Consider the following 144179-nt stretch of genomic DNA (forward strand, 5'->3'; position numbering starts at 1 on the left):
TCCTCTTCTCTGCCTCATGCCTTCATCTCTCTTTTTCTCCACACTCACACTTGAACACTCCAGCATTAAACAGTGTATCACCCTCTTCATAAACACTATCATCACAATCATAATCAGCATCATCATCATAGCTTTCCTTCTTCTTGTAGTTGCACTAATGAGGGCTGGTTTCTCAAAAGCATCTTAGCGTGACAGAGCTGATACCGTCCCAGTGTTTCTGATATGTGATACACTGACTTTTCTTTCAGCTCTGTCTGACTATTGTTCTGCTTTCAAAGCACTAAAGAGGCCAGGAAATGAGGTTTTTGCAATTATCTGAGATTGCTATGTGTCACGCTGTTGTTGGATAGTTACAGACATTAAGGTGAAGGTTTGAAGTCTGACCTTTTTTGACTCTGTGATTTGATTAAATAATGTTCCCTTTTTCTTGATAGAAAGTTGGTTGCATCTTCAAAGAAATTAGTAAGATTCCACAGACATCTGCCCAGAAAGATAAGATATTTGTCTGCGACTAAACTAGCACGTAATTCAAACACTTCCACAAATTGCTCCTACCATTACTGTGCACTAATATCCTCTTTAGAGGTGCTACAACATCCAACTTTACAGTACAAGTACACCTCATATTTTACATATGTTCGAGCAGAAAAGAACCATGACTCCATAATAGTACACAATCTAATCAGTTTAGCCCTGGCCAAAAAATGTATTTTTCTGGGAAGAGACCTGTGAGATCTGTGAAATCCCCCAAAAACATGTGAAGACTAAACCTGCTGCTTGGTGAAAAGGGTAAAAAATGACATTCTGACCCCCCCCCCCCCCCCAAATCGAATATAGTCAATATTTTTATAATAACAATATAGTAAATGATAGATACAGTGCAACATGTGTTTTTCACACAAGCTCTGTCTGTCCTGATGTACAGATATACTGTATACTAGCTGCAGTTAGTGATTAGCTGGTGATCACAGTGGAGCATTTAGGAGCTAAACAGCCAGTTGTTTCACTCAGGATGTGGTAGAGACCAAAAACAGAGCTAAAAGAAGAGTGAAGCCACAGAGGGGGCAAACCTGAAATGCATGACAATTCTGTGTGTTGTAAAGTTTAACATTTGAGATACCAAGATGCTTTTGGTGACACAGCCCCGGTATTGACCTTGTCAGCCAATAACTTGCCATCTCCACCCTCAACCCCCGAGGCAAATCCTCCATGCTGACTGGAGACCAGAGACATACAGAGAGGCGGTTCTGTCAGCACAGTAGCTTTTGGACCCAAATAATAAATAGTTTTGAACATGTGTGTTTTAAAAGCTTTAATATCTCCCTACAGAATGTTCAGCTAAACAAAATTTTATTTTCCATCAATAATCGAGTAATCCAGTGCTTTTTGTAGTAGTTGACTGAACTGAATCCTCTGTGTGACTCTGGCTGTGTGTTTTAGCCAGGGGACCATGCCACTGTCTGTTAGAGTAAAGCACCGATGCAAAGAATCTATTAGAGAGATGGATCTATATCTAACATATTATAATATTTATCCCTGCTCTAACTGCCTATTTTGGTACAAAAAAAATAAAAGTCTTTATTGACATTCACTGAAATCCATTGACTGATCACCACAGATGATTGTTCTTTGTCCATTGTGGAAGGTGTATGAATGTGAATATGTTGTAAGAAGTGTAAATATCAATATATTTTACTTTCACCTCTACCTGCAGGTTTGTAGTAGTCTCTGTTGTACAGTGGTTCTCTTAAGGAATGACCCTGAGCACCTTGAATATGTTAAGGCTTATTAATCACTTTGAAATTTGAGTTTAACACAGACACTTTATTTTTCCAAAAGAGAAATTGGAAAATATTAATAGTAAGTTCTGAATTGATGGTGAGATGGCAGGTTAACAGCAAGTTTACCAAGATAGTCCAGGCGTGCCTGACCTTGGCCATGTTTTTCAGCTCCTCCTAATGGATCCCCAGAAGAGATACAGTATATAATCTCTCCAGTGTGTTCTGGGTCTAGGCTGCAGTCTTCTACCAGTTGGACATGCCCAGTATACTGTATCTCTAATGGATGTTCCTCTCAATGTGAAGGTGCAGCAGCTCTGCTTGGACGTTTACATTTGCTAAATGGCGCTAAACACAAAGTACACATAAGACCGAAATGAATTTCATCAGGATCACCAAAGTGATTAGAATTCATTTTAAAAGAGTCAACTGCTCTTTTATGGTAGCTGCAAAAACAATTGATATATGTTAAAACGATAGGAATGATTTACATTTATCAGTTGTAATAGTTACTATACAATTTCCTCCTATTTCTAATAAAATGTCGCAGAAGTTTAGTAGTTTTGTTAACAATCCCTAGAGGCTGCAACATTGTACCCTCACAATATTTTTCTCTCCTGTTCTCGTATCACACTCTCACTCACTGCTGGTCTAGTTAATGAGTCACTGTGCAGCAGCACAGACAGCAGCTTGGTATTCACTGCATGTGAATGAATCAACACAGTTAAGTCCTGTTGTACATGTGTGCCTACTAAGTAAGTAAGATGTAAAAAGGAGAAACATGTTGATGATGCATTACATAAGAGCTACTGTATATGTGTATGTATCTGACTTGGCTGTGTTTTCCATAAGCAAGAATTATCAATGACAATCAGACTACTAGTTTGTTCTACATTCCTTTCCCTATAATATTCCAAATTACTTATGAGCAGTTGGGTGCAAATTATAGGGAAAGAAATCTTGAAATATATGAGAGATTTAAAAAAAGGACATATTTTAATTCTTTAGCTTAATTTTTACATTTTGTGATCTCTGAGACCAGCAACCATCTCCACAGACAAGTGCTTACATCCTCTAGCTCAACTTATTAAAGTGTCACAAACTCTGAAAGGTCTAAAGTTCATCTAATCACGCTCCTTGAGTTCATCCGGTTTAAATGGTCATAATCTGATAATTAGTTGTAAAAGTTCTAGGGTAAACTACTGTCAGAGTAAACAGGAATTTAAATTATAGAACAAATACAAGTCAGCATGTACTGTTTGTAAAAAGAAACCTGTAAAACCTTACGTAAATGTCTTTAAAGGTCACTTACTGTAGCTAAACACAGAACCTGCTGTACGGTATGTGTGTTAATACAAATTCACTTCTTAATTCAGAGACACATGACTGTTTTTTTCCTATAAATATTTAGTTATTCATGTGAGTGCTGCTTTATTTCACAGTGTACCTATAGAAGGTGCAGGTAAATATTTCTTATTTCGGAGACTGAAGTCATTTGGAGCGAGTGTACAGATCAAAATCATATCAGATCACATTGATGTTTTAGCCTGAACATTGAGGAACGTCCGGCAATTATAGATTTTATGACAAGGCTGCCTTCCTGTTTTTCATCAAAGGTCTGCAGAAATATTTTATAACCATAATCATAATCATCCTCACATCCTTCATCTTTCACTTGGCCAACATGCTGCAGTTGTCTTTTTTTTTTTTTTTTTTTGGTTATTTTAATGACCAATTACTTTAATGACAGATTGGTTTTTAACACAACATAATAAAAAGACTCGGGTAACTGTGTCTACGCTTGGACAGTTTAAAGATAAGTTGAATTTATCCACCTTCGTGTTCTATACAAGACAAATCCAGCCTTTGACAATCAGACACAAGGGTAAACATAGTAATAACAGCAGGTAAACAGACTGTCTTGTTGTTGTGTGTCTCTGCAGCCAACACAGTGAGTCAGCCACCAACAGTCTCTCTGGCTTGGCTGGATTCCCTTTTTTCCTTTTGCCCATTGGTGGAAAAGCACCACACTAGTAGGGGAGAGCAGGGAGAGGTGAACAGAGGTGGGGTCCTGACTATAAAAGACCTCTCTGTCCAGGTCTTGGCCTGCAGCCAGGCAGGAGCAGCAAAGAGGTACACCAGAGAGGCTCACTTCATAAAGTCTGCAATGAGCTTGAAATGCGCGGGGTTGAGAGTCTTGTGCTTCCTTAATTATAGTTTGTAGATGAGTTGTAAATCACTAAAAATATAGCCTCTGCGCTTTAGACGAGGAACGATAGAAGTTGAACTTTGCCTCAGGAGATACTATATAAATTAACAGACGGTGAGAAAGAGGCAACTGCACCTAACAGAGAGAGAAAGCAAGCACGAAGCCATGGCCACATGGAGGACGGCGGGATCTCTACTACTCTTGATACATACTGGTAAGAATTTCTTCTTTTTTCACTTAAACACACTAAAAAAAACACACAAACATATAGAATCTTATAGATATAAGACAATGAAATAAAGAATAAAAGGAAAATGCAAGTTAAAAGTTTTATTGTTAAAATATTATTAAAAAACTACACAAACACATAACACTGTGTCCCAGCTCGTCTGGGAAGCAGAGTAGTAGAAATAAAAAGTAGTAGAAACAGCAGACTACACATCATTTGGTCGTGTCTGTGTCTCTCTCTCTCCCTTAGTGCTTTGCCAGAACAGCATCAGATGGTGCGCCATCTCAGATCCAGAGCTGAGGAAATGCCAGGCCATGTCTCAGGCTTTTGCTGAAGTCTCCATCCGTCCGTCCCTCAATTGTGTCAATGGCTTGTCAATTGAGGGCTGCGCTCAGAAACTGCAGGTCCGATTTTGATAATATGAACTTTAAATGATTTACCATTATTGAAAATTAGTCTAAATAATTGATTTTGTATTGTAATGTCTATGTTTCATACTACATCTGTTTATTTTTATCAGTTAGTACAACAGGGAACGTGTAAATAACAAGGCTAATAAAATGCTGTACTTTGGTTGGCAGAACACACTATCAGACACAAGATAATAAGGCAAAAAGTCTACAGAAAGTTACAATCAACTTGTTAATAGATGATATAGTTATCAAGGAGCTCAGAGTGAATTAGGTTGATAATTACAACCACAAAACACAACCTGTGAACATGATGTCCTAGTTTCCAGAAACTGAGCAAAACAAAAGCATGAATGTACAGTGTGTAACTTTTACTATATAAGTTATAAATACATGTCTAAAAGCTATAAAGTTTTGATGTATTTGTGTATTATAAGAGGAGGAATAAAGCCATGCACTCATGATGTACTGTAAACTAGTCATTCATATGATTGTTTTAACACACCTCAGTAATCTTTTCCTTCCTGACTCTGCAGAAAGGAGAGGCTGATGCCTTGTCCATGTTCGCCGCTGACATTTACAATCTGGGGAAGACCACTTCCTTTAAGATGGCTGCCAGTGAATCAAAGGCTGACCGTAAGATTTAACAACAACACAGCAGTTATTTAATAGAAAATCCAATTTGTGCAACAGTAGTGAGATTAAATGTGATATACAGCATGTACAAGCATTAGGGAGCAGATCAGCTTCAGAGAAGGTGTGATATTCTTCCACAAGCAACAAGCAACAAGCAACACAGGACTAATGATGATGTGTTAACTAAAACACTAATTCACTTACTGTATGTAAAGTTTCATTCATTCTTGATAGAGCGTAAATCACTTTCCATCTGACATGAGTGCTCAACTTCAACTTTCTGTTGTTTTCTAATTTCATACTCAAATCTTTCTTATTTTGATGCTAGATTAGACATGTATTTGATACAATTTTCTACCCCTGATGACACATTAGCTTAATTTTATCTTATAGTTTATCACTGATAAAACAGGACATGATTGTGCAAGCACGTTCAGAGTAATACATGTGGCAGATTTCAAAGCATCAATCATACTCTGTACTTTGATCTTATCACCTTTCTGTGGCAGTAAGAGTGCAGAGTCAAAATATAAAACACAACATTGCTGTGAAACAACCTGTGGAAGTCAGTGTTACTGTGTCGTATGTGCGTTAACACCTGTCCTGTTGTTTCCTCAGGCACTGGTGCCTCCTACTATGCAGTTGCTGTGGTAAAGAAATCAAATTCTGGCATCAACATCAACAATCTAGCAGGAAAAAAGAGCTGCCACACTGGGAAACGCCGTACAGCCGGCTGGAATATGCCTTTAGGATACTTCATAGACCAGGGTTATATGTCTGTGATGGGCTGCAACATCCCACAGGGTATGAAATGTCTAAATGAACCAATAAATAAAATCACGCATACCTTAGAAACAGAAAGCTGGAGAGATGCATGTGTGTATGTGTGATCAGGTGTGGCAAATTTCTTCAATGCGAGCTGTATCCCCGGAGCCAATGAAGCTGGTGACCCTGCATCTCTGTGTCAGCTGTGCAAAGGAAATGCCGATGGACAACACAAGTGTGAAATGAGCACTGAGGAAAGATACTTCAGCTATGAAGGTGCTTTCAGGTAACCGACAATCAAAATATTCAAGCATCATGCATCATAATGTATGTGAAACAATTACAATAATTAATTTAATTCATAATTAAGAATGGATTTAAAGAACAGTAACACTTTAAGAGCAGTTACAATAGTGTAAAATTCTTTATTTTTTGTCAGGTGTCTGGTTGAAGATGCAGGAGATGTGGCCTTCATCAAACATACCACTGTTGAGGAGAACACTGATGGTATCAGCTTAGAGATATTACATAGATATTACAGCAGCTCATTAGCTCCATGACCCATAACTTACAGTTATTATTTCACCAGGTCGTGGTCCAGACTGGGCACAAACACTGTTGTCATCGAACTATGAGCTGTTGTGTCGTGATGGAACCAGAGCTCCCATCTCTGCGTGGAAAACTTGCCATCTGGTCCGTGTGCCATTGCGTGGCATAGTGGTCGGCGATCACATCGATCCCTCTGTGGTGTTTAACATGCTGAACGAGGGGCTGGTACGTCTGCTCACAATCTCACCCACAGACTAGATTTACTGCACGTGGAACTACACACTCTACAGTCTCTATCAACAGCTTGTGCACCAGTTTTCCATGTTGTTTTGCAATTGTAGGTGTTTCAGTTTTTTGATAAGGTTGATAAAGTGTGACTTCACATCTGCAGGAAAAGTCAAGCTTCAACATGTTTTCGTCTACGAGCTATGGAGGTGGAACTGTCCTCTTCTCTGAGTCATCCACCATGTTTCAGAGCGTGGAGTCAGATGACCCTAAAAGTTGGATGGGACGCTTCTATTATAATGCTCTCAGAGCCATGGATTGTAAATCAGAAGGTAAATTATTATACAATTCATATTAGATTAATTTTACATGTTACACTGTATACTATAATGCTAAACACTCTCAATTCTTACTAATAATTTGCCTTTATACAAAAAGGGCATGTGACATTCGCAGTTTTTGAAACTTTTTATTTATCTATTTCTATATTAACTGGGTAACTATCTAAGTATCTGTCTTTCCTTCTTTTTACTACACATTCATCTCTATAGACATCCCAGGTGTCCTGCGATGGTGTGTGTTGTCCAGTGGTGAGCAGCAGAAGTGCGCTGACATGGCTGTTGCCTTCCAAAGTAAAGGTCTGAGTCCTGACATCAAGTGTGTCTACGGGGACTCTCTGACCGACTGCATGAAGAAAATAAAGGTTACAAATTCATTCATCAAATAGCCTCAGATATTTCAGTCTGGATGAGTCTGGTGGACCAACTATCAAGCTAAAATTGGCATCCATAACATTTGCTATTTTGGTAAAAGATTATACTAAACAATACTTTGTTTGTACATTTAAAACTCAGACAGACTACTATAGACTACTATAAGGACTTGAAACTAACTTCCACAGTGACTTACTTTTAACTTGTCCCACAACCACATAATTTAACATAACATTTCTTATTACTTATACTTGTTAATTTCAAATAATATATCATTATACACCATTATACACCATTAGTTGTTGTGGGTGGACACAATGACCAGTTTCTGGCTACACAGTCCCACATGCAGCAAGCTTCCACCAAAACATTAAAACCACTAGGTGATAAATTAGTACATAACTTAAACATTTATTGTTGGTAGTTTGAATGTTGTGGCTAATTAGTGAATCTGTTTTAGCTCTAGCATCAACCATGCTGATGCACACATTAGGCTCTAGAAAACGTAAAAATCTGTTACCACTAAACCAAAAAACAGACAGTTCTAGCAGCTAAGTGTCTGTTCTTCTGTTTCATATTTGTGTAGAACAACGAGGCTGATGCCATCACTCTAGATGGAGGTTACATCTACACAGCAGGCAAAGACTATGGCCTAGTCCCTGCTACCGGAGAGAGCTACACAGGTAAAAACAAAGAGGCTCACACAAACAATAATACAGTTACACATTCAGATTTTAAAGAAGACAGGTGGAGACATGTTTTTCTCTCTAGATGACCGTGATGGCGCCGTATACTATGCGATTGCTGTGGTGAAAAAGAGTAGTCTTGACATCCGTAACCTTGACGACCTGCGTGGCCGGCGCTCCTGTCACACTGGATACGGTCGCACAGCAGGCTGGAACGTTCCCGCATCCATGCTGATGGAGAGAGGCCTGATCACCCCTCGGCAGTGTCAGATACCCCAAGGTCAGTGTGATACTGGTGTGTGAGTGTAACAGAGGTGTGAGCCGGACAAGTGAGTGCAACTTACTCCTTGTTTACTTGTTAGTACTTTTTTCCATTAATGTAAATGATAAAATGTGCAAAAATTGTGATATATTTACATAAAACACATAAAATGAAAGAAAAAAAAAACAAATTAAATCAGAAACACAGAGTTACAGTGATGTTTTAGAGCCTTTTTATTATACTTTAGATAAAGCTCATTGGAAAACCTGTTTACCTGTCTTTCCCATTGTGCTCAGCGGTTGGAGAGTTTTTCAAGCAGAGCTGTGTACCTGGAGCCAACCAGCCTGGTTTCCCCAGTAGCCTGTGTAGTTTGTGCGTTGGAGACAGCTCGGGGCAGAACAAGTGTGAGAAGGGAAAAGACCTGTATGATGGATACGACGGTGCCTTCAGGTACTGAGCACTTAAACTCCCAAACCCCTGTCCCAGGTTTGCATGTTCCACTTCAGTTGCTATAGCTCAAATTCTAAAATGATGTACTCAATATGGCTTAATGTAGAAAAGTACAATTCTGTAGTTTTATATCATGCTCAGTGTTTTTCTCCTGTTGCTAGTTTCCATTCTTCTGTATTCCTCAGATTTTTTTTTGTGTTACAACCAGTTATTTATGCTTAGTTTCTGATTATTCTTGGTTCATTCATCAGTTTGTTTGGTGGATGGCTCTACATATTACAACATCCATGAGCTGTAACTGGCATTAAAATGGAGAAAAAAGCCCTTCAGAGGTGTCAATCAAAGCAATGTTCATTTTGGAAAACCCACACACACGCTAGTAGAAATTACCCCGGAATGCAAACGTAATTTCAGTTCTGGAGCCTGAAAGACTGTAGTTCCCCTCAACAACTCTACTGCCTCCAGTAGAAGGGTAACTTGAACATACGTGTGGCACACAGGTCACCTGTCCTTCTGTCTGTCCATTCAGGTGTCTGGCGAGGGAAGATGGAGATGTTGCTTTCATCAAACATTCTACTGTCTTCCAAAACACTGATGGTAAAACAAGTATTGTACATCCAAGGTAGAAAATTGTGACCTTTTAGGGGTCTCTCATAATTTTAAGAGACTTATGGAACCACCTCACTTTGTGTTTATTCAGGTAACTCTGGTGAATCATGGGCGATAGATCTCAAATCCACGGATTTCCAGCTGCTCTGTTCTCAGGGCACTAAAGCTGAAGTCACACAGTACAGACACTGTAATCTGGCTCGAGTACCTTCACATGCTGTAATGGTGCGGCCAGACACCAACATCCACGCTGTCTATGGACTCCTGGACAGTGCACAGGTAAGAGTTCAGGACTCGCTTCAAATTTACCATCATCATCACATGCAGTTTCAACTGTTACCTAGTGGAGGAAAAGAGCTTTATTGGTCACTTTTGTCTTTTCTTATCTTTGTTTCCCTGTCTTTTCTTCTGTAGGCATATTTTGGCAGTGATTTAGGCACTGGTTTCAAGATGTTTGACTCACAGGCCTACAAGGGCACAGATCTCATCTTCAAGGACTCCACTGTTCGGCTTATTGGTGTTGCTGATAAAAAGACCTATGAGGAGTGGCTGGGACAGGGCTACATGGAGTCCCTGATTGACATGGAGTGTAATTCTTCAAATGCAGGTAAAAGCATGCAAAACTGCAAATATCGTATTTGTCATAGTTCAATGCCAGAGGTCCAATTTCCAAATGTCTGTTGTTTTACATGATGAAATATGTATGTAATAAAAAATAACTTGAATGGTAAAGCTAAACGGTAACATAGGTTTATTCGCAAAAGTTTTATTTTTTAATTTTTCCAAAGGAATCAGGCATTTTGAGAAACACCTTTACACTTTCTTGACAGGGGTTAAATTTAGGAGATAAGAAGACTGATTATAGATACACTAAATGTGAAGTTACGGCTAGCTGGCTGCATTTAGCTTGTGCAATCTGATGCATTCTTGTGATATGGGAGACACTTTAATTGAAAAATGGATGAATTGAACGCAGCACTGACTTACATCATTCACTTACACAGCTGAACAGAGTAATGATGGACAGAGTGAGGAAGAAATGGAGATGGATCCATAAATAGTGACGCCAAAGAGTTTGGAGAAGCTGATACAAGTTTCCATAGGATAACATTGGCATTTAGTCTCAGAGATCACAATCTAACACAGATTATGTGTCAGACTCTTGAAAACAACCTTTCTCTCTTTCAGTGATGTCGTCCGTGGGGCTGCTGCTGATGACCCTGTTGAGCTTCATGCTGACCAACCTCTGGATGTGAAGACACAATGACACAGACATCCAGCCTCTACTCCCAGCTCTCCCCACTCCCTTCTTTGCCTCTTTTTATTTACCGTTCACCACTTTTCACACTTGAATCTTCAGATTGCAGTCTTCCTGACTGCTGCCTCATCAGTCCAGTCAAGTTTAGCCCTTCTTTCCTGGAGACCCACTCATTCTGTCCCTGAATGAGTGTTTTTATGCTTAAACCTTCTTCATTTCTACCTGACTATATAATATTTTAATATATAAGATGACAATGTGTTGGAACTGCCTTAAGATTTAAATTGAGCTGCTGATGATGTTAGTTATAGTCGCCACAGGACTTTCAGCCAGTGTGAATCAAACACGGTGAGAGATAAGAGGTGTTGCTGCTGCTTTGTTTACTGAAGGTGAGCTGCCATATCAGTGCGTATGCCGCCACCTGTTACATTGGCAGTGCCTCCCCGTCTCTCTAAAGCTTTACGTAAACCACAGACAATGATTTAACTTCACAGAGTAACACATTCCTGTAGTGCAGGCTGTGTTTCTACCATACGTTAATACCATATCAGCGAATATGCAGCAATGCAGCCTCGACAGAGAGCTGTGCTGGGGATACTGTGATGATGCGTGACTGAGTGCTCATCTGTGGGGTGTCTGCTTCATGTATTCTCCATAAATACTTAAAAGTTCAAGTGATGAATAATTGAATTCATCTAGTTTCACTATTCATTGAGCCTGCTTGCAGCTGCATGTTAATATCTTTCCTATATACTGTATTTCATGCCTATTTCCTCAGTAATGTGATGATTTTTGATTGGAACAGAGTTATCAGCAGATAGGCTATTCTTCTGCAGCCACCTTTTAAACCTTGAAGTGTTTCAATTTGTGCATTAAGACACAAGTGGAGTGAGTAACATATTCCATCAGATTTGGGGAGAACACGAAGAAAACATCCTGTGGTTTGTCTGGAAGGTGTTAAAGAGTGTTAGAAGACATTATATTATCATTATAACATTTTTCAGATAGAAAATGCTCCAGTGTCGTCCGACCCAAACAGCTCACTCCAGGAATGTCTCCTTATCACCCAAACTAACCAGTTCCTGTCACATCTAATGTACTGCCTACTCCTTCATGCTGTTTCTTGTTCCGTGTTCTGAAATTGTTCAGTGATTGTGTGTGTTCCTATGCTATGTTGAGAGATTTATTTTTATATGATGTTCAGGTGCCATATCAGTGTATATGTACTGACTCATGCTGTCAGAAACAAATGTCTTCTCTGCCTCCTGATAGAGATTTATTTCTAAGTGAAATTATGTAACATGTAACTAATATTTAGTTGCCAGGCCAGTGTGTCTGCATAAGTATTGCTACATAAAGCTGCTGACCTCGGCTGTTTTCTGTGCTTTCAAATGAAATAAAGATAAGTGCTGCAAAATGGACTCTGCTGAGCTGGTTATAGTAATCACAGAGTAGCAATAATTCAGTTTTAGGTCATTCAACAATGAACAGGGTCTGTATGATGATCTTTGCCATGCAACAATTCTGTAATTGAACATTTAGTCATACCCTGTTACTAGAAACATTTTATTTCCATTTCAGCAAAATATATAATGGCTGCATTTCCTTACACACATAGGTTTCACTGTGTGCCAAAAACCTCTCTTGTGTTATTTCTATAAACAGGTTTATACATGCAAATAAGATCAACAGGATGATAGTGTCATTTCTATTTTTTTGTGATTTAAAATGTGGAAAAGAGAGCAGCAAAGAAATATTTGTGTAGAGGTTTAATCTGCCCAGCAGACTAAATTTAGGAAGCTACTTTCTGCATTTTACTTGACTACCGAGTTTGAGTAGTTCTACCACCTCAGTAAAAAGTAGTACCAGACACAACCAGCAGAAGCAGATTTTACCACTGTGTCCTCTTATTTATAGTTAAATTCTGTTGTAAATCTCTGACGCCATGCTTTACGAGTTGCAACTAGGAGGTTGTGAACTGTGAACTCCTGCCCTTGTTCCTCTAACATGACAGAGGAACATGCTGAACATTTATCACACAATATGCTTTGTGTCATCAAAGTTCCTGTGTCACTGGCAAATTCCAATAAATAACAGTCTGGCATTCACAATGCTGTGATAAATTATAACCTTTATTTATACAGTGAGTGCAAAATGATGAATTTGTTTTCTAGATACAGAACAACTCTCTCCGGCTAAAAGCATTTCCACTGACAATCTACAGATTCACAAAAGCTCTTTGATGGAACTGGGGTTTTGGTTTAGTTGGTGCACGGTGTGAACAGAGACATGTGGAGACATTAGTAGAAGAAATTACTTTTAATGATGCCGGATGGCTCATCTAACTAAACTTCAACCAGTTTCTGAAAAGAGTGTGTAACCTCTCCAGACCTCTTTTTTGTTTTCCTATAACTTTCTGACTTATGTACACGTTTCTGAAATGAGCTCCAAACAAATGTGGAAACCCTGGATTTACTTACATAATGTTTAATATTACTTATTGGCTGCTATGTGTAGATTGATTGTGGACTAACCAGATTCCCAGATGAAAACACTTTGGTGTGATTTCAACAGGCTGTGACAGATTGTTCACACACAGTTCGTCCTTTAGGTGATGAGATACTGTCAGTCAATAGATTCCCAGCTCCGACACTCTGTCCTCTTTATTTCTTTATTTGTCTGGAGCCGTCCTTCCATCCTTGCTTCACTTCATTCGCAAATGTGTCCCGGACTCTCCTGAGGCGCCTGCCGACGTCCCCCAGGTCTCCGGGGACCCTGCTGGCCTCTTCCTGGACCTGCCGCAGCGTCTGAGATCGCATGACCCGCTCCGAGGCGTCCCGTCCGGCTATCTGAGCCTTTGTGATGGCGTAGGCCGTGATCTGGGCCGCCCTGCGGATCGGACGAGACTCTGCCAGCTTCTCGATGACATTCAGCCTGTTGATGAGTGAAAACACGATGCGGGACAACATCTCGTCCAAACACAGGATCCCTGTTTGGATTAGCACGTTAGCCTAGCTAGCTAACCAGCAGTCCCGTCCAAGTGTCTTGTACTTCAGCCCTGTAATGACACCAACGATCACCGTCAGCTTATACTGTCATTTAGATTTCAGTTAATAAAAACATATAATAATAATAATAATGTTAATAAAAACTGTTGACTTACTTTGACCGACTCAGTGACCGCTGCGTTACGTTACGGTAGGTGACGTAACAGACTGTAGAGCGACGCTGAAGTTGGTTTCTAATTCGTCTTCCTCTTAAAGGGAAACTACACTAAATATTTTTAAAGCTGCACATATAACAACATTAGGTTTTAGTGGCTTATTATGTTGATATTGATGTTATATTCAGTGTAAAAGGAACTTTCTCTGCTTAAATCTTAAGCTATAGTATCGAACATTTAAATATATGATTTTACCATATATAAAGTCTAAAATATAGAAGAACATGGGGACGTTTTTTAAAGCAGTAAAGTTAAACAATGCTTACTAAAATTCTGAAGGTATTACCTAAATCTCCACAGACTCTTCCTGATGACCTGAAAAATACATCTTTTGTCTTTTTGCAGAGTTGGACAATAGCAATCGTAAATATCTCAGCATCTTGCTAATGTGATGATGATATTGTGGATAAAATGAACTCTTCACTTTGCACATTCACAAGTTTTCAGTGAAACCGGTTTTAGTTTATATGTTAATATATTTCATTTTGTAATAACAGGGATTCATCGAGGAGCACAAAATGTACATTTACTGGCTACGACGAATCTGAAGCCAACTTCAGTTTCCTAAAAAACATTCTGTCCGGACTTTTTTTCTGGTAACACCAGCCGGTACAGCACTTCCGGTCCCGTCGTACATACTTCCGCTTTCGGTAGCAGCTCGTTTTCCTTACTCACTGTCTAAATCAGACCCGCTGGGCTTTAATCTGACTCCTCTTAAAAACACTGACACGTTGAAACGGAGAGCGAGCTGCAGCCATGCGGGTGTTTCTGTTGTTGGCGGTGACGCTGCTGTCTCTGAGCCCGTTGGCGGTGAGCGGAGCCGAGAAGAAGAAGCTGCAGATCGGCATCAAGAAGCGAGTGGACAACTGTCCCATCAAGTCCCGCAAAGGGGACGTGCTGAACATGCACTACACGGGGAAGCTGGAGGACGGCACGGAGTTTGACAGCAGCATCCCCCGCGACAGGCCCTTCACCTTCACCCTGGGCACCGGCCAGGTGATCAAAGGCTGGGACCAGGGCCTGCTGGGCATGTGCGAGGGCGAGAAGAGGAAGCTGGTGATCCCCGCCGAGCTGGGCTACGGGGACCGGGGAGCACCCCCGAAGATCCCCGGAGGAGCGACGCTCATCTTCGAAGTGGAGCTGCTGAGCATCGAGAGGAGATCCGAGCTTTGATGAGGACGATATTAAAAACGTAAGTTGTTGCAGCTGAGTACATACATTCACGACTGTACCCGAGTACATCTTTGAGGTACTTGTCCTGTACTTGAATATGTTTTATCGTAGCACTTTAACATAGTAAATGTCAGAGGACACCTCTGAGGTTGTTTTAAAAGTGAAGACTGTTGTATATAAAATGGAAAACTGATGCTATATTCACTGTTGTACAAGTACAGCCGAAACCTTTAACATAAAAATATTGTGCAACTGTCTCACTTACAGTTACTGAAACTTATCATTCAGCATTTTTATAAAACCGACAGGAGATTGATCAATATTAAATATAATTAGAGTACATTCTGAGCTGAGCGATAGATAGATAGATAGATAGATAGATAGATAGATAGATAGATAGATAGATAGATAGATAGATAGTAGCTCAGAATATTATTGGCAGATGATGGAGCAGCCACAGCTGTTACATCAACTGCTACAGGTGTCAGGAAATGAAATGTTTTGGTTTTGTTCCCTAGGATCGGATATTGTGTCGGTATCGATTTTCAAAAGATACCCAGTCCTAATTAGAAGTAGCATGCTGTTTTTATGACATTATTGTTTAATGTTATGTAATTTTTCTTCAGGTTTCCAGGACGTTCAGCTGCATAAATTCAAAAATAAAAACATCATCTGACCCCTGATGAAGGCAAATCTGGGAGTAGAGTTGGCACCCATGGCAGAGCCACCGCCTCCTTCCTGTTCGGATGCTTCTTATGTTCTGTTTTATTGGACTAAAGTTATTATATGATACAAGAACTGACTGTATGTCCTTGTTAGCGTTAGTAGAACTGACAGTCAGCAGGTAAGACCATCATTTTTCCAGGGGCTGATGATAATGTCATGTCACAGTTTCATCTCACTTTTATTTTTCATCATTGGTGATTTATAATAGAGTTAATTAATATCTGCACATTCTTTTATAAAACATTTGAGGTTGTTAATTTAGACAGAAGTCAAGCAGCGGGCCGATAAGTAAAAATGTTTTTGTTCACCGTAGTTGAATTCTCATAATAAAATGTTGACCTGATGGGAACCTTTGCAGTCTGAAGTTGTTGTTGGACAAGAAAACATTAAGAAAACAGAATATACCTATATTAGAATTATATATTATAGAATACCTATAATCTAGTAATGCAACCTAGAAAACACTATGTTAGTATGTTTAAGTCATCTGTGAAGTGTTGCAGGCAAATACTGTGTGGGTAAGGAAATAAGTAAAACATCATAAAAATATCAGTAAAATAAAATAATTGAAGGACTTCGGCACTGGCATACAAACACGTATACCAGCGGCTAAAAATGAGGAGCAGCCAATAGGATGTCACCACATGTCACAACATCTGGTTTCAGTAGTCACATGACTTCGGGCTTTTTGACTTGCAAAGTCTACAGAAGTGGATGTGCACTACAGTCATTGCTACAAGCTTGGCGGTGAGGGTATTTCACAATAGAAATGACACAGGCACTTGTGAATGACAAGGTCGCAAAATCGTACTGTAACCATCAAAGGTTGATTTACATGGGCACCAAAATATAAATGATTATAAAATGGATACTAACAATGTTATTAGGTTATTGGTGTATTGACACTACAGTTACAAACATAATCATTTTGGATAGGAATACATCTGTGTGTATTAGAGGTACTGTGGGACTAAAAGAGAGCAGTTATTGGTGTGGTAAGGTTTTATTTCTGGGCCTTGGCACAACTTTTAGTTCTCCAAATTCTCATGCTTTCAGAAATAAAATATTATTTTTGGCTTGTTATTGGAATTTCAGTGGAGTATGTTTTTCCATTTAGTCTTCATCAGAACAGAAGGAACTCTAAAACCAAGTGAGTTCAGTTGGATGATGATGATGATGAAGAATCAAACCACTACATTAACACCACTAACCACCAGAGGGAGCCCCTCAGTTTATAAGACGGAAACATGAGCCGGAAGTTTCGTCATAGTACTTCCGCTATGCTAACAGATTGAGAGACTGTAGTTGCGCCTGTATTTTCTCAACAATGGCTGTTAAATTAAACGCTTTGACTAGTGATTCCTACATTGATATTAGTCAATACAGAGACCAACACTTCAAGGTAAGTTTTATTGGGGCGCATTTTCGTGGAGAGCCATTTTATGAGGTTTTAAATGTTAACCCTAACGGTTTATGTTGTTAGCTAATGTAGCTAACTAACTGTTAGCAAGAAAGCGAAGAACTCGTGCTTTGTATGGATTCATTCGTAAACTTAGATTTAAAACATCACAGGTGAGTTTTCTTTAATTTGTAACGTGGATAACATATTTGTCCCGTTGGGGCAAAAAGTTAGCTAGCTAAGACATCTATCGTACCTTCGGCAGTAACGTTAAGCTAACTACGATGTCAGCGGCTAGCGTTGTACCAGTTAACTCTAACGTCAGGTTGTATGTGAATATTCTCCAACATCCAGCTCATGGTTATCTGTAAAAATCCGTTCGCTGGTAACTGGACTTGCTTTTAATACTTGAAGACGTTTCACCTTCCATTCAGAAGGCTTCATCACTTGTGATTGGCTGGGGTAGCAGCCATATAAACCCTGTCGAGCCATCGAGATGACCTCAGGTTACAGCTTCAAACTTCTGACTCTTTTAAATAGACAGTATATTCGCGTTACTTACTGTTAATAAAACAATGTATATAAGCCCAAAAGCCCAAAAAACGTTTATAGATGGATATTTTTGAGATTGTGGTTTGGGCGCCATGTTAATTTATTTGGAATTATGAGAGTTATTCCCTTGGTTCTTCTATATTAAATATGCAGTATATTAAAATTTAGGATTGCAAATAATGATTTTCACCATGAACCCACATTTATGCTTACTCATAGTTGCTCTTTTTGTGCTGTCAGGGTAACCGTCATGAACAGGAGAAGCTACTAAAGCAGAGTAACACTTTGTATGTGGGAAACCTCTCTTTCTACACCACAGAGGAGCAGGTAGGATACTTGCTGCATACATCAACTTCTACACCCCTGCAACAATGTCTTTGGAAATTATTTAGATTTTCATAGTTTTATTACATGAAGGTATCTTCTTCCATGTAAATATAGTTGGGGTAGCAGGGGTCTACTCAGGCCAAGTTAAATGGACCTGGAGGATAAATTTGTGGACCAACTATCTTTACACTAAAGAAACTAATTGGATGTGTAGTGAAATGTTTCAACCTAACAAGAAGGAAGTCAATTTGCCATGACACAACTTCACCTGGAAGACTGAAAAAGAGTCTTAAAAGATTTATAAAAATGTATATCTCAGACCTCTGGACAGATCTCTCTACTGAGTTTCAGTTTTTTTTGGTATTCTGTATTGTTTAGTTTTAATATCATGACCGTAACTCTAAGTGAGTTGTTGTTGTTTGAATTTGAGTGGTATATTTGTGTATTGTATATATTTCTAGTTTAATTTACTGTTATGTTATAAGTTTTATCCATGTAATATTTGCATAACGGATATTTCTCTAATCTCTTGCACAGTTGTAATTTTTGCCTGTTATTTTTTTGTAACTGATGTGCAGGTACATGAGCTATTTTCAAAAAGTGGAGATGTCAAGCGCATCATCATCGGGCTGGATAAAGTCAAGAAGACAGCCTGTGGATTCTGCTTTGTAGAGTATCCTTTTAACTATGAGACCCTCTTTGGGTTAAAAGTACTTGCATTGTTCCACATGGCAAACACACTTCAATACCACAATCTGTTACTGTCTGGTCATTATTTAGAGTATTTTGCGTTGTTGCATTGTGCTAAATTTCATCACCATAGTCCATGTTGTGCACACAGGTTAAGGTGACTTAACTCTGACTGTATCAGGTACTACACACGTCTAGATGCAGAAAATGCCATGCGCTTTATTAATGGTACACGACTGGATGATCGAATAATCAGAACAGACTGGGATGCCGGCTTCAAGGAGGGTCGGCAGTACGGCCGTGGAAAATCTGGAGGACAGGTAAAGAGGTTCACACCTTAAACTATGTTTAACTTAGACAGCCGCTTTGCAATCCAGCCAGCTAGTGCAGTCTTCTTCTCAGAAGGTGAGCATGTTATTAAATGCAGTCCAGTCAAATCACACTCCACAAAAAAAAAAGTATAGTTTTGCAGTTTTTCCCACTATGACTGGCTTCCCAACCGAAAAGCTAGATAACCAGCAAGTGTAGTAGTTTTAACCAGTCTGATGTTTTCTCTCCCAGTTGTTGCTGTGGTCTAGGATTAAGGTGTAGTCTGTGCGATTTTTAAATGACTGCTAACAAATGTCTACCTAGGTGGCTGTATCATTACCATGTTCAGGATCTCCTGCTGTTTTGTCTGTCCTTTCTGTTGGCAAAGTTGAGGATTTTCTGCAGTCCAACATTTCAGAAAACAATATAAAACACAGCATACTATGACATTTGAAAAATGACATATGCTGAAATGGCATTCAAAAAAATCAATGCAGTATATCATGACATTTTAATACACCAGTATGATATTTAGAAAGTGATATAACTTACAAACTAAATTATGCATGATTAACCGTGGCCTTTAAAGAGACAGTATTACTGTGGTATGGCATTTAAAAAATGAAAGCAGATATTATGCTGTTAACAAATACAACATACATAATCATGCCCAATTGTGGTGCTGTAGTACACAATGAGCTTTCAAGGAACAATGTAAATAAAGAAACATAAATATTGGACTGAGAACGTCCAAGCAGTTCGGCTATTTCTGTAACTTTTTCAAAAACTGAATGTTAAATGCATCCACGTCATGTGTTTCACCAGCGAGATGGGAAAGTAAGCTGCCTTTGAATTTTCTCTTTAGCCATCCTTATGCTCTTTGTTACACAGCTGTTTGTGGCAATAAATAAATTGGAATTAAGCTAATTAGGCGAGTCAGTTAAAATGGAAATATTTTTATTTTTAAGTTCAAAAAGCTGAGTTCACTTAAGAGATTTGTTCATCTAAATGTAGTATTTCTGTGTATGTGTGACATGTTTTGTGTTTATCTACCTGTGCCCTGTGGCTAAATTTTTGTTTCTTGTGTAGGTGAGGGATGAGTACAGGCAGGACTACGACCCAGCCAGAGGCGGCTACGGTAAGCTGGCCCAGCAGCATCGATCCACAGAGGCACGTAACAGTTTTTAAATTGGACTCACCACAACAGTCTGCCTGGATTACACAGAGGCCCATCCTCAGCCCTGGACTTGATTCAGTCTTCAACACTGTTGCAACAGGCTACCACAAATTATTTTATTCCCAGTTACCTTGAAACAATCTAGAGCAGAACTACACGGACAAAACAGCCTGGAAATTAGCAGATTTTATTGATTTCTTTTGGAGGTTTGTTTAATCTTCTGATTCCATAGTAGTCTGCTAAAATAGGCCAAACCCAGAAGTTAGTGTGGGATTGTTGGATGTTTTTGTTATCTTGCAGATAGAAACACCAGAAATGGAACTTCAGGCTGGAAAGGCTGTTGACAGGAGGTAGTGACCGAGTTAATATTTAACAAATATGAAGACAAATTCCTCTTAATGTGTCTCTGTTCTGATACAGGTCTGCTAAAGTAAGAGAAAAGAACGATGTCGTCTTCTGATTTTTGTCAAACTGTTGCACATTGTATGTACGTTTTTTTTTTTTTATTATTAATTTTTAAATAAAGATGTTTTTGGCATTTTTTTGCCAAGTGACTTCTGTTTTTCCCCTGATTATCATCTAAGCTGTAATTTACCGAAATGTGCTCATTTTGTGAAAGTCATTCATGTCTTGCTCTTTTCATGGACACACTTGTTTTTCTCTGTCAGCTTGGGTTAAAATATACCTGTTTGGTTCTCAACAGGTGGTGTGGTCACCTGTTGGGCAGAAGTCTGCTTAAGACAGGTTTGATTAAAGCAGTGACTGGTTCATAACTGCGTAGTTGTTGCCATAATTATTACCTCAGAAAACTGAATTGGTGGTAGTTATTCTTAATATATGGTTACATTACTGAGTATAGTGGTTTCGGTGATGAGCAGAAAAATGCAAATAGTTTAGTTTATTTTTTTACTTTATTCAGAAAAGAATATACAGAAAAACAAATTTGAAATTGCAAAGTAAGCAAATAAAGTGAAAATAGTATTTTCAAGATTCATAAAACTTTATTAATCCTTAGTAGCAATCTTCAGGTTTAGTAGTCAACAGTGATTTACAAATTCACGTATATGAGGTTTATACACCATTCCAGCTGCCATTGTGCAAACACTTGTGTCTCCATAATAAGTTAATTAAAAATGTGAATCACTTAGATTTTACGGATTACTGCCTTTCCTTTAGGACATTGTGTATTTTTCAGTAGTCAACTGGAACTCATCCAACAATTCCTGTTAAGTATAAACTGTCCAGAAGGCTTCATCAGTTCAAAACATCTTCAAGAACTTAAAACAAGTCCAGTTGACTGAGAATCTTCACCGTCACTTATATTGTTTTTCAATGTGTAATCCCCTGTATCAGTAGGTTAAAGTGCTGCCTACAAAACTCACTGTGCAGATAACCACTCTTATGAAATATGATAATAACAATGATCATCCTGAGAAGTTGGTGACAGTTCAACTCTTAGACATTCATTCCACCTGTAATAAGGTACATGGTATCTTTGCTGTTTATAAGGAATCAGCTGGGGTCTCATTTTAAAGTGAGCCACAGTAGTGAAGTGTGCAAAGCAGAATACCAAGCAGCTGAAATTGGCTTCGCTTCAGGCACATTTTTGCATTATATTCTCACCATTAATTTCTGGCATCAGCTATTACACTTACTCTTAATGACGTCCTCTCAAGTACTGTAGGTTTTGAAAATGAACACAAGATGGCAGAAGAGGAAGTGAAGTTCCTGGAATAATTAGGGACAGAAGTGTGACAGTGAACCAGCCATGCTCTTAAACCATACAGTATAGGATCATGGTTCTCACTGTCAGGTTACCCAGAATTCACCTCTTGCACCTAAAGTAACAGAGTCATACTACGAGACCAAATCCTCTGTTGCGTTTTTAAGGCCTCTAGAAAAAGTGATTCAGGGAGCAGTGGTGGTATTAGAGGGGGCATTTCTGCAGTTGCCATGGCCCATGCAAAAGTAGCTCAACTAATTAGAAAAATATAAATGATAATTGGATTAAAAAAAGGGGTTTTAGGAGAAAGATAAATACTGATAAACACCTCCCAGCAAGATGACTCAGTTTTAGGACCTTGGAGTGGTGTTTTGAGTGAGAATGCATGAAAACTAGAAGCAAGTGATGTAACAAGATTTAATTCCATCCTCGATACCGTACTGAATCTGTCCATGATCTCTGTGAATCCAAATGTATTTGCCATTTTGTGTGAAGATTCCTTTCTGTACTTCTGTAGCAGAAGAGGTGAAGCTCACAGACACCCTAAATGTGCCTCACAAGATATGGTTCCTGCAGATTTACAGCATTAACTGTTATCCTAGTCAGGTTCAAAAAGTCAAGTTCAAATGGGGTCAAGTGAGAATTAGACAGCGCAAAGGGCAGACCCAGAATTAATGAGACATTATGGTAATGAGATGGCTGTTTGGAAATATGGAAAGAAAAATCCCCTTGAAATCCCACTTTTTTATACTAAAGGTCAATTTATGCTTTCCATGTGGCTCCATTTGACGTCAGTTTTGTTATCTGACCAAGTCCAGAATGGCTCTGTCATTGGCTGCTTCCAGAATATAATCATCCACCATTATAGTGAAGAACAACAGCTCTCTGTGCCAGAATGGGATATACTTCCTAACTTTGTCACTGGGTGAAAACAAAGCGTGTTTAGAACATGAGCAAACTAACACCTCAGCATCAGCTCATCCATATCAAGTTGTTTCATCTCTTCTCACCCCTCACGTTCATGTACCTTTCTCCACTTTTCCACCTTTTTTTTGTAAATCCAGGTTTGGAGAGGGACCCTTAATTTAATGATAATCTTAATGCACAGTGACATTTTTGACAACAGTCAGCGTCCAACTTGCACAGAGCCCTAACCATTCAACACATTTGGGATAACATGTAATGCCAACAGTGAGCCAGACCTCATTGCCAACCTCACTAATGGTCTTGTGGCCTAACAAGATCAAATCCTGCAAACAGGTTCCAAAATCTTGTGGAAAGCTTTCACAGAACTATGGAGGCTGCAATTCTGAAACAAGGATTTCAAACATGAACAAAACAAGGAGTGTAATGTTCAGGTTTCCACGGGGCCTTTTACTCGCTGGCCATTTAGTGTTGCTGTTGTTTTTACAGTAATTTCAATTTAATATCTGATATAATTTAACCTGCAACAACTTTTTATCAAATCTAAACTATAATTCTGTTTTTGTTTCATTCTGTGGTCTTCTCAGAAGTATCATAGTAACAGACTATTGCAGGCATCCAGTTAAATCCATTAATTCTCTGGATAAACACATTAATTACACATAATTGGAGAGAATGTCCTGCATTATATTTTAAAATAGACAGTTTCCAGCATTATGCACACTTTACATCACGTTGTAGTTTAGATTAAGTGGAATGTTTTACCCAGAAATATATAGTAAGAGATGCTTTCTGACCAACTCAACTAATGACTTAATTCTGCAATTAGAAAAGAATATTGAATGTCTAAGTGATCTGTGGGGAAATATTAGTAAGAATGAAGGCTCAAACTGCTGAAAACATTTTGCTACAGTATGTAAAGCAGGTGGTGAGCACTGTAGAGAGATGACATTTTACACCATTGCTCTGTGTGGGGCTGTGGAACCCTATTTCCATCAGGAAAAGAAGCTTGAAATGTTAAGAAATGTAAATATGCGGGATAAATCAAATTTATGAGGTATTAAGTCAAAATTATAATATACGAATTACTTAAAATCGTATAATGTTGAATAATTATAATATTTTTTACATGGGCAAAATCTGGACCTAAGCATCTCATAAATGTATTTATATATTTTTTATTACTAATATTTTATACATACATACTTCTTTTTGTCAGGAAAGAACTTCCATAAAGAGAAATAAAAATAGAAGAGAAGGGATACCGGTTTAATGTAGCTAAAACAAAACCAAGTTACTCTAATAAACTTTAACAACTTTAGGAGATTATACATTTCATACGTGAGTCACTGATGAACAAATACTTCCATAACTATTCAGCCGTGTCAGGAGAAACATTAACCTCCTCCATATTTTATTTGCTCCAGGAGAATATCAGCTGCAGGCATTTCAACCAGTCCACGGAGTAAACATGCAGGTTTCCGGTTATTGAGGGAGATCTCATTACAGCAAAGTAATTCACTCCTCTTGGCTAGTTTGGAAACACATCCACACTGAAGTGCTGCAGCATGCCCATAAAGAAGCTAAATTAGCAAATGGTAACTTGACATTTTGTGGCCATATAGAAAAGGTATTTGTGGAGAATGAGGTGCTTTATCTGCTGGCATGCTTTACATTAATCCAAAAGTTGAGCATTAGTGTCAGTCCAGATTGAGACTGAGCACAGCCGTGTGATAAGGCTGAAGAGGAATCAGTGAAAAGTATTTGACAGGTAAGAGCTTGGTGTCAGGGCTTAAAAAGCCCTTTGTCCTTCCGCACAGATGCTGTTGTACAATGTTTCATCATCTGAAGTTTCATTTAATGTGTTTCATCCATCATCCGATACACCGTAAAGGAGTGATGCAGGGAACATAAAAACAGGAGTTCGGTGTCAGTGAAAATAATGACAGGACTTCAAGTCACCAATGTAAAATCAACACCAGGGAAGAGGAGAAAAGAAGTACGATCTATGAAGCATCTTTGGAAAGGAAGTCTGCTGTTGTGTATTAACATTCAAGGAAAGCGACCTTTGGATGGACACATGTTCTGCTGCATTTCGTGTAGGTGTATGTTTATTCTCGGTCTGTCTCATAGAGAGACAGTAAAAAGAGGAGAGAGGGCAAGGAAGGAAAATAAATTACATTTCTGAAATTACATTTCATTTCACTAGGGGAAGGTTCAATACAAGGACAGAAGAAGACGTACCACTTGAAATTCATTTAATTAATTGAATTTGACATTAATTCTAATATAATAGATTTTGTTCTGTAACATCCACTTTTGTGAAATTGTGGCCAAAAATAAATACGGATGTTATCAATTAGATATGTTCCCATTTTTTGCAGAAAACAAATGCTGTCTGGTTATATTGTATTAGTTTTGTTCAGGATCACCATATTTGCAACTTGCTATTGATGTCCTTACTTACAGCACAGGGACAGAAACCAGAGCACAAGGGAAAATCATTTTACACCATTCAGTGTAATCATCAGTTTATTAGTGCTTGTATCAGTGTCATTGTATGTCCAAAGGACCCAAAGGAATCAGGCATTTAGGCAACTGTTACTCTTGTGTGTTAATATCTTGTGTGTGATAAGAGCAACAACTATTATGTACTTCTCAATCAGAAGCAAGATGCCTGGTAATAATTAAGGACTAAACATGAAACGAAATGGCAAAACGCAGTCAGAGTTTGACCTCCTTCAGTGTACAAGACCGATGTTCTTGTACACTCTAAAAGTCTCTAATCTCTGATGTGAAATACTTTCATATGAGAATAATTCATGATAAAAAATTTTGTCATACAGCAGCTCTAACTCTCATCTTGTGCTGGCTGAGAGATCCTGTCTGTCATAACTGCTGGACTGGTGAGGCTTGCAGGTCGATACGGCTTGCTGGCCTCTCAGTGGGAAGCGCTGGCCCTAATATCACGCTCCACAACACTCTCAATACCCCACAGCTTTCTTGAGAGCTTCACCTCATCCTCGCTGCTCAAATAGCACTGCAATACATGTGTTCCTCTTGCTCTCTCTCTAAAGATCAGTGTCAGCTAAGTAAAACTGGAGTGAAATTTGAACAGTTTCTTACTTCCAAAACCTGTGCTTTCTGTGGCTCAGAGTCCAGGTTTTGCTGTCAAGCTTGAGGCTAAAAATGTCTGCCCTCGCGTTCTTCCTCTGATGCCTAGCTGTCTTTAAACATGCTGCTTTAAAGTAATCTATGTGCAGAAACGACTGTCACGCTTCAGCTCCTCTTGCTTGGTCCCTTCAGCAATCATGTTAAGGCTAATTGAACACAATTATAATTACAGCGCAATGTTTCAGCCTGTTTCAATTTAGCACAGTCCATTTCCTGCCTCGGATCGATCTGCTTTCATCCTCCCAGTGGTACTGGTGGCTGTCCAGAAGCATACAGTAGCTCACAAAAAGCAGGTAAACACTGCTTCATGACCCTTCTCCTCACCTCTCCAGCTTTCTCTCTCCCTTCTGAGTAAACACCAGTGAACCATCCATCACAAGAATTGAGAGATCACTTGAATAGAGAGATCTCTCCTTTTGACAGAAATGGGATTTTACAGTAAATCACGATTGGAAACCTTAGGGGGCAGGGGAGGATGGTGCAGTAAGTCAAGGTATTTTTGATTCCACTTTTCTAAAATCTTCCCTAAATCTCAACATATCTTCATGTTGATAATCCAGTAAAACACATTCGTCAGATTTCATGAAGGATGAAAATTCAGTTGAATGAAGATTCTTCTCAACTGGGTCTAGGATTATGCAGAGTAAGGAATTGTTTCCGGAAAGGTATATTGTTGAAATGAGTTTATGACCAATGTATTATCCTTACATTTAGTATGTGTTGCTCATGCCCTATTTTATCGCCATCGTATCCTTTTATTTAAGTATTGTCCTGATGTTCCCTTAATTATTATTTAAGAAAAACTGCTGAATCCCAATCATAGCGCTAGTTATTGTCACAAGAGTAGGAGAGTAAAAGATTCACTGACAGGCCACTCACTTCACTTCGAAAGCAACCAAAGAAATGTTACTACTACTATGTACTTTGTTATCTGGGACTTTTCACAGGTTGCTATGTTTAGGGGGAGTTTCTTATCAGGCAATGAGTGTTTGTGATGATAGGTGAAGGTGATGAAGTTCAGCCTGGAGAGTTGTACTGAGAAGCTGTGAATCAAACCTCTATTTCTGTCAGTCAGCCACATGAAGCTTGTTGTCTGATCTCAAACAGTGAGCTTTACTTTAAAATAATTGAATCCCGAATAAATGGCAAAATAAAGTCACTGCGAAGTTCAGGAGAAGCCAGCATTTTACAGGAAGATGAGCAAATGAGATTAGGAAAGGTGTTGTTTGTAAACCGGTAATATGAGAATGTTGTAAGGCTGAGCCGGAGGAAGCATGAATACTGATATCATTTTTATAAACTGTTGTTTTCTGTTCCCTTGTCTGACCTTGCTTTATAAATCTAGTGTCACCAGTAACACCTCAAGGCTGTGTTTGTTTTTGTTACATGGGTGACTGGGCAGAGACACGAGGCAGCTCCCAGCTCACTGACAAATCCTTTGCAGGCCAGAGAATTTTACACTTGCCTGGTACAAGACATCAATTTAATAATAGGAATACATAATAAGTGATTGCCAATAGGTGTGGAACTGAGTGTTGGGTTGCATCAGTAGAGTATCCACCCTTCCACCCGGTGCCTGCTGGGACAGGTTTCCAGCTCCATGTGACCCTGAACTGAAGTAAGTAGGTTTGAAAAATGAATTAATAATACAACTAAGTCATGGCGAGGTTCTTTCAGAACCGACACTGAATTTTTTTCCAGCCAAATGACCTGAAGAAAACCCAGAGAATCAGAAGCAGATGTTGTTGTTTTTTTTATTATTAAAAGTTAGAGGAAGCGTGCATTGATCACTTGGTCGACTCCTATTGGTTTGCAAAAATATAAATAAAGAGCACGTGGAATAAACTGGAGACACTAGCTCGGGAACAGCTGCAAAGCAAAATGAGACATTTTGTTTAGAAGCAAATTGAAGCATCATGTCAGGTGTCAGAGCCAGATAGGCACTGTCCAGTAAAGCTCATGTTACACCCTTATTAAGTTACACTGCTAAATGATTTGCCAGAGTACAATGAGCCCACTGGAAAAAAAGGTGTTGATTATAATCTTCACATTAGGATGCCTCTATTTATACAGGGAAACTTTCAGCAGAAGTTAATCACACATGAGAGCAGCATTTACATTTTGCATTTACATTTAGTCATTTGGCAGACGCTTTTATCCAAAGCGGCTTACTCAGCACAACCACTTCCACTATTTTCCCCTGAACAAGTCCAATTATGATAATCAGCATGGTCACCATTATAAGCTCTGATATGACATTTTATCATCTCACATCAGCTGAACTCAACCAGAAAGTACACTGGAGTAAAATAACCTGAAATTTCCATCAACATTCAGACAGTGAATCAACCAACGACTGTAATTGAGTTAAATGTAGTGTGTTCAAATGGTCAGCCATGAATATTCCATTCTCGCTAATTTCATCTCAAAATATGTTCCAAAATTCACTGTGTGATATGTAAATAAGGTAGCTAAAATCAGAGTGGATTTAAAAAGACTGTAAGGACAGCTGTCTGTCAACAATGACGGACAAATGCTGGACTAAGAGACAACTGAGCTTTTGAACTGAAGACCTTTCTCCTAAAGTAACAAGTTAAAATCAGCTGAGAATATGACATTTGTTATATTTTTGACCTGGTAACAAGTATTTTAGGATATTAACATTATGTTTTACAGCATTAAAGCTCATTAAAGTCACAGCTTCTGGATGTTTTGAATTTCCAATGGTATACTACAACCACTTAAAGTGACAGAAGCTGAGTCAACTGTGTATTAGTTTATTAGTTAGTATGACTAATTATTATTAGTATTATGTATTAGTTCCAACCCAGTGTTCGGAAATTAAGTTTCTATAAAACTAAAACCTCAACAAATATGTTTTTGGGGGAAACGTAATTGCAACTGGATTATGATTTCTACAAACATGAATGGGAATTTGCAAATACATTGATACTAAACATCTTAATTAAATATACAGAGCAGATTTTTTTCTACAACATCCGGTACAGCATTATGGACATTTTTTAATATAATAAATAAAAATGTAACAGTCTCTTCACACACAACACACTAAACTGCAGTCTTTCTCTAACTCTAATCCTACAATTGCTTTTGCTGCCTAAATCCATACTGATACAGGACTTTAGACTCAAATTCAGCTCTGCAGTTTGTCAGTCATGCACATAATATTCCCTCTAGCCACCCCAACCTCCTCCTTGTAATTTGCTTGATACCGTACCACACAATTGGCAGTGCCAAGTCTTTGTTTTTCTCTTTTCATCTTGCATTTTCCTTATGAGGGAAAAGCCACAACTGCACGATAGGCATGTGACTCTACAAAGCCCACCCACGATGTGTGCAGTATATTTGGAAGAATGATTTAGATTTTCTGATATAGCTTTCACAGAATGCTATATCATGAAAGCCGTGCAGTATTTGGTATTACTGAAACAAATCAACTTCTCCACTAGACTACATTTGAATGCCACACCTTTTGTTTTGATTTTGTGCTGCTTAATAAGCTAATAATCCATTATACACTGCATTTATCCATAAGATATTCATGTGAACCATTTGTTTTTTAACTTTGCAAACCCGTACCCTTATTTGGCAGCTGTTTTCTGGCACTATTCTTTGTCATGTGCAGTGTCGAGGAGTACCCCTTGACAACTATAAGTACTCCCGCAGGTACAAGTACCCCTTGTTGAGAATCATTCACGTATAGAAATGAATACTGAAATGCAATCCAATGTCAGTTTACTTGTCTCATTTGTGAAAGGATGTTACAAGGTGAGTTGAGAAAGAGAGAAAGTAATGCTGAAAGGAAAAATCTACAATAGTGACATTAAGTACAAATTAGGAGCTTGACTCTCAGTGGCACTGCTGTACTTGTTAATATGAAATCTAATGCTAATGTTGACTGGAATAATGTTTGACATCTAATGAAGGATGCATTATGCTGGAGGATTTCTGTTTGTGTGACTGCATGAGGCAGCATATAAGTGACTGTGCATGGATCTGTTTACATGTTAATATGCACAAAGATTTTAATATCAAAGAGTTGTGGATGTCTGGGGAAGTGTGGCAATCATTTCGCACTCTGCTGAGACTGCTTTGCACTATATGCTAAAGAGGACTAACAGCAGGGAATTAAGAAATGAATTCCAACAGATCTTATCTGATACAGCAACTTAATTGTAAACAGAAAAGTGTTTCTACAAGAGGTGTAACACACTAAACAATTAGGAATACATGGGCACAGTTTAAATCTCCACTTACCCAACTATTAATTCTGTGTATGCCTTTGCAGCACAATGTGAAATGATCTATTGAGGTGTTTATGCCACAAATAATGAGGTTCCACTTTATGGAGCATCGTAGCACATTTGAGCTCATTGTTTATCTTTTACAGACAGTTCTGTTGTTTTGGAGCATTTAATGTTAATCACAATCAAATGTAAACACATGCACATGCTACAATCTCACTATGACAATTTTATAGTTTTATATGACCTAATATTGTGTTTGTGATATTGTGCTATATAAATACATTATTTATAGTTTTTCATAAAGTTCTGAATAAAGTTTCTTAATTCTTGTCAGTGCCAAAACTACTACTCTGTGTTCTGATCTGATTTATTATTTGTTGCAGCAGCAATAGGTTTCCTAATGTCAGGTGCTACTTCTCTTCCTTGCTAATTTTTTTGCCTGGGCCTATCACAAGCTAGACGTCTCCTCTTCTTTGCCTTTGCTTGTTGAGGTTAACACTTCCTCAAGCTTTTCAACTTTTCCCCTGAGAGAGTTAACATGACTGAAATGAGAATCCACATGACAGGAACCTAAATGAGTCCATTCAGACAGATCTGATATGAACTCAGCTCTGCTTAGTGTCTCTGCACCTTCAGATCAAACTGCAGGCTGGTTCATCCTGTCACCAGGACTGAGAGCTGCACTCTGCCTACAGGGGGAGGAAGCCAGCAAGAGTGGATGATTTAAAAATTGGATGTTTTTGCAAATCACTGCTTAACTTCTCAGATAACTGTACTGTTTTGTTTTTTACATCTTATCTTTTGACAGTTTCCTTTGAGCTCCTGTTTTAATAAAACATGTTTTAAATGCAGGATACATTTGTTATGATAAAGCTTAGTAAGTGAAAACAATGAAACATGTTTGTATTCAGTAGCATGGGGTAATTCTCATGGTAATAAAAAATGAGGCATTTTTACAATGTGTGAGAAATTACTTTCTTCACCTTGACTTCAGGATGGTTTTACATTCTCTGTGATTGTGATTCTGTACCTGAGTACAGTGTGTTAAACTTTTATACATTCAAGATATATCTATGGGGAAATGTAGGGCCGTCGATCTGTAAACCTTGAACTCTGATGTCCATTGATTTGTTTGCCTACCATCCGACTCCAGTACAATTAAAAAAGATGCTGGTGAAATATTGTTTATATTTTAACTCAACACTTCCTTTTCATCAAGTGATGAATGGACTTTAAGGATGAAAACAAATATGTGAGAACATGAATGAGAGGGTATAAATACCGTATTTAGTGGCTATTTGCCAGTTTCATTATGCTTGTGTATGTGTATGTACACATCTTTTCTATTTTCTGTTTTGAGACAGCAGATATTGTCATTACATACTTCACTGATTCCTTTATGTGCTGCTAGCTGCTGGTGCACTGAGAGGTAACTGTGTGTGTGTGTGTGTGTGTGTGTATATGAGTAAACCCATGTCACTCCCACACTCCGTCCTCCCTATGGGTTGATATCACCTGCTGTCTCTCGCTGAAGTGCTGCTTGTCATGTATCACTTCAGAGTCACTGTTCTTCACCGTCCCTCCTTTACTGCATATGAACATGTGCCTCCTCTCATTTCTGCTGCCAGTTATCATTCCTTACGCTGCATGCTTTGTTGAATATGATCATGCAGCAGCTTCATCACTGTTGGCAGTACACTGTATCAGTGTGAAAATGAACCGGGCTTCATACAGCTCATTCTGGCTCAGCGCTAAGATCTTGTTAGTGTTCATTTAAGGGCTACAGTAGAACAGGAAACTGTGAGCCGTGCAGAGTGAATTTACACCAAAAAAGCCTCTTTGCACTTGTGTGATTATGCATATGCAAATTCTATGGAAGTCTCTTTCCACTTTTCCCACATTTTGGCTCATTTCTTTGGGTGGGATGAGACTGCAATGGATCACCTGAAGCTTCAAAATGCAAACTTTTCCATATTAATTCATCATCAAGCATTCCATAACATCACTCTAAAGGTCATTTCAATAAAGGTGCTACACAAAACACGCGTTGCAATGTTAACTTGTGACTAGAGTGAACTCTAGTCAGACACTCTAGTTTCTATTTATTCCATCCTGTTGACTCCATAAATTAGCAGTTTGATTTAATACAATATCATTGCACTGTAGCCCAGGCCTCTGTGGCAATATTACGGTATGTTTCAATAGCGAACAACAAAGCACATGTTAAATGTAGTGTGCTGACCTAATAACAATAGAATTACTTACTTGCAATTCCTGTATGCAAGTTAACAACATTTACATGTATACATAATACAGTAGCTATTTAAATGTACATATGTATTCAAATCAGTTTTTTACACACTGTACTTTGTTATAAATCTAATTTTAAATTGATAAATTTTTGGCCATGAATCTGAACGTCATAATCCATCATGATAAAATTAAATACGTTCACATTCATCTTGTTTGCTTCACTTTTCTTAGGATGTATCTAGAACTCAACTGAAGTCCACCTGTGACAAATTGAACTGATTGGACATCGTTTTAAAAGGGCTACACCTGTGTACATAAGATCCTACACTTCAGACTCCATGTTAAGACCAAACAAAGCAGTGAAGTCCAAGATCTCTGCAACTAAAACATTAGTGAAGTAAAGTTTAGGACAAGGGTTTAACACAATGTCTAAAGCCTCGACTGTTCCCAGGTGATTCAGTGGCCTCATTAATCATGTAAAGGAATAAATTCAAAGCCGTCAGTAATCTTCTGAGTTTGCCGTCTGACCAAACTGAGTAGCATGGCAAGTTTCCTTTTAATATCTTTCACTATTTTACTGTATGAGACATTTGTCTGGAAGTTATTTCAACCAAATTGTATTGTGTTTCTGTCAGATGACTCTTTTGAAAATAGAACAAACCCAAAAATCATCTGAGAAGCGATCTTTTGATGCTGTGTCTGAACTACACGTCGTATTAGAATTGTCACATAAGGTGGAAAATCCTCCTCTTTGCAGTGTATCGTCCTCTGAAGAGACCCTCATCAAAGAGAGACTGTGCTGGCAGCCTGCAGCACATGAACTTGATAACAAACAGCAAGCAAGGATCAAAGGTTGTGTGGGTGAACGCTAGCAGGGCCACTGCCGCTCCCACTCAGGGACTTCAGAGGGAACAACTGAACTGGTTTGAAGGTCAGTAGTATATTTTTCTTTGGAGGTATTTGTGGATGACTGACATTTGTGTGCATGAATGGATTATTGAACAAAGTTACTGGGAGCAGGCATGGGGACTCAATGAGCCAGGCAGCACGTTCTCATCCCTGAAAGTCCTAAAGGTACCCTCTGATTCCATGGAAATCATGGCAGCTGCCTGCTGGAGAACTTAATCCGCTGTCTCTCTGGCTTCTCACCTTTGGTTTCTAATTTATCTTCTTCACAACATCTTTACACCAGTCATGACATCAGCTAAAGGGTGAAAACATCAGTTTGATTCACGTCATGAACAAAGACAACTGGGCTAATGTGAGGCACAAAACATGTAAGGGTTAAAATATAAAATGACCTTTCAGAGGAACAGAGGAAACGCACCATACCTGTACTGCTGACCTCTTTTTGAGATTAATATGTGTAGTTTCACTTGGTCTACAAATAACATCTAAAATAATTTCCCCAAAAATAAGGTAAGAGGAGCATCTTACTTCCCTGTGGTGCTTTTATTTGCTACACAGGACCAGAGGCCATGTGACCTCAGGTTTTATTTCTCTAATTATTAGTTTTTAAAGCATCCTGCTATACAAGGGTATGGAAAAGAGGGCACTTGTCCATTGTGTAGTGTCCCCGTTTGATGAAACGGCTTCTCTAAACTGATAAATTCAAAGTTCTCTCCACTCATGTTTGCTCATTGTAACTGTAGAGCTGGATGATCGACCTTCACTGTGCAGCATGATGTACTCTATATGAAGTAGTTTAAAACGTTCATCTGGTGAAGTGGAACGCTTCCCTGTGCTCTCTTTAGGTACATGTACTGTAGGTTCTTTTGTGTTTTTTTTTTTTTATATAATCACAAATTGTGGTCCAACATGCACGCAACACAAGTGTGAAATCTCCAATGTACATTCAGTAAAGATGGACTTCAGTGGTTTCTCTTCACGAGGAAGGAGTCATTTTAGGTTTTTGGGGGGGCGGTAAGATACAAAATATTTTAAGGCATGTCTGTCACTCGTGGACATGAATTATGAATTATGTTTGTAAAACTGGGGGGGGGGGGGGGGGATAAAGGCCATTGAGTTTATGTACAGAGAGTAGAGGAGCTGACCTATGGGGGTTGAAAATGACCACAAAGGTGCGAAGGACTACACAGATACACAAAATGAAGGAGAAGCAGAAAAAACACAAAGTCAAGAAGTAAGTTCATCCCAACATCTGTCTGCACATGCTCCCACTGCGCTGTGTGAAACCAGTCTCGGGACTCCCCCCAACTCTGAGATTCTCAGGGATCAGAGTGAGAGAGGCGTTGCGCAGGACTCGGACCTGCGACAGTCTCGTAAAAAGCCCTCCCTCTTGCTTTCCTTGCTCCCTCTCTTCATTCCAACACTTAACTGAGGGCAGGCGGTGTGACAGCATCCTCCTCCACTCCACTCCACTCCACTGGATACCGGCCGGCGCCTCCACACTGTGGCAGCGGGGCTACTGCAGCGCAGCGCGCCGGAGCGGAGCTGGACGAGAGCAGAGGAGAGAAGCGAACAGGAGAGGAGAGGAGAGGAGAAAAGGAGGGGGAGGAAGGACGAACTATCTCCTTTCCGACAGGCAGGATTATACTCTGCAGCACCCCGTCGCTTCAACATGCCTCTGGGGAGTAAAAGACTCGCTGGGATTACTGCGCTGATCGGCTCGCTGCTCCTCGGCTGCTGTGGGACAGGTGGAGAAGGTGAGCGGCTCCGTGCGCTTCCAGGGGAGGAAAGAGGGCAGTTGAGTGTGTTGTTTTAAGTGGACCCAGTGGTTTACTATTGCACTAAGACACCACTCTGCTGTAAGGGTATGGACCAACAATGACTAACAATGGGCATGCTTTGCGTTTGGTGAGTTGAGGACACGTGGCTGTTCCTCGGACTTTTAATGATAAATCAGCTTATTATTATTATTATTATTATTATTATTATTATTATTAATAAAACAGAAGAAACAACTCCGAAGTATGTTCACAAATCAAAATTGAGACACTAAGATAAGTCAAACTCAAATGTAAGACTGAAGGTAAGAGAGATTTTTTTAATTCAAAGATTTAAAGAAAAGTATTAATCCCAGAGGGAAATTGTTTTGACTTGTTACAGTTACTCTAAACAAAACAAACAAAAAAAAAAAAGCAGCCACAACCAGAAAAGATCTAAAACAACACAAATACAAAATAACATCAGGATAGAACAATGGATGAATATGACATAAATACGGATTCTGATGATGGTCAGAGATGGTTACAGGCAGAAAGGACCTTCTGTGGAGCACTTGATGTTGATCAGTCTCTGGCTGAACGTGGCTGTTGTTGGTGTGTTTGTGTGTGTGTGTGTGTGTGTGTGTGTGTGTGTGTGTGGCCCACACACGCTGCTGACTTTGTGTAAAGATCAAATGCCTGGCTATTCACAGATGTACTTAATTAGTAAAGGGCAGCTCGTTCTTTAAAGATGCTAATTGCAATTAGCAAGATGACACCTTTAGTCCAAAAGATATGATACTTCAACAATTTCTGAGCAGTTTAACAGATGAGCTAAGAAGATATTCCTGAATTCCTTCTCACTGTTTCCATCTCTTATTAATAAAAGCCCTCCTTTTTATTCCAAATACAGCAATAAGAGAATTCAACTCTGCACCTTCAAGTCGATTTTAATGTGCGATGTGACCTGTTTCTGCACTTTGGGGAAGAAGTACAGTAGCTCACACAGTTTATTCGGTGAATTTAGTGAATTAAACAGCTGGCTGCGTCTGATCCGACCACGGCGGGTGGGTTGTTGATGAAGGAGTGAGCAGATCCTCTGGGGATTTACAGCTGTCAAATTTTAAGAGATAGTGAATCCCACAAGTTCTGCTCTTATTTTAGCTTTTCCAACATTTGATGTTTTCTCGTGAGAGTACAAGAGGGTGAAAGACGGTGGTCTATCCACAGAGCTCCAATTTTATACTTAGAAAATAATTCAGTGAAAAGTGGACTCTTTCGAAGGAAGTAACCACAGATATCTTTTAAAGGAGAAATGTTTTACCCTGCAACAAGTTACACAGACAGACAGATAACAGTTATGGTACTACACTGGACTGGTGCTGTAAATAAGACCAACCTCTTAGGCAATGGTACTGTGCAAAACAAACAATGATGATAAGCTCAAGGGCTCAGGAGATTTCATACGCACAATGGAGAGATTCAAGTTGTGAAATCAATGGTTGAATGGGTGGATGGATGCTGCTGCTGGATATGCTAGAGACAAAGGATGGATGCACTCATAGGCATTTCTTTTTATGAACAGTTCAGTGTTTTCATAACAGTTATTAAAGTCGGGATGCATTGATAGTTTGGGGTAATATTGATCCAAATCCTGGAGAAATAGGCACAATGTTTATGTCAGACAGTTTTCCTGGACCAAGGGATAAACCAGAAAACCAGCTATTTTTCTGTATCACCTCACTGTGCTTCACATATTTTGCTCTGCAGCACATCAGTCAGGTCCTTTATCTTTCACTTAATGATCCGTCTTCTGTCCAGATTATGCTTCCTAAGCAATGAAAAGGTTTCAGCTCAGTAAAGCACTGTCATATCATTCATCATGTTTTGTACATGGAGGACAGGAGACTTCTGTCATTGTCATACTCATCATATAATGCAGTACTCTGTCTTCCTTCACTCTCTGTGGCACTCTTACTCATATTTATACTTAAACTGACAGGATGGTTCATCACAAGTCAGGCCATTTTTTTTCCTGAAACTTATTTGAAACTGACAGTATTGCTTTTTTAAATAAAAAAATACCTTGTGTGTGTATATAAATGAAGCATGTCCCAAAATGGATGATCAGACTTTGAAGTTGATGCCATTCTCTTCACTGATTGTTCTGCTGTCAACGGTTGCTATTGCCTCTGTAGACGGATCACAGATTGTACCTACCTGGCACAGTTCCAGGGGCCCAAGGGGTCAACAAACCCCTTTACCTGCAAAATAACAGAGAAACGCAACAAAAAACAACTACAAAAAATGCACAACATCCTCAAAGAAAGGCAGAATGATGACAGAAACACAAAACAAAAAATGTTCTCAAAGAGATGCAGAACAACCACAATGAGTTGCAAACTGACCACAAAGTGACACAAAATGTCTACAAGTAGATGGCGATGATGCAAAACGTCTACAAATAAAGACTCCAAAGACATGCAAAATTACTACTAAGGGGTGCACAACCAGAATACACAAAACTGTGAAAGACACAAAACGACCACAAACAACATGGCTGCGTGGTTTGCGATTGTTTTGCACCTCTCAGTGAACTAGTGTTACTCTTATAGAAGGTGTGGGGCACCTTTGTGTGCTCTGCCATTCTCTCTGACCTCCGTGACACTATGTCTCTCTGCTCTGGCTACAAGAGGCCACTTTTCTAGCGAGGATTCACATCATACTGACGTCACATACATACATCACCTTCAGGAGCTATGGCTCACCGGTTGGTACATTTGTTTTCCCACACTTCCTACTTTGTTTTTTCATTTTGCAGTTACTTTTCATACCACTTTACCTCAAGCAGTGTACAGGTGCATTTATTGTGCATTTTTCTAAAACATTACAGAAAACACAATTTTGTTTTTGGGTTTCATCTCTCATCTGACTGAGACTGCGGGCTTGGTCGACTTGTTTGATTATTTAACCAGCTGAGACTGACAGGGAAACTTTAAGGTGCTATTATTTTCTCACAGTGCTGCAAATGCATCTCCTTCAGTTCGCAGCCAGATGAGACAATAAGTTGGCTAAAATTTGCTGGGGAAGGAGTTGATTTGGATTTAGGTCCAGCTCCCTGCTTCATATGCGAACAGTCCTGTCTCATCAAAATTTATTATTTTTCAATGAGCTGGTGATTTTCACTGAGAGAACATAAACCTCTGAATAAAATCAATTTGGTGTGAATGTATAAGGCATTTTCTCTGCAAACTGCACTGTCCTTTATGCTTCATGAAACAGCGCAGTCTTAAGAACCTGCACGAGGAAAGAGCAAAGGAGAGGATGAATTGCCCTTACTTTTCTTTTTTAGTGTCATTTATGAAAATGTGTTTAGTACAAGTAGAGTCATGAAGAGGTTCTAACTAAGTCAAGGTAACATAAAGGCACGGGCTGGTGCTGTAAGCATAGAGCTGCCACTCATGAATCTGGATTTATTAATCCAGGGACAAGTAGTGAAGCGATAAAAGTGACAGAGAACTGCAGTCCATCCATCTGCCTTTGTGACCTGTGGGATTTTGTGTTTGCCCAAGGCCGGCTCCCCAGTGGATGTCTGCCTCCCTAAAAACAGACACATTCATCAAACGACCCTGTCAATATATCAGATAACTTGTTATCGGTCCAAGAATCGGCCACATTCTGCTGAGGGTACTATTCACTCACTCTCTGAGGCAGCAACAGAAACAGTGTTTCAGCTATTAGCGAAAACACACTGTATTTATGTGAAGTGACGTCCTATCAGTGCTTATTTTATTTCAGGCAGTAGCCAAGCCGGTTGTAAGCCTCCACCCGATATTGGAGATGTAGTTTACGTGCATGTCTGTCCAGACTCATCAACTATATCATTCCAAGTTGATGTAAAGAAATTCCCTCTAGTTATTACTGAGATATATTGTAGTGTTGGAGAGACCAGTGACCTTTGACCACCAAAGCCTAATTCATTCACTGTCAAGTTCAAATTTAAATCCTTTAATTATTCCTGTGATACTGTGTTAAAAAGAACTGGACATACCCATGGTTCATCCTGGAGTCCAGGTCGGGCTTTGTAAATTCCCTTATAGTAGTCCTGCGATATCACTTTCATAAGAATGGCATGGACAGGAGTGACAGGAGGTCACAGTGAACTTGACCTCTATGGCCTCGGACCATTAAAAGCTAAAGGTTATTTTCATGTGGACCATTTTGTCATGTTTGAAGACATTCTTCCAACGTATCACTGTGAAATCGTGTTCATAATAATAGTCCAGGAGTGAGGTCACTGTAAAAATATGACCTCTTGATCAACTAAATCTAATCAGTTCATCCTTGAATCTGAGACATTTCTGGCAAATTTGAAGAAATTCCGTCAAGGCATTCTTTGGATATTACATTCACAAGAATGGGACATGGATTGACAGACAAATCGAAAACATGACAACTCTGGTGATGGGATGATGGCAACAACAATGACGGTGGCGATAAGTCGCACACCCAGAATGATATATTAACTAAAAGATGCTTGGAAGCCTCCATAGAGATGATGAGAGCTGCTGATGATTCTTTGCTAAGAACAACACATTTGACATAAAGTAAACAGTCATGTGATCCACTGTTAATATTAAAATACTGATTAATGAACAGCATCACACAGTACACCTCCCAGGCACTGACACATAATCTCCATCTTTTCCAAACTACCTTCATTGTTGTGTATTCAAACGGAATACATGTGATGACCAAAGGTTTATGTATTAAGAATCCGGTGGTGAAACCGGCCCCAAGTTAAACATTAAAAGTGAAACAGACAGAGAATTTAAATTAGGCTTTAATTCTATTAGCTCAGCAGGAGAGAAAAGGGAAAAAGGGGGAACAAGGAGTTGGTGAAAGGAGTGTATGAAAGAAATAGAAGTGCCTGTGCCCAGTGTGGACATTCATTGTAGTTGCCCTCCGTCTTTAAGCCATGCACTGACACTCCCAACTCCTTCTCTCATTTCACCCATCACTGGGTTTTCTTTTGTGTGTGTCGGTGTCAGAGTCATTCGCCCGACTCCCCTCATCTCACCTTCACACAGCTGCAGCTCTGTGGTGCACAGCAGCACAAGCTTCAGCTATACAGTCCTGTTCCTGTGTATGACAATCTTACTTTCTGGCCAGCAGGGTGACATTACTATATTACAGGGTTTTTTTTTCAATACAGTTAACTTTTCTTTTCTGCCATTTTAAAATGCATGAAGTGTCTTATTTGAAGATATTTTTTGGTTTTTATTTTTTATTTTATAAGAAGAAACAGAAAACGCAGCACGAGGCTGGAACTAACAGTTGACTAGAGAACAGAAACAAACCCTGAAATTGGGAAAACCTAATGACAGAAAATGCTGCAAACGCAGGAACTTACAATTCCTAACAGAGCGAACTAGACTAACAAATAAACTAGGAAGGAAACAAGAAGGGCCGACTAACAGAAAGTTACATACTATTAAAAGTAGGATGCTCTAGCGTCTGTCAGTGTTTGAATGTGTTTGAACTGTAGTTGCCGTCCATTGTCTTGTACAATAATCTACAGAGTTTCCCCCTTTTGTTTTCTTTGTCTACTTGATTGGATTATTTAGATAAGCAGCTGGTCTGCTGACAGCTTTTCTGGACTGTCTGTTTCTCGCCAAGTTCAACTTTGTTGTAGAAATTATTTCCTTGTTCCCACATCTCACCACTCTGATTTGAGTATGACGTTATCAGAAATCAAAGAAACGACTGAAAATGCCAAATTAGGACTCCAGGTTTACTACTACAGTTAATGGTATGCATGTATTACAGTACTCTATGGATACAAGGCTTGTGCTATTTAAATGGATGTGCTTTTCCTAAATGCAATATCACGTCACTGCTCCTGTCTTAATCAATTAGATAGCAAATTAACATCTGATTAGTTATAAGTATAGATAATTATAATACATATGATTACCTAACCTGCTATTTTGACCTTCCCTGTTTACAATTTAATGACAGCCTTTGGAACCGGGCGGCACAGTGGGAGCAGGCCATGTAAGTACTTCTCGAAATAAACACCAATTACAACCAATAGGACTCTTATTCATGTACAGATTTTATTCTTACCATTTTTTCTTGTTTAATAAGTGTAGCCAGGTGGTAAATTTAAGATATAATTTTCTACTAAGGTCTAAATTGATCTGACGGTTGTTGATGTGGATTCGTTTTTTTCTTACTTGTATAATCTTAGTTCATTATCTAAAATGATGGTGAGTTGGTATCATGGCAAAGCCTTCACCATAAAGACAGAGGAGCGCCCCAAGCAGGTCTTCAAAATATATGTCACCATTGTTGATAACTTCTATAGGCCCTCTATACATTAGTTTGCATCCTACCAAATAAAAAGTTGCCAGGGGAAATTGTATGTTAATGTTATTCTCTGTGTGTAGAATATAAATATGTTGTGATTAATTGCACTTACTTTCTTGCTGAATTTTTCTTTATTCTGCTGCTAAAATAGGTCCTCTCATAACCACCGGGATTTTTACATGTTCAAGGATGAAGTAGGACAATTTGTTCATGCAGCAACTTAATTACAGTTTATTCTGCATCAAGAAAGGCCTTTCAAAGAAAAACAACAGCATTAGTTGTTTTAGAAAATGCCACGTAATAAATTACTTTTGCAGTGCAGTGATAAAACCTTTCATCAGGATTATGGTTCTTGTTATGGATGGTACAGGAGGAAGTAGTTTGATGTTCGAATGAGGACGACTCGTGTTTGTATTTATCATTGATCTCAGTTAATTGTGGTCATTAACTCATCAAGTCAACCATAAACCTTTTGTTAGAGAAGAAGGAAATGTAGAGCAATGTCTGATTATTTAAAAAAATCTATAGAAATTTGAGTTTCCTCCACCCACAGGGAAATCTAACCCTAGAGTTTGCTAGAGGCAAAAGACAGAGAAAGACGAGCATGGTAATTTCTAGATAGTCTTTTTTTAACCAAATGACTTAATGTCCTCATTGAGAACATCTGCAAAGCAAAGTATGACATTCAGTGTCTTGTCCTTATTTTGAAATGCAAATATGCGTCATTCATAATGCTCCATGTCTCCTCCTTGGTCCATTAGCAGAAGTGATGTAACCTGCAGCAAGTCTCTCAAATCTGCATAAGATGGACATGTTTCATTGTGAATGATTTTAGACTCTTACTTCTTACTAACTAATGTGTTTGCAGTTAACTTGGTGTTTCAGAACATGATGTGTGTGCTGCTGTGTTGAGAAATAAACCTTGTATACCTCCAGATAAATGCTTTAATTATACTTTGTTACAGTGCAGTTTTCTTTTGATCATTTAATTCTGCTGATTAGGTCTGCCTCCCATGGAGCCGCATATTAATGTAGTTAGCACAGAAGAAATAACAGCAGGGTTTCACACTGTTTCACAGAGAAAAAGAATTCAATGTTGCTGAGAATAGTATAGATACTGAATATAATGCAATTTTCTAACTAGGGAGGTCTTAGATGGTGAGAGTCAGCAGAATTATGGACTAGCCTGGTGTGAAGCCAACAGACAGATGAAGAGCTGGAAATGAGGAACAAACATTTCTCTCATTGTTAGCAGTCAGCCCCGGCAGCGGAGTGTCTCAGTTAAGATGTCAGACTGTCAGGCTTCGCTCTGCCGCCAAGGCAGGCACAGGATTCACATCAGTCTCAGCCAAACTGCTTTACCAGGCAAACTGTACAGCCACAAAACAGTGATGATTATGAATGACTCTGTGAAATACTTTGAGGTGACAACTCTTGGAGGGAGACAAAAGATGGATTGTCACAAACTGAACAGTGAAGTTATCTACAGTATGAAAGCTTTAGGAAAGCAGCTATCCATCACAGCTCACTTGTACAGTAATTTCTTCTACAGACAAAGTTGTAAATATTGAGCAAAATGCTGTTATTTAGAAACAAAACATGCCTAGAAAGAGAATTTATCTTCTTTAATGACCACTGAAGGTGATATTAAAGTTTTTGGGGATTATTATAACAACCAAATTTGGTGATTTCTCTCTCTTCTTACCAATTAACCTGAAATCTATTTTGCATTCCTTTTGCCAAACTAAGAGGTCAAACATAGATGCTTAATATCACCAAAAAACAACAACAACAAACATGTTAACATAGTTACTGGGAGCATGTTAGTGTGCAGATGTCAGCATTTACAGTAACTTGATCAGAGCATGTGTCGAACGTTGTTGATCTTACAGAGCTGCATGGCTATAGACTTGTTGATGGTAGTGAAGTATCAGTATGGTGGTAGCATGTATCTGAGGTTTATTAGGTTTGAGATGCCATTGTGTGCAGAAATATAGAAAAAGATATAACAGCCTTCTGATTATCTGTGGTCTTACCCTTCGGTGCTGTTTAGATACCCCAGACATAATCTATACGTGTTGTTGTTGTTGTTGTTTGGATTTTTATCTTTCGACTCTCTTTTAGTTTGGATGTGTCAGCATCAGAAAATGTAAAAGGCACTGAAACTGAAGTTTGATTCTGAATCTGAAGCGAGCTCTGAGTGCCGGTGTACTGTTTTACTTTCCTGCATGGTTGCAGTAAAGTAATCAGTGTACACAGCAGATAAAGCTTCAGGCTCAGGCACCTCTTTGATAAAAGGTGAGAAATTTGTAGTGTAAAGAAACACAAAAACAAGCACAGCTGTTTTCCACTTGACAGGGGTTGGGGGAAACGAGTATCGTAGCACCTCATTATTCTGCTTACTCAGAGAGAGACTGATCTACAAGTTGACTCTGAATATCTGGGACACTTAAACTGTGCTTTTACTGTTTGTTTGATGACGTGTTGGATGGGACTCATAAATATTCAGCATCTCTGAAATGGTTATCTCTCTGGAATCTCAATTCAGTAAAATGTTCAACTGGGTGATGTAGTGTACACAGAAGGGTGGTGTATCTCTGATTCCAGATTCTTTTTTTCAGGATAACCATAATGGCAAAATATTCCATCAGAAGTAATGTAATGGTATTCAAACTAAATGAAATCAAGTAAAAATATGAATATGAAAATTTAACATTACTGTTAAATTATTAGTTAAAGCAATATGATGTCATATTGTTGTCTGCTGTAGGCTGTATCACTGGTATTGTGTTGGTGTTTAGGTTCCTTCTGCTGTCAGTCTAGTCTAACATTTAGCTGAAAACCACCCCAGTCTGTGTAGCTTTAGAGAAATACCTTGTAGTTCAATTTTTCCGTGTGTCTCACGATGCCCTGGTCAGTTGCTGCTGGTTCAGCAGCCTTTTACCTTCATCTTCCTTTACGCTTTCTGTATTTGAGCTTTACCCTTTTCTCACAGTCACCTTTTAAATGTCACAACTGCTCTGAGAAAAATCATCCTCGCCTGTTGAGACACCTCTTCTTCTTTTTCTGTCTGAGCTTTTATTACCAGCGCTGTGATCTAGCAGCACATTTTCCACGGAGAATTTACAGTGCTTATTTCACCTCTTTACACTAATTCAGGTGTATTTCCCTGTTGGTGCTCACTATTAGCTACGTTTGTTCTTTAGGCCTTGCTGGATGGAGTTTAAAAAAAAAGGTTATGAATGACTTAGGTTTCAGCAAAATCTATACAGATTGATTTTTTTCTTTTCTGTCTTGTATGAAACACTTTCACTTTGATAAATTTTTGTATGTCACATTGACTCAAAAGTAGCTTGTTGGATAAAATTTGGTGAGATTGTCATCCTGTCAAGGTAGAAGTTGTCTGAGCTTTGCTAGAACAGCAAATTGTCCAAATATAGTTTAGCAACTGCAGCGAAACTGCTGTAAGAGGGAAAGACTACTTGGCATTCACAGGGTTTGGAGGGTGGTGTCTTAGTGAGTCGTTTTAGCAAAAGGTGTAAGGAATGGATTAAATAGTGTGTTGGTCCTATTCCTGGATCTTCTATCAGAGATTATGAAATGTCTACTCTGCTCTTTATTGGATTTGAAGAAGCTTTGGCTCCAGCAATCTGAGCCAAACGTGCTATTTGCCAAACATTAACTCAACTAAAGTAGGTATTCGACTTTAACATGTTTTCATCAACTGATGAGCATGGAAACATTTTATTTGCATTAAGTTCGTTCTTTAGTACAATTTCATGCAAATTATAAAAAAACTCAATAATAGAAGATGAATTCTGTACAGAATCATTGCTGACTTATTTTGGCCTAACCTTATGTCAGCTGGACCAACAGACATTGGAAAGGTGTTCTTTGGTCAGACGAGTTCACATTTGTTTGTTCTGGGGAGAAACTGATGTTGGCTTCTCTGTGCCAAAGACCAAAAAGATCACCAAGACTTCAGTAAATGGTACAAAAGACTGTGGAGTCTGGAGAAGCAGACTGCATTTGAAGTAATAATAGTAAGTAAGTAAAAATAAGAACCAACTTTCATTTAATTTCCTTTCATTTGGCACTTAAATGCACTTAACGAACACCATGGGTCAGAAAAACATTTGTATTAACAGAGCATTTAGTTACAGATGATAGCTTAAATATTATTGTGCAATACCAGTGTCCAACCTGTGTTTAAAACTTTCTCTAAGAAAGGATATAAAATGCTAATATATAGATGTAAAAAGCTAGTTTGAATGGAAATGCTCAGACACTATGAAGTGCCTGCAGAAGATGAGTTTAGACTGGGGTAGACTTAGCTGGATATGACAGGCTATTCAAAGCTGTCAAGAGTCTGTGGTTTATAGTCTCAGGTAATGAAAATCCCTCTGTGTTTGAAATGAAGTACAATAATGTTGACACAGTAATCTCAGCTGAAGTCTTGTTGTCAGAGTAGGGAGATAGGACCAGCCGCAGGTCTGAGTGGATTGTGAATAATTTGAACCGGCTCTCTGCTCAGTGTCGGCAAGCACCATCCATTAAAACAAGGTTCTCATAGAAACAACTAAACATTAATTTTTTTTTTTATCAACAATTAGTTAATAATCATATATTTCATTGAAAGCTGCTTCCCATATATAGATGGTAATTTAGTCGAGCTGCTGAGCAACAGAAGTGAATTCTGTTTCTTATAGCTCTGGTTGTGTCGTAACAATGAACCAATTATATTTAAAGGGTGATTAATTCCTGTCTCCATTACGTCTACATTAAGAATAGTAATCACAGATGCAGCATAAATTAATGATCTTTTCCCTTGACCTTCACATAGAGTGTTTGATGGATGTAAATGTCTTCACTGATGTTTCTTTGCTTTTCTTCTGGCACCAACTCATCTAATTCTTGCACATGCTCAGTATATCCCATCATACTGTATGTCCTATGTTCTACAGGAGATTCAAATTTTACCTTAGAAGAAACCATCCTTTTCCCCTTCACTCTGTTTTTCTTAAGCATTACAGCAAGATAACACTCTTACAAATTGTTTTTATAGGTTTAAACACATTTAAACATACTAACCTTTTATTCTTGTCTTTTCTCTTTTGTGAATGGTGAACAGAGGTATGTGACAACCCACTGGTGGCCAATTTACCACCATCATCTTTCCGAAGTTCCTCCCAGCTGTCCAGCAGTCATGGGCCAGTGTTTGCCAAGGTCAACAGGAGAGAAGGTGAGAAATCATCACTGCTTTTGTCCAACTTGAATATTTTACTCTTAGCAGTGACAGCACATTTCAAGACAGATTTATACCTAGGGCATAGTTATAAATAATAATTGATTGGAGTTATGTTCCAGGTAGTGACTGTGGTGCATGACTAAGCTTAATTTATTTGAACACGCACAGGGAGTTTGAGAAACTTTATCACCAACATTTCATTGCCCAGTCTTTAATCAAACATGAGCAATAAAACCCTTTGATATAATATCATATTATGTAAAGACGGTGGGGATGATAATGACATCTAGTCATGGCTGATGAGTCCATTGCAAACACTTATCTATATCTATATCTATATCTATCTATCTATATATATATATATATATCTATCTATCTATCTATCTATCTATCTATCTATCTATCTATCTATCTATCTATCTATCTATCTATCTATCTATCTATCTATCTATCTATCTATCTATCTATCTATCTATCTATCTATCTATCTATATACACACACACATACACAAGCAGCACAACATTTGCCAGATATTTAGTTTGGTCAACATGACAAATTTTCCAGGTGTCCAAAAACATTGTTTTAGTACAAGACTCCATTTGTGTGTTTGCTTTATGCACAGATGGGGACAAATTTGTTGGTACTTACACATTCTTCACATACCTGAAAGCAATAATGGCATTTCCATCAGAGGAACTCTCCCAGAGGACCAAGAACTTTTTCGGAAATGTACAACTGGAGGAATTGTTCAAATTTAGTTCCTGTATGATGTAACACTGTATTTCAGGGGAAATACTTTTAGCTCGTCAAGGAACTATTGGGCAGAACTTACAGGACTGAATGTAAGGAGAATGTCAGTAGATTGCCTACTTTAGAGACAGTTCTGGAGATGACTGCATTTCCATGCATGTCTCCCTTATATTATACATATATATATATATATATATATATATATATATATATATATATATATATATATATATATATATATATATATATATATATATATATATAAAACATAAGAATCTAAGTTTCACAGTTGCATGCACAGAAATGCAAACGGTATTGGTTCTATGTTCCCTGGAACAGTATGTGCAAAATTGTTAAATGTAAGTTCCTTTTAGCTCAGGCTCAGTGGTTACTCTGCTCTTCCCACTTCCCTTAGAGCAATGACCTTTTCCATTTTTCACAGTTGTTTGAAAACATGGACATTGAGGGGTTTGGGTGCAGGCTATCTATAAAAAGTTTTGCCTTTTGCAGCTTTAAACTTTATGCTCTTGGACAGTTGTTGACATCAACTGTCAAAAAGCACCTTCATGCCAGTGAAATGTTGGGAGCAGACAGAGAATTGAACCAGAGAAAAAACGATGTCCCTCAGGTGCACAGTATCTCCCCTATTTACTGAGACATTTTCTTCCATGGGCTGCAGTGGTGCATTTTCCACTTTGTGCAAGAAAAAGTCTTTGTCTGACTACAGGGCACTTTGCACAAAACATCAAAAGCAAACTGCAGTGGTATTCATACAGTGTAGTCGTTAGGGACAGAGAGAGAGAGACAAAAAATATGCTGGTTTGTAAGTGGACATACTGTGTACTGATAAGAGACTTAGTAGCAGTTAGTGTCAAGTATCTATATTATAGAAATTCACTGGAATTGTATTAGACTAGTGCATCAAAAAACTCTCCACAGAGCCACTTCTTCTCAACTGGGGTTTAAGTTTGAGGTGTGATTCACCAACTGCAAGAAAAATTCAAGCGGACACTCTCTACTGGATGCTGATGCAGGGCTTTGTGGAGGCCTATCATGGCTTGTTTTGGAGCTTTAGGCCTGGAACGGTTTGCAAATTTCTCAATTTACAGAGCTCAGTGACTGACTGTGGTTCCAGAGCAGCTAATCATCAGGGAATCTGGGATTTCTTTCTCTTTTACTACAGCTGAAAGAATAATTTGACTAACATAAAGACAGATTGAAGATAATCCAGCACAATGTTGTTTCCTGACTCAGTTCTGAGTTGATTGTGGAGGCTGTGCGTTTTTTGTTTTTTTTTCGTGTAAACACGTTCCAAGGCATTGTGAGAGAAAAATTGTTATTGGGTCAATTTTTGGGTCTGTAGGCAGCAGTGAGAAAGATAGATTCAATCACCCAGCTGGACCTATTCCAGCAGCTGGCAGTACATAGCATAAGCATATGGTGTGCCTTTTGTGCAGTATATAAATAAAGTCAGGCAGAAAATGTTCCTTTAAACTAAAACTATATTTAAAATACTATGTATGTTTTTAAAAGAAGCATCCTTTTGATTTGCATTTGATTTTCTCAGCTTGTGACTCTTCTATCCCTGGTATTCACCAGAGCAAATTATCACTCACTCCATCTCAATGATAACCGGCATGTGAAAAGCAGAACGGAAGAACAGAGCTAACTGAAGTGTCCTGGTGATTACAAAATAGTTAGAACAGACTCAACAACACTCGATCATAGGCCAAGTTGCCAGCTGGGATGCCAAGGTTACAGCACTCACACATGCTTCCTTGGCCCTCGCTGTTGCCAGTTGGTACCATCTTGGCTGGCCGGCCCATATGGGGGCTGGCGTTAAAAGGACTGTTCACACATGGTGGCCAGTTAATCCTATTTAAGCATCACAGTGCTGCTTCCAGTGTTGAGCTTTACTGTATATATGCCACTTGTAGCTGCACACTAAATGGGGCCAGCAGCAACAGGAGGAAGCAACAGCTCTACACAGGTGCAAAGTGGAGAATTAATTAAATTTGGAAAGGTCTGATCTCTCTTATAGGAAGATAGGATAGTGAGATATGCAGTTTGGAAGAGGTAAAAGAGACATAAATGTAAAGAGGAGATCACTAACAGTAACAAGCTCAAGTTAAGCAACACTTTACTATAGTAACCTTTAATTTTAACTTATTGTGCTCAAATGTAGCTGGTTACAGGGGCAGAAAATGTGAGTATGGTGTGAAAATGTAAACTCTTAATAACATGTACTATATATATATATTAAAGTTGGAGCTATTTCATCAAGAAATATCCCAACAAATACTGCTTCTGTGACACCTGACAAAATGATACTGATGCAGACAAGATCATTTACAACACAGAATGTAGTGTATCTTCATCACGTGGAAGTCACCTCACCTATCCCTGCGCCTTAACTGTGCCAATCCTTAAAATAAAGTAATGAGGTCATTCATGCTAAAACTCTCCTGCACAGTGGAAACCCGGTTTTCACACCCAAAACAGCACAGCATGTGTGCACAGGTTAATACATTCACAGCAGGTACTCTTTATACAAGCTGATCAGTGCAACTGCAAGCTTTCAGTATGTGGTCATGGTGTTGACTCTTTTTTCCCTCCAGCTTCCAGGGCAGCGGTGGTGAGTCTGAGGGGGCTGGAGTGCAGCAAAATAAAGGCAAAAACAGGTTATAGCACTAGAAATAGTACTGCTGCTGTTATAAGCAAAGGCTGATGGTTATCCAGCAAGTGTCAGTGAGCCAACAGTGAGGCTGTTGAAAACCCATGGGCAAGTCTGCAAGCGGTGGTCCATGATGCAAACGAGTTAATTACAAATGCGTCTTTGATTGAGCTGTTGCAGTTTGAGATCTAAGGAGAAGTAAAGAGTGTTCCCCACAGAGTTGACTAGGCTCACCCTAATTGTTTGCATCCACCTATGCAAATTTCTGTATACAAAGATGAGTGACTGAAATCTGCATTGTCATACGTGAAATAGGGTTCTGGGTTTCATGCAACTGCAGATCATAATCGATTCTTGATATTACAGAACGGGCATCATACTGTTGCTATTTCTAGCCCTCTATCAGTTAGGTGTGTGTTCTTATGTCTCCAGAACCTTTTACTTGAAATGCTCCCTTACCTCTCAGCATCACCTCTACTCCCTATTTTCATCATTTATTACCTCTTGGTCACATCCTGGCCTCCCACTCTGTTGTGCGTCTTGTACTATGTGGTCTTCTATGATTGTAATTTCAAGTCAGTCCCATTTGGGCTGCCAAGAAAACATTGAGATAACTCCATTCCATCTTATTGCCAAATGTTAATGACAGCATTTAACATTTATAGGCAAATGTTAATGGCAGTATTTAACATCTAAACGGTCTCTGTTTTTCAGTGGGCCATACTGATAATTGCACATTAGGACCGATGTAATTATGCTGAAATAGGCCTGGAACACTACATCAGTCCACAGCGATCATTTTCTGAAAGTACTAATTTAGATTTGAAAGGGGGATTTAAACATTAACGAAGGGCTCTAGGTAGGGAACCGTAGAATCAGGTATTGATCTTTGTGAGACATTGATGTGCCACCTCTGCCTCTCCAGGTGACCATTTAAAGATGCTCTTAAATACTTCATCTGGTTAAATTCCACAGCTCCTCCACTCAAATCCTCATAATCTGGTCAGGAGTGAAGGAGCTGTGTGTGTATATATATATATATATATATATATTATATATATATATATATATATATATATATATATATATATATATATATATATATATATATATATATATATATATATATAAAATCCATCACAGCTACAAGCAAGATTTGGTACATTTGCTCTTTGTCTCCCCCTACAGTTGCTATGTGTGTGTGTGTGTGTAACTTACTTTTACATTGTTTGAAGTTGTTGCTGAACAAACAAAGGAAGTGTCAGAATAACAAGAAGTAGCCTGACACAAAGTGAAATTTGTGTTGCATCCTTTCTCATTTATCTCCTTTAGCTTTTAACAACAAGCACAAACCAGTCCACAGGTTACTCTTGTCCAGGTTTTTGCTGGTTCACTTTATCTTGTTCTTTTATCTTTGCTTCTTTCACCTTCTTGAGTAGTTTTACTGCTTCTTCTTATAGCTTGATGAAGAGTCAGACCGTTGTGCAGTATACTGATAATGTGCAGTTCTGTCTGACTTTCATTGCTGATAAGTTCCTATTCTTTGAGCTAGTTATCATTTTTTTATTTCCTGTTTTCCTATTCAGTTTGCAGATGTAATAAGTCACCTTGCATCCTGTTGGTTCCCATGTAAACATGAATCATTTTCATGGTACCTTTAGAAAGCACAAGAGCTGTAAGAACTGTCATGACTTGTGGCTTCTGTATGGCACCACCAGCGCTGTTGCACATTATTCTTAGACATAAATGCTTTTAATGCCTCTGCACATCTCCAGTTTCCATTTCCTGCCTTTAGTCTGAGTCTAGCTACTAGTGCTCTTTCTTCATCTTCCACTTGCCTATATCGCCACATTTTGTTAAAATTCTCTAAAGCCAGCATCTCTAGGGACCAGTCCTAATTTTGCTGTGCTGCACTTGGCTAAGACCCTTAAAACTAGTTATACTGATATATGCAACTTTTTTTAGGTCCTCTATATTGGACATTACCTTACACACATGCTCCAGTGACCCGCCTTTCTCAAAAAAAAAAAAAAACTGTTCTTTTTAGGACTTGTTTCCTATTTAGATTTATTTTCCCCAGCTAAGCAGATGCTAACGTGGTTATTTATTTGTTCTGGTATATGGCTGCATATTTCTTCATTTCCCAGGTTGTCAGGAAAACACCTTAAGCTCCACATAAAACCAACTGCAAGTGTGACTCTCCAACTCAAATCAGCTTAAAGTCCTTTGAAATTCATACAAGCCCACACAAGCACATCCATAAATGTTGACGGCGGTATACTGTTTCTCTGCTTAGCTGTCTGTATTGACTACTGTCTTAAATGGCTTCATTGTTCTCACCTGTCCTGTTTTTCTCCTCCTGTCCCCTGTTTTGTCTTTCTCTTCCCTTCCCATTGTGTTGGATGTATTATATTTTTCACTGCTTACTAAGCATTATGTTTACAGTATTTGGTGCATACATCTACTCCTATTAGTTCAAGCTCTGGCTGATAGCTCGAGGGGTCTTTGGTTTAGCCTGTTGTACATTATTTACAGAACAGGCTGTAAATGTCTATGCATCACTAAGTTTGTGTGTAAAGTCCTGCTTAAGTCTTGACCTTCACAGTAGCTAGTGTCAAACTAGCAATTTACCAAATGACACCATTGAAACATAGGAAATCTTAGGTAAACGATGTGTAGTAGTGCAACTTGTATTAATATAAGGATGTCTAAACCCCCACTTAGTAAACATTTTTCATCTAAGTTTGAAGTTACAGAAGTATAACTGGCTCCAGCTGAGTGGTCTTGTTTGGGCTTTGTGATTAACAGCATCATAGCATTATAGAAAACAGATGCTTTCACAGCCGTGCATTGTTGCAGAAATAGTTAAATGCATTCAGAAAAAACAATGTTGAACCCCCACTGGAGAACCGCCATTAAAGCCAACATAGAATATATCAGATATTTCTTTAGTTTATAACATAGAAAAACTGCAGATAACTAATTTAACGTCTTGACCCCAAGTTCTTTTTTTCATCATATACTATGTTAGACCACCCAGAGATGTCAGGATTCCACCTTTGAGGGGTGTCACATGTTTACATACGCTACATACATTTGTAGTTTAAAAAGCATAACATAGAAGATTCCTATTGTGTCCATGTGTTTTGTTCTGACTTGAACAGAAAATTGTGATATGTTGATCCATACAAGGTTTCCACAAAGAAACTGCTCCACATTTTAATCTAATCCCAGTTTCCCAGTTGGTTCCACTAATGCAAGTTCATGACTTAAACAATGTTCTGGACTTAGAGGATGCTCTTATTTGGTGTAAATCAGGGACACTTGTAAAACACTTGTGGTTTCTGATGGGCACACACTTGCTGCTTTGGGAACTGAACTTGTTATCTCTGAGTTTCTGTTCCATCTCCCACCCCTGCCGCCAAAAAAAAGTCATAATCCAGCCCTGACACCACACGTCCTTGGCCTGCATCCTAGCACTGAGCCAAGAGGAAGCATCCAAAATAGAATTCTCTTTGATGCTTTCATGCTAGCCCAAATAAATCCATGTATGATGAGCAGCAATGACTCATATTTACTTATTTGTAGGACTGCACTAATTTTACGAGAAGCTTGTTGGAAAACTTTAGTAAATAAGAACATGGACACTTTGTGTACCTTACACAACTGACCTTTAGGTAGAATAACTGGCCTCTGGATGAATACAAGTTAATAATAAAAACAAAATCGGCAGGCAATGCTGTGATTTAGCATGGTTTATTTTAAAACAGCCATGTACTAATCAAACTTGTATTGATTTTAGCTGCCCAGTCTGCTATCCTTGGAAAACATAAAGATCACACTCCAAAGCTTGTTGTCAGAGAGTCACTTTACTATCAATTCATGACATGTTTTATTTAGCTGGTTATACAGATGTATATCCTAATATCTGAGTGCCTTATTTTTAAAGTGCTAAATACAGGAAATAAACCTTCCTTGCCTTGGTTTGTAGCAATGTTACTAAAAGCTGGCATCTATTATCTGGTGAAATGCATAGTAAATTGTTTTCTCACTTTTTTATCATCTGGTTCTTGATTTATTTAAAATACAGAATTTACAGAGGTTTATTAAAGCAGCAGCACAGACTATCATCAACATCTTTTTGTAAATGAAATGTTATTAATATAAATGTAATCGTTAGTTTTGGTTTTGGCATTTGGACTGGTATTGAAGCATTACAAAATATATTTTGTAGTTCCAATTTTAAAAGAAGAAGTCCATAAATAGTAAGTACTAAGCTGACATGACATGACATATAAAGTGAAGGAGGCTGTGTGTAGTGACAAATCCAGAGAATTATCAGCTCCCCCCAACACGACAGAGCTTTTCAATGTCTCTCAGGGGTTAGTGCAGACTGTCACTGTACAGAGAGTACAAGTGAAATGCTTTTACTTTAGGTCTGGGCAATTTAACTACCACTAAACCTGTGTTTAACAGTACTCCTAACAAGCCACCACATCACTGAATGACCTGATTTACAACAAGAAAAGCAGCAGACCTTACCTGAAGTGAGATCGACACTCAAACCTTGCAGCCTGGTTGGTCCAGACACTCACTGATGATTACTCACCTATTATCACCAGAGGCTTATCATTCATTGTCTGTCACACTCTCAAAGATAGTTCCTCCGCAGCACCTCACTCTCATGTGTTCCTAACTCTACTCCTTCTGTCTACTAGCTGAGACCTGCTGTCTGACAGGCAACTAGTCAAAACACAAACGACAATGTCTAACAACAACAACAACAACACCAGTTTAGATTATTTAGGTTTATATGAAATTGAAGCATGTGTTGCCTGGTACAGTACAGTGGTCCTCTAATATTGTTGATCCCCAAAGTCATGGTCTCCTGACTAGTTAATCATGCTAATTTGAATGTCCAGCAGAATGGAGGTGCAACGCTCCTGACCACGTTTTAACATCAGTCTACCTCCCTGAGGGGGTATGAAACGCTTTGGTGTTATTAGACAGTTAAGGAGCAAAAACGAGGACATTTACTGGATCGGAACTGACAAACATGCGTGGCAGAGCTATTGTTTTGGTGATCAAACACATCATGTGTGACTAACATGGTGGATTCAGTGTGTCATTTTTTCCCCACAGACCTTCACACTCTTCTTTCACCACTTTCTAATTTGTTCTCCAGTTCTTGATAATGAGAGGGATCTGCCTTTCTCCTTGTTTCTCCTCTTCTCTCTCTCTCTCTCTTCCTAATTCCTCTTCTAGGAGTCAACTCTAGGAGATGTCGGCTCCTAGATCTGCTTCTCTCTTTCTCTCTGTCACTCTTTTGGGCTGCTTCTTTCCTTTGTCCATGTTATTCACATCTCTCCTTTCCAACCCGGCTGTAATGAATAAAGGTCAGTGTGTCTGCTCTCTCCTGTTGTGCTGTCAGGGTCCATGTCGGTTACTGAAGTACTTATTAGTTCTGGCCTTTGGCTGCTGCCTTAATGAGCAGGAAGCACCAGCAACATGAAAAAATCCAGACATAAGATAACCTCAGAATCTTCTAATCCAGGTCAATAAACAGTTGTTTGAGCATAATGGAAATTACACAAATAAGACATATTAACGTACTACAACAAGTTAAAATATGTGTAAAGCTGTTGCTAAACTGACTAATGTTGCTGTTGTTGGTACTACACCTGTCGAACAGCCCATAATGTGGAGCAATCCTGATGGGGTTCATGTTGGGTTGAGTTACTACAATAATCAGTTGTTATTTCAGTAGAAAGTGGCTTTATAATAGATGTAATGAGAGAATGTGCCCACTTTGTCAATCAATACCAAGTGTTGTGGTATTGATTTGTAGTGGCCTTATGTCAGCATGATATCACCGTGGCAGCACAATCTCAAGTGCTTTTTAGGCTGACTGTTTTATCACACGAGTGTGTGTCTGTGTGAGAGCGCGCTCTGCGGGGGAGAATTCCCTCCATCTGCTGTTCAGGCAGCATGGATTTGCTTTTGCCTGACTCAGCACTTTTTCTTAAACACACACATATACATGCATGCACACACAGACACACAAACACACACACACACACACACACACACACCCTTCTCAATATTCAAAGTGTCGTTATCTTGTTGCAGCCTTTTCCATCACCTCCAGTGTTTCTTCATAATCAGGTTCTGCCATAGCTCTCCCTGCTCTGTCTGACACACACATGCACACACACACATATATATATATACACAGTCCTTTGAGTAGAGAATGCCACCAGCATATGAACGAGATATGAAATTGCTGCTGGATGAGTTTTCCCAATGTCTCTTGTGCTGTTTTGTGACACAGCTCTCTGTCTCTCAGTCTTGCCTTTGCTCGGTTGTCTCTCTTCAGGTTGTTTTTTCCTTGCGTTTGCTTTCTGGTCACCTTACCACAGACCCTCTGCAACAGGTTCAATATTCCCCAGTTAAAACCTATCTCATGAATGCATTCCTTAATATGACACAGGATAGAGTTCAGGCTGCGTTAGACTGTTGGGCTTCCTGGCTTATTTCCTATTTAGAAGTGGACTTCTCACTGAGGTTAATTTAAATCCAGATACATTTGCAACTTGCAAGACTTTTTGCTGAGCCATCGCTTTTAAATGCCAGAACTATTTATTTCGGGATGCCTGGACCAAAATATTAAATTAGAAACTTGAATTTACTGGACACAAGCAAGTGAATATACAACTGGAACTTATCTGTGTTTACTTTGAATGTTTAAATGTGAGTCAGATAGTACAATGTAGAATGGACTGCAGGTGCAGTTTTACATTTGAAAGTGGAAAAACATTATAGTTATGGCTTTGTAGGTATTTTTACCAGAGTAAAAAGAAACTAAGAGTCATTTTGTTGTCTAGAGATTTATAGCCACAGACATAACCCTACACTTAGTCCGTGATATAAAATGCCAAATACACTTTTTGTAAAGCTAATAATTAACACTGGTAAGAAATTCTCTGGTTGCAACTGCTTCAATTTGCTGTGTGATCAAAAGTATAAGTACACTATGAAATTAAATGACTCAGTATTAATTATAAAATAATTTATTAAATATGATATATTATGACTGATCGTTGCCTGTGGTACCAAATTTGCAAATCCCATTTTCACTTTTAAACTTAAATGTGCTGTTATAACACTTCTGACATAAAAAGTAAGACTTTAATAGATTCCAGTGAGGATTTTCATGTTCAGCTTTTCTATGGGAGTTTATCTTTTCTGTGGCAGTGCTGATGGGACCAACTTTTTAAGACTACAGTACAATATGAACACAGTTTGAGTCAATTACATAGATCCCTGGATGTCTTCTCCAGCTGCTGCAACAGCTGTTGCCAGAACAGAAAAGTAACATTACCCCAAAGAACACTGAATGGACAAACGCTTCAGCTCAGTCAGTGCAGAAATGCTGAATGAGCAGGCTATCATGACTTCTTGGCATACTCCACTTGTCCACTCATATTGTTGTCACCTTTTTAGTCTCATGAAGGACAGAGCATAAATTACTGTGTCGTAGTGATCAAATAGCTGTCAATACCACCCTGGTGCTGCACAGTCTAATCCATTTTCTCCAAGTGTAAGTACCTCCCACTTAATGTCTTTGATTATGTGGATTTATTATTTATCATCATGAAACCAGTGGACGTATATGACACATTGCAGGGTTTTAAATCTGTGAGCGTGTAAGTGGACTTAAATCAAAGCCAGAATGGAAATAACTTATATTTATGCTGTATTTTGCAACATTTTACTACTTAAAGCAGGGTTTCCTCTAATTTTGCTGACTACTAACTGTATTAAATACATTAGCGGGAGGGTTAAAGCACTGATAATGTGTAAACACAACTTAAACATATAAACAAGTAGTTTGCCTTCATTCGTCCAGAGTGAGATTTATTATTAGCCAGCTTTAACATCATAACACAAAGTTTAATTTCAAGTAGATTATAATGTAATGACATTTCACTTGTACAATTTGTATCTCGAGCTTTACTCGCTCGTCTGTTGCCTCTCCCAGCCTCTTCTCCAGCTCACACAATTGCACATTATTTAACGAAGTAAAATCTCACGAAGTGAATATCATCTTTAAAATGCTTTCTTTGCCTCTTGTCTCTCTACAGGAGCCGGAGGTTGGTCTCCTCTTGTCTCAGACAGATACCAGTGGTTAGAGGTCGACCTGGGGAGGCGGACGCAAATCACAGCTGTTGCCACTCAGGGCCGATATGGGAGCTCTGACTGGCTGACGGCCTACCTGTTGATGTTCAGCGACACGGGACACAACTGGAGACAACACAGACAGGAAGACAGCTTAGGGGTAACTCTCCTTCAGTAATCACTAACAACCAATACAAATGACTGGAAGGTTATTATGTGAAAGTTATATACAAGTAAGTAATTATATACACATGATAGGTTACTGTAACAGGTAACCCTTTCTCTGATATTTCACACAGTTCCCAGATGGTGTCAAAGTCGACTATCACAAACATTGTTGCTTGCAAATTGCAGAAATGTCCTGACTATGTCACCATAATCAGACTACGTTAAGTTACATTACAGGTTAAAAAGTGCAGGTTGCCTGTTGCATAATTTAGTTAAACTGGCTCTAGTAAGTGTCAAAGACATCATCAAATAGGGCAGATAACAGTGATGTTTGCTGCATAAAGTAAAGAATAACTTTAACTTTATGTTTTGTCCATTACCATGCTGCATAGTGTAGTTGTGCTACCACTCAGCTGTTGGGGTGTCCCAAAGGAAAGTCCTCCAAATCATCATGATGACTATAATGTAACTTATTAAGGCATTATTAAGGCATAGTGTATATTTTAGAAGTTACTCTATGAATTCAGCTTGAGGTGATGCAGCTCAAAATCTTGAAGTTAAAATACATTTTGCCCCACTGTCATAGACATAATTTACATTACCTGTGGGGACTGGTACTGCCTGCAGCGGCAACCCTCTCACTAGGAGGCTCTCACTCTTTATTAATAATGGATGGAACAATGAAAGGAACCTGGGAAGGGCTCTGTCGACTGCATGGAGCTGCTGTCAAGCAGTTTAACCTCCGCTGACAGGAGGCTGGTGCTGTTGTTAGAAAGACTGCCTGACGTACAAAAAGTCACCGCTTTGATTCCTGCACCAGCGAAGGTGTCCATCAACACTGAACTGAGTGTCAGCTCAATGCCTAAAATGTAAATGTGCAGGAGATTCCAGTGAGAAAACTGGTTGAGACATGTGGTGGCTTAAATATTCTGTAGTGAAGCTGATGTACAAAGTCTTACCTGTGTGCTGGAGAAACACTTCTAGCTGAGTCTCTATTCTCAGCTTACTTCAGTACTGCAGTAGCTTCATGTCTGTATATGTTCCCCAGTGTTACTTCTTTGCTCTCAAAATCATTATTTTTCAGCATTTTATATCATTTTTTAAAGTAGCACTCTTTGCCTGTGTCAGTCAGAAGTGAAACGGCTAGTCTGCTGAATGACTGATAACCACAAAGCAATCTACTGTATGTCAGAATGACAGGAAGTCATCCAGGCCTCAGTTGATTGAACAACATTAGTTATGATTCAGAGGCAGTCAAGCATCTCCCTCTTTTATAGATGGCAGTACACCCTTCTTGTTATAGTAGCAGCCCGGAGAACAGCTTTTGATTCAGATCTGACAGGATCCGATTTTCCCACAGTGAAGGATATAAACTCTCTGAAGCCTGGGAATCAACACTAAGAGGAGAGAGAACTGGGTACAACTTCTTGCAGCTTAAAAACTTGTTGATTTGACACTCAGCATGAAAGGTTATAAACCCCGATCAGCTTGCAGAGTACTTTTAAAGCCCCATATATTAGTCAGGCCAGCTTAGTTTGTCTGTTAAGGTGGAGGAGATCTGACTGCAAAAACAGCTGAATCAGGCATAGTTTCTCACTAACTTCTTAGCTTAGAGGTGCTGTCTTTTTCCCTCCGCACCACCAAAGTGTAAAGTGATTAAATACATTTACCACTGTGTATAAGTACAGTTTTAGGTACTTAGGTGTTTTACTTGAGTCACTGCATTCAATACTGCCTTGTTCTTGTACTCCACTATATTTCAAACATAACTGGTTCCTTTTAATTTTACATAGAAACATGGATTAGCTTATGAAATATAATGCATTTTTAATTTTGAGATGCTTGTGCTTGACTATAAAAAGTCAGAATGCAATGCAATTTTTTTTGCACTTCAATAATCATTTTGTGACTGTTCAGATTTATTGAGTGATCATTGGTGGTGTGATGCCAAGTTTAAGAAACCCTGGGCGAGACGTAACTGTATATAAATCTAGCCCCACATCAACCCACTACAGCAGGCACTCAAGCAACTTATACAGTTGATGTATGATGATGAGGGAATAAAGAATCACAGCATTTTGTGAGATAGATGTTTTGGTGGCAGTCAGTGAGAAACATGTTTTGTTCACTGTGTATTAAAACAGCAAACTGTCATTTCCACGTTCTTTAGTTGCATAATGATCCTTTTAATTACTTAGAAACAATGACATGAAAAATACTCTTTTAGTGTGATCATGCACCAGACTGCACATATCTGGAGGGCAGGCTTGAAGGTTCGTCCTTAACCTCTGAAATTGTTAAAAGTAATTTTAGGTTCAGTTAAGATCAGCTGTTGCTCTCTTTCTCCTGCATTCTCATGCCATCCCTGTCTTTACTACTTTTCCCTCTCTCCTTGACTGAAGGCTTGTCAGGGGCTACTCATATGTCACAAGATGCTCGCGCAAGTAAATGAGATGCCCCTTCTTTTCAGCCTCCTCAGCAGGAAACTGAGCCATTTGTTGAGCTCAACGCTTCGCTGACCAGCAGGCTCAGCCCTTCAAAGCACTGTAGACGGCAGTGAGATCACAATTATGCAGTGCCAGGGAAACCAATTTCACTCACATAGTCACATCAGTACAAAGTAAGCGGAGACACAGACTCATGCACAAACAACGACGCGTATGCATGAGTAGGGAGTGCAGCACAAGCAAAGTACATGCACTTAAACCCATGCACACAAAATCTCAAATGCAGCTAGTTTTTTTTCTCTTTACAGATGTTAATGCCAGTGCTATTTGTCTGTCAACCAAACGCTCCCACTGGATCCTGACAAGCAGCTGATTGAGAAAATGGAAACCATTAGTCCTTTAAGAGAGGCTTGATACAGCCAGAAAATAGGTCCCAGAGTTATTGATCACTGGACAGAGAAAAGAGGAGAGAGAGGGGGAAGCATTATAAGACGCTGGGATCAATGGCTTCTGTGAGCTCGAAGTCTGAAAATGATAAAAACCATCGCGATCAGGGAGGTTAGGGGGAGTTTTTCTGCACATTCAGACTGTAAACTTCCACAAAAACTAGTGCATATCTTACTTTTAAATGGTATTTTTTCACAAGGTTTTATCGACACGTTCTACTTTATAGCAGAAGATAGCAGGTTTTAGCCTCCAGAATTGGTGCAAAACTTTAAAATAGAATGAACGCTCTCAGTAAAAAGCTTTACATATATACAAATGTACAAAAATGGTCTTAAATCATGTGTCAGCTAATTAATCCAAATGCTTTCCTGAGCAACCATTAAAAAATGGATGTTTAATGGAAAATGTACTGCAGCGATATACTAAGTAGTTTCTGTTGTTTTAGGCTTTTCCAGGTAACAGCAATGCAGACACTGTGGTCCAGTACAAACTTGAACGGCCAGTGATAGCTCGCTACCTCCGACTCATCCCACTGGACTGGAACCCCACTGGGAGGATTGGGCTCAGACTGGAAATATATGGATGTCGATACAGTGAGTCTCTCTCTTTCTCCCCACTGTAAGATATTTAAAAAGAGGTATACAGACATAAACATATGATTCATTTTCATTTTCTTGTCAGATACCACAAATATTAATTTCTATTGAAAGTTGAAGTATTTAGTGACAAGCTTTAGATTGAAGATGCTGCAGGCTCAAGTTCTTCTAAATAAGCCATCAAACCTGTTGACATCCTATGTCCTTTGTCACAGTGTATATTGGCTGTTGTTTTCAGTAACTGGTTTTTGCTCTGAGAGTTACAGCTTGTGTCGAATAAAAAGGAATAAAACATCCTCTTTGTGGACACTGACTTTTGAAAAATACAAAATTTATCATTCAGATTCCCATGAAGTCTGCTCCTACAGTAAAATGCATTTACTCTTGCTAGTTGCTCTGCGGTTGCTGCAGCACAGTCATTAGCAGAAACTAGACCATCTGCTTTATTGTGGTGTGTGAAGTGTACAAAGGTTTTTCAGATCATTAGAAATTGCTTGTTCAAAGAGAAATAAGCAGAGCAAAACAATATCATTCAAACAATAATATATAAAATATGTGCTGTTGTTTGTGAAGGCGACCACATTTTGTCAGTATGGTGTTCAGTAAGAATGAAAACAATTCAAATGTGCATAACAAATGCGTTAACAGTGTAAAGCTATAATGAAGCTTGTCTCGCCCCTCCGTGTTGTTCTACAGCTTCTGATGTGGCAAACTTTGATGGCAGCAGCAGTCTGATCTACAAACTGAGTGTGAGGCCGGTTCCGACAGCAGTGGAGATCATCTCTCTAAAGTTTAAAACCTTGAAGAATTCTGGGACTTTGCTCCATGCAGAGAGACAGAGAGATCACAGCCTCACTCTGGTGTTGGAGAAGGGACGGCTGCTGCTCTACCACCAGCAAGGTACAGCATTATTCTGCAACAGATGACTGAGAGAATTTATGTTTGTATTATAATGTAAACTAAGTCAAGAGTATTAACAGAAATAATGTGCCTAAATTAATAACACAATAAAGTGTGATCTTTCATGGCTTTAATGAGAACAATTATAAAAAAAACTCATAGGGTGAGTGGAAAGCCATTCTTCCAGCAGAACTGCTTTAGCTCTGTCATATTCTTTGGACGTCTTATGTCTGTGACTCTCTTCAAGTTGTTCCACAGCATGTCTATTGGGTTGATGTCTGGGTTCTGTTTTTGTTTTTCAAGTTATTGTCTTGTGGATTTCAGAGTGTCAGCTGACGTTCAGACATTCTCTCATTATTCTGAAGAATTTTTAGTACACTTGGGAATTCATCTTCCTCCCAATCACTGCAAGCTGGCCAGGCCCTGATGCAGCAAAGCAGGCCCAAAACATGATGTTGCCTCCACCATACTTTACGGTTGGGATGATGTTTTCATGATAATATGCAGTAACCTTTTTATGCCAGATGTAGTGCTGTGTGTACTTTCCAAATAGCTCAATATAGTTTGATCCTGCCACAAAACATTCTGCCAGTACTGCTGTGGAGTGTCAATTTCCTCTTTGGCAAACTTCAGGCATGCAGCAAGAATTGCCACATTTAATGATGTGTTTGATGCTACTGTCCTCAAATTTAATTAACTGCATTTCTTCCTTTACTAAGTGCAAGCATTACTGGAGCAAGAATTTTTGATTGTAGATTCTTCCTTTTCAGGCGTGACTCACATAAGTGTCTTCCTCTTGTGCGGAGCAAACTCAAAAAGTTTGAGTGGTTTTTGTTAGTTGAAGCTTTTTTGAGGTCATTATTCCAAGGGTTCACTGTGAGCTTTTTATGATTAAGACATAAAAGGTCAGAATTTTTTTGTGTTAGTATTTTAGGCACATTCTATTTGTAGAAGATTTTTCTTGCCACTGTAAATAAAACATATAGTATGCAGAACAGCACAGTGTCACTGTATCTGTAGCAGTTACATTACAGTTAAAATTTGTGTTATGCTAAGGGTAAATTCTTCCATCCTAATATATATTAAGGTGTTTTGTAGCAATTATACCTTTTAAATGTGCTTTGTGGTGATACTATGGGCTGATTCCTTTAATCTCACTAGTTTGTCCTCATTCAATTGTTTAAGCTTAAAATCTTGCTGGTATTTATTCTTGACATACTTTATAATCAAGAATTAGTTTATGTCTTAATACATACAAGTTTTTGGAAGGACAGAAACCAGCAGTAATCAACTTCTTGTGTACTGAAAAATACTGTTGGGCAGGAACTTTGGACATTTGGCTTTAATTATTCAAAGTGTTTTGGAAGTTCTTCCTAATGTCTTTGCAGGCATACTCTACAGCTCTATCTGTTCATACTTTGTTCTTTCATTGTTCATTGCTCTGGGTAAATGTCAGCTAACACCTAAACTGCACAGTGTAATTACACACTCACTCAGGCTTCAGAGCCCCCGCCATCCCATCTCTATATAGAGAATTTAATATCCAGCACATTTTTTATCCACACAATGAAATGTAGGGAGCTTCAAGTCAGTTTCTGTCCATCTGTTGTTTGTATGTGTGTGTGTGTGTTTGTCAGATGTGATTTCTGAGATACTGTCGATCCAATTTTCAGGAAATGCAAGGAAATTATGTTTCTTTCTACTAATGCTAATGAGCTCACTACAAGGTTTATTCGTTTATCCATATGTCTCCAGCAATTTTCCAGAAAAAAATTAATCATATTTGAAAAATTCGGGGAAGTGGTGCATTGCACCAATGCCGGCAACTACAGATCAGTATTAAGGAACATTTGTGATTGACTGTAAAAGGAGGACATCAGCATTTGTTAAAGAGCAAACTATTATGCTGTCTTTCTTTATATTTTTCTTTACCGTTTCACTTTCATTTTCTTGTGTTATTCTTACCACTGAACTTCCTCTCTCATATGCCTTTTCTATTAATCTGTGATGGATGTTAACAGCATGTGTTAGGAATGAATTCTGTGGAGCACAGTGGGCTAGGAGACTATAACATGATCCATGGCCTTTGCCTGCTTAGAATGGAGTACTGTGAAGGCTGTATGGGAGCAAGTTTGTGTGTGTTGTATGTAAACAAGGTTAAACCTGAGGTGCTGTCACACTGCCAGGCCATCATATTATCACCATATGGCAAACCTCATCAACCAGGCCATCTGGCTGCAGGAGTACTACTGCTTTGCTCGCTAAGTATTCCTTCCCTCCATGCATTATGGGTGGAAGTTTCGCTGTAAAACTGAAACGACTTAATATCATAATATCCTGGGAATTTAAATCCAGATTTCCAGAGAAAAAAGTTTCAGCAAAAAAAACTTCAGTGCAACAAAAGTGAGTTTACCTATGATCAATTCAAGTAACCAGGTTACAGTTGGCTTTCTTGAGTACGTTGATTTCCTAATGTCATGTAAACAGCAAGCCTAGGTTTCTAATCACCATTTTTACAAGACCTCGTGTGCAGGACAAAGGCTGCAGAGTCTCTCAGAAACTTTACTGCTTTAAGCAGAGAGGAGCAGCTGGATGAAAGTGGAAATCAAAACACAGGACGAAGCTGCCTCATTTTTAAATTACGTTCACTCAAAATCTGACCAAAACCGAAACCAACCCAAAGTGTCCATAGACATCTACTTTCCTCTTTTTTGGGGACTGACTGGTAACCTAGTAAATTATAGCTCTTTATTACTGAATAATTACTTAGTAATTTTTTCCCAATATAAATTAAATGTCTGCTTTTAACTGTTTGAAATTTTAATTATCAGCTAATTTGCCTAAAATGTAAGTAAAATTACAAATATTTAGTATGAAAAAAGTAAAAGTTTGACATTTTTATGTAATTACCTAGAAATGTGTAGTATTTTAACAATATTTCATATAATGTATTTTGCTAAATTCTAAAAAAAAATTTAAAACAATTGCATTTACCAGTAAATACCCGACATTTAGCAACCGAGTGACAGTTTTACCTGAAATAATTAGTAAGTAAAGTGGGCTTATAGAATAAGAAAGTAAAATCTTTCGGTATACTAGTATATGGAAGGTTATTTATATTCTAGTCCTGCAGAGATTTCTGTTGCCCAATGATTACAAAAGTATGTAATACTGTGAAATTAAAAAACCGTAGGCCCATGAGATGATGCACACCATTTTATTAGTATATACATACATCACAATATCCATCACAATTTACACATTTACACACACCGTACTAATTACACACTAATCATGGTAGTTACCTTACAATTATACAGCAATTTACACTAAACACATGCAGTACACAAATTTTAATATAGCTGTAAGCACATTAGTTATTTCATTTAAATTGTGAAATAATTACTAAGTAATTGTTTAATAATAAGAGAGTTGTAATTTACTAGGTTGTGACTGACTACATTTGTTATTTATCTGTAGTAAGAGAATTACAGGGTCAGGGTTGATTATTTAGCTACAACCATGACATTTTTGCATTATAGTGAGGAAGTGTCATAGTGGAGAAGGTGTCTTTCATTTAGTGCAAAAATCAGACCTTTCTGCATTAAACCGTACTTTATACTTCTCTATTTCTGTCCATCCTTCACACTTGTCTTGTAAGAATATCTCTCAAGTTGGGGAGAAGTGGAAGAGTATTAATTCCCTGGTGGTATTGTCTAGTGTCTGTCAGCCGTAGAGCAGTGTCATCTGCAAAAGCCATCAGTCTGGCATCAACTCCCTGAGTGATGCCTGTCACAAATCCCTGCTAGACCTCAGCTGATAGGCAACAAAGTCCTCAAAGAAGTCTGGGTAGCTGAGAATGAAAATAAACACCCTTCATTGCTGTAACAGAGCAGAGATTAGATTGAGCTATGATCGTCCGGCAATATAGCCAACAGTGAAAAAAATAACATCCCCTGCCTCAATCACAGCGCTGTCACTGCATGCTTCTTTCTCTGGCTCTCTTTGTTTCCCTGCCTGGCTGCTCCCCTACCCTTACTTTTTCTGCCTTTTCTATTTTCCTTTCTCTCTCCATTGTTATTTATCACAGCCTCTCTCATATGTCGCCCCAATTCTGCCCTTGCTATATTTTTTTCACAGGCAATTATTTACCTTTTTTCAATTGCACGCTCTTTGTCTTTCTCTCCTCTCCATGCCTTTCTCCTTCTCTTTCACACAGTCCTCCCTCCTCCCTTTTACTCTCTGAGGAGTTTGCAGTCTGCAGACAATGTAATTTAGATCAATAGCTTGAAGCATCCACCCTGAGCCACAGCGTGCTCCTCCACAGTCAGCTGCTGGCAAGAGAAGAGAAGAGAAGAGAAGAGAAGAGAAGAGAAGAGAAGAGAAGAGAAGAGAAGAGAAGAGAAGAGAAGAGAAGAGAAGAGAAGAGAAGAGAAGAGAAGAGAAGAGAAGAGAAGAGAAGAGAAGAGAAGAGTCAAACTAGGCGAGCAGTGATAAAACCTGAAGATTTAGATGTGTTATCTCCAGAGCAGAGTGCGAGAGATTCTCTGAGGGTCTTCATACTTATCTCTCCCATTTGGCAACCCAATCCTGTCAGTCCCGGGCCTCTCTTTAACAGTGATGCATGCCGCATCATTGGTAAAACAAGCTGGAGACACAGAGGACTTCAAAATGGCTACTGGTTGCTGACACTGAGTATCAGTGATATGCATAGTTCATAAACACACAAACATTAAGAGCTCAGCCAGAGCACATGTCATTTTGTTAGTCAATAACACTCATTAGCATAAATTAAAGATTAGATGGAAATAGAAAGATAGACAGACCAATATACAGTACGCAAGCAGACAGACAGGCAAACAAACAAATACAGACAGTCCAACCCTCTCTGCCTGTATCAGTTGGAATAAATTGACTGGCTCATTAAGATTTATGCCTTCTATCCAAAACCACCTCATTTCCTCTCTGATTTACATTTATCATAATGTCAGTTTTCTATAATGTAGCCCACAGCTTCATAATTCAGTTTAATTCTGAACTGTCACCGCGTAGCTGTAATACACAGCAGTAAATGCACTGAGAGCTTCTGTGTCCTGCTCCAGTGCATTCAGGACGAATGGTGCTAAGTATTGCTGCTAAATTAGGATGGTATCAGTGAGCATGCAAGACAAGCTGCATGCTAAGTTAAAGCCCGTCTTTTCTCCATTTTCTTAATAATACAGACACACTGTTGCTGCTTTCTGTGTTTGTTTGGTACTAAAACACAGAATAATCCAGATTTTACAGTAACAAAACACCAGCATAGTCACAAAGATTTTCCTAATCACACAAAGCAACAAAAGCTACGACTAAGGCCAACACCAGGCATCTGCAGAGTGGCGTTGAAAAAGGTTGAATCTGGACAAAGTGTGCCAGTTGGCAAAGGAAATGGATGAACTGTGGTGATTACTGTCCCATTTGCTTTCTCTATTCCACTTAGACTAAAGTGATTTCACTGAACCCTAGGAGTCTCAGTTGCCCCCCCCTATATAATTTGAATGTATGCTTCAGTGGTGACACATCGAATTATAAAAAGTTTGACCAAGAATCAAAAAAATAACCAGGAAATTAATTGAATATTGTTAAACATTTTATCCATTTCTCACAAACAACAACTAGAGAAAGTGAAAATGTTTAATCTTTACTGCCTTCATTTGTACAGGCCAAAGTCAAAGGTGAAAAACTAAGCAAAAAGTATTTCTATTGAGGTGAAAATAAAATACTATTAGGTTATATCAGTGCTATAATTTCATAGTTATCTACAAATGAAAATGTAATTCAAATAGTGCAAGTGAGTATACACAGTCAGCATGTGGTCCTCCTCAGTACTGGTGCTTTGCTGTGCTGCACCTACAACACACACAAGGCTTAACAGTGACTTTCCTACCCTGAATGTCTCTTTACCATTAACTTTTTTCAGTTTGTTTTACAATAATGAATCCAGTTCTCTACCATGACTAAAGCTGACAATTGATTTATGGAAAGTACATTATTTTTACAGTCAAGGTGCATTTCAGATATTGGCACCATGTGATGATGAAATGCTGAAACAATTCTGTCCGTCTTCTGATAAGAGCTGTCATTGTCGAACTTCATAAACAGATTTAGAGCTTAAGCGAAGACCATGATGGGATAGCAGACAGAATATGATTAGGCGATATTGCCTCAAGGAGCAGTGTGGAATGGTAGACTCTTGGAAAGTGGAAACTAGTGTTCAGCTCCCCAGCTTAAGAGACAAACGTTCAGTATTGGCACATTCAGTCTGGATAAATCAATCAGTTATTGCAGTATAACGCAGCTGTGTTCTTTCCATGAGGGCAATCAAGAGAACGACAAGTTTGGGAGCTCTCAGAATGAGAGTCCCACCTCATGTTTCTCACAAGCATGCAGCCACTGAGAGGAGAAATGAGGGAAATTAAGAGCGACAGAGAGTTAGAAAGAGAGGGGCTGTTTCATGAATGAAAATGAACTGTTCCTATAACTGTTTGCCCTCAGATGTCTTGCATTGATCCTTCAGTTTCTATTTCCACTCATTCGAGCTGTAACTTACTATGTCATCTTATTAAATAGACTAAATGATTTAAGGAACATTTTCACATTTTTGGAGATACTATTACAACACCTTCTCATGTCTAACCTCGTAGCTTAGCTTGGTATATGAACTGGAAACTGCTAGTGTGACTTTGTCTAAAGTTTAAAAATCGACCTGTGATGCCTTCTCATTAACGTCCAGAAATATTAATACAATTTGTGTTTTTTTAATAAAAACTAAGCCATTGAAAAGAGGAACTGTACTCCTTCAAATCTTTTATATCATCCTGCTCGTGCTCAATTGCCAACACTGCTGTAATTTTGTCCAAATATTTATGTTCTTCTTGGCAATTGCAACAGCTATTTCCAAAACTGTCAGATGTCTGTCTGTAGGTGCATGTTCCTTCGTAATTAATGAGCGAGTGTATCACTCTCCTTCTGTAGTAACCCCTCCTGTCAGCAGAATCTCTTTTATCTCCCAACACGTTAGGCAATGCATAGATGGATTTACCAATTTGTACCTGCTGGTGTTGGGTCTGTCATTAATTACATCAGATCCTTTTGCAGCATCATCATTTATCGTGCTTGGTCCTGCTCCCTTACAGCATACAGATATGTGCTCTCTAATGAGAGAACGTGACCTCAGTGACCCGCTCCCTGTTTGAAACTAAGATGAAAATATTTCACTGAAGCTGCAATGTTTCTCTGATTCCTTTTGTTTTCATAAATTAAACATGAACCTTCCTTTAGGTTTTGCTGCCACGAGAAATAACGGGCATTTTAAGCAGATTTCTTCAAGCATGTTTGTCCTTGTTAAAAATGCATTATGGAGGTAGACACACAGGCTGTTGACCTTGAAGTGCGAAGTAAAAAAATCAAACGGGATGCACATAAGAGGATTTCTACATCAGCTGGAGGCATTCCTGTGCTATCAAATGCACTATAATGACAACAAATTTGATTTTGTTGTTTTTCACATTCTCAGCTCCTCCATTTCCTTCTCTTCCTCCCGTCCTGTTGCGTGTTGCAGGTGTGAGTTCATCCTCGGGTGGGCAGCTCCTTCTTTCCCTGGGTAGTCTGCTCGATGACCAGCACTGGCACCATGTAAAGTTGGAGCGGCTCCACACTCACCTCAACCTCACTGTGGACAAAAACACTCAGCAGGTTTACATACCAGCTGAGCTCAGCCAGTCAGATATTCACCAGGTGAGAGGAAAATTGTAGGACACACATTTTACAGTGGTGCTGCAGCTATAACTTCATTTTATAATGTCTAACCCCTGCCACTCATTACGTACTTTAATGAGGTACTTACTGATTAAATAAGCCATGCTCAAGACAGTCAGTCTGCTTTGTGAGTAATAAAAAGGTAGAGAGTGGGCAGTCTGTGTGCCGAAACCAACAAAGTAATGCACTAATAAGCATTTAAAGGTTATGTGTGGTGGGTGCATTTAGCTGTATTCCAGGTAAATATGCCTGAGCCTGTGCATGGAGAAAAGAAAACCTTTGAAGTCTATACCCCACATATTAAATATACCTTGTGTTGCTTTCCTGTGCAGCTAAGTCTGGGAGCTGTTCAGGGCCATGGGCTGCAGAAACCCATTCTGTCCAACAGGAACTTTCATGGCTGCCTGGAAAATCTGCTTTTTAATGACCTCAATCTGATCGACCTGGCTAAACAAAACAGCCCCCAGGTCACTGTGATGGTAAGTTATTGTGTTTCAGCAACTTTAAAAGATAATCTGGCATTCAAAGTTATTTTATTACATATGGCACAAAATTCCACTTCAAGTCATGCATGAACTGATTAGAACATAATTCTGGACAGACGGTTTTATTGATTATAAAGGCAAAACTGTAGTTTGAATTCTGATGTGGTTTATGATATGACATGAGACTAGACTAACAATGAAGCATTTTATTGATGTCTGTGGGGAAATTGTTGCTGGTTAGCTGCACATGTATGACGGCAGCTGAGCCACAGTCGTGCAGTATCGAGTATCACACTGATGGACTAGAAAACAAGTGATTTCTCAGAATAAACATTAATATTTTGTATTTTATTTATGTAAAAAAAATGTGTGCTTATAATTAATATTTATTTTTAGATTTTAGTGCATTGCAGTTTGATTTCTTATCATTTCACACTGTCACTCTAAACTAAGTATCAAAAAATAGTGTCTGTTGTTCATTGCCTGGTGTTATATCATAAGATAGAAGATAGATAGATATTTTACTAGTCCCTAAAGGGAAATTGTGGTGTTGCAATAGCCATCACATGGAGGAACATACATATATGTAGAAGAAAATAATAAGATAATAATAATAATAAACGTAAACGTAAAAATCATAATAGTTTTAAAAGTTTAAAGTTTAAAGTTTAAAAGTTTTTGCTGAAAGACAATGCTGTTAATCATTAATCAGTCATTATTATACACAATATATTATAACATTTTGAGGATTATAATTCCTTTACTTTCTAGCTTGAGGTATTGGGCTTCAAGGTTACTTCAGGCAGCCAAATGTAATACGCTTTCCTTTTTCTAAGAATTGGTTTGGTGCCCTCTGATGACCCTACAAGTCATGTAATTGTACTCTTTGATATCACTTGATCAAGCTAGTAATTAATTATGTTTGCCCTATAGATTCTCAGTCGTTAACATCCTTTATCAGCACAGTCATCATGATGAGAAACTTTAGAACAACTTTATCACTTTTGTTCACTTCAGACTTTTTGTGCTATCTCTCTCCTCTTTGTCCCTTCTCTGCATCGATGCCATTATTATGCTAATGGTCACTGCCATGATTATTATTGTCATCATTATTTTCATCATCTACATCATCACCCCCTTTTATTTTTACACTCGTCATCATCACCATCATCATCATTGTCATTAGCATCATCGTAATCTCCTTCATTATCATCACCAATGTCATCGCTTAGACATTTTGGAGTTACAAAGCCCAAAGCCAAAAACTTAGAGATGAAGACAAATTAATCGGGGAGGAAAAGATGTAGAGAAGGGAAATGAGCAGTGAGGAAAGAAGGAGACAAGGATGAGGAAAGACAGAAAACGGCACTTTGTGATGTATAATAATCAATACAGAAAAACTAAATTTAAGTTAGCATAACAATGGGAATCTAATATGTGCACAGGAGGACTCAATGAGATCATTTATTGTTTATACTATATGCTATTATACTTTACAAATGTCACTCTTTAGAAACAATTTTTACAGTTTTATATCAGTTTATTGTTGTATTTTCATCCAAATGCCATACTGCGATTAAGAAATTTGAGACAAATAGGAAAAGTGGGTGCAGAAGTTGTGTGACCCTGGTGCTTCAGGTTTATTAGCTTATTTTAACTGGTCAGCCAATATTGATATGGTAATACGATTGTCCTTTTTAAGAGAGCTGCTGATGAGACCTTTGTGACATCAAGTCAGACTGAGTCAGCCTCTGCAGTGAATGAATATTCATGTTGTGTTATCTCTTTTACAATAATTACTCTCCCGCTTTTCCTTCCTCTCTTTCTCAGGGCAATGTGACCTTTTCATGTGTTGAGCCAGTTTCAGTTGCTGTGACGTTCACTGACTCCCAAAGCTTCCTACAGTTGCCGGGTCTGACATCGTGGTCATCAGGGGTTGTTTCTGTAGCACTGCAGTTCAGGACATGGAACAAGGCAGGGCTGCTCTTGACCTTTGACCTCCCTCAGCAGGATAGCACAGTTTGGTTATATCTGAGTGAGACCAGACTGCGACTACAGATCAGTAAAATGGGAAGGACTGTGCTGGAGCTCAGTGCAGGTAGGTTTAACTATGAATTGACAAAACATGTTTTAATTATTCCACAGACATAAAACATCGCCAAATGTGTGTGTTGTTAGGTTCAGGGCTGAATGATGGTCAGTGGCATTCTGTCAAGCTGATCTCCAGACAAGATCGACTGAGCATCACAGTGGACAAAGATGAAGGAGCCACTGCTCACACCAGCATCCCACTTCCTCTAACCACAGATAGTCAACTCTTCTTTGGTGGTAAGAAGACGTGCATCATCTGGGCTTTGTCTACTGGTTTCTATTTGTTATTAAGTGGATTCACAGGAGCCAGGAGCTGCAGTCATGACAGTAGACAGCTACCTAAGGATGCGTTTCTTCAACTAAAAACCTTCTCTTGTCAAATATTATAAATGGTACCTCAAGTTTTTACTGTGAGTACAGAGAAAACTGCTGACATGGACAACATAAGGCAAGACTGGTTAAAATTCATGGCTGTACTCAGGTAATAATTATCATCTCCTTTGGAGGTTTAGTGCCACCCAGAGAGAGATGAAGTCATAAAGCTGCTTAGTCTCTCCCACTCTATTCCTCCTCCTCTCTGGCCTCTCTTCAAGTCAATTTCCCTCTTCTCCTCAGTTTTTTTTATGTTTCTCTACCTTCGAATAAACTTTCTTCTTTTCTTTTTCTTGCCTTTTTATCTGTTCTCTCTTTGCTCTTCCTTGTTCAATGCACTCCTCTCCCTGTACCCGCCTTCTCTTTTTATTTTTTAAGCTCTCGTTTCTTTTATTTTTAGAGCTTGTATGATATATTTTCTCTTTCCATCTCATACTCCTGCATACATCCATACACATGAATACAAGCTGTATGCTGCAGATATATACATTATACCATGACACACATTATCTACATTATCTTATAATGAGAGTGTGACCTTGAGCAGCCCTTTTCCTGTCAGAAATTACATGAAAATTCAACAGTAACACTTTAATCCAAGTATCTCATTAGCATTTATAAGCCATATTAAAGTTTAATAAAGGGTATATCTCATATAGCATATAGCATATATTTTTACCCAATATCTGTGTACAAGAGCAGTTGTTAGTTAGTGTATCTAGTTACCATGACTTGGCGTGTTAATAGCAAGTTTTGAAAACTTCCTCCTTGTGTCATTGTCACTGCTATAAGCCATTGAGCTCCTTAAATTCAAAGTGACAATAAACAGTGACTCATATTTTAGTCCTCCTCTGCTTGAAGGTGTCTGAAGGGATGACTACAATTAGGGCAATTCAGAGCCTGGAGCAGAGAGGCTGTATTTGGCCACACAATGCTACTATCCAGTATTAACATCTCACATGAATCATGCTAAGTAAGACATGGAGCTCAGTCACAGGCTTGGGGGTGATGGAGTGGTTTTATTGACAGCCAGCTACGGTCTGCATATGCTAAAGGATCAAATAAGACATATATGGAGACTCCAAAGTCAGTGTCAGTTATTATACCTTGGTTTTATGATGTAGATATGTTCAGGAAGGTGAACCTGATTTTCAATGTATTGTAACATACTGGTTTATACTCACATGACATAAAGCTAAACTCCTTAGTCAACAATGTATAGCATGCAAGTACTGCCTGATAACAATGTTTTCTATGCATGCACAAGTTTTGAAAATATGGTTAACAAAGTTTGGAGCTTCTAAGATGTAGCCCATCCTCTGAGTGTTGCCATGTGTTTCCCTCCTCAGGTTGTCCTGCTCAGGAGAGCAGTCGGCAGTGCAGAAACCCTTTTAAAGTGTTTCAGGGTTGTATGCGTCTCTTGACTTTGGATGACCAATGTGTTGATTTGATCAAGGTGCAGCAAAGATTGCTGGGAAACTACAGCCGCTTGCAGATTGATATTTGTGGCATCACTGACAGGTCAGTCTCCATATCTCACCTATATTTGCATGTGATGCACCCCTGAAGCTTTTCACTTAATTTCATCTTCGGGTTTGATTTAACTCATCACTTATTTACAGATTGTGCCTCAGACCTTACATGTTGGGATAAGATTAAAGCACAAGAGGCAGTTTGATACTTGTATTGCTGTCCTCTCATGGTTCTGCATCAACTCAGGGTTCCTGCGCCACAGTGCACAAGAATATGTTGGGGGAGATTCTCAATCATTCAGGTGAGTTTATCTGGAAATTGAGTCTTGACAACTAGTCCCTTCCCCAACAGAGAAAAGAAGTCCAGTTAACAAGACTAAATATCCAGAAAACCTCACCTGTATGACTGAGAATCATCACCAACAACGAAGCCACAACTACTACACCTACCGCCCAACAAAAGCACAGTTTACTCCTGTGGTGTAACAGGTGGCAGCAGAGCTGCTGTTAGAGATGAAAGTATATTCTGTATCATATGTTGTGAAAGGCTTACATTTTTAGTTGTAAAAAATGAATTTGGGTTGACAGCCATAGCCAGCCTGAGGTAAAAAAATGTCAAAAGGAATAAAACATTGTTGGTTTTGATCTTGTTGAAAACATATAATATCACCTATCTTATTCTTTAGCAGAACTGTTAAAGGGTGACAGAGCAGCAAGACAGTAATCTGAGGCAGGCATTGATGAGACTCAATAATCACAACAAAACTGTCATATGGTATATAGATTCTATAGAACCTACCGAACGGATTAAATTAAGGATTAGACATGTGGAGACAGTGGTTGTCAGTTTGGAGAGAAGCTAATACAATGGATAAACTGATTTGCTGCAGGATCAGGACCTTGTAGAGTGCCGTAGCTGAGGCCCATTTCAAAGGCTTCTCTGTTTGTGTCTTTGTAAACCCATTGATGTAACGTGTTTGTTCAGTTGGTGTTCATATTGAGATTTTCTTCCAGTTTTCGTAATCATTATTTGTTTCTACGTGAATGCTGATTAAATGTTGATGCATCCACCTCTCAGTGAAAGGTTACAGCTTGTAGTCTGGCACAAAACCTAAAATAAATCTAAAATAATCACAGGATTATCAGATGTACTTAATGAGGAAATATCCAGTCAGAGCTGTAGTCTGTATTTTTGGGAGGCAGGAACGCAGACAGAGAGAGATACTGTAGATGCCTCATGGAAATGAGCAGATGTTTTTTTTGTTAGTTTGTTTGTTTGTTTTTTCCAATAAACAATGACAATAGATGGTTTTCATGGCCTGTAGTAGTGGAGACTAAATAAAACCTACTTTAGTTACTTGTTTCACATCCAGAAAATATCTCTTCTCACCACTCTCCTCTCTACCAAGTGGATAGATGTGTTTTTAGTGAAGTCACATCAATCTGAGCAAAACAGGAGCTGTCTCACACGGGAGCATGTGGAACAACTGTGCTTTCTGCACCACAATCTGTTGCTGTTGAACTGGGAGTGCAGACAAGGTGACAATTGAGAGAAGAATTCAAATTTTAATCGAAGTTTTACTGGTATGTGTGGAGTTAATTATTTTCTATCCACATAAAAATTCAGTTTATAACAAATGCTCCTCCCTGTAGTTTATATGTCCGTATGTAATGTTTAAATGTTTTCTTGTGTCAATTTTGACACTAAAAGTTTTATTTTGTTACTGGAAATGTATGTATGTATGTATGTATAGTGACTTTAATTACTGATAGTTGGTTTCAGCCCAGGAAGATTTCAGGCAGCACTGATTTATATTCACATTTGCTTTTTAATTAGTGAATTGTGTCTTTTATTTTTTACAGCATACAGATTTACAGTGCTTAAAATGCCCAAGTACACTCAGATGGATTAGTAGATAAAAATACACTTTCACACCCAAAGCTATGTAAGTGAGGAGGTGAATGAAAAGAGAATATAAAATATTGTACCCACTTGGTGTCACCTTACATTAATATTAAAGGGAAGGAAAGACAAAATGTGATATTAAACTATCCTATGTGACTTCATGCTGACTGAGGTGTTTCACTTTACTTTTAAAGTTCAGGAGGGGGAAGGAGGTTAAATTTATTAGAATCCAAACTCTGTCCTCCATGCACGGTTATGTAAGTTTCCAAATCTGGACCATCTCTCAGGGGTGGCTAAATCACTTGTTTATAACAGAATGAAAAGATCAAGTTGAAAAATCCCTCCCTGAAGCACACGAGCCTCTCTTTGAAATCAAGGACTGAAAAGTCATTATTAATCCAAAGCTCCCATTCTTGCCCACTTATTACAGCAGCTACACCTAACTGTATTCCTGAGGAGAAGCTGAAAGACTTACTGTATGTGTGGCTAACTGGATTAATTAGAAATGAGAGGAAAATGTATTTCATCTCCTGGTTCACTTAAGGTGATTACGAAAGCCAAAAATAGGGAGCTGGTTCTTACCAAGTTGTCTTGAGGAGAATAGACTTTAAGGGCCTGATTTTCTAAGATAACAAGTATCATGACATGAAGTATGATATGATTGGGGATAATGGCACACACTATCACACAAGCTCTTGTTGAAGGCATTGCATGCTCTCCTACAGCGTCTCTGAACTTCTCGTACGTCCCACCACCTCTCTCCTCAGCGTGAGTGGATGTTTTTGAGGCGAGCTAGATGATGCAGAGGGCAGTAATTCCAACCACTTTGCTTCTGTCAGGCCCCTGACAACTTAATAATACACCTTGTCACAGCGCATACACATATCCACAAATAAACAGAAACATAGATCACCCAGAGGTCCACTCTTCTTGTTGTAACTGTCTCTCTGTCTGTCAGCCACTGACTTGTAAGATATTAAAATTTATGCATCAGCAGATGCAAAGAAGACCTATATATATATATATATATATTGCCACCACCATCCACTCCTTCAGTTTTTGTTCAGCTGACTTCACATTTTGAATCCTTTCTAGCCACAACACAGTCTACCTGTCCAGTAATAGTGTGCAAATCAGGGGAGGTACAGTGCTGGGTTGGTTTAGCCAGAGGCAGAAATAGAAACTGGAGACAGGATGCAAACCCTGTGATCCAAGCTATGTTATATTCTATTGTCACATCGCTAGAAACTTTAAGATAAGCCACAAAGTGTCTTCTCTCAGTTAATCTCAGAGTCCTGTGATCCGAGCTGTGGTGCAGTATGCTATTACGTTGCATTGCAAATTGTTAGTCAAGCATGAAGCCCTTCAGCGATTTATAGAGGACACGATGTTTGCAAAGGTAGAAACTTCTAGCTGCAGAAAGACCTATAGTACATTTAACAATATAGGCTCCAGTTCAGTTCGCCGTTTGATCCAGGTTTGTGTTTTTGAGTCATTTAAAATGTTCTTTTTCAGTTTGATGCTGCATGTGGCAGCAGACTCCCAACAGCAAACTGGATGTTGAGACAATGACAGAAAACTTCTCACACGCTGCCGGAAAGAGTTGCCTACAGTGGCTGCAGATGGCCGTTGCCCAGAAAAGTTCAGTTTTCCAAACGTTTGCAGACTACAGTGAGCGTAATCACAAAGTGGGTGTTAAAAATCAAGCAAATTGAATGCATAGACATTTATCTACCTGCTATTCTTGTCTTCTCTTACAATGAAGATAAAGTAGTGAATAAACAGGCAAACTTCTGTGGACTTTTAACCAGAAAGAAGTGCTGTGGTGGTAGATTGTGTATTTATGGAAGTGGAAACCGTGAAGGTTTGGGCAGAAACTGGAATAAATACTGTAAAACAATTCTGTTTTTTCTATGACAGCATCTAAGTTTCACTTATGTGTCATTCTCTAATGATTGTACCTCTTCTCCTTCAAAATCACTTAATAAAGCACTCTATGCATTGCTATCTACTGCATGATTTCAACGAGTATACATTTTTTTAGGTCTACAGTGCAAAGCACAGTTTCTGTGTCTGTCACTGTCCAAATTGAGTTGCCAATGGTTCCACCGCCATCCATTCCTGTTAATGTCTAAATCCTGGGGCCCTCCAGTCTTTTCTTTCACCCCTGTGGATACCTAGTTTTCTAAAGAAGATTCTGTGTAAAAGTGACTTTCTTCTTTCTTTGTGAGAGTGACTGTTAGGTATATAGTAGAAAATGCAGCTAAAAGTTTAAGGCAAATAAATGCATATTGTCAAAAACATTCACAAGGAAACTGTAAAAATACTAATGTGCATCTAAACGTATATGTGTGTTGACAACATCTATCTAAAATAGTTTGAAGGAAAAATGTTGTGGTGCCAGTTTTCACAGCTAAGCGTCAGGAATCATAATTCAGCTTCTATACACAGGGGGTGGTGCAGAGATATTACCTTCTAAGGGCTTTTGAGTGAGGCCTTTCTATCAATCTGAGAATTTAATTATTTCTGCTTGATTCTCTTTTAATATAATTTCACTATGACGAGTACCTGACGCTCTGGGCAGTGCAGTGAAGAATAGCAGGGCAGGAGAGGGACAACGGGGTGGAACAGAGTGGATTGATTTTGATGCTAAGCTCGTGCTAAGTGCTCTTACATTAGTATGTTAAGTTGCATGTTGTAACTTTAATTAACAGGATGTTACAGCAGATATACCATGATATTGAATGCTGTGAGCGATTTGAAATAAAGATGACTCCAGCGATAAAAAAGAAAATAAAGAAGCATCTTATGGATTTGACTGTTTTTAGACGAGGTGTTTCACAAAACATTATGTTTACCATGTGCAACTCAGCAGACGGGACAAAGTGAAACGAGAAAATAAATAAGGAAATGTGACTTTATTCTTTGAGAGACAGTTTCGGTGGAAGTTCAAGAGTTCTGTCCCTGGATGATGCAATTTTAGTTAACAATACTAACAAAGGATTATTTCAAACCAGCTAATTCTCAGAACGTGCACCTGTGCTCCACTTGACATGAAAACAAAGAATTTTCTTTAAAAGACTGAAACTTTGGTTCATTTTAAGACGGCTTTTATTCAGGTCCTTCGTACACACCTGCTCGTCACAACAATTAGGTGTGTTGAAGGCTCACCGTTGCTTTTCATATCGACATCCTTGAGAAACTTTTTAGAGAACTTTTCCACAGACACTGATTTTCTCTCTCCCCGTTTGTCTCTGTCTGTCTCTCAGGTGTTCCCCCAGTCACTGCGAACATGGAGGTCGATGCACTCAATCATGGAGCACCTTCCACTGCAACTGCTCCAACAGCGGATACAGAGGAGCCACCTGCCACAGCTGTAAGGTCTTAAAAATATTTAAGACACTTTTATTTAGGAATATTATCTTTTATAATTGCTCTGTATGTCTTAGTCAGTTTAAAATCTCATGTGAGTAAACACTAACATTCTTTTTATTAGAAGTTGTAAAAAGTCGTATTGACACATTATTGACATATTATCACTGTATATCTCTGTGACTATGTGATAAAAGCGTCATAAAGTCATAAAGCACCATTAGTATTCAGTTAAAGTTGTGTTTCTGGCCACCTTTCTGGGGAACATAAGTCCAATTCATTCTCCTCCAGATCTGTTTTTGATCCCAGCTCATTACCACTAGGTAGTTAACTTTGCCTCTGTAATGGTTGGTGTGGGGCAGGTAGTGACTCAGTGGAGACAGTGAGAGTGAACCTGCAGAAATCGTTATATATACTTTAATAATAAAAAACAGCCATATTCTTTCTAGATTTTGCATTTCATTATCACTTATAGTTTGCTATGAATGGATTTTTATATGCATCCTATAGCTTTACATTTGACTTGAGGTTACTAAATAACAAACTCAAATTCATTGCCATTACTATTTAAATGATTATCTATATATAATGGAATCCATTAAATCCAACCAGCTACAAAATAAAGTTTGTGTTGTGTTGTGTTACCTCTCTCTGTATTAACTCCAGTCTCAAAATCACAGAAAAGTTACCAATGTGTTAAAAACTACAGGAGAAGTAAATGAAATGTAATGTGCCTCTTTTATTCTTTCTTGCGGTATAACCATTTAAAATGCCAAAGTTAATGACAGTGTTATCAGTGGGTGTTGTGTGAGGATACTGAGACTGACAAGCCATGAGGTTGCTTTAAGCAAACAATATCACCTCCTTCTAAAATTGTCTTTTGTGTTAAGTGGATGATAATTGAAAATGTTATAGTGTAAAGTGGAGTTGTTCACTTTCTTCATGTTCTCCCTGAGAGCAATGTTCTGTTTTCAGCAAAAAAATATATATATTTATTTGGGGAGACAACCATCTAAGGACGTTCAGTGCACAGAAAATAAGGTTAATATTCCAGACATGTTTTCATTTCATCGGCTTTAATAACAGAGAGACCACATTTCCCCTAACAGTTAATTTCCTTGTGTCTTTTTTTCCATTCCATTGTTTCAGAACTTTAATTAGTTGTGTTCAATTGGCAATAGACTAAACAGATTTGCGGTGCTTTATTATGCAGAGAAAATTAGACTTTACATTTAATTTGAAGGTCTCAAAAGGTCATAGTTTTGTCTTCCTGACAACTGCAGATGTCCTGCTATGTCTGGTCTTCTTACTTTCTGTGTTCATTTAATATGTATGCATTTATGTTATGTGTGTATGAATGTATGAATGTGCTGTTAATTGATGATGACTGATGTGATGCAGTTCAGGTGCAATTCATTGGCAGGACACATCAGGTGAGAGGGATAGTAGACTGGATTAGAGTGTCCAGGTCGGAAGCTGTTGTTGAGTTGACCACGGTGAGTGTCAGTTTTGAAACAGATACAGGCAGCCACTGGAAGCTACACAGGGTTACGAACAGTGGTGTGACACGTGGCCTTTCTGGCTAGACAATGACACGTGCTGCTGCATTATGGACCATGTAAATACATTTGGTTGTGCCCTGTCAGTCGGGCTTTTTAGTAGTGAAGACAAGAGATGACAAGAGCCTGCACAAGGAGTTGGGTGACATATTCAGAGAGGTAGAGACAGATAGTTCTGATGTTATAGAGGACAAATCTGCATGCCCAAGGAGATGAAAGAGATGTGGTCAGCAAAGCTTAATTGGTCATCAGTGATGACCCTCAGATTTAGTTGGCACACATTGCACTGATGGAAATTCTGGGAAAACAAGGACATCTGTCTTAGAGAGATTAAGGCTGCTTGTTGTTGTTGAAGATGTTTTTCTCACCCCCATGCAGAGAGGTATTTTAGTTATTTTTTTATTCAAATGCAGCAGGTACTTCTAGTACAAATTAAATAAACCACACTTGAAGTACAAAATGAGCTGAAACATTTTTGTGGCTATTTACTCAAAATGATACAACCTTCGGGTTCAGGACTGTGGAGACTTGTGGGTAAGTATGCACCAGATTTGATATGCTGCTTCTTAGCATAAATAGCCTGGTTGGTAATACATAATGCAGAAAAAGAGTGTCACTTTATCCACCGAGAGAAAGTTGAGCAAAGAACAAAGGGATGGCATCCTGCTGTAGATGAAAGCTACAATTTTCTCCCACTTCTCACTTCAAACAGCACACATCAACCTCACCGTCAGAGAAACTGGTAGAAACGTCTTTCTACTTACTCAGTATTTAAGTGTGAGGAAGTGATTCAGTGTCTCCAAGTGGTTTCATATAGGAGCAATTTACAAGGCTTCAATATAAAGACCCCCTAAAGAGAATTCAGTGGATTTGTATAGTTCCTTAAAATGAACTAAACACCAACAGAATAATATTTGTCTAATATAATGTCCATATATTAAATCTGCCATGTTGCTCTCACAACATTCAGTGCAGGTTTCTCCACTCTGCCTCCTTCAGCTCCTATCCACTGGATAGGACACTGGAACCCTGTGCAAATACAACTTTAACAGTGTATTGTATTTTAGCACTCTTTGTGTCTTAGGTCCAAGAATTCTTGAAACATAAAAAGTAAAAATCTCTGTGCAAGTCTAACATTGAACCTTGTCACTGCAACAAGTTATTTAACTCGTTTTCATCAAAGTGACATTTTTTTATTTAGTCTCAAAAGCAAAATACACTATAATGTTTGATTATTTTTTCTTATTGTTAATATTAGGTCAGAACATTTGAACTGCAATGAAAGACTTTTTGATGGGCTGCAGAACAAACCACACATCCCTCCCCTGTGTTATCAGAAATAAATGACAGAGAGGGTAAAGAGGTAGCGTGATGGAACAAAAAGAGAAATGGGAACTCAAAGAAGTCATACAGAGGAAATGATAAAGGGGGTCTCAGGATATGAGTAAAAGGGACGTATGGAAGACAGAGAGAGAAAGGATGTCACATAAGGCGAGCGAGTCCTACAGCTGACTGTTCTTTCCACATAAATAGATTTCAACTTAGGCTCTGCCTACAGTATTTTAGGTGAGTCAAATGAGAAATTATAAAAGATTGTGGATTTGATTACACTGTCAGGCTTTGATTGAATCTTTCTAAGCTCCAGGCAAGATCAGAGCCAGCTTATGTCCCTATACACACACACACACCTTTCTGCATTTAATTGTTATATTTGGGGCAAAACCTTTCTCAGGCAGTGTCTTATAAGAGGTTTGACTGATGTGAGAAGAACATGAGCAGAACAAGAACAAGAACAACATCCAACATCACATGAAAAACCTACATTAACTCCTACATGTGACTATATAGTGTGTGTGAGTGTGTGTGTCTGTGTGTGTGTGTGTGTGCTACAGAGAAAACATTTTATAACAAGAGGGCTTTATTTAATTTGTTTTCACCTCCTTTGGCCCCGTAGCTGCCAGTTTTAATGTTCCTATAACTGTTTTTCATTGATTGTAACCTTTTTATCATTTTTCATCTCTATGGCATTAATTGCCTTTTGTGGTTTGCACAGCTTTTTTTTATTTTTATTTATTAGAACACAAATGCAGTGAGGATTAGAGATGTGCCATTTCTCTGGGGCAGTTTTTCTGAAACATTTTGGAAACAAGCAGTTATCAGTGGGCTGAAGAACTGTTTTAATAACCTATTTAAAAAATCACTTAATGTCAAATTCTCTGATTAGACTATGGTATAATAATGATTTGCTGTTTGTTGAAAGAAATGTCAGATTTTCTGTGGGTATTATATTAAACACTAAATGCCTACAGCATGCATTTGTTCCTGTTTATATACAACTAACAATTACCATGCTACATTTTGATAGGATAGGTAATCTGTGTTTGGACTATGATTTTTTGTAAAAAGAAAAAACAAAAACAAAACTACTTTAGTAAAGGTCAGGCTCTAATTGAGGTCTTGATTCAGTGTTATTAAAGTAAGGGACATCACGTCTCCTAGAAATGATGTGCCCCCATTACTAATTTTGTGTGTGGCTGTCTGCATTATGTTCACTTGCACTATTTTTGTTGAATGACTGAAGAGCTACATCTATCACCTGAGTCTGTTGTGATGGAGGTTGAATATACAAAGCACCAGGTATCCTCATGAAAGACGATGCTTTTATGTAAATGTTGATAGTCATGTGATTCAGTATACTATATGTATATTTTTACAATATTCTACTAAAGTCAAGATTAACAGAACAAGTAACCTGGGCTGCACTACATTTGCTTTAAAATGTATTCACAGTTGCAAATGAACATCATTTCTAGAACAGTGTTGCTTACATTCATGCCGCTTTTAATTTTTAAAATATTTTACCAAGGCCATATTTTTCCTCAAATGCAGAAAATGCCTAAAAAATTCAATTATTTGAATTTAATTTGGTTCTTTGTCTTTGTTGTCTTTTGCGAAGAGCCTAGTACCTTGACATAGTTTGTGTAGTGAGGTATATGGATGAGAGGACCAAACCCTGGTTTTAGGCAGAATAATTAGGAATCATCAGTTTTGAACATGTTCCAAAACTAAATTAGCTTTTGGTATTCAGATTATGTTAACGTGCTGCAGAAAAATAAGTTTATTAACCTATATTTCATCCAAGACCCACTACTGACATTGCTATTGATTCAGAATACTACAGGATATTATTAGAGGATATTATTGATTTAAGCTGTTAAGATGCTGTTATTGTTAATTTATTTGTTATTTTCCTCCTTAGCAACATATGAACAGTCATGTGAGGCGTACAAACACAAAGGCAACACGTCTGGATATTATTACATAGACGTGGACGGCAGCGGACCAGTTAAACCTCATCTCATCTACTGTAACATGACAGGTGACACACAAACAGAAACACCTGTACACACATACATAAATGAACATCTGAGCATATTTCATTTTAATTCCTACAAAATGTCCATCAGATTGGAATTGGAAGGATTAGAATAGGACTGAGATCATACTTGTTTTTCCCCTTCTCCTCCCTCTCCACCAGAGGACAGGGCATGGATGGTGATCCAGCACAATAACACAGACCTGACCAGAGTTTATTCATCCCCTGAGAAAAGTCAACATTTAGCTAACTTTGACTATGCTTCTGAAGAGGAGCAGTTAGCAGGCATCATCAGCCAATCAGAGCACTGTGAGCAGGAGCTCTCCTACCTCTGCAGGAAGTCCCGCCTCCTCAACACGGCAGGTAAGGCCAGGAGACTGAACTCACAGTGTATGCGATATAATGTTTAATAAGATACTTACACCTTGTTGGTATTGTTAAGCGTTCTGACAGGGTTTGTGTGTGTTGACGCTGGTAGAGAATGTAATTCATTGTGAAAGTGCATCAGGCACAAAGTTGTTTGCAAAGCAAGCTTTTCTGTATCTGGAGGATCTGGATCTATATCTGGCAGCAGAAGGAAGTGAGTGAATTGCTGATTTTAGTTAATGTACTTGTGTTTCCATTCCAGTGCATTTATCCTCTACATTCTGCTGCAGCAGCTCCAACTAAATAAGTAAATCATCAGTCGTTTTAGCTTCTAGGTCCTTTTTGTCATTGTTTATCGTTAAAAACAAAAAAACACCTAAAATGCACAACAAACTATATTTTACTTTGGACGAGATTCAAAGAGGGCAAAAGAATTCAATCCATTATGTATATAAAAGGGAAAATGGCAATATTTGAAACTGCACTGGAGGAAGCCACCCATCTTGTTTTGAACCACTACAGTCCACTTATCAGGATGTGTGTGAAGGAGAGAAGTCTTGAGAGAGTAGCTGCCCATTATCTGTTCAGTTTTATCAGGGAAACAGCTGTGATACACGGTCAAGGCTGAACAGCAAGAGGGATGTTTGGCTTCTGTTAAAATTCTTAAGAGGTGAGTGTTGTTAGACAGATAGCTAGAAGAGGAGTAACAGAAGAGGAGAAGAGGAAAAGTAGAAGACCTTCTTCTACAGCATGTCCTATTGGATATTTAAGTCAAGTGCAAACAGATATGTCAATCTACAAAATGTGCTGTTATAAAAATAGTCTGAGACATTTCAGCTGTCACTTACTGGAGCCTCATAGGATTCATTGTAATAACTGTGTTATAACTAATACCTGGTGCAAAATAAAAGAATAGTGTGCATTTGTGTTTCAGAGGGTGCTCCATTCAGCTGGTGGGTGGGAGGTCCAGGTCCTGGTCAGGTCCAGACATACTGGGGTGGGGCTGTGCCGGGCAGCCGCCAGTGTGCCTGTGGTCTGCAGGACAACTGTGTGGACTCAAATCATCACTGCAACTGTGATGCTGACTACGACCAATGGTACTGTATTTATTGTTAAGATGTGCGATTACACTGCATCCTGAAAAAAAAGGTTCAGACTTGTATAATACATGATTCGTCAGAGTGCGTTATCACGTCACACCCGTGGTTTCTTATCAAAGACAAAACAATGAAGCTGTGTGAGGAGGTTTAAAGGGAGCTGGTATACAGTAAGATTTAACAAGCAACTGGAAGTTGAATTAGAAATTAGAACTATTGTACAGTGTTTTTATATTATTAAGATGAAAACTAAGACACCATAAAGCACACAGTTCTTCCTTATATCAATAATGAGTCACATTTAAATGCACTATTGCACCAAAGGACATGACTGGTAATGTAGCGTAGAGCATATTTTCTGTGGTTACCTGCACTTCCATATTCAGAAGCAGTGATTTAAGGCAGTGTGTTCTAGGAGGAATACATTTTAGTCATGCTAACAGCATGAGCGGTTAAGGTGCAGACTGAAATCTACCGTATGTTATGGATGGCAATGAAAGTTGCTACAAAGCTTTTTGTCCCCCTCGGGATGAATTGTAATCACTCTGGTGATCCTCTGACTTTTCATCTAGCACCAGCAGCGGCTCAGAATGTTTTTCTGTCTGGGAGTTTGGTTAAATGTCTTTAAAACTGATGGCATTTCTGCCAGCCTCAGCTGTGTTTGTGGGTTTTTTCCTGCTTAGCAAATGTCAAACATTATACCTGCTAAACAGCGGGCATGTTAGCAGGTGGTGCTTGTTTCATTTTAAGTCAAACTTAAAGAGAAATCGCCTTAGTATCTTGTGCCTTTTGATTAAAACAACACCTTAAGCCAACTTTAATGTCCAAAAAGCAACAACGGACGAGCACAGATATTAAGCAATGTAGAAACCATCACTGCAAAGACACATATTTGTTATTTTTTGAGACTCTTCAGTAAAATAAAATCTATTATTCTACCCTAGTCGAGAACCGTGTTTGCCATCATATTCTGCCTTATTGGATTGAAAACAAAACAAAAAAAAGGAGAAGAACACTAGATGGCTGGAACAAATCACAAAATATTTAAACACCCCTCTCCATGTTTTATCCCATTCTGCATTTAAAGCTTTTTATTCATGCTGTAAGCAATTCTGTATTTGGGTCACCTTCCTCAATTCTGTGACCAGTTCTGCATTTAGACCAATTCCTCCATATTTGTAACCAATCCTGCTACTGTCTGCATAGCCAAAGGTCTTTCTTTCTATCTTGCTGCTTAAATCTATGTGGCTCTCTATTTTTATAGACTTTCTGCTGCCGTCAATAACTCATCAGATTTGCAGGCACCTGCAGTCCTAGATTTATTTTTGACAAAGTTTTGCAGCAACAAAGCAGACTGCTGGAATATGAAACACCACAGATCTGGGTGTGCATGGCGAATGTGCAGATGAATCACTCAGCCCACGTTCCTTTTATGAAATGGTTCCACAAAAACCTTGTGTGAGACGTGTGTCAGCTGAAACATTGATCTTCATGTGAACATCTACCTGTAAACTTCCAAGAACAAACGAACACAGTCGAGAGATGGAGCGTTGCTATCTAAATACAGTTTGCCCCACTTTTTCCAACACAGTGCAGTTTTGAGTTCAGGTGGGCACAGGTGTCTTCCTCCGCAGCTTTCTTCATTTTCTAATCCCTCTCCTCTTCTACTCTCTCCCTTTAGTTTTTGTGCTGGTTCTTTTGCACCTCCACCCCCTTCTCATTGTTGCATTGAGTTCAACTTCTAATCCTCTACTACTTCATTTTTCTTCTTCTCTCTCATCTTTTTGTTCTTCTGTGTTACTCCCGTATCCCATCTGCCTTTTTTATCCCTCCTCGTTCTTTCTTTCTTCTTCTTGAGTAGCTGGTTGTTCTTCCACATCCTCGTCTTATCTCAATGTTCTCCTCATTGTTGTTCCCTCACTTTTTTCTTTTCTACCTTGTAGTTTTCCTTCTCCTTCGTCTCCACCTTGTTCATCTCCTTGTTCTTCCCGTCTTACAGGGCTAATGACTCAGGCTTGCTTACCCATAAGGAGACCCTTCCAGTTAGGTCTCTGGTTCTGGGTGACATTCAGCGGCCAGGGTCAGAGGCTGCCTACAAGGTGGGACCCCTCCACTGTCATGGAGACAGTAAGTCACATTTAATGTGTAGTGTTTTCATGAAATATTATTTATCCTTGGAGATCTTATGGGATCTAAGAAATGTCAAATGTAAAGACTTATATTTGGGGTGAGGTTGGTGGTGGCTGTGCCAAATTACACTAGTTAATTAGCATATCATTAGCTAAAATAAGACTGCCCTTTATTAACCACCTCTAATGAAACTATATATAATAAACTAATCTACTGTATGTGATGTATTTTACCTTCTTTAATTGCCTTTGATTCCAGTCTTCAGCCTAACAAGTAAATAAATAAATAAACACCTTGCCCAATAAATCAGCATAGATGAGATAGCATTGGTGGAGTTGTGCATTTGTTCTCAACTAATTAGCTGAACAGTTGGTTCATTTGTTTGTTACAGAATTTTCATTATACAGCCATCACGACGACATTTCTTTTAATAAGCTTTATTCCCGAGTTATATATCTACTTTTTGAAAAAAGAAAAAAGAAAATCATGATGCATTTAACAAGTGAAGCCTTGTTTTTCTTGCAGAGAACTTTTGGAACGCTGCATTTTTTGACAAGGAGACTTCTTACCTTCACTTCCCCACCTTCCATGGAGAGTTGAATGCAGACATTTCTTTCCTGTTTAAAACCACATCCTCCTCTGGGGTCTTTCTGGAAAATCTGGGTATCAAGGACTTTATCCGGATAGAACTCAGATGTAAGTGAGAATGCAGCATCTCTCTTAGTATCATATAAATGTTTCTTGATTAGTTCCAAATACCTGTGAGTGAGATCTGACCTCGTGAGAAATATGACAGCAGTTCTTATTCGCTCAACGACAGGTTTGTTTATCTTCACTTTTCTTTGGTATTGGATGTTAGTCATGCTAAATAGTTTAGACTTTAGAAGGCTGTTTTTACATTTCTCTAACGGAGAGGCTTTTATTTCTCTGTGCTCACCTTAACCCTTCTATGGTGTTCAGGTCTGTGGGGCCCGTTTTCATCTTTTATTAAAAGATAAATGATATGATTAATTCTTTTTTCGAAATTAGACCCATTGGCCTTGGCTCATTTTCTGCGAAGAACATATATCAGAACACATCTTTGTTGGCCACACAATGTACACCCCCTCCACACATTTATACTACACACAGGATGTTTGGGTCCACTGGACCCAGGGCTAATAAAAGTGTGGCATTTGTAGGTCCTGTGTAACTTTACTTTGTGCCCCTCCTGTCTGGACCCGCAGTGTATGTGTGAGAGAGAGAAAGAGATAGTGTGAGTGTTTTGTTGTAAATTTGAAGCAGCGACATCTGTCTGCTCTCACATTCCCTCATGTTTCACCCTCTGTCTTGCGGCAAACAATGTTTTTGCTCATATTCTATCCCAAATAGAAAAGGTAAAGGGCAAATACTAACCATATATGCTGTTTACATTCCTTGATGAAGTAAACATCTGAGTATTTTAACATTAAATAGTTTGATTGTGTTTAATTAAAAACCCAAAAAGTAAAAATGAAAAGAACCACAAACAATGTCTGGATGGCAAAAATATGAATGCCGCACAAGCTTTAAATCTGAATTTAAGTAGGAGAATGAGTTTACAGTTTACATGCCAATCCTGGTCCAGTATGCAACTTATTTGAGTAGGAAACATATTTTGTTTAGAAGCTAAACTAGAAGGAGAAAATACTTTCACAGTGGACGTAGTAAATAACTAAACTTTAACATGGGACACTGCTGTTAATAACAGTTGAAGTCGTGACCACGACCACATTACACCCGCAACTTAACTCAGCGACCTGTCACAAACATATATATACTCTTAATATGACAGCTGGTGCTGAGATGACTGTATTCTTATTACTGTGGTTAACATGACTGGAGATGGACCAGAGAGCAGCTTCTAAATTAAGTCATGGCTGCTCCACAGTCGCACTGTCAGCATCATCCATGACGGATGATGTTGTGTTCACACACAGATGTCACCGCTCTGCTAACGTCGTCCCTAAAGGTGGAGTGTAAACATGCTGGTAGTGTTATGATGGATGAATGTGTTCAGTGTGGCCCTCAGCCCACCTCTCTTTTATTATGGGTTAAGTTTAACAGAGCCGATTAAATGCTGTGAAGATTAATGGCTACGGGATGCTAACCTAGATAAGGTTTAATGTTTCAGTACTACTGGGGAAGCAAGATGGAGCTTTTAATTGAATCATTTAAAACCTAAGGGGTTAGATTGGTAGCTGCCAAAAAAGTCAAATGTTGTCATCTCCTATTTTATGGCAACATTTATTGAGATATTTCAGCCTTGACCAAAATGGTGGACCAACTAACTGATATTGCCCTTGCTGGGAAAAAATTAATTGACCAGTAAATACGATATATTTTCATGCATGTGGAATCAAATGAGATAATTAAGCTAATTAAAGCCACACATTACTTCTCATTCGCAACAAGCCTTCACTGGATTATAAAAAAAATCATTAGAGGTGATTTCAGATGTTGCATAAAATTTTGAATTGCTTTAGTGCTGACAGTTCAAAACTGGAGAGAAGATGGAAAAAAGCTTCAGACAGTTGATACCACACACACACACACACACACACACACACACACACACACACACACACAAACAGATGTGTGCCCATCTTTTCTGCCACGAACTGATCCCTGAATCATCTCAGATTTGTGTCCAGCTGTCTGTCCATCCTGCCAACAGATGGATGGGTGGGAGGAAGTCACTTCACACTTCTGCCAACATATGGTGCCGGAGGAACACAACTGACTCGTGGGTTTATTGAAATATGGCACAATCTGGAGCCAAACTGTGGAAACTGCTTTTCCTGCTAACAATGTGGCTGAAAGATGCCTGCATATTTACAACTACTAAAATATGCTCAGTAGAACAAATTTCTTCAAAGAACAATTTCTCTCCTTCTCCAACCATAATTTTCAGGTTCATGTTCCTTTGGTACCGTTGTGTGTCTACTCTTTGGTTGTCTTGTGTCTCTTATTCAGTTGTTTATGGTAATTTTGTCTTCTTGGTTGTTGAAATTTTAAAACTCATTTCATATAAAAGCTTTGGTTCAGCGGCCCCATGGCCTGGTAGACTGGTTCAGTAATCCATCTATGATTGAGATATTTCACTAAGAATGCAAGAAATATTAAGGAATTTATGGATCTGAATTATTTTTTTCTTAATTCATTCCAGTCATTTATAAATAAACATTAAATTAAATAAAACATTTTGCAGTTTTAAGATTAAGATTGTCAACATCATTACACACAGCGCCATGATGAATTGTTTAAAGTCTCCCAGTGCAAAGACGGAGCTACAGAGTCTGAAAGTGACATTGGAGATTTACAATGTCTCTCTCATCAGAGCACCCAATTATCTCTCAGTGTCAAGGAAGGTTTGTTAATCAGCCCGCTGTAATACGGGAGGAACAAGTCAAACTCAGTCTGTTGGTGTGACAGTTAACTAGTCATCCAGTCTGTGTGCAACCATGTCTTTTGTGTTTCCTCACATAATTTAACTTAATATCCGTCATTCCTCTGCCTCTTGCCTTCCTCTACAGCCTCCTTGGAGGTAGTTTTTTCCTTCGATGTGGGGAACGGCCCGTTAGAAGTGCGAGTGGAGACAAGCGTCCCATTGAACGACAACCGGTGGCACATTGTGCGAGCTGAGAGAAACGTGAAGGAGGCGTTTCTTCGTGTTGACGGGTTCCCAGCTGCTACACAGGAAGCTCCTCCTGATGGCCACATTCATCTGCAGCTCAACAGCCAGTTATTCATAGGTGAGGAGGAAATTCAGAGTAAAGGCTGCATCTAAAGGTGGAATAATGTAAGTTAAGGAGGCTGGATTAAGGATTAAGATTAGTCATGTTGTTGAGAGCTTGAACATTGGCAGCAGGGTGCTCGTGATGATTGCTGCCACATTTTGTCCTAATATCATATTAGACACACACACTTATAAACAAGTGAGCAGATGTGTGCACATCTGAGAACACACACACCATGAGAAAAAGGGTGTTTTAATCCGCCTTGGATACAAGAACAAAAACTAGTGTATTTTGCTTTGCAGCTCTTATTAGATAAAAAAGTTTTGCTACTGCACCACACACAAGTCCCCACTGGGCAGGTGATGGAATAGCTAGCAGCTGCATATGCCTAATAACAGTAAACCCCATCCTTAGGGTCCTTTACCATCCAGCTGGCCTGAGGTGCTTTGAAAGTAGGTAAGCAGTGTTAATGTCTGCTGCTGTTATTGACTGAGTTCAGTCTTTGGTGCTACACTAGAAAAAAGGGGATGCTGAGTCGACGTTTCCTGAACATTGAACAATAGTTATTTCTGATAAATAACCATGTGTTATGGCATACTAATATAGTGGGTTGCACAGTGTTTGATGTAACAGAGCCTGATGGACTGGGTGATGCTCAGAAACTAATTTATCATTACCCACCTTTATTCAGACAACGATCAACTTTGATTCTGACAAGTAGTCATGGAAATATTGTCTTAAAACATTTTGGCTTTGCCGATTGCCAGTTGTGCGATGGCTGGCATGGATTATTTTAGTGTGTGAGAGAGAGAGAGAGAGAGAGAGAGAGAGAGCAAATGAGGGAGACGGCTGAAAGGCATGAGCTGAAGAGACAGAAGCATCTAATTAGGCTGTTGATTATTAAGATCAGCACTACAACTGTTTTCCGACCTTGAATTCACTTTTCCTGTACGGGTATTTTAGTGCCAAATGCAGAGTTCACAACACACACAGAGGTACAAAGAGATCCTACGTTTATACAGGTAGTGGAAAAGTGAGCTCTTTGCTTTTCATGCCATGTTTAATCACCAGAACTCCTACCCCCCAAGAAATCCATCAGCCTTCCCAAGACGTCCTGGAGCCGCTTTAGGCTGTCTGTGGTGTTCAGCCCCAAGTCCAATGATTCTTACTAGAAGATGTACAATTTTAAATACAGCTCACAAAGCTCGATTCAGTTTACTTACAGTTGGTGGGAATAGAGAGTGGAGAGAGAGAGGAGAGCAACAACAACAAGCAGCAGACAAAACACTGGGTTCGTAGGACCAGTTACTGCACAGGGAACATACTGCACAGCTCAGAGGGCACAGATACCTGCAGGAAGGTACAGAGAGAGGGAGCATTTACTTTAAACAGGTGTGAGATTTATTTAAAATAAAGTAGAAGTAATAGTATGTTTTTTTTGTTTGTTTGTTTTTTTTTGCATTTTAATGCATAAACTAAAAACGGAATAGAAATGGATGGAAACCAACCTCCTAACACAGGAGTTAGAGCTGCACAGACGATGCTAGTTATTGACTTTGGCTGATTGGTCATTTTTAGTTGTTCCTCATATTTGTTCATGGAGAGAAAACCATCTACATCCCTTACGGGAAGATTTTTTCTTTATTTAAGAAATGAATGTTTCCAATTTGAACTTGAACCCTTTGGAGTGCATTGTGGATAAAGCGTTCACGCTGGCTGCCTATTTCATACTAAAAAGACTTTTATGACTTTGATGTTCATTTTAAAGAACTTTTAAAGTTTTTCAGCCATCCAACTGCCCTTTATTCCTCCCTACTTCATCAGTTTAAACTCTCCTATCTTCATCTCTTCCACAGACTTTCATAATGCTATTTAACCTTTTTCACTCTTATCTGGTGAACTACGCTGGAGGGGGATAAAAATCCATTTTGTATTATGAGGCTTTATCTTTCTGCAAATATTATGGTCATTCATTCATTTGTAAACACACATATTTGAAGGGGGAAAAAAATCAACCAGCAAATAATGATCAGATTGGAGAGATGCAGGGAGATGGAGGTTGCTGGCTATGTTAAGCTAATAATCCTCTCTGAATAGCTCGACAGAAGTGGCCATGAGTCGTTCTCCTTATATGGGCAGAACTGTCCTGGATGGTGTTTACCACCGATGCGGAGAGATTCATATACTTGAATGGAAATGTGATGGGATTATGAGATAGACTGCTGTGGGAGAGGTTGTTTGTGTTTGACTTGATTTACAGCAAAGCAATATGCATTTCTGGTGTTTTGGAAAGTGAAAGGCTGTGTGCTCCAGAGAATGTTATTGTTAATCAATAATGTTAGCACAGATGTCTACACTGCCATGAATAGTGCATCCCAATTGTAATGTATAAAATTGCCTTGTATAACTTAATAAGACAGTATATTGCCTCGGGTGAATTTATATGACCCAAAGTTATTCTGACTCAACTTTATTTGTTGCCATGAAATGAATATATTTCACATTATAACATACTCATATTAATAGTAATGTTGGCTGATGTGAGCAGTACGCTTTAAAGTGGTTTAAATCTTCATTGTCATACAGGATTTTCTTTAGACTCTTACACGTTTTTTGTCCCTCAGGAGGTTTAACAATGTCATTGGTCTTTTAGCTCAAGTGCACTGAGGATTTGGTCCTTTTTGCAGTCACAATCAGGACTTTCTAGAAACTCCACGTCATCATTGGGTCATGAAATAGAAGTTTTCAGTGAGTGTAGCCAGTAACATTTCCTTTATGAGTCATTCAGAGAATGCTTAATTAAATTTCCCACGCTGTGTGCTGTCTGGGTTTTTTTTACTCTTGCTGCAGACGTAGACCACAGCCTCCCATACAGTAGTTTAGTGCATGAGTGGTAGGACAAGATGCTCCAGCTGAACGCTTTAAGCTTTTCCACAAACTGCAAGAGTAATATCCTGCCAATTTCAATCTGCGAGAACAATAACAACCGCCATGGATGCATGTAAAATAAAACGCTGCCAGCTTGGAACCCCAGGAGAAATGTAATTTTGCCAAGTCTGAACTCTGTGCGCAGCATGAGGTTACTGTATTAGAAACTTAATTGTCAGGTGAAGGGAGGAAGACATTATTCCTTTCCCCTTTTAGTGGAAAAGATAGCATATCAGACACCAGATGGCTCATCATCAGCCACGCAGTAAGCCAAGCAAAAACCAGCACAGTGTCAGTGTCTCAGTGCCCTGCAGAGCCTTGTTGTGCTGCAGAGGCAACATGTGGCTGTCCACCATAATTTACTACAGGGAAAAGAGAAACAATTACAGTCAAACACAGACACAATTAGAGGAGGAGTGTGACCATTGTTGCTATATTGGGGGGGGGGTTATTTACCCAGTTTGGTTTTATTATGTGGGGCAGGTAAGGTTTTTATTACTGTTTGACTTAAAAATGACATGTAGACTAACACCTTCACGGAAAGTTGTTTTTTTCCGAATTATTGTTTAAATAAAGATTTAAAAAACAGAAAGCACAAAGGATATTCCATTTACAAAATTACACACTGGCTTAGCTTTTGTGTTGTTTTCTCCCTCTGTGTTGACATGTAAGCTTGAAGTAAATGCAAGAAAATAAGATTCCTTTAGATTCGGCTTTGCAAACTTTTTTTTACCTTTCATTTAAATGGATTCTGATTGATTGCACCCTGGACGCTCTCTTTTTTTGTATTTGCTTAAGTGCAGTATACTTTACCTCTACATCTCCAATTATTATTTGTTCAGCACTTTGATAGAAGCCTTGTAAAAATTTAGGTTTGTTAAAATTGATTCAAATTGTGTAACCTGAAAGGAAAACAAACATATAAAGTGGCAAGCTCTTGGACATAAGATGAATGGTTGAGGTTGAGACACTGTGTGGGCTACTGGGAATCAGTCACATCATGTGTACAACGTTTGTTTTTGTTGACAGGAGGTACTGCATCCAGACAGAAAGGCTTCCTGGGCTGCATCCGCTCTCTGCAGCTGAATGGTGTCACTCTGGACCTGGAGGAGAGGGCGAAGATAACCCCCGGGGTCCGACCCGGCTGCCCCGGCCACTGCAGCAGCTACGGTTCTCTGTGCCAGAACCAGGGTCGCTGTGCAGAAAAAGCCAATGGTTTTTCCTGCGACTGTGGCCAGTCAGCGTACACTGGAGCCTTCTGTCATGAAGGTACTGACATCTGGTCTTACTGTCAGTCAATGCACACTAGTTTAGATATGCTAAGTAACACAAACTTAACTAAACATTATTTTAGACTATATTATTTTATACATTTCTGATGAGTATACTCATGAGTATACTCATCAGAAATCTCCAGCAGCTGCCAGACAGATGAAATTAATTGACAGGCAAAGTGACACACTAGATGAAAAAAACCTGAGGATAACATGGACTGATATCATCTTAAATCCTAATTAGAAGTCTCTCATCCAATTTCATATTGTCTCATTTGTTTTTTTTTATTATTACAATTGCCTTGACAATTCCATTTTCTGGTGCATAAAAGACAGTGTTTTAGTAAGGTCGAGGGTGATGTAATGTGTGGTCCACATAACCGTTGATGGGGCGTATTTGAGGATCTCAAATAACACGGATACTTAAACACTATTTTAAACTGCTTGTGACTATGATATTAATGTTTTGGTACTAACATTCAGAAGCAGGCCTATCTCCAGATGCTTCTGCCTCTCAGTATTGAATTTACGCTTTAACACAGCTTTTTTCCTGCTTTTGTTTACACCATATATCATATTACACAGAAAGGAATGTGCTTGCATTTGTATTTTACAGTGATGTATTTTTCTTATATGGTATCAGTATTAGTATTATGAGTATTTGATTTGAACAGCAGTCTATTCTGCTGTTTTTTTTATTGCATTTTACTTTGCCAGTTCAGTGTGCACCCTATCCAGAGGCTCTCCAAATAAAAAAGAGATTTGCTTGCCAGTCTGATATGGCAGTCATAGACAGTGATGCATTAGGCAGACTTCCAGAGGAATAATACACCTGAATCACTCCCATGTTAATGGTACTGTATTTGAAAATCCTGGGACAGAAATGTCTCTTTGCTCACATTTATACATGTAATGTATTTTTAATAGTTGATCAAAAAACTGGATACACTAAATGACCTTTTACTGACCCCTATCGCCCTTAATTCTACTGTATGCCTGTTAATTTGCCAACGGCGACATGTGTAGTATTGGACCGATGATGCAACCACTGCTGAGGGCCAAAATTAGGTTGTTAACAAATGTTGTCATTTGTAGCCAGCTCGTTCACATTAGCTTAAAGAGTTGGTTGAAACCATTAACACTAGCCATTGAAGGTTTCCTGCTGACATTAAAATTTTGAACGTACAGCAGGTCTGAATGTGCACCTGAATGCTCCGTACTGTGCTACTGAGGCTAAAGTTGCAGGCAGTGCACCAACATCCTGACTAGTTGACAATCCATGTTTATGTGTATTGATGTGCAAACTAGCGGAGTTCCTAATGTAATGTAAAAGCTTTGCAAAACAATGTCCTCCTACTTGAATGAGAAGGAAAGAGCAAAGATTAAACATCTGCCTGAAGAGGATCCTTTATTGAACTGACCCTGACGGCACATTTCATCCTTTTGACACTTGTTTTGAGTGGGTCACAATGAGCCCATTCTGACCTGAAGGTCAAGCATCAGGATAATCTTAAAAAGTCCCTTCGAGCCCACCAGGCCATTGTCATATATCAAGGGCTTGGAGGGAAAGTCTCTCTAATGTCAGTCAGTCAGCTATAACTTTAGTCTGGGTGATTGTTGGTATTTAACATACCATCAATATAAAACTGTGGAATTCTTAAATAATATTATGATAAAATAATATTTAATATTTAGTTTTGAGTCATCACACACTATGACACTCATAATCATACTTCCAGTACTAGCTGCAAGTTTTAAAATCCACCTAATAGCTTTTGTTTTCTTCCTCCTCTGTGACCCTATACATAGGCAAATACAGAGCCAGGGCTTTTCATTGTACAGTACAGAGACATTATTCACCTTCACCACTGATACACCTCATAAATTGTCTTTTTTTCAGAGGTTTCAGCAAGCTTTAAGGCTACAACATCCATCGCCTACATCCTCAACGAGCCATATCAACTGAGCAGGAACAGCAGTGCCTGGCCTTCCTCCATCTACTCTGACATGACGCTGAGAGGAGAAAACATTTCCCTGGGCTTCAGAACAAGCCAGAGTCCCGCTCTACTGCTCTATGTCAACTCTTTTTATAGAGAATACCTGGCCCTGCTCATCAACAATCATGGTGACAAGGATCAAAAGGATTTATGTCTTTCTTTGGTTATTTTTGCAACAATTTTCCTGCATTTACTTAAGTCCAGCTGCCCTTTTCTCTCACTCCATTTCTTCCTCCCTCTTTGTGTCATCCTCTGCTGCTTTCTTCTTCGTGCAGCCACACTAATTGTTATGCACAGAGTGAACCTGTTACTATTACATGATAATTCTTAGAACTTTAAGCAATACCAGCATTCTTGCATGGCTGTAAGTTGGAAACTTGCGGTTGTTTTATTACACGTTATTTTTAACTAGCGAGACACAGAGAACATCAGATGCCACGAGAGCACATCATTTAAGCTGTTAGGAGAAACTTTTGTATATAATTGAATACAATCTGCTGTTAGAAGTAACTTTCAACTTTTTATTGACTTAGAGAAAGTTGAGGGGTAGGAGGTTTTGAATAGTTGATCATGTAGTTGATAGGTATCTGCACAGCTCTTGCTGAAGTATCTAATTAAATCCCAGCAAGTGTTTCTCTTGGATGCACCAAAAATTCCTTTCTCATGTTTCTGTCTTTTACCGCTGCAGTAACAGAAGTAACAGAAGCTTCTGCACCCAAAGAACCTTTACTGATTAATTCCCTGTGAGCCGGGAACACCCTGTGCCCTCTCCAAAACTCTATTAATTATCAAGATGTTCTGTTATGATAGGGGCTTGCTTCCATTGACATTGGAAAAAAATACATTTATAAAAAAATACATTTGATGTGACATGAAGTATTATGTGTTTAGAGTTTTAAAAAAAATGATTTCCTATCATGTCTTAACATCTGTAAAGTGTGCATATATCTCAGAGCATTTAAATTATCCCAGCACTATAGAGGTTATTAAGTACAACACTGTAAAGAAAATTGAGTAATTAATTTTTTATCACTGGGTGCTATAGAACAGTATTAAATGGTTTGTAGTTTGCACATTCAACAGCTGGTATCTTGGTGTCTGTATAATATGTTCTTTCTTTTGAATAAGTATTCAAAGATGTAGATGCAGAAATGGTTAGAAAGAGAAATGGTTTAACCTCTTCCAAATCCCACATACAAATGTCATCGTGCCTATACCCTGTAACTTTAGACCAGCTGCAGCATTGCTAAGTTAGATCACATTACCTTGCATGAGCTTTTTTATTGTTGCTAGTCAAAAATAAGGTTTTGAACAAACATTGGAAAAATTTTCTTCGCTTGTCTTGTAAAATTTAAGTTTTTTTTTTTTTGTGTTGGCAAAGTTGAGCTGGAGCTGAGGTACAAGTTGCACAGCAGCAAAGATGTAGAGGTGTTGGGCAGCAGAATCACAAACCTGGCTGATGGACATCTGCACACGGTGACCGTCAGGAGACTGGCAGACACTGTCTCTATTCAGGTACAACTATACAAACACACAGCAAATCATTCCGTGTCACAAAGATCACCACAACGAGGGCAGTTTTTTGAACGGGCACAGGCAAGCGATGTGGTAACCGGCTGAGAAAAGAAGAAGACGAGATTACATTGTTAAATAAACCCACTGTCCACGCTGCACTAACCACCTAATATTGAAAGAAATCTGTGACCAGTTCCAGCAGTTGGATATCAGATATGAATCCACAGTGATTGCTGCCTCACTTGCTGACACAAGTCCTGAGCCACAGACCCACCTATGCTCACCTTGTCGATATGTTACCTAGAGCACCAAAATGCCAAGAACTGTGCTGAGCACTAAGAGGTCTTTGGAAACTTTGTAGTTCCTCTATGTTCTAACTCCTTTCTGCTTGTTTTCTGTGGCGCCATTTTAGGCTCAGGTTGATCCACATTAGCAGATGTCTTGTTGATAAATGGTTTACTAAAGCCTAAATCTTGGTGTTCGCAAGCAATACATCACCCCCTCTCTGTGTTATTATAAAGGGTGTGTCTATGTGATTAATTTACCACCTCAGGATCTGCTCTATTTAGGTATTTCTCTGCTCTGCTACAGCATCTTGGCTGTTGGTTACCAGCTCTGAAGTTGAATCTCTCTTAATATTGAGATCAGGCTGGAAATCCATAGGCACATGTACAGTATGTTGTCATGATGATTTACTCTGCAGCCACGTGTTGAAGTTTCCTCAAAAGCAGCACCTGTTTAAAAATGTAATACTAAGGATCTGTCTCTGTCACCATTTCCAGTCTATGTCTTCTATCTGCAAAGCTTTTACCTTGACAGATGGGACATATATTATCTTTCAGATTGACCAGAATGCCAAGGAGGACTTCAACTTGACATCTGATGTGGAATTCAACAGCATCAAATCACTCATTCTGGGTAGAGTGCAGGGTAAGTGAGGCTCTCTTAGTGCAGTCTCTGGCACTTAAACAGACTCATTTGAATAACACCACTGAGATGCTGGACTTTCTGTTCTGTTCTAGAGCTTGCTGCTCTTTTCTGTTCATCCTGGTATTTGGTCCGGGGGGAATACTGCAGGCTGAGCCACAGCTGTGGTGCTTTTTTAAAACGAGACATCAACATTCGAGAGGTCACGTAGAGAGCACTTTACTGTGAAGATGCAAAATAAGAACAAGCTTAGAAATCACTCTAGGTGGAGCCACCCACTTAGTTGCAGTTGTGTGGCTTTAGATGCATTATAGAGTCATATAGGAGGGTGAGGTATCTTTGCATATGGTGTTTTTCATTAATGCAGAAGTTCAGAAATTACAGTATGCATTGTTGAACTTTTATCTGTACTATCAAAGTGTGGGTAATACAGTGTTTGCGTAAGTATGTCTCTCTGAGTGGGTCTTCAGACAACTGGAAAGGTAATAACTTTAGAAAAGGTCCTTCACTTTGTATGGTAATGAGGAGAGATTGAAAAGAGCAAATTACTTAGAAGATTGGAGTCAGCACCCTGTGTTTCAGCATAACAACCAATAAGTCTCAGCTGCTGACGGTGGGGTCAAAGTAAACCAGGAAGTCAGATGATACAGTTGAACTTTTATTTGAATGGCACTGCTTTGTACTTTACATCACTCCTGTTGTCCTCTGCAGGACCGATCTGTCTGCCCCTGGAACCAGGACTCAGCAAGAAGCAAAGTTAGTTAGCAGAATGAGAAACAGAGCCGCAATCTATAATCTATATAATTGAATACCCTTATGTTTGGCTGGGGAGTATAAGCAGTGTGGAAACTGCACTCACAGATGTAATTTAGTATGAAACTACTGGATTGTTTATATTGACTTTAGACAATGAGTTTTGACCATGAAATACCAAGTAGAGGACTCTTGCTCTACTCCAGCCAGCACACGGTGCACATGTTAGAAATGGATATAAATTGCTGCTTGTGCTGTCTGTTGACGACCCAGGACATGTTAGTTTGTGACCCAGCCTTCCCTCCACTGAGCCAGAGGACTCAGACAGCTGTATGAGTATCAGAGAGGCAGCAAGATTGTTGATACACTGTCATTCCCTGCCAGCCATGTCATCCATCAGCCTAACTAATGAACCAGGAAAGAATGGAGAGACTTAGATGCTCATAGAGATAGACAGGGAGAGATCGCTGGTGACACACTTAGAGGTGGAGTTAAAAGGCAGCAGGTGGGAGGAGGTGGACAGTAGTCTTCAGTCCATGGACACAAGGCCAGTGCTGTCACTGTTGGGTTTGACTGCTCACATGAAGATCCAAATCCATCTGAAGACATTTTCAGTCATGGCACTGCTGTAGACATCACCCTGAGGAGTGAATGTTCAGGAGTATGCTGAGTATGTGAATACAGCAGGTAGTCGTCCGGGGATGATGATGACACCTTTTTGTCAGTCTGCTCAGCACAACGATAGATGTGGGATCAGAGTGTCAATAGGGGACTTATTGATCGGCCTCACACCAGCTTAGAGGAAACCGATCTTGTGGGGAGCGGTTTTGGTCCTAATAAAGCACAACCTCTGGCCAGAGAGAAGTTTCTATCCAGTGTGGGAGGGGTCGGCTATAATCATTTCTGCATACGTCAGGGTCCTGGAGCAATGCCAGATTGCAGCCAATCCCCCCCTCAACAGTATTTGACTACATGTCTCAGATATTCCTCGATCATTATGGGTTAGATAATAGATAATAGTTTATTGATGCTGTTTACCCAGCTGGGTAAACATTGTTAAAATTAGCCCCACTTTTACAGGATCAGCATAAAAGTGATCACACATAAATGCATTTAAATAAATAATAAAATATAAATAATCTCTACTTTTAATTAGGTAAGAGATCTGACCCTAACTGCTGTTGGCTACTTAATGACGTGTTAAACATGTGCACATGCATGCTGAGTGAAGCAAATTAGTCCTCAGAGACAAACGCCTCACCTGCACGCATTTAAATTAATGAAAAAAGTGAAAGGAAGAAAGAGAAAAACTCTCCTGAAATGGTGTTAAAAACATATGGTATGTTAATGCACCATCAGACTTTCTACTGCTTAATGCAAAGTGAAATGTAGAGACAGAGGAAAAGTGTCATCTTAGGCAGTGTTAGAAACATATGGTATGCTAATGCCAACTATATACTGCATAATCTGTTTTACTTAGTTTTTCTCCAATCTCAATCATTTCCTTCCCATCTAGCATGGCAGTCGATAAATATGCATTTGACATGAGTTATAGAAACCCAAGGCAAATTATTTCCCACTGGGTCAGAGGATCACATTCAATCTGAAACTTAATCAAATCCTGATCAAACATACAGCTGATAAACAACCCTCTCCAGCCAGGCCACTCTGCAGTGTCCTGTTTATATGATGAAAAGTTGTTTCTCTCTGGTAATAACTTAGATGAGCAGCAATGATGTGCTGCGTAATCAAATTGCACTGCAGGAATAATTGGGATTCGTACTGACGTTTATAGCTACTGAAGGTTTTATTTAGCACCTGCTGTCACAAATAGTGATGCTGTGAGTATGTTAGCCATCCCCCTGGATAATTTACTTAAGGTTACAGTGGAAGGTGCTCATTATCATTTACCAACACTTGGTCCATGAATGAATTTATAAAAGAAATGTCAAAAAAAAAAACCTCTCTAAATTAAATGAATTCTATTGTTTTGTATAGTGTTTCCCTTCAGCCACATTATTTAACTAAAACCTGCAGTTTGTACTTGGTTTATCTGTGTGTTTCATTTTAGTGATGCTTTAGCATTTTAGCACCATAATTTAAAATACAACTGTAAGAATATAATTGGTTGTTCAATCAAACACTTTTGTTGTTAAGACGTCAATATACACTGGTGAGATTTACACTTATTGCTTTTTTAGCAGTAACTGTTGCATGTAGTATTTTACAATCTAAAGATAACTTCAAACCAATCAACACCAAGACAGCTGGGGACCTCTCCATTATGCAGTTTGTGCCAACTGCCTTGATGTGGTGTGTAATGCATTCAATTGCCATAAAGCTATCATGCTGTGCTGTATGAGAGAAATGCAGAGAGTGCTCCCTTTTTCTCTACCCCAAGCTCAAACCTTGACAGTTCAGCAGGAGTGAAACATCTGAAAGTCAGACAGTCCCCTTAAATCATGCTCCTATTAGTTAAGTCAGTAGGATGGAAGATGTTTATACTGAAAGTGAAAGTATTCCTTATCAAATCAAATATACTACCACCAGTTTGTTAAAAAGACCTGTGATATTTTTAGCTGATTTCATGCTGTAGTACACAATGACAGTATGGTCAGTTACCTTGCTGACGTATTTGTTTATCTGTTCACATGCAAAACTTTTAAAAAATGACCAGCGATAAAAAAATACCATTGTTATGGCAGAAACAGCTGGATTGTATTGATTGAAAATAATGATTATAACTTTAACAATAGGACACATATCAAATAAGAATATCTCATGTCTATGTTTTGTTTGCTGAGTGGGCGGTGAAAAATAATTTCCAGCATGTTTTTTATAAATAAAAAATGAAGCTACTTATCACAACCGTGGTCTCATCTAGATAAATGTAATATTCATTACTGGTGAATCATTGGATGTGTAATTGGATCTCACTGATAACAAATCTGTCCTCCTCATTCAGTCTCTTTGTGTGTGTGTGTGTGTGTGTGTGTGTGTGTGTGTGTGTGTGTGTGTGTGTGTGTGTGTGTGTGTGTGTGTGTGTGTGTGTGTGTGTGTGTGTGTGTGTGTGTGTGTGTGCAGAGCCTGATGAGGTGGATGCAGACTTGTCCGGGTTGGCCTCTCTCGGGTTCACCGGCTGCCTGTCAGCTGTTCGCTTTAACTCCATCAGCCCTCTGAAAGCCGCTCTGCTGCACCCTGACAGCCCAGTTATTGTCACTGGCCCACTGGCCCAGTCGAGCTGCGGTTCCTCCTCTCCTGCCAATCCCTACGCAGCAGAAACCACACACTCTTCATCAGGTATATTTAAACTGTACTGTATATATCATTAGCTAACCACTCCACTGTTCTTCCAGTGTGAGAAGTGAGATCTAGTTTGTCTTTAGTATTATTCGTAGGGCTGTTCATTAGAATTTTTATGGGCTCATTAGCCATCCTCCTCGGTAAGCAGACAGAGTGAGGGCACGACGACAGATGAGATTAGTCAGACGACTGTCGTGAAGTCATTTGTGCCTGTGCTGAGCTTTTCAATAAGCTCTGTGTGCACTGAGCGATGGTTCTCACTCCACCTTTCTCCTCATCCTTCAATCCTTTACCCTTTATTTCTCAATTCTAATTCTCTATTTTCTCTGCGTTTTGTTTATATGTGTTCTACTCTCTTTCTCCAGTGTACCTGTGTCTGTCTGTTAACCCTTGATCCTTGCTTTTCTGATTTCCGTTTCTGTTTTCATTTCTTCTATCTCTCGGTCTCTGCAGAACAACCCAGTTCAGTGGATCCAGGTCAACCTTTAGTCAACGCCATCAGGAGTGACTCAGCTTTGATCGGAGGTAATGTCGCCCATCTCAGTAGGAATAACAGCTCATTAAAAAACAATAGCTGCCTTAATGCAACCTCAGCAACAGACATGCTGATTAGATTAGACTAGTTTGGATTTAATGCTCCTAAATATATTTATACGTACTTTTTACAGTCACTTTAATGCATCATCTAACTCGCAGCATTTTGTCTGACATTTATTCTTCTACTAAAAAATAGAACTAGAAGCTTAACTGAAAGAAATTGCATTTGTTTCTTGGTAAAAACTAAACGTTGGAAAAATGTTGTGACCTTTGTCACGTAAAAACAAGAAACACAATCCTCTTAAAAGGGAATAGTATCAGGTATTGCAGTGTGATTTGACAGTTTGTAGTGTGCTATTTTAGATTTTGATAAAAATGTCAGCAGGGTGAATGGTGAAAAAACCCACATTGTCCCAGAACAACACACATTCAGTTATGAGTGTTGTTCTGCAATGTGGAGACGATATTATTGGGTGCAATAATTACCATACAGTAGATGAAGAAATGATTTAATCTTTAAAATCCAGCTTGCAAAAGATTTTAAAAATGTTTGTTGTTGTTAACTTTCAATAATTAAATTTCCATGCTGGGGAAATGTGTTGTGCTATTAATCAGTTAGGTATAATTGTCACATGGTATTCACAGTTTAGGATACTTTAAAAAAGAAGTACTCGTCTACTACCAATACCTTTTGTATATTCTTTTTAGGGGTGATTGCTGTAGTGATCTTTGTCACTGTCTCTGCGTTGGCGATAATGGCCAGATTCATCTGCAGCAGAAAAGAGACTTACCGAAGCCAAGAAGTCAAAGCCGTGCAGCCAGAAGAAGGCCACGAGTTCCCCTTCAGCAACCAGGCGGATTCTCAAAGCGCTCCCAGTGAAAACCAAAAGGAGTATTTCATTTAGCAGGAGCCTGACCTCTCACTGACCTCATGGGAAAGAGCGCGGTGACTTACAATGAGCTTTACAAGGCACACCGAGTCCCTCAGCTCCTGGTACCAGTGCATCAAAAAGATGTGAAGAGATCAAACTATCCATGATTGTATTTATGTTTTTTTTTTTTGTGTAAATATTGTACACTTTGCTAAGAACTCTCAAATGTGTTGGACTCCACCCCGTTAAGTAATTTTGTTCGTCTTGAGGATGTAAATATCTAAAAACGGACAGTAAATGGTGATTTGTGTGCCCATAAGATGTTTTCAGACAGGGAGCAGCCGGCAGCTTCAGCGTTCTCTACTTTGAGCTGAGTGCCACCACAGCTGCTGGGTGCTGCTGCCTACTTGCACAGCACAGGTGGGACTATTCACGTAGTATAATCGTTATCACGCAGCTGAGCACAGTGGACCTAAAACTGAGGAAATGGTTCGAATTATGACACAGGGTTGTCGTAGGTTTTGATAACTAGAAAATTTGTTTCTTGAAAACAGTGGAGGTGGTGGCAGCTGCTCTATTCCTGACTGTATATTTGTCCACCGTACAAAACATTACAAGAACTTTTTAAAGGGAGACTTTAGGTGCAGAATTGATGTGGTGATCAAAACACATCTTTGCTCCGGTTAACCTAGGATTGATTTACAAGAAGCACTTTTTTTCTACGAGGATGATGTACCTTCTGCCAAATCTGAGAGTGTGTCAAAATATCAAGGGACGGATTCAACAGAATGGAGGCGTCACACGTGTGTTTCACATATAAAAGCTGAGCCAAAGCACCGAAGTCAAATAAAACCTGTTATAACTGAGCATAATTTCAACACCTGCTGTAAATATGAATACAAATTTAAAGTTGCTCTAAAAACATGAGCCCTTTAAATCAGAGAGGTTTTGTGTTATTCACTGTGTTTTTCTTTATAACATGACAAAAATAAAAACTTTACAATGAGGCCAAGATTTTTTTTATTTTGTTTTTATTTTTTTTACTTCCTGCACCACCTGGCGAGATCAGCCGAGACAAGAACTCTCAAAATAAGCTACATGGGCTATTAAACACAGACTGTTTCCTTCTTCGTTTTGCAGACATTCAGCGTGTTTTTGCTGAAGCACTAATCTGAGTTTGCCTGACAGGTAGACTAAGAGATAATCAGAAAAGGAGCTGACAATGAGATATAAATGGTGCAATGAAAGCCAGCCATCCACATATTGTTGGATATTTATACTTCACTGTCTCTGCGATACTGTGGATCGTGAGTAGGATTTTAAAAGGCAGGAGCTATAAAACAGTAGAAAGTGCTTTTTCTTCTCAGTATGGCTTCATGCTGTATGATTTTACCTCATTATAGCTCAGTTGAGGTATTTGTTCTTTGTTTCTCTCACACAGCTTTGTTATTTTCATAACAACAAATGTCTCCTTTGATACCCTTTAGCACAGAATAATCCCACACAGTAGTGAAATCCAGTTCATGAAAGCATTTAAATTTGCCCTTTTAAACACCTATCTGCCAGCTCTGTCTTTGAAAATTCCTTTGGTGCTAATAAAAAGATGTATGCACCGAATGCTGCGGTGCACGAACAAAGAAACAAGCACGGCCATTACAGATTCAAACTTTATAAAAGAAATTCCAAAGAGGAAAAGGAGTTTGGAGACCACGTTTGATTGACAAGAACTCAGAAAAGTAGTGAAGCTTGGTACCAGAAAACTGGAATAAAAAAAACTATCACCACTGTCATAAACAGTGATCTTCTTTCTTGTTGAGTTAGCCTTGAAGCCGTCTCACCCCTAACTCCTTCAAAAATTATTACTTGAAACATTTAAAGTTTCACTCACTTTAAATCAAGTCCTCTTATTCAAGCCAGAGGTCACAGAACTCAACACTCGAGTAAAAGTATTTGTGAATAACTGTAATATCTACAACTTTCTGAACTTCAGCATAAGGCAGCTTTTGTTGTTTTTAACAAAACGCTCCACGGGTTAATTGTCCTGTTCCTTTGGGACAATTTGGAGGATTTGGACATTTAGACATTCTGACCATTTCTAGCTTTCTGCAGATTAATACTACACCTACAACTAAATGACCCAAACAGGACACTTCACCTGAAGACTCTGATACGATCCGTGGTACCTGAAGTAACTTTTTCATTAGTTTCATTTGTTCTGCATGTGACAGAGCATTTTAGTTTATAACCTAAATCCTAACCATCACAACTAAATACTGCGTGTACATACAGTATTTAGACGGTGGAGGAGAGAAGCGTTAATAGTTGAATGAAACATGAAAGAAACTGAGACCATAAACTGAGTGAGGAATCTCATGAAGGGCTTATTCTCTCATGGTTGAAGAGGTTAAAGGGTAATACATTTCCACCTGGGTCCAATTGAGAAAATAAGATGAAATAAGCTATTAAAAATCTCTTTTTAACGGACACTGGGCTACTCCCTCTGGAGCTCTATGGTTGTTTAACATCTTGCAGAGTTTCTCAGCATCTAATCAAATTCAAGTTATGTGCAGTTTTTATTTGCATTAAGCTGTTGGTGACGGGGCCACTGTTTTTATTCATCAAGAATGTAATTACCAGTCAGATAAACTTTCACTTTATCTCTACTGTATCTACTGCATTTTTTATTTTCATTTTATTAAAAATGTTTAAGTAAAATCCAGCCAGAGGTGGTAAAAGTGTTCAAGCTCCATGCTCAAGTCAAAGTGAAAATATTTGCCCAGAAACCTACTCCACTTTTGTTACTGTAAAATAATTATTAATAGGCTGTAATTTCAGACACTCATTGTTATATCGGTCCATTCATCTGCATAAGCATAATCTGTAAGTGTTTTGGTTGGCAGGAGTCACTTTATCAAACTAGGAAGTGAAACTTTTTTAATATAGAAAGTTGGCCACAGAAAGTTTTTAATACTTCATCTACAATCATCAGTCAACATTTCATTCCCTCGGACCAGATAAAAACAATCTAACAGCATGCAGAGCCAAGCAATTAAATACTGTATATGAAAATTTAATTAATCATTGTGGATCCCACAACTTGTTTATCCAGTTATTTTGGAAAGATTTATTTTATGATGTGACTGTGGAAGTCAAAAGTAAAACTACTCCACACCAAAACAGTGTGTTTTAATTAGTGTTGAATATGATGTTTTAATAACAAATGTATAAAAAGTAAAGTAGTAGGTAAGAAAAAATATGTTGGAGCCTGATACTGCAAGTGTTCAAATTCACTTTTTCCTCTAATCTATATTCAATACCCCATAATGACACTGAAAACAGAATTTTATAAATGTTTGCAAATGTATGAAAAAGGCTAAACTGAAATCTTACACTGACATAAGTGATCAGACCCTTTGCAATAAAGACTTAAATGGGAGAAATGGGAGGCACCTGAGCTACATTTTAAGTGATTTAGCTCAGGTGCTTCCCATTTCTCTGAATTGTTGCTGAGATGTTCCTACACCTTAATTGGAGTCTGTGTGGTAAATGTTTTGATTGAGTTGGAAAGGCACATACCTCTACATAGAAGGGCCCACAGCTGCAAATGCATAGTGCATCTGAAACCAAAAACCATAAGGAACAGCCTGCAGAGCTCTTTCTGAATGCGTGCTAAAGTGTAGTAGAGTAAAAGTACAAATTTAAAAGTACGATTTGTAATGAAGTAAACTTTAATTAAAATACCCTAGTAAGGATAAATAACTCAGGATTGTACATAAGTACAATAGTGGAGTTGCCCTTAAAACAAACTTTCACGGACTGTGTGTAAATTTAAATCCTGTTGTGGAGAAAAAGGGATCTTTACTGCAGCAGAAAATGCAGTGGAAAAACAGTGTTTAGAGGCAGCTGAGGTCTTTTGTCCCCCTGTTAAATGAAGCTGAGAGAGAAAACAACACTTTCCCTCTCTAGAGCAAATTAAATTACCATAAATTTACATCACAGATTGGCATTCCGTCATGGAAGTGTTCTATTTATGCACTACATGACATTATTGATGGGTGTTAATATGCTTCTGTCTGCAGAGTGAAGATAAACATGGGCGACTTAAGTGACTAAAACTGAAATATCCTGGAGATTAAAATATCAAAGTCATTTTAATGACGGCGAAATTCTCTCCCAGTTGAAAAACTTGGAGGTTAAAGACAGATTCAGACACACTCCTGAAACAGAAACGATCAGAGTTCATTCAAATCTAAACAAGCGGTACTTGGAACTGTGCTAAAAGTTTTCTTATACGAAGCTGGACTGAAATAAATTGACATTTTATCTAAGAATCAGCAAAAACTCGCAACAAAAAAAAAACTAAATCCATTAGACATTTACAACAATACCTGCAACCTGTTGTGAGCAGTAGGAGCAGCACACTCCTACAATCCACAACATTAAAATCACATCAGAGAATTATGCAACAACAGAACTCAGTTACTTTTCATATTATTTTTTAAATCTATACACCACAAAATACAGTTGATTTCAAGCATTTATGAGAAAAACAGCTGAAGGTTTTGCACTGCACATTCACACAGCTGTTGTCACTCATTCTGATTAGACCGGTGTTCGGGTAGGAGTCAAGCTTTTCTGGAGTCCTTACAAGACGTCTCATAATAAGTGAAAACACCTGTGTTCCAGAGCTGCAGGCGTCTACACGAGTTTTTAAAAGCCAGCCGTTCCTCTGTGTGTGGTTGATGTCAGCTAAACAAGACAACTGTTGATGCAGCGTAACTGAAATTGTTTTTTTGTTTGTTTGTTTTTTTTTTGTCTGTGACTAAGGACATTTTGACATTTATGTGGTCCTCAAATGCTCTCCAGTATTTGTTAAATAAGTTTAGATATGATCAAACCAAGCTAATTAAAGTCCACCTTTACGTTTTAATTCACACCATGTTCCTTCAACCTCAGTTGTTTGTATTGAAGGTTTAACAGAGTTTATTGCTAATGTTGCATTATTTACTCTTCCTCTTTAAATTAACTACTTCAGTGCTTCCCATTCTTTTTACAGCACAAATGTTAGTATTCAATTGAACAAACACTTTATTTTTAAATTTAGTGAGTTAAGTAAATGCATGAAGTGTTTACATGTAGTCCACCACATAACTGTACATCTAGCTTTTAGGCTTAGTGACAGCCATCAAATAATTTTCTGTTTGCCAGGACTGATTTAGAGTTTGTTATATTCACAGATCAGCCACAATGTAAAATGCACATGATTGATTAAGAGTAATTTACCGTACATATCACACAATTAACACAGAAGGTGATTACATCTGCCATGATATACAATGTTATCTGTACCACTTGCACATGCTGCAAGTCCAATTATTTTTTGTTTTTATTAAATCTTCTACTTAGTCTTTTATCTGTTATTCAAAGATGCACTAGCAACACTGTGCACTGTTATTCTGACAAACATCCTGACAGTTTGTCACAAGCAGTAAACCACACACAGCATCTCAACAGTACCACCTTGATACTTTGTGTAAAAGAAAACTAAAGAAGTAAAAACAAGAGATTGTGTTCTTGCAGTGTTTTTTTTCCCTGTACACAAGAGGTAAATTGTGTCTCCAGAAAGACATACAAATAAAAATTGAAATGCCTGCAAAAACTAATACTATATAACTTTTTAGCACAATCTCAACATGAGGTTTCTCTTTACGTATTACCTGCTTGAGGTTAATTGAGTCTTAAACTTTGAAGAAGACAGACAGAAAGTGGAGATGTAGTGCAGAGTGAGATGACATCTAATTATTCTGTAATGGAACTTTGGGGAATTCAGAGCTAATAAGAGTTCATTGTAGCAGAACAATAAGGAAAATATCCTCTATGTATCTTATTCAATGGGTCATTTGAACTCTGGGTTTTAACAAAATGTATGTCAGAAAATTAGGTGGATATGTTTATCCAGATCTTTGACATCCACTTATTCTACCTTCTAACACCTCCACCTTCACAGACAGCACCACTCTGCTGCAGAAGAGTCGGACAAAAGGTTCTGATTGAACTTGAAAATTCAGAAGTAGTAAATCAAAATTGAAATAAGGAAGGAAGATTTTTCACATGAAGTCACAAAGGACATACAGGAATACTTGGACGTCCAAAGAATAAGACGGAGCTAAAGCACTGCTGCAGGAATAATGGGCTAAAATTCCTCCTGAACAATGTGCACGTCTGATCCACAGCTACAGGAAGCGCCTGGTTCTAGGGTTTCATCCTTAGGGGGACTTGGGGGGGCCCTCACCACTATATAACATCACTGCTGGTTTTAATCTCTGTTGGCGTGTTGATGGGGAATTCCATTATGTATTAGCATCAAGCTATTAGGCTAGTTTTTAGCATCATGGCACTCTTTCATTGTCATTTGACTAGGATGGGAAACGTGTAATACTGTTGTAGATATTTAAATGTGCTTCCAAATCTAATATAGTTGGTTTATAGATGTTTTCTTTTATGTTTAAATTTTACAGTGTTTTCATTTGGGAGGCAAATAAACAGACAGAACTAGAAACTCTTGTCTCATTTGGGAAAGAGTTTACCTATCTGCCAAACTGAACATGTCCTGCATTCCTTAGTTATTTCCATCTTTATTTTAAAAAAGGTAAAAATTATACGTTGAAGAAATGTTAATAGTTTGATAGTTTAGGGGTTTAAAATCACAGACGGGGTCTAAAAACAGAGAGGTTCTAGAAGGGTTAAGAACCATCCCTGGGAACATCAAGACTGAAATTATTAACCTGGAAAGGCTTTCATTACATCTGGCACAAGCATCTGCTTGCAACTTATAAGAATATATTGGACAGACGTGTGCGACACTGCTTAGAGGAGGCATGAAACCACAATGCAGATATTCTAGTTTGGGAATAATTACTGTATGTTGGCACAACTCTTAGTTGGCTCTTGGTAAAAATAGGATGGGTCATATTTAATGTTTTTGCTTTGAAATGGTGCACGTATCTTAGTGTGTTAGAGACACTCAAGTCTTCAGAGAAGTGAAGCTCAGATATAAACCAATGTCCCCCTGCCTTTTATTCCCCATCGGTTTGTTCATTCTCCCATCTCTCCTGTGGTTAGTATGCACAGCTGCAACCGTCCCTACAGACCTCATCAGATGATGCCCGGTGATGTGATGGGATGATCTCCAGGTGTTTTATTTACGCAGTGGGAGTGATTCAAGCCACTCATCAGCAGCTTCCTAGGCAGTGAACAGAAAAAGCCAAACATCCAGATATTGTTCTTACAAACAAAATGAAGGCAGGTTCATACGTGTCATTCTGTTTTTGTTTTGTTTTCCAAACAATCAAAAGAAATATTTCTTGATAGACAGATATCAAACGTTTTAAAGGAGGGGTAAATTATGGATAGAACATTTCCTTATAAACATTAAACTTTCCTCCTGTTGTTGTTTATTGCAGTATTTCATTGTTTTCTAAGATAAAGCTATTTTAGTCATGCTGACATAAACGTCTCTGCGCCTTCTGCTGCCCTTACACTCTGTGGTCCTGCTCATCTTGTAATCGACAAATGAAACCCCGTCTACTTGACATGGAGAGAAGCTTTTGGATTAGTTCTTTGAAGCTGGAAAAGAGGACCTGTGCTGTCACTACGTGTCATTACTTGCAATCATTTTAATGCTCAGCTAAGTTCTTTCTTCCATTTAATCACTCTAACAGGACATTCCTGAGGGTTTGGCTTTTTAATCTACATGCATGTTACAGATAATTTTTGCAATCACTCAGAGTTTCCCTCGCAACTGCTGTCACCTCTGAATAATCATTCTGTATCAGCTTCACTACAAACTTACATGGTTCAAAATTACCTAAATATCATTAGGATCCATCTCTAATGTAATGGGCTTAAGTATTCCACGGCTCACTGGAATGATAATTGAATTTAACACACTGCTCACTCAAGGTTGGTGTCAAGTGTTATGAATAAATGGGTCGTCACCTGAATCCACAGTTGATGAATGCTTCTCTGCTCAGATGAAACGGCAGCAATCAGTGTTAAGAGAAGAGGCGGGTGGAGAGAGCAGTGTCTCTATGAGGATGTTTCCTGCTGCATTCTGGAGGTGGGGAGGATAATTACCAGCGGACTACTCTCTGATTAGTAATCTGATGAGACTGCAGCGCTACGAGCAGAAACGGCATCGCCACCCACCTGGTTATAAACGACATCACAGACCTCTGTTGTCAGTTTGTATCCATCATAATTGTTGTGGAAAATGGATCTGGAATAGTAATGTGGCTTTAGTGGTGGCGAAACACTGACAAGTTGAAAAACATGATCGAGCAAGTGAGTCTAACATGAGTAAGAATCTAAGGAGCTGCTGCTCATACATGCAAATATTATTTATGGTCATAGAGTTGGTGGTTTGCATGTTGTTGTACCACTAAAAGACTGGATGCAATGACAATACTTATCTGTGGTTTTAAAGACTAACTTCTCATATTCCTTCATATCGTTTACCTGCAGTATTACATAGTGTAATTAAACCAAGCAATCAATCCCACATACACTGCTCCTACTCAGCTGCCCAAAATACTCTGTATACTCTGTATGTGTAAATCTGCTGCTGAAAATATCTCCCAGTAAATGCACTCACATTGGTTAAGGTAACAGTGCCCAGGTGTTTTAGCAAATTACTAAACCATTTATGAAATTCATGTGTCGTTCTGAAGTACGTAGGCTGGAGTGGTATAAGTGTCAGATGTATAAAAAAAGGATGCTGTCGCAGACCTACACCTAAAGCTGACCTTTTTCTGTGAACTACAACCATCACTTTCCTTATGTGCTTAGTTTTTATTTTACTTTTAATAAGGAGTTTATTTTGGCACTCTACTTTTGATGATTCACACCAGCAATATGAGCTTAGTTATGTTCTTTGGGCGTCTGTCCATGTGTGCATTGTACAACACCTTGAGGAAATTTCTTCAAACTGAGGATAAACTGACTTGGGACCTCAACAATATATAATACGATAATTTCTCTCAAACATTTTTCAGTATCACCTTGTTTCTTATCACTGTGGCAGAAATGTGTGAGAAAGAAGGTGAAGGACCTAAGGTTGGAAACAATGGTTGGTTTTTGACACCACAACATCTTCACTCCATAGACTATTAATTAGGTACATTGCTACATCTCGTCCCTGCTCGGCCAATGTTGAACCCTTCAGTGATGCGATAAGAGTACAAACATAGATCACTGGGCTTTGCTGCTGCGCTGATTACATCTTCAGCGACATTATGCAGAAGAAGCACCATAAATAAAAACGACCGGGCAGACACAAAGTCTCTAAACACCTCATGTATTATTGATGTTCTGTGTGCAAACAGTTGAACTTCATCCCTTAGACAGTTCACTGCTTCAGTTAATCTCTCAGGATGTCAACAGGACCTCAGTCTCACCTCTACAACCTCCAAGAGTCTTGACAGATGGAAACTTTGTGTTGTGCGACTAGTACATGCAGCATGCATGTGTGTCTTGTTTTTAAGCTTGTGATAGATACAAGAGGCCAAAAAGGGCATCCTCTGGCATCTGCTTAGAAATTGATATAAAGTCTGAAAAACGTTAGCAGCTGTTTGTCACAAAACTTTAGCAAGCAAGGACACAAAGGTGTGAACAGCATCCTTGTAACCCTCAGCAACACATTTGTCAGCAAGAGGAAACCTGTTTGTCACGTCCTCAGTGACGTGACAAACAGGGGTGATGATGTCCTGTGACTTCACTTTTTAATTTATTTATATATTTTTATTTATGTGCGTGTTGTTCTTCCAGAAAGAAATGACAAATTATTACTCTTGTTAAAGCATGTGTGACAATGAGTTTCTTTAGTTTCTATTTACCTTCACCTTTTTCAAAAAGAAAGAAAGAAGACAAATGTTCACTTGTGACTGAGGCATTGGTTTATCCCGACCACCAGAAGACAGAAGTCTTTCTGCATCACTTTTTGAAATGTGTTAGTCTGTGAAAACACACAGAACACGTTGGATAAAAAAAATCAGCTGTACTTTTGTCAATAAACTTTGATAATCATCTTTGACCAAAATTAAAGAGTTATCTTCTGTCTGCACCATCTCACGCTGTGAATCCTGGCCTTGCTGTGGTGTGATTTGTGGCTTTAAGCTCCTGTTTAAGAGTTTTAACCTGAGTGGGAACAGTTCAGTGCTCCTCAAGGCTACCACAGCTTTAAGGAAAGTTTAATGTGCACAGTCATTGCACTTCAGAGGAAGGTTGGAGGCTTGTTGAAAGTTCTCCTGGTTTAAAGTTGTAAAAGTGGAGCCAAAATTTTGAGACTGAATAGTGACTTTTTAAATGTTTAGGATTATGTAGTTTACTCTCTGGGACGTGAGTACACAATTTTCAGTTCTGGCAGGAAAAATCACAGATTTGGACCACTGTCAACTGTATCAACCCATGTATTACCTAATACAAGGTGGGAGAAGTGCAGTATGTTGATGTTTCAAGAATAAAGCTGTAAGTCAGAACATAAGACAACAGCATACCAATAATGTGAAAGCCTAAGAAGGCACTAAGATGGCCAATATTCAAGAAAGGAGGCTTTTTTTACAGTATTATGACCAAGACAAAATACTAGAACAACTCGTGTCAAGTCTGCATTTCTATAATTTAAAGAATAAGTCTGACCTCCATATTATATATTTTATTGTTGCAATGGATTTTCAGTGTTTATTTATTTCTGTCTCTGTCTAAAGCTGTGACCACTGATGCAGATGTCCAGAAGAAGGCCCACATTCCCAAAAATAAATATATAAGTCAAGATGAGGTTGTTTGGTTCATGTGTCCAGACACAGCTGGCACAGGTGCCTCTGAAGAATACAGTTTAAATTCAGTAACCACAATGGATTCTGCTCATGCTCCTTCAATTTGTTTGAATAAAAGAAAGTCCCATCAGTATTTATGCAGAAATACTGCACACAAATACCTCAATGTAATGTTTGTTATGTAGTATTTGATGTCAAATTTAAACTCTAACTCAGGTTTGGTTTTCACATAAATAATGAATGTAAATTGTATTTAATTTTATGCAATGACATGTCCTCACCATGGATCATGAATTCTTGGTGGTTGTAATTTAATTGGTGCAATATCTGTGTGGGTCGGTATTTATTACTTGAGTTCCATTAGTTCCACATCCAGTTAAAGTCCTGTAATTCTTTTCTTGTAAATAAAGTTCCATCCAAATGTTTGTCACACGTTGCATTTGTCATTGAGGCTTGATAAATGTGAAGACTGGATTTCCTGAGTCATACGCTTGCGTTTGTTGTTCCACCAATGTGTATCTTGTATGTCACAACCACCGTGTGGAACAGGGTGAAATGTGCCATCTTGTGCATGTACACAACCGGAAACAAAAAAAAAACAGACATAAGAAACTTGTTGCTTCACTGCACTATTAGTGGTCACATCTTCTGCAGAATAAGGGAGGGCTGACACTGAAATGTTACCTGCTCTTTAACCCAATCACTCTGCAGGTTACGTTTTGTACTGCACACATATTTACATAGTTTTGTTGACATGATGTCCATACAGGTGAGTGTTCCAACAATCATACTGTGGATAATAATTGGTTTAACTGATTTTCTAGGACAAATCTAGCAGTTTTTGGTGATACACATATTTTGAAAACAACCATAAGAGCTCATTTTTCTAGATCACCTGATCACCTAAAGCAAACCAATAGCTTTCTACTATTCCTTTACATCTCCTTCTTTGTCTTGGACTTGTTTGCCATCATAGAACGTGATTGAATGTGACCTGAACTGAAGCTGCTGCTGTAGCAATCATCCTCACAACCGTAGCTCTGCTCCCTGCATTGCAATTCCTAAAAAAACAAAAGGTTGTGCCTGATTGGAACTGGCCTGCTACAAGGCAATAACTTACACAACATATTCATGTGTCAATATCTATGGATACTACATTAGTTTAGTGTTTACTAGAAACTCATCACAACCACCTGGCGTACTGACTGTACCCCACGCAAAATCCGTTTTGTAGGCACATCTAGATTCAACTGACGTACAGTGTTTACACCCATCCATGCTGACAACATCCAGCTTGTTGTGCTCCGCGTCAAATTTCCTCATCTCCTCCATGTAATTATTCAGTCTCTGCTGCTGTAATACATCAGTAATGCTGTTTAAGGTCAGAGCAGTGGGGCCAGGGAGCTGAGTTTGTGATGGATTAATGGTTTCCAAGGCTTTGAACTCTCAGAAATGGTGACAGATTTAAGAAAATCCAGAAATTGCCCCCTTTATTTTAGATTATTTTTCTTTGGCACTTGTGAAGAGCGATGTGAAAATGTGGCCAATGTGTTTTTGTCAGTGGCATACTGTGAAAACTTGACCATTAAACATAAGGCAAAGGAAAATATATATGCCCAATGTTTTGTTTGTTTGTTTTTAAATGCAGGAACAAACTAAAAGTATTCCTTTCTAGGAATGACAATCTATACAATTATTTTCAAATTAATTTACATGATTGTTTTGACACATGTTGTCTGTTGATAAGAGAATTTCTTAGACTAGCAATCTCTTTCCATTCACATGTCATTCTTGTGCTTATTGAGGGCTTAGAGCATTGATGCAGTTCACCCATGAGTGATTCTTCTTTGCACTTCCTTTCATTTACAACTAAATAAGTAATCATTCAGCCTCATTCCATCTCAAAATCCAGATTGATTGTTGTTTGTGCTGCTCTCTACCCACAACTAAATAATCAGCCGTCGAGCCTCAGTTTGCCTGAAAAGATGTTCAAAATACCACGAGAGATCTCTTAGCATCCACCTTGAACTTAAGGGAAAGTTGTTTGTGCTCTGGGCTTCTTGTTCAGGCACGGTTCAGCTGAATGCACATACAAAATAAAGGAGCTTGTTACCTCCGCCTCCAACATGCCTCCTCTGTGGCCGTGGCCTCGATGCAGTTTAGATTTGTTGTTTGCAGCTGCAGTCTCTGGGGTTTTAACCTGAGTTGGCACAGTTCAGTGCTCCTCAGGGTTTTGACAGCTCTATAGACAGCTTGATGGGAACAGAGGGAGAAGGCTTGGGGAGTTTCTAGAAAAATAGTTTTAGTTTTGAAAGTGGACTCAAGTGACAGATTACAAATGAGCTTTCTTAACATCCAGCTGATGATAGATGCAGAGACTTGACAGCTTTCACACAAGTATAATAAAATGTTAATCTGCAAAGAGGTTTAAAATCACCTATACAGTATATTTTCACACACACATGAAAATGATGCGTTCCAGCCTCATGAGGAAAATAAGAAGTTGAGATGTGAGAAACGGCCTCATTGAATGAAATTAAACTTACTTATTTTGCATTTTTTGATAATGTCATCAGCAAATGAGACATAGAAATATCTGCTTGTATGGGAAAGTGTCCCTGCAATATGCATCACTGACAATACCACCTTGGGTATTTCAACCAATAAATTAGATTGATACCCAGAAGCTTGTGGAATCTCAGATGGGAAATTATATTTACCTATTTTTAACTTGGTGTTTTAATTTTGATTTCTTGTGGTTACAGTATTTTGCTCATTAATGCACTGTAGAGATGTCTGGAGAGATTGTGTTGATTGTGTGAGAGTTGTTTTATCTGACATTATATTTTATACTTGGCTGCAATATGGTTTAGTAAATCTGGTATTTCCATTAAGTTAAACTGTATGAGAGTGTAAACATGTTATTGTATGGTGCTGCACGCGTTTCACTTACTGACCCCTTTAGCACAACTGTAAAATCGAATGCAATCCAATACTGCAACTCGGCCATGAATTCTACATTTACAGGGTAATAATTTAATTACAGTTTTTAAATACTCAGTTTTTTTTAGGCACCTACATTTGAACAAGTATTGAGTCCTTCAGTGTTTTGTACAGTGTTAAATGTTTGCCTCGATAAATCCGGGACGTACTTGTGTTGAACTATAATTTCCATCTCTGCTCTGATTAGAGAGTCTGCCACCAGACACACCAAGAAGTTGTCACTGGACCAGTTTTTTTTTTTTTTAATCTCTTTACGCTTCCCACATCCCACCACCTGACCCCAGAGGCTCATGGGTACTAATCCAGTTAACACATATGTAGTACCATCTTATGGTGAGACTGAATTGAAAAACCTTGCCATTGATGACCTGATCCTGTTCCTCTTTTGGTGTCTCTTTCTTTGGCTCAGATACAAACCTCACTACCATTGTGTATCACTTAAGTGCCCCCAATTAAACCTAATGTGATCATTATTTTTCTAATCAACCAGCACACTTATCAAAGGCCAACTTGCTAAGCTCAAAATGAGCAAGGAACTTCCCACAGGGGAAGTGACTGGTGAGAAGAGAGTTAGAAGTGTGAAAGTCAAGTGAACAAACTCGGCTTTCAAAAGCTCATCAATAAGGAGCAAGAGCTAACAAGAAACTGTAGCAAAAACATGACTCCATGGTCATCTAATCTGACACAGTGGCCATGTCAAAGGACATTTTACTGTGTTGCATGTTAAAGGGAAATCAAAGAGGCAGTGTTAAGACAGAAATTGGGATTCTTGCCAGTGCTACTTTCCTTTTTTATAAAGCTTATAGTCAGAGATGGCTCAGGTGACTCTGGAGCATCTCTTAGTTCTGCTGCTATACATTAGTCTGCTGTGGGATCTCTACTGACACACTGAGCTCCTTTTCTCTCCTCTATCCATTTAAATGCTACCATTGCATGTCATTAATTCAGTGTCTTCTCTCTCGTAGCTGTGTATCATCCTCTCTCTCTTTTCTCCTCCTACAGCCTTAGAGCTGTATATCTCCAGAGTCCAGTTACTGGTCCCACCGACCTGCCCAGTGTTTTTGCTGTTCTTTTCTCTCTCCTCTTTCCACTCACCCCAACCTGTCGAGCCAGATGGCCGCCGACACTGAGCCTAGTGCTGTTGCTGGGGTTGTTGGGTTTTCTATATAATTCTGTATACAGTTATATTTGCAAGACCTTAAAGCTTAGACACTGTAAAGCACCTTAAGATGACTTGTGTTGTAATTTGGCGCTATACAAATAAAATTTTATTGAATTGAATTCTTGCTCAAAGGATCCCTGAGGCTAAAATCACATGAAGCATTGATTTAAAAACGGTTTTGTCTTTGAAGCAAATTGTGAATAATGCACACCATCTGCTATGTGGTTCTTGGATACTGACATCTGTGATTAGAGGGAGAATCACATCAGCACTCCAAAGCATGTCTGTGTCAGTGGTGAAAATGGAAAATTGTGTTTTGCTGCAAATACATGTAAGCACATTAGATCATCACACTGAATTGTGGCACCCCTAGAGTCTTGCAATGAGGATAAAATTAAAACTGATCTGAACAACCTACTCATGTGGAAGTGTGGTTAGTTCCAGGTATAAAAAAGGAATTTTACGAGTAAGGGATCCCCTGGGGAAATAAGGTCTGTCAAGTCTGATATTAAATTCACATTTGAGGCTGATGTTGAACCATTTTGTTGGTTAAACATTGGGGATTTCAGGTTAACAGCAAAGTGGACACTTAGATGAGCGCAAGTAATGGTGTGTAAAGGTAGCTTGGCATAGGCTCCAGTCACATGATACATTTGAATAGAGGTTTAAAATGCAGTATACAATAAGTGCACACGCGGTATATTCCTCCTTTTACTGTACACATGCCAGGCCTACTGAAGCTTGTACATGAATGTTGGATTTTCAGTTTGTCATCAGAAAGTTTTAATTTATGAAGTTAACTTTATTTCTTTAAAGCTTGGCAACCTAAGTCAAGACTCTGGACTCTAACTCCGGTCAGTGGTTTGTCAGTCCTGCATCTTGGATCTTGCTTTTTGTTAATAAATGCAGCACTTTTTTTGTTAATTTAAAAAATAAGTTGAAACATAATTATTACATTATTACTACACAAACATTTCCCAAAAAAGATTTATCACAGTTGCAGATTAGTTACAAAGAAACATCATTCTTAGGAGACATGATTGCAAAACACGCATTTATATTTTCCACTTGTTCACAAGTTTTATTCACCGATTTAATTTACATATTTGTCTTGGTGTTGGAAATAAGGAGAAAAAATAACTTGTCAGTGCAATCAATGTCAGTATAATTAATTTATTAAAATGACAAAACAAACTAAAACTGAAATGTGAAACACTGAGCAATGTGATTTGCATCTAAAATCAGTGATTTGGTTTGTCATTCATACTTTTTCTTTGCCTTTCTGACCGCAGTTCTCAGTTTGTATTTGAGTTGGCAGATTTTCTAAGTTTGATCATGAAGGTAAATGGACAAATATGGTGGGAGTGGGGATTTGCTGCAGATCTGTTTTTCTAATAATCCACATTCTTCCAGAAACTCTGGGAAGTAACAACACAGCTGTGATGCTATTAGTATTAGGGCAGTTTCATTTTGTACAAGTTGAAAGTAAATTAATTTGTAGGGTTTTAGATAACTAGCACATTACACCCCATCTTTCCCTTTCCCTGTCACCGACAATCTAATTATTGCAAGCAGCCCAAGTTCCAAATAGTTTCCCACAGAATTGTACAGTAATTTGTCTGTATTCCTATTGATCTGTCGTAGAATGCACGGATGGTTTAGCGAGAGGATTACATAAAAATGTGACTTCTGTTATTTTAATTAGAATAAAATACCAATATTTCCATTATTTCTCATTATCATGAACAAAAACTATGGTCTGCCTGTTACACTTTGGCAACAGAAAATAGTATTTTGCATCTGCCAGTTACTTGTTACTAAAGCAGCAGTGTCGTGATAGAGATTTGAAAAAGTCTGAAGCAAAGTTGCAAAGGTGCAATGGAGGGTGATCCTGCACAGAGACTGACATTTAGATCCTTTAAGACTCTAATGAGGGAATTTGAATTTTCTTAGTGACTAGTGAACAAAGCAAGTTTCAAATCCAATATAAGATGTTTTTCTTTTCTACTGTGACTGTTGCAAGAGGTCAGGTTCGTGCTGGAATTTTGTTTGTTCCTATAAGAAAACTGGTGACTGCCACAAATAGGCCAGTTAACAAATCTGCTGATACAACTGCTCCTTGCGCGAGGCCTATTGTATCCCATTGATGATTAAAATATAATCCCATCTCTCTCATCCTCAGACTGGTTTGATTCCCCTCTGCCTCCTCATTTTAATTCTTCCCTTGTCTATATTCTCTTCCCTACCACCTACTCATCTTCTCATAAAGCTGAAATATGGAGATATGTGGGGGGAAAAAATAGCACATTTTATACTGTTAGTGATGCAAGTGTTACTAATGGTTTTTCAATACACTTCGAATCAGCTTAATGTGTGAGACCCTGAATGACGTGACTGTAATTTTGCCAATTGTAAAGCAACAATAAAACAGAGGTCTTTGCTGTTCATAAATCCCTCCCACTCCCTCTTACCCACCCACTCAGAATAAGAAAAAAAAATACATTTAATTGTACCACAATACAATCACATTCTGTCCTAATTATGTAAACACATGTAAATTATTCTATCACACTAATTGTTACATATTCATTATCCAGTGGACCAAATAAGAGATGCTTCTTGTGAATTTTACACTGTGGTCATTGGTTAAATTATCTGCAGAGCTGTTGAATGAAAAGCAGCATTCAGCTCACACTGTAATGTCCCTGTCCAGCACTGCCAAAGCTTCAATCTACTGGACCTTCACAGCTAAACAGACAAGTACACTGTGATGCTGATTTGTATTTTGCCCTTTTTTCTTGAACCATTATTTGCAAAGTATACTGTAAGTAATGAGTGTCCCATTCATGTGTGCAGGGAGGGGGAAAAAGAGGTCGGCCTGCTCAGCCAGAGGAAGTCCCGAACATGCATGACCAGCTGGAGAAGTACTCAGTAGTGCAAGGAATCTGAGGTGCAAGTTTTTTTAATCTATATATGCACAGTGAGGAGCTCTTGTAGAAATCAGTGTTGCGCCATCTTTAAATCCAGCACATCTATTAACTGCATGTATGTCTGTTGGTGGTGAAGTGACCATTTGTGTCCTCTACACAAAAACTGGATCAAACACTAATGTGAGGAGCACTAATACTGCACAAAACTAAATAAATAAATAAAAACTACAAACTAACTACATCTTTTGAGTTTGGGAGGATTCTGTGAATATCTACTTATCTCAGATTGAAGGAGTGATTCCCTGGAAGCATGTTAATCGGTGTTTAAAAATACTTGTATTTATATGCTTAATTACATTTCCTTCTTTTAAGCAAGCAACAGTGCTGCTATTTGCACACATTTGACCAAAGCTTAAGATACCGAACAATTTAGCATGTTCATTCTGTTGAAATCAACTTTTGATCAAGCCTGAGACACCTATTTGAGGATAGATAGGACAAGGACTAGGACAAGCACCAAACTAGGACAGGAGATCTACTGAATAAGTAAGGGTTGTTTGAAATTTGTTTGTTAGTTTCAGAGGTAGCAGAGCTTGTGTCATTTCTCTCTAGTCTGCTGATTTAGCCTGTTTGTCAGTCTGTTTCAATAAGTATTAAGAACTGTAGTTAGTTAAAAAAGAAAAAATTCTACCCTTTCTTTCTAACATCTCTTGAAACAGTAACACTTTTTTGATAGCACTTTGCTTTGATGTTGTTTCTTCTTGACTTAGATTTTGTTTGCTTGCCTTGTTCCTCACTTGTAAGTCGCTTTGGATAAAAGCGTCTGCTAAATGACTAAATGTAAATGTAAATGTAGATACAGAGTCCACACACAAACTACAGTCAAACTGCTATAAATTGTATGAGTCATGAGCATTTGTATGAAAACAAACAAAGTCATATCTGTCAGCCCTAGAGGAAGGTCCTCCAAACAGAATCAAGGAAATGACAGTCCAGAAAATTGGTCCCTGGATCCCCGACGACCTCTGTAAAGATCCATAATGGGGATACAAGTCATGCCAATTACGTTTCAATGTAATTTCTAGTGTTCTGTGGGTGCCTAGTGTGTGTCTAATATGTGTTTTGGTGTGTGTGTGCAGACTTTCTCTGAGCCTGGCAGGTGAGCAGAAACACTGAATGCTGCTGTTTGTGAAGTAAGGACCTCAAGCTGCTCCACTCTCCAAACTCACTCCTTAATGAGCTCATGCTGAGGCATTTGTCAACAGCATGACATCTTGCCAACAGCAACTTCTGCTCCAAATGAGTCATGCAACCACTAATACCTGATCAATGCAGTGCTAGTTGTTTCAGCGGATACGTCTTTCTGTTTTTTTTAACCATTGTATTCGCTTGAGAAAGAGAAAATGTCACCTTCGAGGGACTACGATGAAAAAAAGAAAGTGAAAGAGTCTTTCCTTCAACATGACTGTCACAACCTTTTCATGTCTGTTCCCTTATCCTCTTCTAACCCAAGAAAGAGAAAGGAGTCACGGATGGTGTTCTGCCTCAGAGCACTTGCTTAAACTTCATTTTGCGGATTTCCTCCATTTTGGGATTTGTCTCTATCACCCCACTGAGTCTGGAGCCGAATCATTAAAGGTTGGCAAAGAGCAGTGATGTCAGAACAATCAATACGTTGAGAAATGTCTGGAGACCATATCTGGGGACCATTTATCACCACACACACATTCACATACACTATTTTCACTTAAGAATAAAAACTGCAACTAGAAGTTATTTTTGACAATAAACCAGTATATACTGCTATAATTGGTGATTGTTGTAACTACTATTTTTACTTGGCACAAACTGTAATAACATAAAAGAGGAAATATAGGTTTTAGGGCAGCAGTCAGATCCCTGGACAAGACCCTAAACCACCAAGCAAAGAAAAGTTCAAAAAAAGACCAAGCCTTATGCTGAATCCAGTTATACTGTCAGTTTACCTGAAATGAACATGTGCCAGTCAATCAGAACAGAGTCGTCTTATTGACAGTGAAATAAAAGATGTGGGCTAAGTGATGAAGACTGACGGAAAGTTGGGTTGGCATTCAGTACTTTTCATTTATTTAAGTAAAATGAGAGAATTAGGTTTCTGCCGAAGGTAGAAAATGTATAATGCAATTAGTCAATTAGTTAAATTCAGTGTATTTTACCTTAGTGGTGACTAAAACATATTATGTTGTTTACTGAACATCATGCTTTGAACAGGATCCCATCAACTACTGTATGAAGCACCGTATCCAGAAGTAGATTTAATTTCCTGAGTTCAGTGGGAGTCGATAAAAAGAGCAGGTTTTTGATGTACCATCTTAAATTATCATCTCCAGTCCACCATTCCTTTGCCATTGTCTTCTCTGATCTCTCCTCTCTTATCTCTGTTTTCTTTGTATACTCGATACAGAACAGACTGTAAAGACTTTACTGTCGCTTTTGAGAGGCTACTGCAACCCCCGAAGGATGAAGTACTTTGGAGAATTTAAAAGGCTGACAGATGCATTAAGGATAGTTAGTATGATATATATGGAAGGTTTGCTGGATGAAAATTTTATCAGTGCAGCCCTACTTTTTGTCATGTGTTTTTTTGTAAAATAGATGTTAAGGGAAATAATAAAATTGAGACATTTATATAACCCAACAACAGACTGGAGCAGAAACACGCCAACCCCAAAAACAAAACAGTCACACATGCAGAGAAATGCAGTTCAATACAGTACAGAATGCAATAAACAACATCTTCACAAACACATGGCACAACACAGAGAAGCCAGCTGCTCAGAATGAAACTGAACAGTCCAGCAGCATCTAAAGGCTCATTGTGAAGACAGCCATTCCTATCCGATCTCATATTCTGGGCAAAAGGGGCAGCAATGAAAGTTGAAATGGAAGCCAGTTTATTTAAAGGTGGAACGACCCTCTCTCAACAGAGGAGGTGGCCTGAACGGAGAGTTCTGCTGGGAAAATATGGAACTATTTCCAGCACTTTGCTTTGATGTTGTTTCTTCTTGACTTAGATTTTGTTTGCTTGCCTTGTTCCTCACTTGTAAGTCGCTTTGGATAAAAGCGTCTGATAAATGACTAAATGTAAATGTAAACTATGAGGTCTTTGAGATAAGAGAGCCTGATTAAGTGCTTTATATGTGAGGAGAAGGAGTTTAAACTCTATTCTGGATTTTACAGGGAGCCAATGAAGAGAAGCTAATGCAGGAGAAATATGATCTCTCTTCCAGTCCACCTTCCAGATCGAACTCTGGCTGCAGCATTTTGGATTAACTGAAGGCTTTTAAAGCAGTTATTAGGACAAACTATTAATAACGAATTACAATAGTCCAGTCTGGAAGTAACGAATGCATGGACTAGTTATTCAGCATCACTTTGAGACAGGATGCTCCTAAGTTTAGCAATATTCCTCAGGTGGAAGAAAGCAGTTCTAGAGATTTTATGTACGATGTAAAGGAGATATCCTGGTCAAAGATAACTCTGAGATTTCTCACTGTGTTACTTGAGGCCAATACTAAGTTATCTATGGTAAGAATGTGATTAGACATAGTGTCTCTGAGGTTTTTAGGACAAAACAATATAAACTCTGTATTGTCTACAGGGTTTTTATGCCTGCTACTCCAAGTCAGATACAACTGATGAAGCCTTTTGGATGAGAGGTGAACAGAGGTGAGGTGAAATTAAACAACAACACCTTTGGGATAATCATCAGAGAATCTTCAGACAGTTGTAACATATGATAAAACCACCATGGACAGTGACAGAACAGCAGTGTAAACTCAAAACATTAGCAGTACACCAAACCTTAATGTGCTACTTCTCTGTCCAGCACAGTGCTGCCCATTCTGGCAGCAGAAACACAGAAACAATCCTCCCTCAGGTTTGTTGACAGACAAATATATCACCTCAAAACGAAAGCTTTTTCATGCCCCAGCTATGAACCTGTGATCAGACCATAGGACCTGTGTGGTATCATTTCTTTTGTCCAAAGACTGAGTCACCTTCAGTTGTAATTTATCATTTCTCATAAAGAGACCATGTGCCACCTCCTTCTCAAACTGCTTACTTTATTGTCACAGTGAGAGTTTGGTAGAAAAAAATGCATAAAAACCACAGTCGGCTGTTTGTTATTGATACAATAGTGCACACATCACACTAGTTTGTCATAATTGACTGTTTGCTTGTTACTATGCATTTTCCAAAAGAAAACATTACAACATATGGTTGTTATGATGAAAGTAGACACAAAATCAGGTCCAAAGACTCTTCATTTCAAACACCTGTAACCAATCAGTAAAATGGCAAAATAATTCAGAAGGTGAGATTTTAAAAATGCAAATCTGGAGTGTTGGTCTTTCTGAATCATCTGTGTGATCTTCAGATTATGAAGAAAATTATTAAAATAGGGGATAAAGCTCAAAGTCCACAGCCTCCGGACAAAGAAAAAGCGTTTTTTGAACCATGTGCACTCAGTTTGACCCATGGTGACAGGGATCAAGAAAGATTGTTTTAGGTGTACAGAGAGAAGAAAATATAAACAGAGGGTTAGCTGTGGGGACCATAGGGAGGAGTTCTTGCAGTCTGGTCTGAAGACGGGGCTGGAGGTGAGGGCTTGGGCTCAAGATGAAACTGGGACTTAGGGAAAAGCCTGCTAGAGTGCAGTGGTAAAGAAAATGCTGATTAGGAGCCTCAGGCTGAGGAGAGGATGTGAGCAAAACCTCAATGTGATGGTTTAGTGTAGGAGAGAGTTGATGCTGGATTCAGGCCAGGAGTTTCAGGTTTGTGCACTGCAGAACAGCTGGAGAAGAGGTGTTGAACTGTCACAGCACCATCGTGGAGCTGCTTCTTTTGTATGATTCTCTGTACTGTTGCAAATAGCATCAAGCTTCTTTTCCGAGATTGAACAGTGCTTATTCATAAAATCACAGAACAGGTGATATTTTAAGTAGTGCATTAAATTAGATATTATTCTAACCAAAGTCTGGGGCTAATGAAAACAGGGTGCAAGGGTTAAAGATCATGTTATAGTTTAGGTGGCAATAAACCTTTCCAAGCCTCCCAAACAATGCTCTTTAAATTTGTGAAAGGTTTAAAATAACTGTGCAACATTTTCAACTTTTAATGTTGTTTGAGGAAGGTCGGGCGCTGTAGCTTGTTGAACTGCTGACTTGTTTTAAGTGCTCACCTTCTGCATTAGAAGATTTTGATGTTACGTTGTAAATCTATGACGTAGCACACAATGCAGCAGGCCCCTAAGTCACTTGTTAACAATGGCTGCATCCTGTGAATTACTCAAAGAGACAGATGAAAATACAAAAGCCAGCTGGAGCAGATTTATTACAGCGTGTGCTGTCAAGCACATTTGAATGCAAAACCTGGAGAGATGTCAGTGTGGTGACTGATAGCAAACATACTAACACAGAAGCAAAAACAGACAAACAGGTAAAAAATGCACACAGAAACTCTATATAATGTATAGTGAGTGTGTGTGTGTGTGTGTGTGTGTGTGTGTGTACACACGTATATCTCAAAAGATATACACCCCCGTCACTGCTATTGATGTGGCATTTCTATCATCTGCCTCTAAGAATAATGGCTAGGCTGACACTGTTTTCCTGAAATCCATAGATACCCAAACACCCAGCTCATCTCCTTTTCTTCATACACTCTTCATCCATCTTCCCTGCTGAAGATTTCAGGATGATTTCCCCCACGAAGTGTAATAATGTCAGCCAAGAGAAGAGAGGCGATTTGGATCTTCTGTTTGTGTTATGTGGTTCTTTACTTTCATATATAGGTGCATTGGAGAAAACGACCTGAAAAACTATGTGAGGGCAAACAGCAGCATTGTGGAGTGCAGCAGAGCACAGAGGAGGAGCAGGGGGAGTGAAAGCTGGGTGGAGCAGAGTAGATTGACTGCAGGTCTTATATCAGAGCTGACTTTGGTTGCAATTTGCAGAACTAGACCAGTGGGATAAGCAAATGCACGATCCTGTACAATAAAATCTTTAATCTTTAATGTAATGTTTTGTTAATTAGTTGTGGATACTTCACCTCTTTGGTTCAGATTTTGTCTGCTGTGTGACAGTGCAACTGTAGCTGCTGCTTCGTTGATAGAGGCCATCAAAGAGTGGAAAAAACATAGTAATACAGCTTTAGGGCATGCGACATGTAGCACATAGAAAGGTTTCTATAAATATTCCCCTCAGTGGTTGTTTTAATGACAGCAAGAAATTCAGTCTGGGGCAAGAAATAAAACACTGGGATGACTTCTAGCATGTATCTGGCATCATATTTACCAGTAATACTCCCTGTTCACATGTAACTCCTTTCAACTGTGAAACCTGTCCACAGGTGAAATAAGATCCAAACAGTTTTCCTGGAGCCGAGTATTCCTGAGTGCTTTCTTTGATATATCATATAGGGGAAAAGTGAAAATATTGTGGGGGGGCAGGGGTCAGCTGTATATATAGGTATTAGCTTGCTGCATGTGAACCTGCAAATCCATAGATGAGTCAGAGCTCCCATGCTGAAGTTCATAGAAGGTGTGAATGTTGCTAATATTGACAAACTAAAATATTTCCCTCTGCTGCACTTTTTTAAACCAGCATCACTGTTGAAATGGGAAAGACGGTCACCATGTGATACCTCTGATATACCTCTGTTGGTGTTGTCACCTGCCAATGAGGAACATCACATCCTTACTGCACGAGCCCAAAACCTTTGTTAACTTTGCACACTTGATTTAAACACTTAAATACAAAATACACAGTGGTGCAGAATCAACAAATAATGGGTTGTGTGTATGGTCACATTATGTATATTTGTCTTTATTATATAAGATAAAAGAATATAAATCTTCCCTGGGTTTTATTGTCAACCAGACTCACTGGCCGGACAATGAAAGAACCCACATGGGAACAAACTGAGGCTAACATGGGGATGAATTATAGCCACTTTTGTGAAGGTTTTATACAGCAAGTAATGCAAGGCTGTTTGCAAAGGGGTAATAATTTATGGCATGTAACCAACCATGACAGTAACTGTTAGATTATGTAGGTTTGCACTGGGTGAATCCTTGGAGGGCTGTTTGTCAGGAAGCTACCTCTTGGCAAAATGCCTCTAAAACACCAGGTGGTTCTGATATTTCCAGACGGGCCCCGTCTCCCAAACTAATTTCTTTTTTTTTTTTTTTACTTTTATTAACAGGTGGATGCTCGGGTTGGTGCCCTTTCCTTTCCACCAACGGCATCAGACATGTCAGTGAGCGTCTGCTGACAGCTTATGACCCGCCCGACAGTGTAGACTTCATTCTTCAGCTCAGTGTTGGGGGGCCAGAGGTGGACTGCTGATTGATAGGTCTGGAGGGCATTTGAGCATCTCAACTAATTGTGATTAATGCCTCTGTGTCTGCCGGATCACAAATTGCAGATGCGTGAAATTAGCTTTAATTACTCCGTTTGTAGAGTTCAGTTATTTTGTTTTTTTTATGTTTTGCTTTGCTCCGATACATCACTGAGCGACTGAACTAAACACATCAACCATTTCAAAATGGTTCAGTTTGCATTTAAATGTTGAATGTCAACATCAGCATTAAATATTTCATGTAATCTGACATATATTTTTATTTTTATAAAAAATACTGAAAAATCTGTGTTAGTTCAGTTCAGAAAACCTTCAAACTAAAACATCTTTCCTTTACTAAATGTTATGCTTGTAAGTGGCTCATCTATGTAAAAACACCTTCCCTACTCCCTATCCCCTAACTGCATGACTATATAGATGGCCTAACCTTATGTGAACATGATAAATACTCGTTAAACGCTGCATTAAACTGCAACATTTCATGCTCGCTACCCCAAAGTTGCATATATCACACTTAATAGAGTTGTAGGATTCACTACAATATTCATGAGGTCTTCTCACATTAAGGCAGTGTCATTCAAAATACACACGCAGCTTCTCGTCTTCTTATATACCTACTCTGGCTCTCTCACTGCCAGTTTTCTTCTAGGTGAGCAGCAGCTGAACTCATCCTGTGTTCATTTCAGGCCAGTGGTTGATGGACAAATTAAGATTAAGGTGAATGATCTGGTGTCCTAGAGCTACATTATTAATGAAGGTTCAAGGCGATGGAGAGATTTGACACCGTTCCTTTGAAATTTTCTTCAAAAGACACCCAGGAGCTTTTTTTTCTTCATGAATTTCAGTTTGATTTTGTTTTGTTTTTGCGTCTTCTTCTCTTTTCTCCTCCTTACCTCTAAATGCCCTGCTCTATCTCTCTCTCTCTCTCTGCCCTCACTTACCTGCTTCACACATACAGTAAACACACACTCACACCTGACTTCACTATATTCAATTTCAATTCAGAACTCACAGAAAAAACCTGCAGCAGTACCAGGCTCGGGATAAGCGGCCATCTGCCTTGACTGGTTTGGGTGAGTGGAAAGCAGAGAGGTTTGGCAGGCAGGTTGGTAGGTCCATAAACTACACACTGGAAACAAACAGCTGATGGGTGCTTTCTTGGATTCTGGATTAGCCTTTAATCTGTTACTTTTTAACTGTTCTCTTATGTTTGTGGCCAGATGCACAACTCTGGTTTATGCCAGGACACTAAGTAAACCTGTTGACTTATTAAATAGTTTCATTTGCATCATAACCACCCGTCTGCATTTGGGTATTTTGTCTCTCTCTGGTTGTTTCCTTATGAAATGTAGTACCTTCAGGCTGCAACGGAAATGATTCAAAACAACTTACATTTGCATTTTGCAGAGAAAATTCTAGTAGCTCATGTATTCACTCAGATTTAAGATCCATTAAGTTTCAGTTATGTCTGAAGACCATCCCTGTGGGAGGTAAACTCCTAAATCACAAGGTAAATGTGGCATTTACATACTGTAACAGTTGTGTTTTATCTAGGTTTTTTGCATTTACACCTAATATAAATAAAATTGTTAAAACAGAATATATATCTAATTCAAATACATGTGAAAGTCAGGGATAAAATAGATTTTTTTGTCCTATTCAATACTGACTATAAAGGCAACTTATTTCCCACAAGGGTTTAAAATCCTCTGAATTCTCTGACTTTACAACCATGATACATTTCAGGCTCCAGAATTTATGTTCTACTGTGCTTTAGTTTATATAAACATAATTCAAGATGTTATTGGACACCACTTTATGAGAAGAGAGGAGCATTGTGGGAAGGTGTGGGCACTTCCCACTATTTACTATTGTACCTGATGTGCTCAAAGCCAGATCCCATGGTTAAGGAGCGGTAGTAACAAATGTAATTTACAGTGATGAAGAAGACTCTCTCAGTTAATGTTTTGGAATAAACGCTTAAAGACAATGGTGCGAATCATGAGTGAAGTTAATCTGTGGATTTATGAGCAGTTACTGAAGTTGAAGGCCTCATTTTAAAGGGCTATTGTTGTGCTACATCAGGTACAGTTAGTCTTAGCCATCTGGGCCCTGAAGCGTGTCTAGATACAGACTCCTGTGTTTCCTTAAATTACCGTGCCTTCCATTTTTTCTTTTTCCTGAATGAAGACTTCCTGATCTTATTTGAGACTGGTCAACATGTTCTGAATGTGGATGTGGAGTCTGTCCTCGTGGGAAGTACAGTATTTTCTGGGGCAAAATGCCCCAACACAACATAATTTTTTCAAAACAAATTCAACACAAGATGCAACTTTCCAAATTATTCAGCCCCTGAATAAGAGCACACATTTTAAAATCTCTCTCCAGCAAACCTGATCAAGGGTTTGATCCGCTGCATCAGGTGTGTTGGAGATGAAACACATCAAATACCTGAACTGTCTAGGGGTTTGTCGAGTGTTGTGTTTGACTGCATGTTGAAAATATGATGAAGCCAAAAGAAATATCAAAAACAATAAGAGATCATTAACAGACAAACAGACAGCATGATTTGCAAGTGATGCACTGTTGCAGTGGCAACTGCATTGGTGCAACTGCTGAAAAATGAAACTATCAGGTGGCAGGTGGGGGAAAACCCTCAAGGGACCCTCATCACTGTCGCTGTGGTGTTAGTGAAGTGGACGCCATTATCCATGAGGAATGGGCTACATTGCATATTGTGTTGAATTTGGAGGAACCACTTGAAACATTAGTTGTGTTGAGCTTTTAAAATGTGTTTTTTTTTTTCATTACAAACACATGAAAGCTAAATAGAAAGGTGGGTTTTTTAATTTTCCAATTTAATGCAGTATTTTTAATGCAGAATAACTTGTCAAGTTGTCAGCGTAAGAGCTTAATAAATATTTGGATCAACTTATGTCTGTGTTTCTGGACATGACTTATTGTTGCGTCCACTTGTCCTTAGTATACCCTTGTGTTTCAGCACACCGTCATACAAGATTAGAAATGACCCCTGGAAACACAGATAAACTCTCAGTGTGAGCAGGCAGATTAATCTCCAGGAGGCTCTGATAAGCATGAAAACAAGAGAGTAAAGAAACAAATGTCTGGACAGATGGACTGTGTATATTAAGGATCTGTTTAGTCAACAAATCCTTTGACTTCTGTGACTTTTTGCCTGGTTTTCAAAGTTGATTAAGCCTTAATTAATTTAAAGTAGTCCACTGAGTATAAAAGAGACTCAATCACAAAGACCTGGCTAAGACAACAGCATGTTTTTAATCTTGATCACAATCTGGATCCTTACTACTTATTCAACCCAACAGTGTGCTTCATGTTCTGAGTAGAGCCTGAATCTGACAAAGCACAAGAATTTTATTAGGCAACAAATGTTGTAGTCCTTAATTGGCAATTTAAACTGATACTGTTCAATTTACTCGTACTGGGAACAGTACAAGTGAGGGTCAGATTTACATCAACAGGCAGGAGCTGTAGTAGTAGCAGAAGGTTTGTCAAGAAAAATGTGCTGTATGTGTGACCGTTGGTCATCTGTCAACATCGGGCCATTTGTGAGTGTGTCAGCCTAGTTTAAATGTGTCCTGTACTGTTAACAGTAAGAGTTAATTGACTATTAGGTCACCATATTCAATATTTAAAAAGACAATATATTAAATAATGATGAAACCACAGACCATTGTCATCTGATTCAGGTCTCTCCAGCTTTAGAAAGCTTTATAGCAAGTTTCAGCCTGTTATGTGCATGGCCACCAGCAATGAATCAAGAGAGAATAATGTTCACTGCCTTTACCGTGGGACATTAGAGTGTTTACGAAAGTCAGAAAATCTTGTTCACAGAGAGAGAACATCCAGCTCCTTATTCCCACGACTCTCATTTAATCAAGCATACACATACCCACTCTCTATCACATCCACAAAGGAGTTTAGTTATCCCTCCTAGGGAGTAATTAGAGATTGGTCTTGTCCATCTGGGAGCCCCATCATCAAATCCCATAACACACACACACCCACTCGGCAGCAACAGCACTCAATTGTTGCTGAATGAGTCACCAAAATACTTTAAGGGGAACTCAGAGGCCTGAGATCCAAACAGGAGAGCTCAGGATAAAAGGTCAGCTCATACTCTAAGACAGTCCAATTTTTCCCAGTCCTCAAAAAAAGGTCAAGCTTTCTCTTTGTCTGCTCAGCAACACAGAGCTCAGGAAGGGGAACAGGAGATTGTGGACAGGGAGGAAAAACTCTTAACGGACTGGGCAAGGCTCCGTTCTGATATGTTACATCCAGTGTTCTTGCAATGCGTCTTGTCTTCTGTTAATAGTCTTGGCAACACCTAACTAAGTAGGGTAGTAGTAGTACATGATCACAGATCATTTGTTCTGCTACATTTACACGTTAACAACAGAACAGACGTATAACCCAGTCTGCGTGGTGAAACCATCTCACCAACATTCAATACTTAACTTCTATGACCATGCTCAGTGGTGTCAAAGCAACCGAAATGCAATGTCTACTCCTTGTTGACCTGCTTTCGTAGCATTGTGTTTGTTTCCTCTGTCTTTACATTGCAGAAAGCAGCAGGGACAGCAGAGAAAGGCGATACAAGCTTTTCTGTTCCTCTCTGTCAGCTTTTCCCTCACAGCTCCAGCCAGAGCTCCCAGATCCCACCTGCAGCACTTACTTTTGAACACAATGCCAGTGTCTTTCCTCTGACAGGAGCTTTCTTTGCCCTGTTATATGGAAAATTGTTTCTGTGTAAAGGGATAAAAATAGGGTTTGTTAGAAGAAACATGGAATCAAAAAGCTTTTTCTTATTTTTCTACAAATAAAAATACAGGGACAACAGGTAGCCCTTGAAAAATAGCTCTTATATTGTTTGTAACTTGAAACCCATTTCTAATAATATACATTGTCCTATCTAAAAAGTATATTAATTCATTTATGTACACATAGAAAGCTAGCAAGAAAAGGAAGGGTCCCAGGGGTAAGCAAGATTCAGCTCTTTCTCCCTCCCGCCCTGACTATATACAGTATACTGCCCAGGTGAAGCTGCCTCTCTGTCAGATTGACTGGTCTCTTTTAAGAAGAGTCGCCTACTCAGAATTTGTCGTTGCATTCCCATTAAACTAAACTGCAAATGCACTGCACACTTATTATGTTGTGATTTGAAGTATTTTTTGGAATGAATCAAGTGCTACATTACATTGCAACCGAAAGCAAGACGCAGGGACTGACAAACTGCAGGTTCGAATTAAAGATTTGCTGTCTGCACACATTTACTTTGTTCTTTATCACTGTACTATCATGACTTGCCACTTACATTCATAGTGAACATATCTTCGTTATGTTCATAGAAAACATAATCTGGTTGCAATTACATTCCCCACATATCATCTTTAGGAGACTGGGTTGATTTGTTTGTGTCACGCAGGGGAGAATGAAAAGTTAAATATTCAGAAATTGTTTCTGGGAATGTATCATGATAGAATAATCTCCCAATAATTCATACTGCATTTTGCAGGACCAGCCTTAGAGTGCTGTATATTTATTCTGTTGTATTTACTTGTCTGTATTTAGTGTTTCATCATATTTTATCCAGAATCCAGGAAAAGCTTGTACCCTAATCAATGTGCATGTTATGGGATGCTTTATGATAGGAAAATTTAATTTCAGTAGAGGAGTTTGGAGAAGTGTTGCTATCAGGATCATCAGTCAACACATGCACCAGTTTAGAGTTAAATGCACATATACCAGACACTGTTGTGAGACATCAATATTCCAGTAGCTTTCTTAATGTCTGGTTCTTCCAAACACACCAAAGACTCTCCAGCACATCGCAGAGACAAAATAACAGTGTCTCGCTCGTTCTGTAAAACCGAAGTTGCTGTGAATCCACTGAACAAAATTTTGCTACCTCAAATGTTGTCAGGGAATGTCAATGAGAAAGCATGATGAAGTGGAATCTGCAGGACTGCCCAAGGTTGCAAAGGACAGCAACTATGACTATGTTTAAGACACAGTGCATTCTCCCAATGTACAGAATATAATGAAACACTACAGAGTGACTGACGCGACAATTATTATTCTGTGAACTCCCTCACTGCCCTCAAACCGTTACAGAAACATCAATACATCTGACTGTGGTCAACGACACAGTAAATGCTTTTCAACAAGAATATGGCAAAAATATGGATTTAACATGTCAGTTCTGCTCTTTCGTGTTAAACTTGTGTTGTTCTAATGAGGAAAAGAGATGACCAGCGAGGCAGAAAGCTAGCAGACAGATTGACAGGTTTTCATTAAATTGTTTTGTTATAGAGTTTATAATTAATCCTTCAGAGACCAGTGCCGACTATCCTCATGACCAATGGAGAAATGAAGAAGAATATGGACTGAATGCAAATCCAACATACTTTATTCTGTTCTGGAGCATGTCATTCCACAGAGAGTTTGTCTGCATACTCAAAGAATGAGGTTGTACTTGTGATTAAATATTTGCTGCCTTAAAAATTGATTTTCAACTTTAAAGTTTCTCCAGCTCACACAGCAGGACATGTCTGGAAAAAGCAAGATGATCACACTTCAATGCATCAGTGTTATAACAAGGGACACGCAGAGACAGGAAGTTCCTAATGGAGATCATGCCAGCTCTGCACCTGGTAATTGAAAGGCACCTGGCTAATTAAGGTTCAGGACTCTCCTGTAAAAAAAACACAGTGCTCATTTGTTAAAACACAGATATTTAAAATATATTTTCCTGAAAGACGTGGTGCATGTCATGCAAATAATGACTGTGAATGTGTAAATATCATTGATGCATGATTACACCACTGCAAATGTGGTCTCTAGATGATTAGATATAATGTGTTTTGACTTTTATTACCGAGATATATTCTTTTACTTACTTAACTAAAATGATCCCAAGTGTCAATGCTAATAACAATAAGTAAAAAAGTATGAAATTAGTGGATAGGTTTAAGCTGAGCAATGAAATTCAGTGAAGTAATCACACATGTGACGTTTGCAGCTGCAGCTCCCTCCTCCACCCCAACCTCTTCCTCCTGATGTATTTTGGTATTTTTGTCTTTGCTAAGATTTTTGAGTTCATGTATGTGTCATGAAGGGATTAGCAAAATACATGCTGCTGCTCAGATTTTTAAGAGGTTCTAGAGAGTGAAGTCTTTTCCTGTGTGTGTAATTACTTTTAAAACACCAGCATGCTGTACATCACAAGTACGGAACTCCAAGCTTTCACTTAGGAAACTATAAAGCTGACTATTATAAACCTGTAAAAACCCCAGACAATATCATTAAGCCAGTAATCACTGCACTTATTGTACAGCTGCATCCAATAATTTGTATTACTCCTCTTTTGTCCTTTTATTAAAGTCTGCTTATAGAAATTTTGGCATGTATTGTGTTTTTTTATTTTTATTATTAAGTTTACCATTAATGTTATTGTAATTTATTGTGTATTTAATATAAAGATGTTTACATTTTCAAGGTGATATTGATAGCAGCTGGATAATGTAGTGGTAAGATCACCACCCTGTGTGCAGGAGACCAGGGGTTTGAATCCTGACTGTGACCTACCTCCAGTAGGGGTCCTTAGGCAAGACCTGTTTTTGCTTACCCCGTCTTTGCCTTGTACCTTGTACCCTTGTGAGTCGCTTTGGATAAAAGCATCTGCCAAATGACTAAATGTCATATTTTGATTGATAGTTCATCTTCTTTCATCACTAGTATAGTTCATTATTGAGACACATTTTCCTCATTTATCAGCGAGTTGATTATACTTATTATTACTACATTATCATCCCTTTTCTTCAGCGTCTCTGCCTGTCTTTAACACATTTCAGTGAGAAATTAATTTTCCATATAAATGATTATTTTTGTTCTAGTGACATCTCATTCATTCATATAAATATGGCAGTCAAATCAAATGAATTCACGCAGAAGTCGCTCAGTGCTCAGGGATACAGAGTCTTACTGTTTATCTGTGGACGTCCTGGTGAATTTATGTTGACATTCTGTGAGCACCGTGTATTGTCAGAGAGATTAGCAGGACAAAGCACAGGTAATATGCCGAAAACCCTCCTGAGGTGAACTTTATCCCGTATCCTCAATTTTGAGGCTTATCTCTCTCAGGTCTGTTTCGCTTTAATTAACCAACAACAGCCATGAATCCTGTTTAGGGGCCAAAGTCAAAGCAATTTGCTCTCTAGTGTTTATGTAGCCTTTTTCTCTTCCCATCTTTTTTTCTTATTTTTGACGTAACCAAATGGGATGCAGGGTAAAAATGCTGTTCTGACAGAATAACTGCTGATACTGTAGATGTGAAAGGTCAGCAGTATGGAGGAGGAGGAGATGGGAGGTCTTTAGGAGGATTTCCAAGCCATCTGCCTGTCAAAGTGATTTCCTTTGGCATGGATCTTATTCTTTTGGGAAACCAAGACAGACTGACGTGCAGACATACACACTAACAGATCAACAAACAGCGAAAGACAAAGGCAGGAAACCAAAAAGACAGTAAGGCATTCTGGCACAGACAGCCCAGTGTAAAAAGACAGAACATACCTGTGAACAGACGGACAGCAGCCAAGGAGAGACGCAAGCAGACCATCAAATGGGCTCATTCATCAAAAAGACAGTGAAACTCAGGACAGTTTTTTGGCTGATGCTGACAATATTTCCTTCTTTCTGTGCCTTTTGTGCAGAAGGCAAAAGTTTATGATGAATGTACTGACAGTTTGAGGAGAGGGAAATATAAGAAGGCTTCTAGTATGATCGAAGAAACACACATGGATGCTATTTATTGTTTTGACGCAAAGTCAGTGACAAACGCATATTTCTAATAGATCTTTGTTGCTGAAGAATCATAAAATTGTACTGGCCAGAAAAAAAACAACGTTTTTGCATGTCAGCGACTTTTGCTGCAGAAAAACATCAACATTCAACTGTGATTCCTAAAATTACAAATTACAAAAGAGTTGTTAAATGGAATGGTTTTATTTTTAGTATTTTTGTCTACACATATAAAAAACAAGGTGATATACATTTTAGGTAGAGATGCAAAAAGCCCTTGTGGAAAAAGGCAGTTTTTTGTAACTCAATACTGTATAACCCTGCCATTTAGGTTAATGAAGCTCATTAGGCTGAGTTCTAGTAGTAATGTCAGAACTGTATTATATTGTGTTTTGTCTGTTTGGCTGCATTTATGCATAGAGAAGCAGAATATTGTGCACTGTTATATACATCATAAATAGATTTCAGTATACTGTAAAGTTATCCAGTAAAAAAACCACTACCTCGATCACAAGGCTAAAATATATAATAGAATTAACACAGAGAAACAAACTGTGGAACATTTTATTCATTTTACCTAAATAATGTGTTTCCATTAAGCTATAAAAGGTAAAACTGTCTCAGCTAAGCTGGTTTCTCTCACTTATCTTTTCCTCATTTGATCAGCTGGCACGTGATTTTTTTTAAATCTCATCCAAGAAATTAGCCTCTTTGTGTCTTTATGTCTGTTCTTGTATTTGTCTTGAACAAAATGGTGACGATTACTAGGTGCACCCTTGAGGTCTGCTCCTCTCCTCACCTCAGCACTCCACTTCATTAGCTCTTCAACTATCCTATAAGGAGACTAATATCTACTAAACCCACAGTCTGCATAGTAACTGTAAACACACTTCTACTTTATCAGTGCATTGGAAACTGGAATCCAGAATCCAGCCACAAGTTCATTGTTATTCTGAAAATGAAAGCTATTGAGGGTACGGCTCTGTAATTGCAAAGTAATACAGTAACTGTGTGATCTATGAGGTAGCTGGTGTACACGGGAGGCTGAAGAATGAAAGCGCAAAATAATACACAGGACCTTGGGAGAAAATCACTTCTGTCTGATGCATCGGTTGGCCATTCCTCATACTGTAATTACACTGATCTTTGGATTCCCAACCTTTGTGGAATCTGACCACAGTTTGTGGAAACATGAATAATTGAAATCCTAAAGGAGTCTCAATTAGATTTATATATCAGAGGAAAATGAATGATTCAGCTCTTAATAACTTCAGTGTTAAATAGGCTTTTGGAAATCTCTGAACGATAGCGTTGTATTAGTAATAAGTTATTCCCACACATTCAGCTGCAGCGACTTGGCCCTGAAACCATCAGGACTCACTGTCGGAGACAAAGTCAGAGAGGCATGTTATTGTAATTCCACCACATCCGTTTATGTTTCATTAAACAGCTTTATAATATATAGTGCAGGCCAGCGATGGATGGAGGATTTTGAAGAGCATCAATAATAAGGGAGCAGCCAGATTTGTGTGTGTGTGTGTGTGTGTGTGTGGCCTGTAGCCACCCCAGGAGAACTCAGCAAACAGTCAGACAAGGCCTCCCCTTTGACTCTTACGATCAGCTTTGCATGATGATTACATCCTCCGCAGTGATTTATGTGGCACTCACAACACACCGGGCTGCTCTTAACCCGGTGGGAATTCCAATCGTCAGATGGGTTGAATGTGTTGACATGAAGTTAAGTCCACAAAAGGGCACATTACACCAAGAGGTGCTATGGGTTACCTTCATACTTAATCAGGGCCTCTGTCCTATGTCAGCATGGCTTCTTATATACAAGTGTACAGTACAGCTTTGGTGTTAGAGGTCACCCAACCAACTACACAGCACGAAGACTTGTTCATACAGACTTACTTTAACGTAGCCCATTGCACCTAACAGTGCAGGGAGATGTGCGCAGGGGTTGGTGAGGGTATTTCATGTACCTTTCAGTAAGGGACTGAAATACAATTCTGGAAGTCCAGATGAGGAGTGTTTAAGAAGCTCATTAGGTTCCAAAAACTGAACAGAACTGCAGTTTCTAATATTCACAGTATACTGTGAACTAAAGAAGTTTTGCTAAAAAAAGCTATTGTGTTTTATTCTATTGTGACAGCCTCAAAGTTACTCGAGGTATCCATCACATCCCAGCTATGTTAAACACACTTCCCTGTAGCACTGGATGAGCCTAAATCAGGTAATCAGAAAGTGCACAAAAGACACCATGTTTTATTATACACAGTAGATGTGAGTCAAATAACCTGTTTTTGTTTGTTTTCTAACAGAACCTCTGGGCATTAAACATATAATCTGCTTTCTGCTTTACAAATGCACCAAGATCTATAAAATTGTTGCTGCCAAGTGTATACAGAAATAATCCCTAGTTGCTCAATGTTGTTGGACTGCTGTTCTAGACAAGCAGAAACCAGAAACCGAATATTCAACATCAACTTCAACAAACAGTCTGCTGAATATAATCAAGGTAGATTTAAAATAAAAAGTACATCTTTAAACCTGTTTTATATGTTCCTTTACTTTTAAACTACATTTCATGAAGTTAAAACAGTTTAATTTAGGGTTGCAAAAGTGCTGAGTTCAGGGAAACTAAGAAACACAAAGACTGTATGACAGCCGTCAGAAAAACCTTAACAAGGTCTCTAGTCATGTTAAAGCCAGGTGGACTAATAAAAGTGACAACACAGTAAGCTGTCCATCATTAACACGTGCAATATAATTAGAAAACAGCAGATTGAAGGTGCAGTCAGACCAAAAGTCACTTCCCGTTCATGTCTATGTGGAACAGCGAGAGTCATAGTAGCTGCAGGGTATGAATTGACCTGTCTCCTCGCTGTGATCAATCTGATTGACTAAAACAAAGAAAAAACTTTCTCAACATGCTACAGTTGAGTAAAATAAAAAAAAATATGTTTCTGACACTGA

General features: G+C 38.7%; 6 protein-coding genes across 12 annotated transcripts in view; 5 read left to right on the top strand and 1 right to left on the bottom strand.

The window, feature by feature from the left end:
- The window catches only part of LOC113152283 (discs large homolog 1-like protein), an 82264-nt gene extending 80557 nt beyond the window's left edge, over positions 1–1707 (top strand). For all 7 annotated transcript variants that reach the window (XM_026345446.1, XM_026345439.1, XM_026345440.1 and 4 more), the window contains one exon: positions 1–1707. This exon is cut by the window's left edge and continues 1757 nt beyond it. The gene's annotated coding sequence lies outside the window, so the exon portion shown is untranslated.
- Positions 1708–3910: 2203 nt separating this feature from the next.
- meltf (melanotransferrin) lies at positions 3911–12180 on the top strand. Its single transcript, XM_026343964.1, has 16 exons — positions 3911–4201; positions 4466–4620; positions 5163–5262; positions 5881–6066; positions 6157–6313; positions 6467–6534; positions 6617–6801; positions 6968–7133; positions 7353–7504; positions 8101–8197; positions 8286–8480; positions 8759–8912; positions 9442–9509; positions 9613–9800; positions 9936–10128; positions 10710–12180. The coding sequence occupies exons 1-16, from the start codon at positions 4153–4155 to the stop codon at positions 10775–10777; spliced, it is 2181 nt and encodes a 726-aa protein (XP_026199749.1). The 5' UTR covers positions 3911–4152; the 3' UTR covers positions 10778–12180.
- A 710-nt stretch (positions 12181–12890) lies between these two features.
- Positions 12891–14071, bottom strand: si:ch211-162e15.3 (NCBP2 antisense 2 (head to head)). The gene is made up of 2 exons (XM_026345826.1): positions 13943–14071; positions 12891–13837 (listed from the first exon to the last, which is right to left on the bottom strand). The coding sequence occupies exon 2, from the start codon at positions 13746–13748 to the stop codon at positions 13443–13445; it is 306 nt and encodes a 101-aa protein (XP_026201611.1). The 5' UTR covers positions 13749–13837; positions 13943–14071; the 3' UTR covers positions 12891–13442.
- A 530-nt stretch (positions 14072–14601) lies between these two features.
- On the top strand, positions 14602–16244 carry fkbp2 (FKBP prolyl isomerase 2). Its single transcript, XM_026345825.1, has 2 exons — positions 14602–15194; positions 15802–16244. Exon 1 carries the CDS (start codon positions 14759–14761, stop codon positions 15173–15175), a length of 417 nt encoding a protein of 138 aa, XP_026201610.1. The 5' UTR covers positions 14602–14758; the 3' UTR covers positions 15176–15194; positions 15802–16244.
- A 931-nt stretch (positions 16245–17175) lies between these two features.
- ncbp2 (nuclear cap binding protein subunit 2) lies at positions 17176–21128 on the top strand. Its single transcript, XM_026345824.1, has 5 exons — positions 17176–17303; positions 18093–18179; positions 18758–18852; positions 19051–19189; positions 20268–21128. The coding sequence occupies exons 1-5, from the start codon at positions 17229–17231 to the stop codon at positions 20364–20366; spliced, it is 495 nt and encodes a 164-aa protein (XP_026201609.1). The 5' UTR covers positions 17176–17228; the 3' UTR covers positions 20367–21128.
- A 14044-nt stretch (positions 21129–35172) lies between these two features.
- On the top strand, positions 35173–107132 carry LOC113152520 (contactin-associated protein-like 4). Its single transcript, XM_026345807.1, has 24 exons — positions 35173–35363; positions 46867–46977; positions 58553–58746; positions 62094–62241; positions 62941–63144; positions 70745–70920; positions 71274–71420; positions 73257–73524; positions 73605–73754; positions 75239–75410; positions 80537–80643; positions 85458–85577; positions 85737–85937; positions 86875–87037; positions 89037–89164; positions 89693–89863; positions 92722–92940; positions 96883–97122; positions 99028–99252; positions 100506–100639; positions 101482–101569; positions 105404–105619; positions 106076–106147; positions 106868–107132. The coding sequence occupies exons 1-24, from the start codon at positions 35279–35281 to the stop codon at positions 107062–107064; spliced, it is 3936 nt and encodes a 1311-aa protein (XP_026201592.1). The 5' UTR covers positions 35173–35278; the 3' UTR covers positions 107065–107132.
- Positions 107133–144179: the final 37047 nt, after the last annotated feature.

The sequence above is a fragment of the Anabas testudineus genome, chromosome 4 (assembly GCF_900324465.2).
Source record: "Anabas testudineus chromosome 4, fAnaTes1.2, whole genome shotgun sequence".
Classification (NCBI taxonomy): Eukaryota; Metazoa; Chordata; class Actinopteri; order Anabantiformes; family Anabantidae; genus Anabas; species Anabas testudineus.

Coding starts and splice junctions, on each gene's coding strand:
- meltf (XM_026343964.1), top strand. CDS start 4,153: ATGGCCACATGGAGGACGGCGGGATCTCTACTACTCTTGATACATACT. Junction 5,263..5,880: donor CAGTGAATCAAAGGCTGACC/GTAAGATTTAAC, acceptor TTGTTTCCTCAG/GCACTGGTGCCTCCTACTAT. Junction 7,505..8,100: donor ACTGCATGAAGAAAATAAAG/GTTACAAATTCA, acceptor ATATTTGTGTAG/AACAACGAGGCTGATGCCAT.
- si:ch211-162e15.3 (XM_026345826.1), bottom strand. CDS start 13,748: ATGTTGTCCCGCATCGTGTTTTCACTCATCAACAGGCTGAATGTCATC.
- fkbp2 (XM_026345825.1), top strand. CDS start 14,759: ATGCGGGTGTTTCTGTTGTTGGCGGTGACGCTGCTGTCTCTGAGCCCG.
- ncbp2 (XM_026345824.1), top strand. CDS start 17,229: ATGGCTGTTAAATTAAACGCTTTGACTAGTGATTCCTACATTGATATT. Junction 18,180..18,757: donor TCTACACCACAGAGGAGCAG/GTAGGATACTTG, acceptor ACTGATGTGCAG/GTACATGAGCTATTTTCAAA. Junction 19,190..20,267: donor GTGGAAAATCTGGAGGACAG/GTAAAGAGGTTC, acceptor TTTCTTGTGTAG/GTGAGGGATGAGTACAGGCA.
- LOC113152520 (XM_026345807.1), top strand. CDS start 35,279: ATGCCTCTGGGGAGTAAAAGACTCGCTGGGATTACTGCGCTGATCGGC. Junction 105,620..106,075: donor AACCACACACTCTTCATCAG/GTATATTTAAAC, acceptor CGGTCTCTGCAG/AACAACCCAGTTCAGTGGAT. Junction 106,148..106,867: donor TGACTCAGCTTTGATCGGAG/GTAATGTCGCCC, acceptor TATTCTTTTTAG/GGGTGATTGCTGTAGTGATC.